At 41.0% G+C, this 143,680-nt stretch overlaps 7 protein-coding genes across 11 annotated transcripts in view; 5 read left to right on the forward strand and 2 right to left on the reverse strand.

Moving 5' to 3' along the window:
- The first annotated feature begins 7,126 nt into the window (after window positions 1-7,126).
- On the forward strand, window positions 7,127-27,631 carry Fam133b (family with sequence similarity 133 member B). 4 transcript variants are annotated; one of them, XM_050129970.1, is made up of 11 exons: window positions 7,127-7,397; window positions 12,008-12,105; window positions 15,119-15,197; window positions 16,101-16,175; window positions 16,287-16,316; window positions 16,721-16,783; window positions 17,387-17,479; window positions 18,821-18,871; window positions 22,404-22,490; window positions 23,993-24,037; window positions 26,324-27,631. In XM_050129970.1, exons 1-11 carry the CDS (start codon window positions 7,374-7,376, stop codon window positions 26,414-26,416), a joined length of 738 nt encoding a protein of 245 aa, XP_049985927.1. In that variant the 5' UTR covers window positions 7,127-7,373; the 3' UTR covers window positions 26,417-27,631. The 4 variants fall into 4 exon arrangements, with proteins under 4 accessions (XP_049985927.1, XP_049985925.1, XP_049985926.1 ...); XM_050129968.1 differs by lacking the exon at window positions 7,127-7,397 and adding an exon at window positions 9,453-9,805 and having other exon boundaries at window positions 23,993-24,041; XM_050129966.1 differs by lacking the exon at window positions 7,127-7,397 and adding an exon at window positions 9,470-9,805.
- A 142-nt stretch (window positions 27,632-27,773) lies between these two features.
- Window positions 27,774-45,121, forward strand: LOC126493147 (calaxin-like). Its single transcript, XM_050129972.1, has 5 exons — window positions 27,774-29,122; window positions 39,046-39,201; window positions 40,314-40,418; window positions 43,204-43,355; window positions 44,946-45,121. The coding sequence occupies exons 1-5, from the start codon at window positions 29,065-29,067 to the stop codon at window positions 45,108-45,110; spliced, it is 636 nt and encodes a 211-aa protein (XP_049985929.1). The 5' UTR covers window positions 27,774-29,064; the 3' UTR covers window positions 45,111-45,121.
- A 2,089-nt stretch (window positions 45,122-47,210) lies between these two features.
- Window positions 47,211-59,011, reverse strand: Rbm48 (RNA binding motif protein 48). Its single transcript, XM_050129962.1, has 5 exons — window positions 58,851-59,011; window positions 58,186-58,376; window positions 54,769-54,914; window positions 53,258-53,826; window positions 47,211-47,643 (listed from the first exon to the last, which is right to left on the reverse strand). Exons 1-5 carry the CDS (start codon window positions 58,959-58,961, stop codon window positions 47,566-47,568), a joined length of 1,095 nt encoding a protein of 364 aa, XP_049985919.1. The 5' UTR covers window positions 58,962-59,011; the 3' UTR covers window positions 47,211-47,565.
- On the forward strand, window positions 52,817-53,202 carry LOC126493146 (60S ribosomal protein L30-like). The gene has a single exon (XM_050129971.1). The coding sequence runs from the start codon at window positions 52,840-52,842 to the stop codon at window positions 53,185-53,187; it is 348 nt and encodes a 115-aa protein (XP_049985928.1). The 5' UTR covers window positions 52,817-52,839; the 3' UTR covers window positions 53,188-53,202.
- Window positions 59,012-59,172: 161 nt separating the features above from the next.
- Window positions 59,173-100,312, forward strand: Pex1 (peroxisomal biogenesis factor 1). Of its 2 annotated transcripts, XM_050129960.1 has the most exons (24): window positions 59,173-59,354; window positions 62,899-63,042; window positions 66,231-66,314; window positions 66,656-66,770; window positions 66,868-67,640; window positions 71,187-71,306; window positions 72,356-72,479; window positions 72,863-72,960; window positions 73,935-74,017; window positions 75,001-75,133; window positions 78,968-79,064; window positions 80,441-80,611; window positions 82,269-82,423; window positions 86,057-86,246; window positions 86,533-86,699; window positions 88,065-88,199; window positions 91,516-91,580; window positions 93,165-93,307; window positions 93,384-93,487; window positions 94,172-94,348; window positions 95,991-96,221; window positions 97,486-97,683; window positions 97,979-98,109; window positions 100,039-100,312. In XM_050129960.1, exons 1-24 carry the CDS (start codon window positions 59,226-59,228, stop codon window positions 100,121-100,123), a joined length of 3,852 nt encoding a protein of 1,283 aa, XP_049985917.1. In that variant the 5' UTR covers window positions 59,173-59,225; the 3' UTR covers window positions 100,124-100,312. The 2 variants fall into 2 exon arrangements, with proteins under 2 accessions (XP_049985917.1, XP_049985918.1); XM_050129961.1 differs by lacking the exon at window positions 62,899-63,042.
- Window positions 100,313-114,829: 14,517 nt separating this feature from the next.
- Window positions 114,830-129,773, reverse strand: Gatad1 (GATA zinc finger domain containing 1). Its single transcript, XM_050129973.1, has 5 exons — window positions 129,188-129,773; window positions 128,602-128,727; window positions 126,272-126,331; window positions 119,084-119,267; window positions 114,830-116,632 (listed from the first exon to the last, which is right to left on the reverse strand). The coding sequence occupies exons 1-5, from the start codon at window positions 129,419-129,421 to the stop codon at window positions 116,442-116,444; spliced, it is 795 nt and encodes a 264-aa protein (XP_049985930.1). The 5' UTR covers window positions 129,422-129,773; the 3' UTR covers window positions 114,830-116,441.
- Window positions 129,420-143,680, forward strand: part of LOC126493139 (protein lifeguard 2-like) — a 47,588-nt gene continuing 33,327 nt past the window's right edge. Inside the window, exons 1-3 of the mRNA XM_050129955.1 lie at window positions 129,420-129,664; window positions 129,695-129,841; window positions 140,523-140,797. Coding sequence (XP_049985912.1) covers window positions 129,420-129,664; window positions 129,695-129,841; window positions 140,523-140,797 — 667 coding nt within the window. The remainder of the gene's footprint in view (window positions 129,665-129,694; window positions 129,842-140,522; window positions 140,798-143,680) is intronic.

Genomic DNA, 143,680 nt, shown 5'->3' on the forward strand with positions numbered 1-143,680 from the left:
AAGCTAGCCATGCGGGCGGCCGGGTGCTGGGGACGCAGCCTCGCCGCTCCTAACACTACAAGCTGAATCTGTGACTTCCAGGTTCCATGACACATCCTGTCTCAATAATAATAATAATAATAATAATAATAATAATAATAATAATAATAATATGGTGTACAGCAATAGAGGAAAACATCCAGTGTCAACTCTGGCTTCTATACCCATGCACGTGTATGTACACACATATGCATACAACACAAACACAGACCCATTTATATGAAATTCTAGTAAAAGAACTGTAGCAACAGAAAACAGACCAGTGGTTTGCACAGACTAGAAGACAGTTAAAGAAGTTAACTATAGAAAGCATGGGGAAGGCCAGATGGTGGTGGCGCACACCTTGAATCCCAGCACTCAGAGGCAGGGGCAGGAGAACTCTGTGAGTTCGAGGCCAGTCTGTCTATAAAAGCTAGTTCCAGGACAGGCTCCAAAGCTACAGAGAAACCCTGTCCCCCCCCCCCCAAAAAAAAGAAAGAAAAGAAAAGAAAAGCAAGCATTGGGGAGCATTAGAAAAATCTGTGTGGCTTGATTGTGGCCATGGTTACATGGCTACATAGTTGTCAGTATTCAAATTGCACTACGAACTGAAAAATGTTCTTATATGTCAATTACAACAATAAAACTGATTCTTAATAAATTTAAAGATGTCATGTTCAATGCTAACAAAAGCCAATTTGGAATATTTGACCAGTGACTTTCATAGCTCATGAGTCACGTCAATGAGGCTGGGACAAGAGGAAGAGTGTAGCAGAGCCATGACCCATTGATTCAGCTGCAGCTCTCATGGGCATGGGGAATTTTCCTTCCTGATTCACTCTCCTGGTAATTTCCCCTCCTTTACCCACTAAAAGAATTCAACCTAGGGCTTGTAAAAAATAAACTAATTAAAGTGAATGATACATTTTTCAATGGCATATTTCTTTAAGCATACATCCTTTATTGATTTCTTTTATTATTTATTTATTTATTTATTATGTATACAATATTCTGTCTGTGTGCATGTCTGCAGGCCAGAAGAGGCCACCAGACCACTTTACAGATGGTTGTGAGCCACCACGTGGTTGCCGGGAATTGAACTCAGGACCTTTGGAAGAGCAGGCAATGCTCTTAACCACTGAGCAATTTCTCCAGCCCCCCTTTTATTGATTTTGTGCAATAAGAAATATGGTTGCCAAGAGCACTTAGACGGTCATGTTGACAGGTCACTGTTTGAACTCTGCACAGGCAAAATTGTTTCCAGAGTTTACATGTCAAGTGTGGTCTCCAAGGGGAATCAGCTGAGTGGTCTGTGAAAGATAAAAATTTCTCTACCCATATTTTTTTTTTGAGACAGGGTTTCTCTGTGGCTTTGGAGCCTGTCTTGGCACCAGCTCTGTAGACCAGGCTGGTCTTGAACTCACAGAGATCCGGCTGCCTCTGCCTCCCTCTACCCATATTCTTGACTCACTACTTGGTCATAATAATACCAGTAAGAGTTTGTGGAAAGTTTTCAGAAAATTTCCAGGACATACTCACACACACACACACACACACACACACACACACACACACACACACACGGAGGGCTAGGGAGATGACACAGCTGGTAAAATGCTTCTTAATACAAGAATGAAGGCTGGTGTTGACGTCATAGAGCCCTCTTGGAAAAACTGGGTGTGGGGCCAGCGCTTGTTAGCCCAGTGTTGGAAGGTAGAGACACAGATTCCTGGGGACAGCAGGCCACTCGGCTCCTTGCCAATGAGCGATACTATCTCATAAAGCGAGGTGCATGGCTCCTGAGGTTGAACCTGAGCTTCACCTCTGGCCTACACTTTCACAACCCCCTCGCTGACACACTGCACAATATGATTTTTCAGCCTTACCGGTCAGCAATTTGTTGAAGTAGGAGCGGCGGCAGGGCTGCGTTCCCGGTACCCGGCCGCCCGCATGGCTAGCTTATGCCCAGAAATAATTACACGGAAACTGTATTCTTTCAAACACTGCCTGGCCCGGCTAGTTCAAGCTTCTTATTGGCTAGCTCTTACATATTGTTCTAACCCATTTCTAATATTCTGTGTAGCCCATGAGCTGGCTTACCAGGGAGGATCTTAACCTGAGTCTGTCTGGAGCGGGAGAATCATGGTGACTCCTGACTCAGCTTCTTTCTCCCACAATCCTGTTCTGTTTTCTCCACCCACCTAAGGGTTGGCCTATCAAGGGGCTTAGGCAGTTTCTTTATTAATAAGAAATCACTCCCACATCAGCAATTGCTGAACATTTCATAATAACCAAACTGTCTCATAGCATTTCTATTGCTATGATGAAACAGCATGACCAAAAGTAAGTTGGGAGAAAAGGGTTTATTTGGCTTATACTTCCACATCACCATTCATCATCAAAAGAAGTCAGGACAAGAACTCAAACATGCAGGAACTCAGAGGCAGGAGCAGATTCAGAGGCCATCGAGGAGTGCTACTTACGGGTTTGTTCCCCCTGGCTTGCTTAGCTTTCTTTCTTTTTTTTTTAAATTTTTGTGTGTGTGTTTCCCAAGGCTGATAAGAACCAGTAACTTCTTTTTTAATTTATTATGTATACAATATTCTGTCTGTGTGTATGTCTGCAGGCTAGAAGAGGGCACCAGACCTCATTACAGATGGTTGTGACCACCATGTGGTTGCCAGGAATTGAACTCAGGACCTTTGGTAGAGCAGAGAATGCTCTTAACCACTGAGCCATCTCTCCAGCCCCCTTAGCTTGCTTTCTTATAGAAGGCATGTAATGATCTGTTCTGTCTCTTTATGAGACAAGCCACGCCCACTCCCTCCCCTGTCTACTGAGGCAGGCAGATCTTCCTGCCTGCAGCCTGAGTCTTCCTCTCGAAGAGGCAGCTTCTGCCTCTCTCCATTGTCCTCTTCTCTCTCTCTCTCTCTCTCTCTCTCTCTCTCTCTCTCTCTCTCCTCTCTCTCTCTCTCTCCCTCTCTCTCTCTCTCTCCCTCTCTCTCTCTCTCCCTCCTTGCTCTTCTCCCCTTCTCCCTTCCCCCTCCATAACTCACTAAATAAATATTCAACTCCACTCTACATGGTGTGCCTATCATCTGTCTCTCGCCCGCCACCATGTGGCTCGCTGCCCGGGACCAGCCACCTCTGGAGACCTTTGTTGTGGTGTCCTGCACTGTCCCTGCTCTTGGGGCCGCTGCCTGCCACCACATGACCTGCTGCTCCCACTCGGGGACCTGCAGCATTTCTACTGCTACAGCTGCTGGGGATCCCACAGCAACTTTTAATTAATCCATTTCAAGCCAGGACCACCAACCCAGGGATGGCAGCACCCTCTGTGAGCTGGGCCCTCCTGCCCTTTCAGCACTGCTTCAGAAAACACCCTGCAGGCTTGCCTACAGCTTAACATTATAAGGGCATTTTTTTTTCAAGTGAGGATTCCCCGCCTCTGATACCTTGTGTCAAGTCAACTTGACACAAACCTACCAAAAACTTCCAAGCACAATTGACCTCTTTGACATCTTGACAAACAAGACACATCACTGTTAAGCCACATGATGTGGGAGTGATTTCTTACTAATAAAGAAACTGCCTCGGCCCTCATAGGACAGAAAATTAGGTAGGCGGAGTAGAAAAAGAAGCTGAGTTAGTGAGTCGCCATGATGCTCCCGCTCCAGACAGACGAAGGTTAAGATCCTCCCTGGTAAGCCAGCTCATGGGCTACACAGAATATTAGAAATGGGTTAGAACAATATGTAAGAGCTAGCCAATAAGAAACTGGAACTAGCCGGGCCAGGCAGTGTTTGAAAGAATACAGTTTCCGTGTAATTATTGCGGGCATAAGCTAGCCATGCGGGCGGCCGGGTGCCGGGGACGCAGCCCTGCTGCTCCTATTTCAACAGAGGGCTACACAGAATATTAGAAATGGGTTAGAACAATATGTAAGAGCTAGCCAATAAGAAACTGGACCTAGCCGGGCCAGGCAGTGTTTGAAAGAATACAGTTTCCGTGTAATTATTGCGGGCATAAGCTAGCCATGCGGGCGGCCGGGTGCTGGGGACGCAGCCCTGCTGCTCCTATTTCAACAGCCACAGCCTTTTCATTTTGGTTCATCCCCAAGAGCACACATTAGTATGAACATTACAATATAAAATATACTAAGTGTTAAAATTCCCACAGTCTTTACAAATTTAAAGTCTTTAAAAATCAGTCTATTTAAAAATCCAAATTCTCTTTTAAAACCTAAAATCTCTTTTCAAGTTCAGTCTCTCTCAACTGTGGGCTCCTATAAAATCAAACATGAATACTTTTTAACTTCAAGAGGTGCAGTCACAACCAAATCAAAGCAAAACCAAACTTCAGCTATACATAACTCAATGTCTGGAATAATCCAATGTCTGGAATAACCCAATGTCTGGAATCTTTTCCCAAGGGCTTGGGTCACTTCTCTGGCTCTGTTCCCTGCATCACACACAACTTGTCTTCTAGGTTCCAGCTGGTTCCACTCCACTGCTGTTGCTCTTCTTGGTGGCCATCCTGTGGTACAGGTATCTCCAAACTGCTGGGGTCTTCTGCCACAACTTTCTCCAAAAGCCTCTCCTAGACTCTCCGCCGGACTCCAACCTTGCCACACAGTGCCAAGCCTCAGTTGTTCCCCGTGACCTCTTCACATTCAAAACTAGCCCCATCTGGGTGACCAGCACAAGGTACAACTTTGGGTAGCCCACCCACAATGGGCTGGACCCCCTGCATCCATCATTAGTGAAGAAAACACTCTTACAGGCTTGCCACAGCCCCATCTTATGGAGGCATTTTCTCAACTGAGGCTCCCTCCTCTCTGATGACTATACCTTGTGTCAAGTTGACATAAAACTAGACAGCACATGAACCAATATATTTCCTTTTTATTGGTGTGTGTCTGTGATGCTTTTGTGTGTGTTCACATGTATGTGGGTACACATTTACAGGTAGATACATGCGAGGCAGGGTCTCTCACTAGAACCTAAGCTTCACCAATTCAGCTAGTCTAGCTGGCTATTCTACTTGGGAGAACCTATCCCCACCTCCAGAGCTTACTTGTGGGAACCCAAAAATGTGATCCTGTTCCACCTTGTCTGCTGAAGGTCAGATAGTTTGAGCTTGTTCAGAGTTGTCGACAACAACTGTGGCTACACACCCTGACCTAGAGTGTGGTTACTTGGGGTTTTGGACATTAAGATGGCCCATAGAGGTAGATCCGCTTCACCCTGACCAAAGGTCAGAGAATTCAAGCCTATTCCTGCTCCTTCGTTTTAAAGTAGGTTTGACTTAGGGAGTGGCTGCATACAGGATATTTGGTCTAGGGTGTGTTCGCTATCCCAAACATCAAATGCTTTGCTCAAGAGGTCCAAATCAGGAGCAGAAGGAGAGAGAGCACGAGCAAGGAACTCAGGACCACGAGGGGTGCACCCAAATACTGAGACAATGGGGATGTTCTTCCAGAAACTCACCAAGGGCAGCTGGACTGGGTCTGAAAAAGCATGGGATAAAACCGGACTCGCTGAACATAGCAGACAATGAGGACTGCTGAGAAGTCAAGAACAATGGCACTGGGTTTTGATCCTATTGCACATACTGGCTTAGGGGGGCCTAAGGATGATAGGAAATTAACCTTCTAAAACGCGGAGGAGGGGGGGGGTCCTTGGACTCCCCACAGGGCAGGGAACCCTGACTGCTCTTCGGGGTGATGAGAGAGGGGGAGTAGATTGGGGGAAGGGGAGGGAAATGGGAGGCAGTGGTGGGGAGGAGACAGAAATCTTTAATAAATAAATTAATTAATTAATTAATAAAAAAGAATTAATAGCTTGGTGTCTCAAGTGTTGGGGCAAGTAACTGTTCTTGTTGTCCTTTGTATCATATTAAAACAGTCTGTTGCCTTCTTCCCCCTTTTTGTATTGGGGCATAAAAATGTATGAAAAATAAACACGGGTGAAATTCAGCTTTCAGTATTCACTGAGTTGCCCTCTCGGTCTATTCTAGTCTCTGAGTTTCTTTCTTATCTCTGTTCCTCCTACCTAACGTTTTTAATCCTCACGCCCCTTCCCTGGAACGTACAAACCCGCTGTGGGTAGACTGCGGCAGAAGTCATCCCCTAGAAGGTGACTTCCTATCCTGACTGATGGACTACTATACCAGCCCAACATCTGAGGGTCTGAGCTCCAGCCCTCACACACTGAGCTCTGCCCCAGTACATCTGTTTGCTTATCCGTCATAGTTTATACTGTTTCATAGTTCATTGTTTTCCAATAATATATAGTGGCCATTTTCCCCAATCAACACATGTAGCTCTACTTCACTTTTTAAATTCCTACATGATTTGTCAAGGCATGAGAGTGCCATACCTTAGTCATTTCTTTTGTCATAAATATCAAACTTGATATCCCCCAACAAAAGAGCTGCCTAGGTTAATATCATTACAATGGCTGTTATTAGATATAAAGTGTCGTGCTTACTTCTCCAGCCTAAGGATACGTACGCCCAAACAACAGACATTTGAGGTTGTAGATTGTCTAACATCTCTTTCCATTCAAAATCCATACGAAAATAATTCAGAGTGTAGGAAAGTCAACCAGCATATTATTATATTTAGAAAACAACCCATGTTATAATCAGTGAATGCTATTCACTTGGAGAATCTCTACCTAAGAGGGTTATTAGTATAATTATACTGTCACACTTGACTATGTCCGTTTCCTTTAACCCAGGAAGTTCTGGCTTCCCTCTTAGCTCTCACAGTCTACCTGAAATGCAATTTTCCCATCCTCCCTTGTCCCCACCAATGACAGTGTAAGGTTGTACGGGAAGCATCAATTTCCATCTTTGACACACTTGTGTTCAAGTGCTCAGCAACTCAGCTTTGCCACTGTGGGACATGAAGTAAATGACTTGGCTTCCCTACCTTCTATTTTTCTCAGCTGAAAGATGAAAAGCATTGGGGGGCAGTATGTAATTCACAAACAAACAAAAAGAGCTGTCCTCGCTTTATTTCCAACAGTTGTACCAGCGGAGGCACAGTAAAAGTTGTAGGAATCTTAGTTTTCCCTAGAATGAGTATTTCGGCGCATAAAGAATGGAAGAAAGCCAAGGCCAACGGAGCGAGGTGCCTTGGCACAGGCTCCTGGGAACAGCAGGCGGGCGCTGGCGCCGGTCTGTCCTCCGCGCCGCCAGGGGGCGCTGTGGCGCGCGCGGGCCCGGGAGTGGCGGGGCGCCGCTCTCTGGGCGGGGCGTAGAGGCGGTGGGAGGACTTGCGGCGGGCCGCTTCGGCTTCTTCTCGGGCCTACTCTGTCCGCGGCTTCCCGCCCCTTCAGCCGGCCACCATGGGGAAGCGGGACAACCGCGTGGTGAGTACCCGGTGGGGGAAACCGAGGGATGCCGCGGGGCCGGAGCGAGCGGAAGCCGTGGCCCATCGCGGTCGGGCCGGCGGCCGCGGCGGGCGCACCTGCGGACCCCGAGACCCCGCGCCTTGCGGTGCGCGTGCGCCATGCTCGCCTCGGCGCCGGGGTCGGCGGGCTCTGCGAGCCCCGGGGCCGCTCGCCCCGCTGCGGTGAGGGCCGCCGGTGCGGAGAGGCCGAGGCCCAGGCGCCACGCAGCCCGGGCGCGGGGGCAGGGGATGCAGGGATGAGGGCTTCGGAATGTTCCTGACTTCCCTGAAGTCACAGCTTGACCACAAAGGCGCGTGGGTACCTACTGAGCTGCCTGTGACTTGATCGTGCTCCCGGTCTTCCAAACGTCGGTTTCTGTTTTGGTTCCTTGTAGTTCCGTAATGGAACCTCTTAAGTCGAGAACCCTGCTTCTACGGTTCAGGAATGTAGGAATGTTCTTTCCTCCTGGCTTCAAGAAGAGGCCACGCCTTGTCTGGACCAGAGAAAAGAGTTGAAGTGGCCGTGTGCACGCCGGACCCCCCACCGCCAACCCCGAGTTCGACGTCCTGGATTGCTTGGGCTCTTAGGCTTAGAAATCATCTCACTTGTTTTCTGGAGATGTTTCAGTTTTGTTTTCATTGGTGATGCCATCGTGGTTTTAAAGATTATTGGATTGCTTACAAACATTTGTTTCTTACAGAAATCCAAAATGTTCCATTTTACTGGAAACTTTTCATTTCTACATTCCTAGGGCATTTGTGAAACATGAAATCAGCTTTGTTTACTGGTTCGTTTGACAGCTCTGTACTGTTGTGCTGCCATGGCACAGACTGTTCTGGCAGCATTTTGTTTGTATTTCAAAGATTATAAGACCGAAAACATTAATTCAAGAAGTGGGAGGTATAGATCTGATGGAGTCTGATTCGTTGAGGACAGGTTGAGGCTGCTTAAACCGCGACCAGAATTCGTATCGTTTGATACTTGCTTCAGCACCTCATGACTCTGGATTTTTTTTTTTTTTCTATAAAGGCTCACTTTTTAACAGCGCCTTTAAATCCCAGATATCGTATCCATTTCCCACACATGTACAACTTCTCCATTATCAACATCCCCCACCTTAAAGGTGCATTTATTTGTTCAGGTGAACTTGTGGTTTATATTTAAGGAATCACACCGTATGGTGCATTTTATGTCTCTGGACAAATTAATAATGATATACATCCATATCTTCAAAGAGACTGCTTGGAAAGTCTCTACTGTGGCCATTCCTGTCACTTAAGTTCACGACAATCACTGGTTTCTCTATTGGCTCCGTAGTTTTGCCAGAACTTGATTTTTGAATACTTATCTCTGAAAATACTTGCTGTGCTGTTGTTGTTTAGAGATGGTCTCAGAGGCAATCCAGTTCTTTTTCTTTCACCGACGATATTGCCGCGGTGTTAAAGATTACAGAGTTTCAGACTTAAAAAAAACAAACCTTTAGGGTACTGGAGGGAGTAAAGCCTCGAGGGCGCGCTCTCTCTCTCTCTCTCTCTCTCTATCTCTATCTCTATCTCTATCTCTATCTCCCTCTCTCTCCCACGTTTGTTATAACACAGTGTCTTTCTGACTTGGAACTTTGTAGACGAGGCTGACCTGTACCCATCTCTGCTTCTGGAATACTGGGATTAAAAGTATGGGCCAAGGTCGGGTGGTGGTGGCGGCGGCGCACGCCTTTAATCCCAGCACTACGGAGGCAGAGGCAGGCGGATCTCTGGGAGTTCGAGGCCAGCCTGGTCTACAAGAGCTAGTGCTGGGACAGGCTCCAAAGCTACAGAGAAACCCTGTCTCAAAAAACCAAAAAAAAAAAAAAAAAGATAATGAATTAATTTATTATTATTATTTTGTTTTTGTTTTTTTGAGACAGGGTTTCTCTGTAGCTTTGGTGCCTGTCCCGGAACTAGCTCTTGTAGACCAGGCTGGCCTCGAACTCCCAGAGATCCGCCTGCCTCTGCCTCCCGAGTGCTGGGATTAAAGGCATGCGCCACAACCGTCCAGCTTGAATTAATCTTTTTAAAAATAATTTATTTTTATTTTATATGCATTAGTGGGTTTTGCCTATATGTATGTCTGTATGGGGATGTCAGATCTTGAAGTTGCAGGCAGTTGTTAGCAGCTGCCTTGTGGGTTCTGGAAGAACAGTCAGTACTGTTACCCACTGAGCCGTTAAGCATATAAAGTGGTGAAGGGAATGGACTGGAGAGATGGCTCAGCAGTTGAAAGTACATACTACTCTTGAAGAGACCCATATTAGGTGGTTCACAGCTGTCCCTAACTCCAGCTCTCAGAGATCCAACATCCTCTTCTGGACTCTACAGGCACACAGACACATACAATCAAACAATAAGGTAAATAAATGTTTACAATGATAATATAGTTGAGGGGAATGTCTTCTCATTTTGGTGCACATGCATTCATTTTTTGGTTGTTGGTATTGATTAAAATGCCTTTTTATTTTTTGGCAACTGCTTTTGCTTTTCACTTTATCACCTTGGACATCTTTCCAAATCATAAACTATAGATCCTTTTCTTTTTCTTTCTTTTTTTTTTTTTTGTTACTACATAATATCTCATTTAAGGGGCATACTTTCAGCATATTTCATGAATCCTGAGTTGATGATGGCCCAAGTGTTTTCAGGTTTTGCTGCTGTAATTTAGTTGGGACGGTCCTTTTATATAGTTGCACTCTTTAGAATTTTTTTTTTTTTTTTTTTTTTTTTTGGTTTTTCGAGACAGTAATCTCTGGATCAGACCCAGTCATCTCCCCATCCTCAGCGTATCTTGTTTTTGTATAAACATACACTTGACAAGTATTTCATTCAACTACTTCTCTTGAGCATTTCAGTTGGTGTGAAAGCAAAACGGTGGAGGCTGATATGTTGTTCCATGTATTTCATGCATCATAAATTTTACTATTTTTCCCCTTTTTGAGACAAGGTCTCGTTGTGTTGCTGTGGCTGTCCTGGAACTTATTATTGTAGACCAGCTGGCCTTGAACTCACATAGATTCTCCTGCCTCCTTTTCCTGAGGTTAAAGAAATGCCCCATTATGCCCAGCAACCTTTGTTATTTTAAAGTGTACTTCATTGCCATTAGCTGCATTTGCAGTGCTCTGCAGCCTCTTTCAGAACTTCTGTAACCCCAAGTTTCTCTCATCTGGTAAGCCCAGTTCTGCCCTGTCAAACACCTCCCAGAAGTGGAACTGTGATGCTGTCTGCTGTTTGTCTGACGTCATTAACAGAACTGTTTTCAAGACCCTTCCAGATACAGTGTTAGAGTGGGGGTGTGTGTTGTCTTTTTCTAGTCACCCGTGGGTGCTGTCTGTTGTGTTCCGCTCTTTGGCTGTTGTGAGTCTTGACTGCTGCAGAGAGCGCTGGTGGGCTACTAGAGTCTGCTTTGATTTGTGTGGGGATCTGTAGTCCCTCGAATTGGAGGTTTGTGTGCTGATTCTGCATGTCACTAAATTATTTTAACAGCTATTCAGTCTTACTCTCCCACCACAGTGCACAAAAGGCCCAGTTTCTTCCCATTTGTAACAATCCTTGTGATTTTCTGGTTCTTTGATAATAAATAGCCTTCCTACTGATACTGAGCACTCTTTCTTGTGTTTATTGGCCATTGACACTGTGTCTGTGGAGAAATACCTATTTTAAGATTTTTCTCAGTCTTAAATTAGATAATAAGGTGTTTTGTTGTTTTTTTATCAGGATATGGTTTCTCATTCTGCAAATTGTCTTTATTTGGGGCACATTTATTTCTTGCACATATTAAATTATTTTGGGAGGTTGGAGAAATGGCTCAGTGATTAAGAACACTGGGTTTGAGTTCCAGTACCCACCTGGTAACTCACAGCCATCTGTAACTTTATTCCCAGAGAATCAAACGCACTTTTCTGACCTGTATGGTCCTGTATGTACACAGTGCACAGAAAGACATGCAGGCAAAACACCCATACATTTTGAAAATTATTTGGGGTGTTGTTTTGAGATAAAGTGTCACATAGCTACTCCTGACCTTCCTGCCTCTAGCTCCTGACTGCTAGGATTGCAGGTATGTGCCACTGTGACTGGCCACCATTTTATGAAGTCCTCTTTGTGTTGTTGTTGTTGTTATTAATTATAACTCAATTTTTTTATGTTAATTTAAGAATAAAATTGCCATTACTATGGACTAGGCAACTTAGCAGTAAGGCAGAATTAGATCATTTTTGTTTCTTTGGAAGTGGGTTTCTTTTCTATTTTGCAAGTAACATAGTGTGGTAATCTTCTCTGGGCTATTGGGTTTCAGGAGAAGGGACCCTAAAGACTTGAGCAGGTGAGAGGCATTATTTTTCAGGTCTCTGTTAAAGCAACAGCATCGTGAGTTACATGGAGTATCTACTTACCTCACAAATAATCACGGCTATGTAGAAGATTGACTTGAGTTTTGTAGTAAGTTGATAGTCAACTTGTTCATGCTTAGTTCGATATAGTCATTTATACTAATGCTGCTAGATATAAGTGTCTTTTCTTAGTGGTTATTTTAATGGAATTAATTCTTCTTTCCTCAAGGCCTACATGAATCCAATAGCGATGGCTCGATCAAGGGGTCCAATCCAGTCTTCAGGGCCAACAATCCAGGATTATCTGAATCGACCAAGGCCTACCTGGTATTTCTCAGTTTACCTGTTCATAAAGTTTTTTCTTACTGCCTTTAGTGTTTGTTGAGCAACTTCCGGATAAAAAGATTGTTTACTTATTTTTGAGAATTTCATACATGAGTATTGTATTTCTATCATTTTCATTCTTCCTCCTCCAACTTTTTCTGTTCTCCACTCCCCCCCTTCTCAGATTCATGGGTTCTTTAATACTGTCACACATGCGTGTACCCTACTACATCCTGGATCACATTGTGTTCCTCATACATGCATGGGTTGGAAAAGCTGGTTGATACTCTCTTTCTCTGTCCTCCTACACGCCCCCGGCCTTCCTGTGGTCTCTTCATCCAGGCCGGCCTGTCATCTGGTGTCATGCACAGCTTGTTTAGACAGCCATGTTGTGACTTCATGGATGCCTTCCCCCTGCCGAGTATAAAAGACACTGTCCCTCAGTGGGCATCTTGGTTCTGAGTTTTTCAAAATCTTTCTGCCTCTCTTCTATAATTTTCCCTGAGCCTTACATGTAGAGGTGGAATTGTAGATGTACTAATTTGGGGTGGTCACCATGGTTACTTGTTCTCTGTGTTCTGGCCAGTTGTGGGTCTTTGTAGTAGTCTCCATCTGTCGTAAAAAGAAGCTTCTCCCTTGAGGGGTGCGATCTGCCCTTATCTGGATGTGTCTTTAGAATGTGGTTAGGAAGTTTATTGGATTGGGGAAATGGTGTTAGTTGTTTCCTCTCCAGGATCTGTGGCTGTATTAGCCATAGTAGTTGGCTATTTGCAGTATTAGCCATGAATTCTGTCCAGTGTGGGCCTTATGGCCAGTTAGCTGATGACTGCTGCACTGGGGCTATGCCGTGCTCTCTTTGTGATTCGTGGGCTTTCCCACTGGGTTCTCTCCCTTGGTGAACTGAGGAGCAGCACCTTCAGGTACTTTCAGAGCTGGTCCTTTGTCCAGAGTGTGTGATCAGTCTGCAGCAGTAGGGTCTTACATTTAAGTTTTGGGAGCAAAGGTGGTGGCAGTAGCCTATATTGTTTCATTTCAGGAATCTCTGACCCCTGGCCAACAACTCAGGGAAGTTTCCCATGCATGGCATTGAGTATTATTATATAATCTGTGGCTCCTTCCCGTAGCATTATCACCCTGTGTGAAACAGCTCCCTTTTTATTAGGTTCTGTGTTTGCTTGATTCTTTGTTTTTTGATTTCTTTGTATATCTGAATATTGATATTTTGTCAAAAATTCAACTGGCAAAGATTCTCTGAGCTCTCTTTTCACTCAGTTGTTTTCTCTGCTGTACAGATTTTTTTTTTTAGTTTAAATGAGGTCATGTTTGTTGATTGTTGCCTTAATTCCTGGGCAAATGCAGTCCTATTTAGAAAGTCCTTTCCCGTCCCTGTATCTTGTAAGGCATGGCCTATGTTTTCTTCTACCACTTTTGGTCCTTCTGCTTTCACGTTGAGCTTTGATCCAGCTAGAGTTCATTTTTGTTCAGGGTAATCTCTGTGGATCTAATCTCGTTCTTTTACATGTGGAAATCCATATAATGAGTGCTGATTCACATGCATGAACAAAGCAGGCATGTTTGAGAATCTGGCATAGCAAAAAACACTTCGAGGAAGCCTTCTCCTATCACCTTTTTCTGTAGCCTCTGAAATGTCTCACTTAACCTTGTAGGGTCTATGCTGTTTAAAATCGGCAGTGTGATGAATGATGGTACCTTTCATTGAGATTCACTTAGCAGTTAACAGGGAGTAACAGGAATACCGCACTGTTCCAAGTTCCATCAGCTGATTCAGGCGAGTTAGAAATACTAGAGGAGTAGCTCTCATCTTTTGTAAATACATGGTCACAGTTTCAGGCAATAGTATTTAATATTTCACTTTTTTGTTACTACTACAGTCCTGAAGTGACAAATCACTAGCTGTAGAGTACCATTAGATCCAGGCAGCTGTAGTTGATGCTTACTATATGCTATAGAGAATCCTTTCAGCTCAATGTCCACCTCGTATTCTTAACCACTGCAGCATACCAGAGAAGTTCTCCAAAATGTTATTTTGCCTTTAACATGGTAAGAGGGGATGGAATTTAAAAGGGAAATGCTCAAGAAAGCATTTTACCCATGAGTTAGAAGCCTTTAAAACAGCCCACAGGTTATATAATTCATAAGAGTACTTATAGGAGTCTTGGCAAATAATCGCACTCCTAACAAGATTCATGGCCAAAGGATGTGAGGTACTGTTGAAAAGGGAAACGGTAGAAAGTAAGGGTCTTGCTAACAGGGTCATACAAGGCACACTTAATTCCTCTAGCAAGGATTATGACAACATGTGGGATATGACCAGCTCAGAAGGCTTATTAGGTGATGCCCAGGATTTTTATTGCTGGTTAGTCTCTGCCATCACATTCTCAAATTCCTCAAACCCAGAAAGAAAGCAGATACTCGGCCTAAACTGTACTGTGTCACACATACTAAGTTTAGTCGGAATAAGCTGCTCTTAATGAGGGAATGGTAGGACCTTCAATTCTAGCTCCAAGATGCCCACCTTAGATCAGTGGTCCAAGAAGGTAGGCTGTATCAAGCCTTTGGCGTGCATGTTGAGTATTTTATGTCATGGGACTTACCAGCAGAATGTAGCATTGAGTAGGATAGACTCATCTTAATGCAGACAGCTTGTGGCCTGAGGCAGATAGATAGATGTCTTACTTTCTCTGATTTTGATTAAGGCTTTTAGGTACCTATTATTGCTGGGTTGTTATGAGATTTAGTCGAAATAGTATTTAAGTGATCTGGGTTTGGAAGAGGAGTAATATCACCCAGTGATATTTATTGTGATATATTTATCATGATATCATGATTACATAGTTGTACACAAAGAAATTTGAACTATCAATATGAAAAGGAGTCTGAGAATATGAAAATTCTAAATATGAAAATATATATGAAATTTTGTCTTGTTTGTGTCCATCCACTTAAACTAAAATGCAATGCTTTTGAAATTGTATTTGCCATTCTGTTTTTAAAGGGAGGAAGTAAAGGAACAACTAGAAAAGAAAAAGAAGGGTTCCAAAGCTTTGGCTGAATTTGAAGAAAAAATGAATGAGGTTTGTAAATGGCATCTTTTAAAGAAATAGACAAGTCTTTTCCTTAACATAAAAATGAAATCTTTTAATTGCTTCACTTTAATAAACCAAGAATTTGAGTGTTACACTTTAGGCATTAAGGGTATTCTATATTTTATAAATATTACTGTTATATTTGAAGGCAGTTTTGTGAGTATATTAATACCTTGTATAAAAATAAGAGAACTCAGTAAAGGCACTTCCTTGAAAGCCTCATGATCTGAGTTTGATTCTCGGAACCCACATAAACATCAAAGAAGAGAACCCACAAGTTGCCTTCTGGTCTACACACATACACCATTATATGTGTGCACCCACACATACCTTATATCTGCCCACGATAATCATAATCATACTTTTTTTTCCTTTTTGGTTTTGTTTTGGTTTTCAACACAGGGCTTTTCTGTGTAGCAGCCCTGACCATCCTGGATCTCTCTCTAGACCAGGCTGGCCTCAAACTCAGAGACTCAACTACCTCTGCCTTCAAATGCTAGGATTAAAGGTATGTGCTACCACTGCCCGGTGATACGTGATACATTTTTTTATTAGTTTTTTTTTTCTTTTGTTGTTGTTGTTGTTTTTTAACCCAGGCATGGTAGCACTAACCTTTAATCCCAACACTTGGAAGGTGGAGGCAGGTGGAGCTCTGAGTTCAAGAAATGCAGGCAGATTTCTGAGTTGGAGGCCAGCCTTGTCTACAAAGCAAGTTTCAAGACAGTCCCAGGGCTACACAGAGAAACTATATTTTACATATATGTATACACAAATGAAAATAAGTAAATCTTTTTGTTTAAGAAGGAAGCTGAGATAAATAGCTGAGTGTTCTAAAACAAAGCTAGGAAAGAGAATAGGAGCTTCTAATGGTGTCTCATAACCTTTTTGCAGAATTGGAAAAAGGAACTAGAAAAACACAGAGAAAAATTATTAAGTGGAAATGAGAGCTCATCCAAAAAAAGACAGGTAACTCTTTTTGTTCATTGCCATTTTTCTCATGGATTTCATGGTGGTGTGTTCATAAATACACTTGAAAATTTCATCTACTTATTCAGACTTGTGTTTATTTCTATTTAGAGAAAGAAAAAAGAAAAGAAATCTGGTAGGGTGAGCAAAAGTTTTCTATTTTTCTAAATGTTACAATTAAGAGCTATTTAAAAAAGTAAGCATGATTGATTTTTACTTGTATGCTAAAAGTGCATAGTAACTTAGACTGTAGATGAGTCCTTGGGCTGTGATGGGTGGTGTTCTCTTTAGACGTGAAGGGGGTCACCTCCCTCATAACCTAGTAGTTTTCCTGTTGCTGCTAAAGAGGACAGTTGTTGATCGTTGCTCATGTTGTCACTTTGTTGAGTTTAGAGGACTGAAATGACTTTTACATTTTAGTTTCTAAGTCCTATGAATATGGCATCTGTTTCTTAGACACTAGATTGATTTCACTAAGTACTTGAGTGACCTAATAAACCAATTCCTGCATCTCACAAGCTTTAATTGTTTTGTGCTTGGTCAAGTATTCATCTTCTTCTTCATCGAGCTCTGATTCTTCCAGCAGTTCTTCAGATTCTGAAGATGAGGTAAGGTTTGCTGTGGTTCATGAAATAATGGATATCTACTTCAGTGTCAAGGGGACTCCTGATGTACAATTGCTGCTAGACATGCTGATTTTAATTAATTGTTCATAACTTAAAGTGCCCGTATATGAATAAATGAAATGATGAAATGTTTAAATATATTAGTATTAAGTTTTAAGTTTGCTTTGTCTATTTAAAATGATAGCATTATTTGTTTTATAAAAAAATCTAAAATACTTTTGACTCATTGATTAGAATTACATAATTCAGATCACTTCTTCAAATAGAAAAATGGCATGTTATATTATGATCTTCATTGAGCCAGGTGTGGTGCTGCACACCTTTAATCCCAGCACTCAGGAGGCAGAGGCAGGATCTCTGTGAGTTCAAGGCCCGCTTGGTCTACAGAGTAAGATCTAGGACAGTCAGGGCTTCACAGAAGAACCCTGTTTTGAAAGATTAAAAATAAATAAATACATAAATATTCATTAACAGAAATATGTTTATAAGCTGGTCCTTTGATTAAGGTCTACATTTATGATATTAGTTAAATGAATAAATTATATTCTGAAACAGAAAGCAAATATTTCTAAATGTTTTGTGTAGGATAAAAAACAAACAAAAAAGAAGAAGAAAAAAAAGAGTCGTTGCCATAAGTCTCCTGAGAGCTCAGTGTTGGACTCCGACTCGGACAGCAAGGTGAGACTCAAGGCTCCATTGTCACTATGATTAGAAAGAGCACGTTTGGTTTTTGTACTTTGAGATTCTGCACCAGTTGACTGGTATATTTAATATTGTACATGTTGCATTTATTTATTCCCTGAGTGCTTTCATATACATGTTTCTCTGTCTCCCAATCTTCATGACAGTGTTCTTTCATTCTCTAAAGATATTTGTAATTCAGGGCAAAAAGGAGGTGAGAGCTGAGCTGATTATCTTTTACTAGCTAGCCTGGTGTGCTTTCTGTTTGACCCAGATTGGTTCTATACTGACTAGAAATGTCCAGTCCAACTGACTTTCAAATTTTCGTGACCATTCTTTAAAAAAGTGTGAAGTGTTATATGGCCATGACTGTAATCAGTGGTAGACAAAATGAAGTATTGGTACCTATTTATTGAGATTGATTTATTCCTGTTGGAGAAATGTAGTAGAAAGCTTGCTTGACATTCATGAGGGAGACTGGGGTCAAGCTTCAGTACCGAAAAAGAAGCATTGATTCCTATCTCCAAAGTCTGATTAGGATCAGAAATAGTGTGTATTTTTGACAAATGCCCTACATGGTTCTGATGAGGAGCACCCAAGGTTTCTGAAAGATTTTCACTCGCCCTGGGAAGGACGAGTTCAGACAACGTTCCCAGTGTAGAAAATCCTTGGTGGCTGTCGGCTCTCTCTGTCATAACGCAGCAGTCCTCTCATCGTGATAGTTAGTGTCATGGAAGGCCCTCGTGGGTAATGCATTTACCCCTTCCAGTAACCTTATGAGGAGCTGTTTGTTAGTAGTTAGAACTAAGGGAATAAAGGCAGAATTTTTGATGTGGACAGGAGACAAATCAGATTGGTGGCTGGCAGAAAACCATGTGGATAATAGAACTTCAATGCATGTGGCCATAACAGGCAAAGACAATGGCATGAAGCCCCATATTAAAATAAGCCGTGTGGATATTGGATACTGTTTTAGGGGTACATAAATTTTATTCAGTTAGATAACAAAAAGGTCTTACATGTAGAGATACATATAAAATAGTTGCGACTTTTTTTGTTTTTTGTTTTGTTTTTCTAGACAGGGTTTCTCTGTGTAGCTTTGGCACATGTCCTGGAACCCCTCTGTAGACCAGGCTGAACTAGAACTCAGAGATCCGCCTGCCTCTGCCTCCCTACTGCTGGGATTAAAGCAGTACCTACCACCACTGCCAGGTTCATAGATTGAACTTTTATTTTCAAAATAAATTCTGATATTGAAGTAAACCTTTATTAGTCGTGAATCAAATCACTTTGGGGGAGTGCTACACTTCTACTGTGTCTCTTTGTGTATTTGTGCAGGATGGTTCAAAAAAGAGAAAGAAGTCAAAGGATATGACTGAGAAAGAAAAGGTAACTATTTCTACACTGCCTATAGGTAGTCTGTCACACAGCACTTACATGACTAACAGTGATGTGTACCATAAACAAGGGGTTCATAGTAGTGCGATGGTTCTTTTTAGCTATGAATTTATTTATGAGATGGGGGCTCGCTGTGTTGTTCAGGTTGACCTTAGACTCCTGGGATCTTCCTGGGGAGCTGGGGCTCTGGCCACGTGGTCCCCACTATAATGTCTTTATTAATAATATTAATAGAAGGAGAAAACCATGTTTATTTTAGTAGTTACTTGATTTGGTATTAACTCCTAATATTCAGAACTATATTTCAGAAAAATATATATGAAACTAAAACTTAGTAGTACAAAGTAAAAAACTGAAACAGCTGTATTGTGATTTTGAAGTACTTCAAAGTATTACATAGAGAATCTTACACACTGAACAACCACCCTAATAGTCACTAGAATTACTAAGTGGTTTACATTTGCTTCTGATGTTGCTTTACTGTTTCAGAGGCAGTGGTCTTGGAGTTAATGTGCATGCTTCTCACATTGAGCACATAAGTATAAATGTATTCATAGTAGCATCAAGTGTTGTGTGGTTTCCAAGAGTATCAAGTTCTGAAATCTGCTTTTTTATCTAGCATTACTGCTGACACTTAGCCTTGATGTTTTCAAATGTATTTCTTTTGCTTACAATATTCCATTTATTCTCCATCCTCCTATGGATCATCTAGATTGTTTTTATTTTTAATAATTTATTTGTATATGTGCACCATGTGCATGAAGGTGTGTTTATATGGAGGCTAGCAAAGGACATAGGATCTTCTGGAAAAGGAGCTATACGTGGTTCTGAGTTGGTTATTGTAGGTTCTGGCGGCTGAACCTCAGTTCTCTGCATAAGCAGCAAATGCTCGTAGCCTCTGAGCCACCTCTGCAGCCACCAGTTGTTTACAGTTTTCAGCAAACTGCTGCAATGCACATTTCTTTTTTATTTTAAAGATTTATTCATTTTTATATGTTGAAGTATTTTGCTTATATATGCATATGTACCATGTACTTGCCTAGTACCCAAGGTGGCCAGAAGAGGGCATCAGTTACTCCAGAACTCGGGTTACAGACAGTTGTAAGCCACCATGTATTTGCTGGAAACTGAACCTGAGTCATATATATATATGTACATTTTTTAATTGATATTTATTGAGCTCTACATTTTTCTCTGCTCTTCTCCCTTCCTCTCCTCTCCCCACCTAATCTTCCCCCAAGGTCTCCCTGCTCCCAGTTTACTCAGGAGATCTTGTCTTTTTCTACTTTTTCCTTCTCATGTATATTATATCTATGTGAGTCTCCCTTAGTGTCTGCATTGCTGGGATTGTGATTTATAAGATGGCTTTCTTTGCTTTATGTTTAAAAACCACCTATGAGTAAGGACCTGTGATAATTGTCTTTCTGAGTCTGAGTTACCTCACTCCAAATAATGTTTTCTAGCTCCATCCATTTTCCTGCAAAATTCAAGATGTCGTTATTTTTTTCTGCTGTGTAGTACTCCATTTTGTAATGTACTACATTTTTCTTATCCATTCTTGGTCGAGGGCATTTAGGTTGTTTCCAGGTTCTCACTATGACAAACAAAGCTGCTATGAACATAGTTGAAAACATGGCCTTGTGGCACGATTGAGCATCCTTTGGATATATACACAAAAGTGGTATTACTGGGTCTTAAGGAAGGTTGTTTCCTAATTTTGTGAGAATTCACCACACTGACATCCAAAAGGGCTGTACCAGCTTGCATTCCCACCAGCAATGCAGAAGTGTTCCCTTTTCCTCACACCTCTTCAGCATAAGTTGTCATCAGTATTTTTGGTTTTGGCCATTCTTTTAGATATAAGATGGAATCTCAGAGTTGTTTTGATTTGCATTTCTCTGATGACTAAGGATGTTGAACATTTCCTTAAGTTCAGCCATTTTAGATTCTTCTGTTGAGAGTTCTCTGTTTAGGTCTGTACTCCATTTTTTTTACTGGATTATGTGATCTTTTGTGTCCAATTTCTTGAGTTCTTTGTATATTTTGGAGACCAGACCTTTGTCTGATGTGGGGTTAGTGAAGATCTTTTCCCATTCTGTAGGCTGTCATTTTGTCTTGTTGACCATGTCCTTTGCTTTACAGAAGCTTTTCAGTTTCAGGAGGTCCCATTTATTAATTCTTACAAGATCTGTGCTGCTGGGGTTCTATTTAGGAAGTGATCTCCTGTGCCAATGTGCTCAAGTGTACTTCTCACTTTCTCTTCTATATAAGGTTCGGTGTGGCTGGCTTTATGTTGAGGTCTTTGATCCATTTGGACTTGAGTTTTGTGCATGGTGATAGATATGGGTCTATTTTCATTCTTTTTTTTAAAATTTTTTTAATGATTTATTTATCTTTATGTGCATTGGTGCGAAGGTGTCAGATCCCCTGGAACTGGATTTTCAGACAGTTGTGAGCTGCCGTGTGGGTGCTAGGAATTGAACCCCGGTCCTCTGGAAGAACAGCTAGTGCTCTTAACCGCTGAACCATTTCTCCGGCCTCCTATTTTCATTCTTCTACATGTTGATATCCAGTTATATCAGCACCACTTGTTAAATATGCTTTCTTTTTTCCATCTGATATTTTTTGCTTCTTTACCAAAGATCAGGTTTTCGAAGATTGATATCTGGATCTTCTATTTGGTTCCATTGGTCTTCCTGTCTGTTCTTATGCCAATACCAGGCTGTTTTCAGTACTGTAGCTCTGTAGTAGAGTTTGAAGTCAGGGATTGTGATGCCTCCAGAAGATCTTTTATTGCACAGGATTGTTTTGGCTATCCTGGGTTTTTTTGCTTTTTCATATGAAGTTGAGGTCTTTGAAGAATTTTGCTGGAATTTTGATGGGCATTGCGTTGAATCTTTTGCAGTAGCAACAAGTTCACGTAATCACTGAGCCCTCTCTCTGGCTCTATACAGTGGGCATTTCTTAACTATACCTTTTCTCCTGTGAGTAATTTTCTATTATATCTAAAACTGTAATTTCTAGATTCCCAGAATGTGAATGCATTTAATTTATCAAAACATTTTTTCACCAAAGTGTTTATCTGTTTTACATTTCTGAACAGTTGGTTATACTTGAATTTATTAAATGAAAGTATTGCTTTAGTGGAATTAAAAACTTAAATTCTGGCAAATGTCACTATGTTTAGAAATCTCTAAATTTAAAACTGGGTGATTTGTAGAAGAACTACTAGGATAATTAGAAGAATTATTAAATATAACTTAGAAACGAGATATGGGGCTTGTGTGATGGCTCAGCAAAAAGAAGCCCTTGATGCAGACTTGATGCAGAGTTGAATCCTTGGATCCCACAAAGTTGCAGGAGAAAATAAAAAGACTCTGTGAAGTTACCCTCACTGATACATACAGACATGTGCCTACATGCAGATATACATGCACATAACAAATTTTCTGTTTGGAAATAGAAGCATAAAGTTTTTATGGCAGAGTTTTTAAAATTGGGATACATGTATTTGTTTTCATAGGACAGTAAAGGAGCCAGCAGGAAAAGAAAGCTGTATGAAGATAGAGCACTGACTTCTGAGTCATTGTCAGAGGTGGAGTGTGAGGAGGTGAGTAAAGAAAACTAGTGCAGAGTGAGTTTTAGAATTTTATGACTGTCATTTTGATAATCAATCATGCTTTCCTGTGCCTTTCCAGTGTCATACTTTTAATGCTGTCATTCTGGTTACATGGAAGAAGACTCTATGCAGCAAACTGAGGGCCATGCTGTTCATTTGTGTTTTACATGTTGTCTGGGCACTGCCAAAGGAGCTGATTTCCTGAGTCTGGCTTCACTAGGCTTTTTTCCTTTGGTGTCCACCTTGCCCAGCTGTCTTCTCTGTTTCACAGCTCCCTGCTCCTTCTGTATCTTCCTGTTTGTTTGTACCTGTCTCCTTTTTTACTTCTTGTTTCTGGTTTCTGGTGATGGCCCTCAGAACCATCATACCAGTTACCCCATCTTATAGTTGTAAGTTTTATTCTTTTTTAAATGAAACTTGTAGCTAATAAAAGCTAGTTACACTATTTTTTATATTACTGTCCCTTACTAGAAGAAATGGAAGCACATAACAATGTGTAATCTGACGAAATTGTATTTGAATATATACTGGAAGGTAAAATCTTCAGTTTAGACTAGGGTTGGACCCTTATACATGGCCACCAGTCAGTTTCCAGAATGACAGACAACATTTCAACAAGCTCTCAGAGAGCTGCCACCCAATTGCAAGCAAACAGGATCTAATGTTCTTCCTTACATTGTCAGGGACATTTTTTATGTGTTTGTGTCATGTATCTAACAGGTATGCCATGCAGCTGAATAGCTAGCTAGGCAATTTTTATCTTCTAGTATTGTTATATTTCACATTAATCCAGTATATAATAAGGAATGTTTAACAGAATACCTTATTTGTATTGACATTTAATATACACGGACTCTGAGGGCTGAGAGACTGCTCAGAAGTTAAGAGCACTGGCTGCTCTTGCAGAGGTCCCGAGTTCAATTCCAGGTAACCACATAGTGATTCACAACCATCTGTAGTGAGATCAGATGCCCTCTTCTGGTATGCAGGTGTACATGCGATAAGGCCAGCCTAGGTTAAAGAGGTTTTATACACACACACACACACACACACACACACACACACACACACACACACGGGCTTTAACAACTTTCAGTTTAGTTTGAATTCAGCACACTGTACTTTAAAAGGTCAAAAGGAAATACAAATGATACAACCATTGTTATTTACAAGGATTTTAACCCGCTGCTCTCTGTAGTTTTAACAGTACAGAATTGAGAATCAGGTGTGCTCTGTGCTATGCTAGAGTTCGTGATGCCTCCCACAGTCACACTGCTTGTTCTTGGTGCTGAGACAATGCAACGGAAGACTTTAAAAACTTTTAAAATCTTAACTTTTGTTTCATTTATTGAAACTTTATTGATACATAACAGAATTCATAAAAATAATTTTTATAATCAAAATTTTCTACATGTGACTTGAACATGTAAGATATATGTACTAAGTAAAAATGACATGGTTGTCTTCTATTCACAAACATTTCAACTTTGTAGGTGCAGGCGAAAAGGAAGAAAAGTGGTGAAGTGCGCGAGAGAACAGCAAGTATCTTATGTTTTACAGATACCAGCAGGCCCAGTTTTGTTTGTTTGGTTTGGTTTTGGGGGTTTGTGGGGTTTTTTTGTTTTTTGAGACAGGATTTCTCTGTAGTTTTGGAGCCTATTCTGGAACTCACTCTTTAGCCCAGATTGGCCTTGAATTTACAGAGATCCACCTGCCTCTGCCTTCCTAGTGCTGGGATTAAAGGCCCATTGTTCTTTAATGTCACCTTAATTCTGCTGGGATCAAATGAAGACTAGGAAGAGTGCGTGTCCATCACCTTTGGTTACTGGATGGGAGAGAAGCAAGTAGGCTTAGGAAAGGGGAGCAAACAGCGCCTGCCCCTCTTCAGTATCTTACTGTCAGAAATACAAGGTCAAAGCTGAGAGTAGTGGCGCACCTTTAATCCCAGCACTTAGGATGCAGGCGGATCTCTGGGAGCTGGAGGACTGCCAGGTCTACCCAAGAATCCTTGGAGCCAAAAAAAAATAAAAAATAAAAACAAAAGTGCTCTTAACCAGCCATCTCTCCAGCTCTTTGGGGGGGTTGTTTTTCGAGACAGTGTTTCTCTATGACTTTGGAGCCTGTCCTGGAATTAGCTGGTCTTGAACTCACAGAGATCCTCCTGCCTCTGCCTCCCTAGCACAGGGATTAAAGGCGTGAGCCACCACTGCCCGGTTTACCATTTCCTTTTTAAAACCAGTTCTGCCATTATGCAAATTGAGAAATAGGAAAAGAGAAAGAAAATTTAAGAAAACGGGAATGTATTTAAAGGAGAAGTAGTGCTCCCCCCTCCCCCCAAAAAAGAAAGAACAAAATAGCTGATTCCTTCAGAGTGTAGTGCAGACCCTGCCTGTGAAGTAATGCCAGGGTTCTCTGTGTACATGTGGGTACCTTTGAAGGCACTTTCTTCAGGAGAGCTAAAAGAAAGAAGTGAGGATACCCCATTTGTAGGTCAGGGTAGCCTTTCCCTAGAACTTTAATATAAGTACTTCCTCTGGAAGTTGGGCTCACTTGGGTTTACATGATTCCAAAATCAATTTTATGTGTTTTGTGACAAGAAGCTCTTTTTTATGAATGCAAAAATAATTTGGTTGACTGTTTTACACTGTAGTTTAGTTTGATTGATTAATTAGAAAAACATTTGGCTAAGTCTAGTGTGTACTATTACTCTTTCTACTGGTGTATGTTTGTTAACCAGCATCTCCACTAGGCATGGTCTAGTTCTTAGAGAACAGAGTGTATATATGGGGACAAGAGTGAGTAGCTAAAGAAAGCCTCCCCATGGGCCTAAGGGTTTAATTCAGTGTAATGTACTTGCCTTATATGTGCAAGACTGTGGGTTCCACCCTTGTACCACAGTAAATACACTTAAGATTTGGGGATTTTTTTGTAGAATTCTATCTAAGTACATGCTTTAAACAAACGAACGAACGAACAGCAGCTCTGGGAGCCAGAGCTGTCACTCTGTCTTCAGCATCTCCAAGAAGGCAAGCTGCAAGGTTCTTCTGTAACAGTAGCAGAGGAGAGGGATCTCTGCCTCCCTTGCTTGCATACCACTTTTTCCTCCTGAATAGCCTCAGCAGTAGCCTCGAAATGATGCTTTTACTTCTGTAACAGAAGCACTCAGAGGAGTTAAGTTCAGTAAAACTCCAGCACCCTTACCCACTAAGAATATGACTGCTTTTCCAGAGCAGTGATTTCCCTGTAAAAATCAGGCATTTGACTAGATATGGAAGTATGTGCCTGTAATCCTAGCATCAGGAGTTCAAGGTTCAATGCCAGCCTAGGCTACAGGAGACCCTGTCTCAAAAATAAGTAAGCTTATGTTTTATTAAATAAAATATACCTTTATGCATATATCAGTATTTTGTATTAGTAGTTAGTATTAGCAATTAAAGTAGTGCTGTAGTCTGAACAGTACAGTTATGTTCCAATTTAAAAATATTAAATACTTGCACCCTCACAAAAACTGCCGTTTCTCTAAAGCAGCTGCATCTTGCTGTATTAGAGCTGTAGTTCGTTTTCCCTGGGAAGCTGTATCTATAACCTGAAAGTAGCGATTGGCAGCATGATTCAGTTGAGTCTTTTATAGACGTTTCTGTTAGAAGTGGTCCTAGACTCCATAGTTGTGGTTATGGAGGCTTTTCTAGAATGCCCTAACCAGCTTGGTTGCTTCTCTAGTTATTTATTCTGTGGTAGCTGAAATGTAGAAGTGACAGTGTTCTTAACTGGCATGTTTTCAAATGGGCACAGTAGTAATGCCTGCCATGGGATTGTCTTTACAGGATAAAGATAAAGCCAAAAAGAGAAGGAAGCATAAGAAGCACAGCAAGAAGAAGAAAAAGAAGGCTGCCAGCTCCAGTTCAGACTCGTCATAGCATCGGGAAGACCAGGCAGGGTCCCTTACAGGGTGCAATGGTGAAGGAGCTCTTAACTGTGAAGATAACGACATACGTAGTAACGTGCATGAATTCCCTTGTGTTTAGACCTGTCCTGGACTAGTCAGTAGCCACTTGAATGCTGCTGTATGAAAGGCCATGATTGTTGCCTGCTGCCTGAACACCTTTTCCTCTCTCCCAGTGCTCGATGACTCTGGAGGACTGTACTTTGCAGTCATATTAGTGGTTAAGATATTTGGAATAAAGCTAATATTTTTTACTAGATGTACTTAGGATAAGTCAACAGAAACAGTCTGAATCCATCTCTAAGATGTGACCAGAAATAATGAGGTGACTCTAGGGAAATTTTCAAAGTAGGGGTTACATTAATATTTCAAAATTCTTATGCTGTAGATAAGTGTATTTTAATTTTCCCCATGTATATTTTTATTTACTTGGGGAAGGAGCTTTTAAGGGGAGGGGGTTGGTTTGCTATCTCTTTAGCTACCAGAACAGCGTGCCTTTGATCTCACACTACTTTTGTGGACACAGTAGCCATGCTTCCTGGGAGGTCAGAGCTGGGCACCATCAGTCCTGCCCTTGAGTGAGGTTAGTGATATCCATTGTATGCTGCTTTGAATGAACCAGAGATACTCGGCCCTTTGCAGCATGAGAAGCCCCCACAGCTCTGGCATTTACCTCCACTTCAGTAATATCTGAATGTTTCTTAGGGTTAGATTGTGTTGTCATTTGATTTAATTCTGCCTACACTTTGACTTTGGAGAAGTGTTTAGTAGACACTGGTACTTTCTGAACTGATAGCTAACAATTCTAAAGTGGATGTTTTATGCAGGTCTTAACCAGTCAGAAGGGGTTATGTAGCCAGTGATAGCTACTTTATGTTTTGTATAGATTTTATTTAGGCTGCAGTGTTTAACTTTTAACTCCTTACTCTTGCTGTCTTAAGTTCATTACTATGTTTAGTGGCACACAAGATATTTAGCATGTAAAAAGCAGGACTTTTGGATTTAGTTTTTAAAAGCTTCATATTGAAGCTAAGACTTTTACCACAAACAAGTTGAGTGGCAGGCCTAGTATGCTGTATCTTGTTACATAAAGCTGTTGCCAGAATCTTAGTAAATAGAATGTTTTAAAAGTTTGTTGTCTTTGTATATTAATAACAGATTATGACATGTTAACTTACATGAAACTACATTACTGCTCTTTCTGTGTCATGTTTTACTGAGATTTTGTGCCTCATCTCTGAGTTATTAGGAATGTTGAAAGGAATTGATAAGTCATTTTCATTTTACACTTTTATATAATCAGGTAATATGAATATAACAATGTACAATTTGCCTGTCAGAGTGTGTGCTAATTATAGTGGAATATGCACAGAACATTTTTGGCATGAAAGAGGCTGAATAAATAGCTATTTTACTTAAAATAGCTGTGCTCTTATCTCCCTTTGGGTCACAGGTAGCTACAAAAGTTAGTGATAAATATGCCCTCAGGTTTTTAGTGATAAAATAACACATTTCCTGGGAGGTTCCTTAAAATATTTCCTACTATAGGGTATCAAAACATTTGAGGGATATAAGGTTTTTAGTGATAAAATAACACATTTCCTGGGAGGTTCCTTAAAATATTTCCTACTATAGGGTATCAAAACATTTGAGGGATATATGATACCTCCTCCAAAAATTTTTTTTTGCAGAATTGATGTTCAAGACTATTTGGCCAGTTGTTGATGACTTTTCCTAGGTGTACAGGGGCGGTTTATGGGTTTGTCTAGATATGACAGTTATAGCCTGCAAGAAGCAGCTGTTTGTTGGACCAGAGAAGGTGGGAAGCAGGTGATTTAGAAGAATGGTGTGTCCTTTTCAGACTCTGTTGTCTAGGGCTCACCTTGGTGTTTGGTGGTGACCGAAGCAACTCTCCTGAGAAGGATGAAAGAATATTTATGGTTGTTCCTTATATTAATTCAGTGACTACAGTAATGTGTAAGTTAATAACATACCTTCCTTTTTCCACCAAAACTTGCCTTTTCTCTTTTGGGTGATTTTATACCAAGTTGGCAAACAAGGCGCATCTCTTACAGAATGACAGCTGCCAGAAAGTGATGAGTGTCTGCTGAAACGTTTGCTGTCTTCATACCAGCGCTAGCTTTTTGTGGGCACTTAGGAGTCCTTTGGTTGCCCTTAAGTGTTTTAAGTGCCCTAAAAGTGTCCAAATTTAATTTTACCCAAAATACAGATTTGGAGTAGGTGACAGCCTTTGAAGGAGCTATTCATAGCTTGGGAAATTATTGTAATCTAAAGAAGGGCTTTGTAATAATTTTTAGTTATATGTTCAAATAGAAAAATGTTTTGAATTTTCACTGAGGAACTATAAGTGAAAATACCATATTACACGATCTTAAATGTAGAAGTGGCTACAGTTTTCAGATACACAGAACTTTAACGACTTCCCTGTATATGTACTGGCTGGCAGCATCCATTTCTTTACCTTTCCAGCTGCTTGAGAATACTCTGTCTAGTTGCTAGGAGGTTGCCACTGGCCACATTCTGTTTGGAGTAGTAGCGTTAGTGTCAGTTTAGAAGTAGACTATTTGGGAAAGCAGTGTGCTGAATCAGCCACTCCTTAAAATGGAGCAAAGGCCTCTCAAGAAGCTGGTGGAATCCATCAGTAAAACTGTCAAGAGCTGTGAGTACTCAATCTTCAACTGTTTCTACACTGTGATTCGCTGAGACAGATGTTGGTCAGTGGATTAGATAGAAACTTGCTAACTTGCTAGACAGCACAGAGTGCTCTGTGACCATACACTAAATCTAGTTCTTTATATTCGGTCATTTAAAAAAAATAAGAGCCACACATGTAGCACATGTCTTGAATCTCAGTGCTCAGGGAGGCAGAAGCAGGGGGATCTCTGAGGTCAGGTGCTCTAGAGCATGTTCCAGGCCAGCCAGGACTACACAGTGGGACCCTGAGGTGGTGGTGGGTAAGACATGGTCAGGTTTGTAAAGCTCTGCCACACAGGCTGGAGAGCCTGCTTTTGGTCTCTTGGGGCCATAAGAACTGACTCCAGAAAGCTGTCCTGACCTACATTCCACACACAAAATAATAACAAATTACTTCTCAAGTAGATGAGCAAGTGAGCCATTACCATGTACTTAGAAACATGGAAGCCATCAGGTGTCCTGACCCATTTGGGCATGTGGGGAGAGTGTCTTGAAAATACATAAATGCAAAAGAATTACCTGCCAACCAAGTATAGATTTTATTCTGTTCACAATAAGAATTTTTAACTACAAACAATCAATTTGACCAGTTCCAGTGGTTTCTGGTACGAAACTCAGTTACAGATTGCTTTACTTCAGGGATTAATAGAAACACATGAGATGATTTAGTCAGTGAAGTGGGTCAGCAGGTGAACACATTTGCCATGCAAGCTGGACGGCCTGAGTTCCGTTCCTGGAGACGATAGTGGAAAGAACCAGTTCCCAAGCTCTCTGCCCTCCACACGTTTGTATGCAATAACAACTCTTTCGGGTAGGAGTGGCAACATGGCTCAGTGGATAATGGAACTTGATGCTGGGGGATGCGTGCCTGACAGGCAGAGTTTGGTTGCAAAAACCGTGGAAAGTGGGAGGAAAAAAATCCACAAAGTTGTGACCTCCCTCACACATTGTGGCATGTTTGTGTACACACATACACATATAGACCCAAAAAACTTTAAATATAATTTAATGCTCCTGACCAGACATGTTGGTGAGCAACTTTAATCCCAGCACTCGGAAGGCAGAGGCAGGTGGGTCTCTGAGCTCAAACCTAGTCTGATCGACATAGAGAATTTCAGGCTACTGGAGCTACACGGTGCGACCCTGTCTCCAACAAAATGAATAGTGTGATGCTTTCCATGTTACAGTGCTTGCTATACACAGCTTATTAGGTCAGTTTTCTTAATCCTTGCCCTGAAAACTGTGATGCATTCTCCCAAGGGTTTGTTTCTCAGACAGCTACAAATCCTGCATGGTAGTCATTTTCCGTCTAGGCATTGACGTTATGTAACTTCCTTGTTCCTCTGGACTTCAGGTGGGTGGACACAATGTTAATTAAGACTCTTGCAAGCTTGGCTTAGCTTTCCCTATTCAAGTTGGGCTATAAAATTATCCGAATCCCTCAAGCACTACTCCAGATCTCTTTTGTTAACCTCTATCATTTAATTCTTAGTAACCCTTACAGTTTTATAAATTTAGCCAATGAGTACAGTAAACACTGATTATTGCTTCTATATATGCACATGGCACACACCTGGATTCACATACACGCAGGAGTGTGTATTGTGTAAGGGGCAGAGGTGGGTAAACCCTGGTGTCTTGTTCAATCTTGTTTCTGTAGGTTTTGTTTTTTAAGATGGACTAAACTAACCCTGGAAGTCACCAGCTATCTCTGCTTCTCCTGTGCTGGAGAGAAGCCATATACAGTCACTGCTGTACCAGGTCTTTCCATGGATGCTGGGGATTCAAACTCCAGCCCAGACGTCTCCCTTAGTCCATTTACTGCTTTTTAAAAGGAGTGTATTTCATAACATTGAAAAGGAAATTTTGTTTTGTTTTTAAAATCTAAATTCATCCTAATGAAATTATTTTAGATATGTCTGCTACCCATGTGTTTAATTCTTGAAAGCAGTTTCACAGGCAATAATTGAGCCGGGCGGTGGTGGCACACGCCTTTAATCCCAGCACTAGGGAGGCAGAGGCAGGCAGATCTCTGAGTTCGAGACCAGCCTGGTCTACAAGAGCTAGTTCCAGGACAGGCTCCAAAACCACTGAGAAACCCTGTTTTGAAAAAACCAAACCAAAACAAAAAATACAATAATTGATCAGCAAGGATACTGTTTTTAAAATGAAATGAATTGTTGCATTTCTTCCCTTTTTCAAAAGTTTTGACATTGATTTCCAGTTCTGTTCAAAATCCTCGGACGGAATGGTTAAGCATAGCTGTGCTCTCAAGGTCCTATCCTGGCCTGACTAGTTACCTGTTTTATACTTGGATTATAAACAAACCCAGTGGCATGAGAGGTGCTCACAAATGGCGTGAGTCTTCTAACGCCACACACTGGCATCTCTGACGGTGACAGGTTCAGAGCCTTCCCACTGCTCCGCGGGTCTCCCAGACAGCTCTGTTGGCCTTCTGCATCATGCTCACACAGAACAGGCATGGGCAGTTTGGCTTACCTTAGGCTTCTTTAGGAGAACTTGTGTTTTTATTTTCCTTAGTGTACAACGTCCTAGGCCCAGAGGACAGAAGTTTCCTGGGCTTTGGTAGCCCAGTGGTTCTCAATCTCCCTAATGCTGCAACACTAAGACAGTTCCTCATGTTGTGACCCTCAACCATAAAATTATTTCTCTTGCTATTTCATAACTAGCAGATACTGGTATGTATTGTATAAAATTCTGTGAATATTTTTGGAGATAGAGGTTTGCTGAAGGGATCACAATCCACAGGATGAGAACTGCTGGTTTAGAGCTTCTTAGAGGGAATCTTTAAAATTTATGACATAATTTATTATTATTTATATAATAATATGACCAAAGTTCTCTTATAATCAACAGCCACCAAGTGACTCAGACCCTCAGAAAGCTAGTGACCTCACAAAGAAAATTCTTTACAACATAACTGTTGCCATTTTTTTTTAAGATCCATCTAGAAAGCTTTGATTTCTACACTTAATGTACATTATGTCTATTAACTTTGAGCTACTTTCTAGAGTTGCATTGTCCAAAAAGTAGGCACTGGCTATATATGACCATCTGTAAATAATTTAAAATTCCATTTTCTTCCTCTCACTAGCCGCTGTTCAGTGTTCACCTATGCATAGTGACTACCAAGGAGAGCAGCCCAGATGGGAACACTATTGGGCAGGCAGCACTAAAGATGCCCTTCTACTCCCTTTTCAGGGTAATAATTGTCTAGTTTTAGACTAGGCACAAAGGCAGGGAATTACCTCTGAATACTGGTGTCGTGGCTGCAAATTCCATTCTCCTGGGGTTAACAGACTGAATATTAATCTCAGAACAGATTAACATCCTGTTGTCACCTATTTCATTTGTGAAAAGGTGGTTACAAGGCAGGCAGTGGTGGTGCACACCTTTAATCCCAGCTCTCGGGATGCAGAGGCAGAAGGATCTCTGAATTTGAGGCCAGCCTGGGCTACAGATGGGGTAATGAGGACAGATTCCAAACTACACAGAGAACCCAGAAAAGAGGTGACTACATCGTGGTATATGGGGCTCACAGTCTGTAGCCTGTGTACAGACTGAAGTACAGAGGATTGTGGAGTCGGGATGTGTTCTAGGGTGTCTTAAGCATGGACGTGGCCTCTGGTTCAGACCCTAACACCATATCAACAGAGTGGTGGTTCACACCTATATTCCTAACACTTAAGAGGGTACAGACAGGAGGGTCAGAAGTTCAAGGCAGATTTGAAAATCATAGAAGGAGCTACACCATCAGAGATGTACTGCCACCTCGATGAGTCTTTAGAGGAGGCACCCAATCCAAACTGCACTCCAATCTTGATACAACTGTTCTAGTCATTTAATGTTTAGTCTTTGAGTATCTAGAAGTGACTCTCATCCAGCACAGTCTTTGCCTTCACAAGTGCTCCGTTTTAAAGTGGCTGCTGGAAGTGTTTGCTTGCAGACGCTTGGGAACGTTACCATTCTTCTCGACATGGCTAATGATACTCACCTTACATCGCTGTGTTCAGCAGCAAGTTTTGTTTAGTTGTGTGTCTCTAACTTTGAAACCTACATGTTTATCTCTGAAGGTATTTTGTCAGGCCCCTTGCCAAAAGTCAGAGACACTGAGCTGCATCTCTGATCCACTCCTGGCAAAGGGAGGGAAACATTTAATATTTGTCCTTTGGCTCCAAATCTTTGGTTCTTAGTGTTAATGAGTTTTTAATAAAATTAACTCAGACTTACAACAGGGCCACCTCTAGGCGTTTTGAGACAAAATGATATAGCAGTATTACATGGTTGGCATACATATTTCCTAATTAGCTCTGGGGGGAAGGGTTAGAAGCTGCTTTCTCAAGTGAAAAACTAGAACTCTAGGCAGGGGTAGAAAAAGGAATAATACAAGGTAAGCCTGGAAATTTACTGTGTATGGTTCTGAGTGCTGATAATTCTAAGTTATAGGAGAGTGAACAGCCCGCTTTCTGGCTGATAGGCTACTGGCATCTCGTTTGATGGGGCGCCAAACAATCCCTTCAGAAAGGCCCTGCTCCCTATTACTACCACATTGGAGGGTAGGACTTGAACATAGAGTAGGAGGAACAGGCAAACATATATGTGGCCTTGGCTTGAAACCTAAGTACCTGGTTGCAGCAGCCCTTCATCTTAGCATTACTCCATAGTGGAGAAAGACTACACATTCAATCCCGATCAGGAAAACCAAGGAAACACTGAAATTGATCACCCACTGGATCTTAACACTTAACTGGCCCTTTAAAAGGCCATTAGTGGAAAATTTGCTAAAATGCAATTGCAGCCTTTACCACAGTTTATGATGCTGATACTAGAAACTGCAGGAAAAGGACTGATCAATTGTGAAATGGTTTAAAGCTCACTCCAGCTGGGTGTAGCAGGGCACACCTGTCATCCCAGCTCTTGGGAGGCTAAGGTAGGAGAGTCGTGAGCACAAGGCAAAAAATTAAAAAAAAAAAAAAAAACCCATCCTATGTACTCATAGTAAACCCACATCAGAAGAAACTGGAAGCTGTAGTTACTGCCCTTGGCAGCTGCAGCTCCTACATGACCCAACCTGTAAGTTACTATAGTGCATCTGTGGCAATTACCCAACAAAAGCAGTGTATGAAGGGAAGGGTTATCTTGGCTCATGATTTAAATATACAGTCCACCATGATGGGACACCATGGCAGCAAGCATGAGAGGCAGAGACCTGCATCCCCTAGTGCTTGTCCTAGAGGCCTTGTTATCAAACAAAATCTCAGTGCAGTGCTGAGTGGGATATTTCCCTCTGAGTTGTTGCTTAGAGAGTCCCCAGAACAATAGATGTCATTGCCCTTCTGCTAGAACTTGATGTTAAGACTCTGTTGCTGAAGGTCTCACACACTCTGGAGATTTCTAAGAGGACTTAAAGATCAAGTTGTAATAGCTGGATGCTTCCTCCTGCTGGCTAGCTTTCCCAGTGCCTAGGGTGCTCTTGGAGGCTTCTGGGAGAGGAAAGCTATCAACACTCTTACAATAACAACTACCCTGGCAAGATGTGTCCACTGATGCTGTGGTGGCATGAATGTTTTGGAGGTAACAATTTTCTAATTGCAGTCAAGGCCTGCCCCAGGGTTAGGACTGTACCCTTGATCAAGAGCTGGCGGCAGGTAGATCCTAGTACCTAAAGAGGAACCCACTGCTATCACTTTGCAGAAAGGACATGGTTAAACCACTTTCTAAATACTTGTGTTTGCACAGAATTAGTGTTGCTCTTGGTTTTCATCAGAAAAGCTCTATTACAATAGACAACAGATAACATAGAGATTCCTAACTGGTTAAAGAGCCGAAATAAAGACTGATGGATTGATTGCTCATCCCCAAATGGCTGGTCTATACCACCCATTCCAGGCTCAAGGAACGTTGTTGAAGAGGGGGAGACAGGAAGAATAAAGAGCTGGAGGATGGGGAGATGTGTTACAAAAGGAAGACTTCCTTGACATGACATTCCTGCTACACTGATGAGCTCTGCAGTTGTGGTTGCCCACATGTCAAGACGAGCCTGCCAACATTTCATCATGGGAAGGGGAGAGGACAGTTAGTAGTGGCTGGGGGAAGGGATATCATTCTTCAGTAGTATAGCCTACTGCTGCTCTCTGAAGGTAAGCAACCTCCCACACAGCCAGGCAAGTAGCCCTAATTGAACTCAGTGGGGGACACAGAAAAAAGACAGTGGGAAGGGGACTTGGAAAGTTTTCAATGGGGGAGATGAGCATAGTAGCAGGTGAAAAAGACTAAAATTCATTATATACATGTATGAACCTGTCAAAGAATTTAAGAAAAAGTTGCATGCCTGGAGTACAACTTGTAGGCAGCTCAGTCAAGAGAGCCCCTTCCCAGCACTTGTTACCACTTACATGACGCTGGGGAAGAGCACAAGTCTCAGGGGGCTTTCTCAGATTTCAACTGCCTGAACCTTGCTGGTTTCTTTTACTTTGTTGGTTGGAAGGAGCCTACCTCCAGGACTTGAGAGGAAATGGCAATATCACAGTAGGTATTGTCCTTCAATCATAGGCCTATTTTTACTATCTACGATTAGCTGAAACCATCACAAAGATCTCACTGCATTGCTTTGTCTTAACACAGGTGTCATTGTGTAGACATAGCTGGCCTGGAACACACTCTGTATACCTAGTTTGCCTTGAACTCAGAGATCCACCTGCCTCTGCTTCCTGAGCACTGGGATGAAAGGTGCGCACACCACCACCGCTCCAGTCAAGTCTCTAGTTTAAAGGGTGGCTACTTAGACCTCATTTCTCTAAGGAAAATCAAAGTCATGTAGCTGGACACAATAGCACATGCCTGTAACACTAGTATTTGGGAAATTGGGGCCGTAGATCAAGAGTTTCAGGCCAGCCTGGGTTACACTGTGAGACTTTGTATCAAAAAAATAAAAATAAAAGACAGACACACTTGTGACCAGGTAGCAAAATACAAATCGCTGATTTTTCCATTCGAAAATAATTTCAAGACTTTTATGAAAGTGGTTGAAAACTTAAATACAGGTCTGGTTATCGTTTCATATTGTTTGTAATATCTGCCAACACACGAGGACTATCATCGGGGCTCCCACCAGGGGCCGTGTCTGTAGTCCATGCTGCCAGCGGGCACCATGTTGATGAGGTCTACGGTCTGTGCCGCTGCCTGAACCAAGTTCATGATCCAAGCTGCCACTGGCTGTTATGGGCAAGGAAGCTTCTTTTGCGCTGTAGATGATGGCTGCAGAATCACAGCTGAGAATGAGAGACAACGCCATACACCCCAAAAAGTCTAGACAGGAAGCCATTGGAGAGAACCCTTAGAAACTGTGACAAGAAGCGGAAGTGTGTGGCTTCTGATAGGGTAGGGCGGGGAAGGACTTGTCTCTAAGGCTGGCACTGAGAGCTTGATCCTCCTCCAAGTACATGGGCAGCACAAATTGAACTTAGTGTATTTTTTTCCCTTTTCGGGGGGCACAATGCTGGGGGAGGATTGGGAAACAAGTGTGATGGGGTTCATTGTGTGAAATTCCCAAATTAAAAAAAAATTGAGAAAAATAAGCAAAAAATAAACATTTCTGATTAAAAAAAAAAACGAAACAAAAAAACATCTACCAACATGCCCATGGACCGTCTGCCACTCTTAGAACTCAAAAGCCCCGAGTCAGCTGGGTGGTCGCAGCACACTCACTCGGGAGGCAGAGGCAGGCAGATCTCTGAGTTTGAGGTCAGCCTGGTCTACAGAAATAGTTTCAGGACAGCTAGAGTTGTTATACAGAGAAACCCTATCTTGAAAAACCAAACAAACAAACAAGAAAAACCCCGAGTCTTCAAACTGCCGCCTAAGTAAGTGCCTGCTCCTTCAAGACCCTGCTCCAGTGATATTGCCACTTTGAATATCTCATTTCTTAGCACTGTTGACTGAGGTTTTCTGTCCTGCCCAGTCCTGCAACCATTCAGTCCCAAAGAATCACACAGAGGTCTACATTAGTTATAAACTGATTGGCCCATTAGCTAAGGCTTTTTTTTTTAAAGATTTATTTATTATGTATACAACATTCTGTCTCCATGTATGCCCACATGCCAGAAGAGGGCACCAGATCTCATTACAGATGGTTGTGAGCCACCATGTGGTTGCTGGGAATTGAACTCAGGACCTCTGGAAGAGCAGGCAATGCTCTTAACCACTGAGCCATCTCTCCAGCCCCCCCCCTTTTTATTTTTTTATTTTTTTTTTGGTTTTTCAAGACAGGGTTTCTCTGTGGTTTTGGAGCCTGTCCTGGAACTAGCTCTTGTAGACCAGGCTGGTTTCGATCTCATAGAGATCCGCCTGCCTCTGCCTCCCGAGTGCTGGGATTAAAGGCGTGCGCCACCACCGCCTGGCTAGCTCAGGCTTTTTATTTATTAATTCTTATAACTTACATTAGCCCATAATTCTTGTCTGAGTTAGCCACATGGCTTGGTACCTTTTTCCGTGAGGTAGTCACATCTTGCTTCCTCTGTGGCTGGGTCACGACTGCAGACTGCAGAATCCTCTTCCCAGAATTCTCCTGTTCTCATTGCCCGGCCTCTACTTCCTGCCTGGCTACCAGCCAATCAGCATTTTATTAAACAAGTATAAAAAACAAATGTTGAGAGGGTAATACCATTGTCCTACAGCACGGCATCTTCCCTAGTTGATAATCCTTTGGTTTGTGATTTATAATACGTTGTTTGATACTTAACAACTGGTTTAAGAGGAGCTGTCAATCACACTAGGCAAGCTCTACCACTTAGTAGTCACTTACGTATCTCTTAACAGCCTGCAACAGCCTTCAAGGTAGGAGTCACATCTATCAGTTCCCTGGTTCATCGGTGTCCCTTAAGACTTAGGCAATGAATAAAAATAACCATTACATCCTATTTCAGGGCTGCACTGGTACAATATGCTTCTATTAAGAAGCAAGATATCTTAATTTGGTCCATAAAATAAATGTTATTAGGCACCTTTGAAATTGCTTACTGTCTAGATTTTCAGCCACTACCCTAAGAACTACCACATTCTTCAAACCATAGAGAGTCCTGCATGTTGTAAACTATTTACACAGAAATGGTTATTTCTTTCTCCTCACCTTCTTCCACAAACAAGGAAAGAATCAAGAAAAAGCAAAGGAAAACAAAAGTGGCAACCAGCGGTCACTTTCCACTTCAGTCCCTCAAGTCACAGAATCAGACATTCAAGAGATTGAAGAATCTGACATCACCCAGGACGACACTCAGCTGTTACTAGTGAGGGACCAACGAGTCATTAAGTTACCAGTTTAAGATAAGAAATAGAAACGGGGGTTAGAGAGATGTTTGATGTTTAAGAGCACTTGCTGCTCTTGCAGAGGGCCCAGGCTCATTTCACATAGTGGCTTACAACCGTCTGCAACTCCAGTCCCTGAGGATCTAATGCCATCTTCTAGCCTCCAAAGGCACTGCACATATGTGGTACAGATATACATGCCGAGAAGACACCATACACATAAAACCAAAATAAATCAACTTTAATAAGAAATGGAAACAGAGTCCAGATGCTTTAACTCTTGTCCCCAGCCCCAGGCCTAACGCCTGGTTTCTGTCCCAACTGTACATCACCTGTGCATGCCTAAACATCACTTTCTAAGTCTGGAATGAGAGCCACTGTGTGACTATTCCAAATTTCCATTTTGAAGCCTGCAGATCTGGTAGAAGCAAAACACTACAAACCACTCAGTAACAAATTCACATCCTATATGGACGTTTGGTGTCCTAAGAACTAACTAGCTGTGACTGCATTGAATTACTCAGTGATTAACTCTGCATCCTTTTTTGTCTTCTTATTTTACAGTCAAGAAAAGTGAGATTGAATGTCTCATACGCCTTTTCTGCAGCTTGGCGGAAAGGCCCAGTGGAAAGCTTGCTAATGCCAGACTAGACTGCAACACGTTTCGGGGGATCCTACACAACATATTTGGAATGACTGATGATACGTTGATGAATAGGGGTAAGGAGTCACAACAAACTGAAACGAACCAACCCCAAACTGAACCCGTCCACAAGACTGGACTTTCTCTCAGTGCCAAACTAGAAAGGAATAATCCTGGCAGGCGAGTGCTGCACACAGCAGCCAGAGGGAATGTGAGGATGGATTTCAGTACAAACCACGCCCAATTTTGTAGCTCATAGCAGGGAAGTTTTGAGAAATCACTACCACTGAACTAAAGAGTCTAGCGGTATCTTTTAAGGACAAACAACTGAGGGCTTTTAGTCATGAAAGTACACGACAGAGCTGTGGATCCTCAAAGTCCAGGTCACCAATGTGTAAACCATTAACTGGCGTTTTTCATATAAATGTGTCAGTAAAAAAATGACATTTTATATTGGAAATATTTAAAGTCACGTGTCTAAAACACGAAAGTGATTGGTGTACCTAGTTAAGTTCTGTAGCAGATCATTAAAATATACATTTTTGATAAGATTTGACACATGCATATCTGTGAAGCCATTGCCACAAATAAAATCATCAATATACCCCTCCTCTCCAAAGATCAAATAACATTTGAATGTTTTTCTATAGGATACTAACGTTTCATTGATAACTTTAAAAACTGGACGGTCCAGATAGGTCAGCAAGTCTGGCTTCCTGAGCTGCAGTCCCCAGAACCAACCTAAAATGGAAGAGAGCCAGTTCCACAAGGCTTTGCCCTCCACACAAGGCCATGGTACATGTTCGTGCACTCACACGCACACAAGTGAGAAACACATAAGAAATGTTTAACATTAGTAATTTAGTTTGAGACGTGGAAACTACAACAGGTTTCTCACAGCTTTTTATTTTTGATTATTAAACTGTCGCTAATTAGCTCTAGATCTTCTTGCCTTTAGCAACTCCATGAAACACCACAAATGAGGATCATTATTGCTCATTGTGTGGAATGACTATTCTGCTTTAGAAATAAAGAGAAAAACCCACATTACCAATAATTTTGATTCTTTCAAAAGCTAACACCAAAACAGTTCCTCCTTGATTTGTAAGTAAAGTTTTCTATATAAATGGGTATGTGTGCGTGTTATAAAACAATTACAATACACTTACACACTCCTTTTCCTTTCCAGTGTTCTATGTATTTGACAAAGACAGTGATAACTATATAAACGCACAAGAGTGGGTTAAAGGACTGTCAGTGTTTCTCCGAGGAACTTTTGAAGAAAAGATGAAATGTAAGAAACAAGTACTGTCTTAGCGCTGTGCCATCAATCCTGTGCTGCGTGTGTGGGTGCAGTGACAGAACCGGCACCCTAAAAGGGACAAGAGAGTGTTTTCTGGAGCTGGTTAACTAGAGTGACCACAGCTGGGAACATATTCAGGTTTAGCCAATTTGCATATTTGTGACCACAAAGTCATAGATAGATCAAACACTTTAAAATGGGTGGCAGCACTGGGTAGGTGGTCACAGCATAGCAGGGGACTTGTTACAGGCCTCACTGTGACATTCTTAGCTTCTGGGCTGGTGGAAACATTCCAAAGGATTAACCGAATAGTCACCAGGATGGCAGGTCACATTCAGAGGAGAAAATAAAGGCCATTTAAAGTAGCTAAAGATAGTCCAAGGTAACTAGGCTCTAGACTCCAAATATTCCAAAATTACTGGAGTTCTCATTAGTCAGCCTTAGCAGATGGAGCTTCTTCCAGGAATGATTGTTCACAGGTGAATGCTTATAGAACCACACAGATGAAATCAGTGTTCTCTACAGCACCCTTGTGGAAAAGTCTCATGAGGGCCAGCAAGATGGTTCGTCAGGTGAGGGCGCTTGCCACCAGTCAACCTGAACGCACACACAGTAGGAAAGAACCAATTCCTGAAAGTTGTTTGCTGACCTCTATGAGCATAAATGCATGCTTGCATGCATGCATAAATGTAAAAAAAAAAATAGAAGAAAACCCACAAAAGATAAATTGGGAGACCCAGTTGTGACCCATTGCCTTTACTGAGTCTGTCATGCTCAACTGTTACAGCCCAGTTAAGAACAGCCACTAGGGTCCACTGACAAGACTAAGGTTTCTGAGCCTGTGTGAGCTCAGCAGAAAACAGGCCTTGAATGTACGCATGTGTCATTTGGGTGTCATTTGTTGCCTTTTCACTGAAGAAAGTGTGTGCTCCACCATAAGAGAATGAGGATGAAGCTCAACACGCCCTAACAGCCCAGACGTTAATATCCCTCTGGTCTTCATGACTGAGGAGAGGGAAGTGAGAGCAGGCCGAAGAAAATTCTAAATCAAAGGAATGCTGGGCACTGGGACGTGTGCGGATCCGCAGCTCTGCACAGCAATAGCTCTGGTCTGCAACCACCTCAGGGTAATGTCCATGTCCTATGTTTTATTCCTGCTATCGGGATTCCCTGGGATGAATTCTGGAAACAGAATAAAAACTAATTTAGGTACCAGTTTTCAGAGAAACAAACTGCTTACCATGTCCATTTGCTTAAGAAAAGACTACAGAGTTCTTTGTAATGGAGCAAATTTGTGTATCTTTTTGCTCTTTCACTTGAATTGAATTTGGGACACAGAAAGAGAAGATGCCTGGACCATAGAGGGAAGAGTGTGGGCTGCTTTCCCAGAGGACCCAAGGTTGACTCCTAGCACCCATGCTGGCTGGCTCCAGAGGATTCAATACCCTCTTCTGGCCTCTGGCAGGCACCTGCACACACCCAGCACTGTAGAGATAGGAGCAGTGGGCTGTGTTCCTGCCGCCCGGGCTCCCAGCCGCCTGGCTAGCTTATGCCCCGAAATAACAACACAGAAATTGTATTCATTTAAACACTGCTTGGCCCATGAGTTCCAGCCTCTTAATGAGCCAGGCAGTGTTTAAATGAATACAGTTTGTGTGTTGTTATTTCGGGAGTAAAGCTAACCATGCAGGAGCCAGGCGGGACAAAAGCAGGCCTGCCCGCAGCTCCTTCTACACAGCACATACTCACATAAATTTTCTAATAAACGTATTTCTAAGCTAAAAATACATTAACATTTTAGAGCAGTATTTTGAATAACCAAACTTCTCTGCCAATCAACGGTTCTGTGCACTCTGTAGTTCTCACGTTTACTATTTCATGAGGCAGCTCCCACTCTGTCGCGTCTGGGAGTGCAATGTAGTGCCGGGGACTGAATCCAGGGCCTCGCACATTTTAAAGCAAGCAGTCTAACCCATCCCTCACTCCAGCTCAGCCCCTCCAACCAGGTTCTTACACAAGTCTCACCGAGAAGTGAGACGCTGTATTGTAGTTGTGGCACACGATTAAACAACACTAGAGATGGTCTGTCTTCTCTACTCCACTTCCTCAAATGCTTCTGACACACTGTAGGAGAGGCTCACTTGGGGAACACTGTTTTCTACACTGGGTTTCTTCTTAAACTTGTATGTTAGACTGTGGACTGGAGAAGTTTTAATAGATACTCATCTCATCTGACACTCGATTTTCTTCCTGGTTTTTGCCAAAACATTCAGCTACACCACTGAACTCTAAGAAAGCTACTTCACTGCTGCATTCCCAGGACATGGTATAGAAAGCATGGAAGTCCTCCCCAGAGAGAGGCTTGAAGATGAGGTAGATGGGCAGACCCCAGGAGATGAAGACATCCACTGTCTGGGGGAGGGGAGATCCTTTTGTGAGGATGCAGTAAAGTGTGTGCTTAATTTTATAGTCTGTATGCAGAGAATACAAACACGCCATACACGCTTAAATACACATATATAACATACAAATAAAAGCTGGTTAAAAAATCCACCTCATTTATTGCAGCTTGATATACTTTCAAATCCCAAATCCAGGAACCTCTAAAGGGGTATTTAATCCTTTGCAAAGAAATTTGATAAGAAGCACTTTATTATAAAACCTCTGTAATATAGTGGATCAGATCAGTAATTGTATATGTATCATTTATTATCTTATACTGAAATAACTAATGATATCTTATTGGTTCAATTTTTGATTTCTATGTTTTATAAAGTCTGTTTTGAAGTTTATTATTTAACTGGAGATGGTTATATTTCCCGGGAAAAGATTTTTGACATGTTGAAGAACAGTCTCTCCCAGCAGTCCCCCGAAGAAGAAAATGAGGAAGGAATAAGGGAGTTGGTGGAAATAAGCCTGAAGAAAATGGTAAGCACGGGCGAAGCACTGCATTCAAGCCAGTAGCTGTGCAGAGGCATGGCGTGAGCGATGGCTGTTCCTCCAGTGAGTCATTTCCCTATGGACAGTTCTCACTTGATCTGCCTCACGGAAAGTGGGTGCTCGGTACATACGGAATGGTTTGGTGACTACATAATCATTATGCAAAATAAATGTTAGTTTAATTATTTTAAAATATTACTACCAGTAAAACCTTATTAATTTGGGAGGAAGCCAGATTCAACAGATGTAAAATTTTGTGCTTTGTGTCTTCATGATTTCATTCTTTCAATTTATCCAAACCCTCATTTTAGCAAAATAACCACAATAAAAAATATTTGATCCTTACAGAGTGCTTATTACATAGCAGGCCTCTCAGGGTCCTCTATGTATTAATTCATTTTATCCTTAGAACTGCTATCTCTACTTTTCAGATGAGAAAAACTAAAGTAGAGAAATTGTGTAGAATTAAAGCAATAAAACCTTGCAGCGGTGGCTCCTTATTACAGGAATGGTGCTGCTCACTCTGTCCTGAGAAGGACCCAAAACAACAAACTCAGTGATGTTACTCAGAGAGGAAAGGGTGCGTGCCTGCAATCCCAGCACTTATATGTCTGAAAGATTGCAAGTTCCAGACCAGCTGGGGTCACACTTTGAGACTATGTCTCACACACACACACACACACACACACACACACACACACACGCACATGCACACACACGGGGTGGGGGGAGAGAAAGAGAGGTGGACAGGGAGAGACAGACACAGACGGGGAGAAAGATAAGGCATGCTCTTGTAAAATACTAGCGGCTGCTCAGACTGAGTGCAGATGCTAGAGAATCACCTGCAGGAAGTCCCTAAATCCCTTTCTCTCATGGCCACTCACACTGCTCTCTAGATCAGATTCTGAAGTCATGCACAAAAATGAAAACTCACAGACATCTTATCCAATCCAATCTGAAGCAGCAGTCAGGCACTCGAAATTCAAAGAGTTCCCCTGCCCTGGATTCTACACAACATACGTAATCTCTCATAAGCCTTGTCCCTAACACTTCGCTGACGCACACCCCTGCTTTCTACTGTGATTCAAGTGGACAGAACTTTACAGGCCCCCCACACCTTCCAACTTAGCCAGATCTCAGCAGAAGCCTGGAGCCTCCATTCCATGAGTCTAGCCCAGTCTGGACAGTTCACTGTGATAACTCCATGTGCCTTGCCCTTAACGGCTGACCTTTCTACCTAGTGAGCTCCCAAATAAAGCCTTTTGAGAAATAAAATTGTGATGAAATATCTGAGCCACATTTTACTTGTATAATTGCAAAAGGGGCAGTAGTATAATATGGTTCTTCCAATGTTTTGCTATTCCTCAATTCCAGTGTGTTCCTGACAGTGCTGCTAGGAAGACTTGGGTCAGAAGAATAAATCAATGACTTCTATTAAAAATACCCATAGATTTGTGTAAACAATGTCTTCAGCAGTAGGAACTTAATAGTTTTACAGGACAGTCTAGATAATCAGTTTTCTATGGCAAAATTTAAAATGACTTGGATTATTTATCATGACATCACCTTTCTCTCTAGGATCATGACAATGATGGCAAGATCTCTTTTGCAGACTTTGAAAAAGCGGTAAAAAAAGACAGCCTTTTGTTGGAGGCCTTTGGACCATGTCTACCAGAAGCAAAGGTAGTTACAAATACTATACTTAAAGTAGGTGAGAGAAAAAAATTCATTAAAATTATATAACGTGTGTGTGTGTGTGTGTGTGTGTGTGTGTGTGTGTGTGTGTGTGTGTGTAAGGTATGCATGCCATGTGCTGGCCAGTTTTATGCCAACTTGACACAACCTAGAGTCATCTCAAAGAGTGACCTGAGAAGACACCTCTGTAAGATCGGGCTGTAGGACATTTTCTTAATTAGAGATCGATGGGGGATGGTTCAGCCCATTGTGAGGGGTTGTCATCCCTGGGCTGATGATGGTCTTGCGTTTTATAAGAAAGTAGGCTGGGCAAGCCAAAGGAACAAGCTGGTAAGCAGCACTTCTCTCCACGGCCTCTGCATCAGCTCCTGCCTCCAGGAGCTACTACTTTGTTTTGAGTTCCTGTTCTCATTTCCTTCAGTGATGGACTACAGAGGAGTATAAGCCAAATAAACCCTTTTCTCCCCAACTTGCTTTTGATCATGGTGCTTCACTGCAACAATAGTAACCCAATCTAGGACATGCCACAGTGACAACTGTAGGAACCTCTTCTCTCCTGCAGCCATGTGGGTCCCAGAGAATTGAACTCAGGTAGTCAGGTTTCTAAGCAAGTGCCTTTACAAACGCTGCCATCTTGCTGGCCTAGTTAAGGAAAAATCTAAAGAACTAGAAAATAATACATGATAGTCTCTCCCCTTTGTAGCTTCAACCCATTGCCAAATTGTAGACAATTACAAAGTCATCAGCCTCATTCCAGTTTGGGGCTAAAGATATTACCATTTCAGTAATTATAGTTAACAGACTTGGATTTAACTTGCTACCTCTTTGGCCACACAAAGAAAGGAATAAGCATGTGCCATGGAAAGAGAAAGAGGCAGGAGGCATACAACCCCCCCCCCCACACACACACCCCGGAAACATGGAGGGGAGGGAGGGAGAGACTGATGACAGAACACAGCTTAGCAGAAATGGACAGGACTAGGGAGACCATTTAGGATTGAGCAGCCAGACAGTTCTGTTGCAGTGTGGTCTTGTGGTACCTCAACTGCTGTGAACTCATCTTGAAGATGACTCCTGCCTCTTCCTCTTCCTCTTTCCCTGTTTGACAAGGCACAAGCCTATCCCTTTCCCGTCATGGCCACTACTGTGTATGAAGTGGATAACCAAACATTGTTCTCACACTCACAAAACAGACCAGGAATGCACTTAGGAACAGAGAGAACCGACATAACAGCTCCTCCCATGAAGGCCAGAAGAGAAGTTTCTGGACTGCCACACACTAAGCTACATGGAAAATTATCTTCTTAACCATTTTTAGCAGTACAACCCACTCTCCAAACCCGTTTCCTCCTGTGAAGATGCAATTCAGCACCACTGAAGAACTCCTCATCCCCCTCCCCTCACGGTTGCACACTGCATTCATTTACCAGGGTCCTGAGGTAGAGACAACGCTTCCTGTCTGAGCAGCCTGATGCAGACAGCATCTGTTCTTTCCAGCTCTGTTTAGGCTGCTAATAGACTTTTTACCTGAGATTCCAGCACAGCAATCTCTATAACCACCTCTTGTGAATGGAGGACCTAATCCCTCGTTGGCCATTTCCTGTAGCATCATCCAGCCCTGAAAAGCCATACTGGCAGAGCTGACAACACCCCACAGCAACTGAAATAAGCCTTATCTTATGACACGGTCAGCCACAACTCACTGAAGAAGGTCCTTAGGGACAAGAAGCAGCATGCATACAGCACACGGTGCCTTCTTAGTTTACTGTTCCCAGTAAAGAAGATAGAAATAGCCTGCACAAAACTACATAGTCCACTGACAGAAGACAGAGTACAGATATGCTGACAGGGTAGAAACCCAGAGTTTCCAAAGTTAATTCGTTTTTAGATTACCATAATTCATGTAAGTTATTCTTAGAAGCTACAATAGCATGTGTATTTCTAGATCTCTGCTCTAACATATACCGGCATTTTTCCTTTACAGAACTGCCTTAATTTTGAAGCTCTGATATTCAGAAACAATCTGACTACTAGTTTTTGAACACGAATTGCTCAATACCTGCATTTAAGTCAGATCTGGTTGCATTACAGATTGTTATATTTATTTCAAACAATATAAATATTGTAACGTAAGAACTAATACAGTGTGAAAAGAACAGTTTCTGCTACATTGAGTGTAAATCCAAAAAGGACATACATATTTGCACACAGCTTAAAAAGAAATACAGAAAAATTAGTTTACTTTAAAACACCAGTAGTAAGATATTGCAAATAATTAAAATGCTAAACATAAAAGGCAAAACAAAACAAACAGAAAACAAAAGGATCTCTCCAGAAAATATCATTTTAGCTTGGTGTGGTAGTACACACCTTTAATCCCAACACCCAGTGGCAGAGGCCCAAAGCCAACCTGGTCTACACAGAGAGTTCCAGCCAGCAACAGCTACCCAGTGAGACCCTGACTCAAAAAGAAAAAGAAAGAGAAGACTAACTTGCTGGCAAGCTATATTCTTCTTCTTTGTTTTCGTGGGTGACTTGTATACATATCTTCCGCTGGAGTCTTTGGCACAGATGAAATCACCTGGTTTAAGAAGAAGAAAAACCACTCAGCAGTAGACAGCAACAGATAGTAAAAACTGGACAGAAATAAGTAAATGTAGACTAAAAGAACAATACACAGGAACAACCAAATAAGGACTTATTTCCTTACAAAAGTAAGAGCAACAAACTAAGAGCGGGAGGGACGGGAGAAAGGTGGGGAGAAGTGTAAACACACCAAAACAAACTAATCAATCAACCAAAAACAAAAAACCAGGAAGGTTTTAACAGATTCCAGTGAAATTCAGAAAATCATTTGGGAATTCTTTGAAAACATATTTCAAAAACCTGGAAAGTCCAAAGAAATGGATAAATTCCTAGGCAATCTATTGATGGACCAGCCCGAGCCTTCTTAAGATGAGAAACTACCTTGTAACACAGTCAAAAAAGTTCATTCCTGTTTTCTATAAAACTTGTATTTGACCATGTCTTCACCCATATTCTGGAATTTGACATGTTCCAGACCTTATTCCTTGACCTCTATCTTGTGAGATGTTTTGCTCAACAATTTTGAGATGTTCTGCCAAATTCCTACATAACCAAAATTCCTGTGGAAACCCTCGAACCTTGACAACCCCCTCGCCTTGCAGATCTTGAACTATATGAATTCTACTCTCTATTATGTTCAATGCTATTTTCGGTATGAATCTCACTCAATTATATTCAACGCTATTTTCTCAACCCTGCTTTAGGAAGACAGCCCTGTCTGACAGAAAACAAAGCTTGCTTAATTCAACTAAAAGAATTTGGGTAATGATCTTTACTCTCATTTGGTGGGATTACTATTATGATCTTTTAAAATTAACTCAAGAAGATTAAAGTATCAATAAAAGTCCCTAGAAAAGTAATGTCCAAGACCAATGAATTCACTTCTGAATTCTACTAACCCTTAAAGAGGAACTAACACCAATGCTTTTCTAACCAGTTAAAATAGCAGAACATTATTATCTAACGCATTCTAAGAAGCCAGCATCAGCCTGATAACAAGTCATACAGGAACCAACAAACAAGAAAACTATAGCCCAATTCCTCTGATCAACATAAAAGTAAAAAGTTTTCAATAAAATTATTGCAAATTGACAGGGGCAGGAGAGATGGCTGAGTGGTTTATAGCACTGCCTGCTCTTCCAGAGGTCCTGAGTTCAATTCCCAGCCAACCACAAGGTTGGCTCACAACCATCTGTAAAGAGATCCGGTGCCTTCTTCTGGCCTGCGGGCATACATGCAGACAGAACATTGTATACATAATAAATAAATAAATGAATGAATAAATAAATAAATAGATTATTGCAAATTGAAGAACACATGAAGATCACGTAACCACAACAAAGCTAGTTTCACTCCTAGGATTTCCAGGAAGGCCCCCACCTAGGAAACACAGCACATAGAATCAAGAACAGAAATTACGTGTTTATCTCAGTACATATTAGAGGAAGACACAGAATTTCTTTAATATCAGAAATGAAGACAAGGGTGTCCATTTCTTTCCATCTTATTCAATTTAATATTGTGAGTCTAAGTCAGAGCAAAAAGACAAAAATAAACAGAAAAGAAAATGTCAGATTATTTCTATTTGTAGACTACACAACCTTATACTTAGAAGACTCTACAACTTTATACTTAAAATATTCTAAAGTCGCTCTCTTGCTTCCTGCTCTGCTTCCAGCGACTAGACTCCCTTCCTGATTGCACAGAGGGCTGTTGTCTGGGACAGTGATCTGTAAGTTTTTCCCCTTTAAATAAATAACCATTCTATTAATCATAAAAAAAAAAATTCTAAAGTCTCATCTAGAAAACTCTTAACTATGATAAGCAGTTTCATCAAAATACACAAAAATCAATAAAAGTAGCTTTTCTATAAAGCAATGAACTTGCTTTAAGAGAAAAAAAAATCCCATTAACAATAACAACAACAAAACCTAATGGCTGGGAAGACAGCTCAGGTGAAAGGTCCTTGCCATGCAGATCTTCAGCCCCAGGTCAAAAGGCTGGATGCAGTAGTGTACACCTACAGCATCGCTCTGGGGAGACAGACAGTAGGCTGTGCAGCAGCCAGCCTAGCCAAACCAGTGAGCTCCAGGTTAAGTGAGAGATTCTCTCTCAAAAACAGAGGTAGAAAGTGACAGAGGAAGCCATGTGCACACATACATGAACATGTACATACACATACACCACACACTTAAAACAAACCCAGGACATTTAGTCAGGTCAAAGATCTCTAGTCAAAACCGTAATATAGTGAGAAAAGACACTGAAAAAAGACACCAGGAAATTGCAAGACCTCTCATGTTCATGGACTGGCAGAATTAATTTTAAAATCTATAATTATTATTCTGCTCCATCCCACCCACACCCCAGTGTGCAGCTTGTGGGAGTGGATGCTAGAACACAGGTGGTCAGACTTGGCAGCAAGTCCTCGACCCACTGAGCCAGCTCACTAGCCCCTGGCAAAATTTTTTTTTCTTGCTTTTGTTTGTTTGTTTTTTGAGACAGGGTTTCTCTGTGTAGCCTTGGCTGTCCTAGAACTTGCTTTGTAGACTAGGCTAGCCTTGAACTCACAGAGATCCACCTGCCCGTGTTCAGAGTGCTGGGACTAAAGGCATTTGCCACCAGTGCTCAGCAGAATTAATTTTTAAAACCACATTTATCCATTTGTGTATGAGGGAATGCATATGTGTATGAAAGTCAGAGGAAAACTTGTAGGAACTGGTTCTCTTCCTACCACGTGAGTTCTGGGGATTGACTCAGGCTTGTGGAAAGTACCTTGGCCCACTGAACCCTCTCACTGGCCCTGGCAGAACTAACGTTGTGAGAGTTGCTATTATTCCCCAAAGTGACCTGTAGAATAAACACAATCCTTATCAAAATATCAAAGACACCCTTCCAAAAACAGGAAAAAAAATTGTCCTAAAATTCACATGGAGGTACGAAAGACTCCTGAAAAGCTAAAGAATCTTAAGTAGTGAGAGCAAGGCTAGACAAGGAACGACATCTTATCTCAGATTACTGAGGCATGGTGACAGAAGCAGCGCAGGGCTGGATAAAGACAAGAATAAAGAACAGTGGAACGGAAGAGAGGACCCAGAAATGAACCTATACAACCACAACCACAGACTTTTTGACAAAGGTATCAAAAACACAGGGGGGGAAACAGCATCTTCAACAAAGGGGGCTAAAAAACTGGATTTCCACAGAAAATTAACATTGGATCTGTACCCCTTACTGCGCACGCACACACACACACACACACACACACACACACACACACACACACACCGGAAGATGGATTAAGGACCTTAAGTAACAAACTCCGAGGCAGACAGATGAACTCCAAACAGACAGATTGCATGGAACTGAAGGGCACAGAGATAGACTGCGGAATGGGGATCTCGGCTAACTAAACAAGTAAGGAGTTAATAATGAGAATCTCTAAGAACTGTAAAAGTTATAAAATAAAAAAACCCAAGTCATCCAGTCAATAAATAGGCTAATGAGTTGAACAGATTTCAAAAGAAATACATATGGCCAAAAAATATTTGAAAGTGTTCAACATCATTAGCCATCAGGGAAATGCAAATGAACATATCCCGTATCTCTAAACAAATGCAAATGAAAACTACATTGGGATTTCTTCAGACAGAACAGCTACAATGAAGAAAACAAACAGGATACAGACAGATACTCTGGTTTTACTGGGTTGTTTTTGTTTTTGCTGTTGTCTCACTGTGTAACTTCTTGGGCTGGGCTGGCCTGGTCTGGCAGGCACTATGTAGACTAGAGGTCTATCTACTTCTGCCTGCTGAGTCTGCACCATCAAATTTTGAAGCATTTGTAATAACAGATAAATTTAAAGACAGGACTGTTCAGTGTGAGAGATGAAAAAAATTGGAAAAACTATCATAAAAATGGTACAATCTTCAACTCCCAGGAGGGCCGGGGGAGGGATGAACACTAAATACATTGTTATTATTCCATTACCCAAAGTTACTATTAATAGTAGGTCAAAAGCACTATTAAGAACATCTTGATTTGAAATGGAAGAATACTAGAAACTGTGGTAAAGTCTTTCTTTTTGTTGTTCTTTTATTTCCATGTATGAGATGTAGACTTTGCACTTTAAAAAGCGGTCAGCCCTGACTGAGACAGCTGTCACCTGTGTCTATGCCGCAGTTCAGTGCGCCCGGGGATATACTGTGCTGACACACACTGACACAATTTGGTAGTTAAACATAAAATCCATGTTCATACACTTACTATCTGAAGCAAGTCCTCATCCTTTACCAAATAATAACCATTAGGTGAAAACAAAACTCTGTAAAAGAAATGAGGTCACCTTAGCCTCTTAGTCACATTGCCAAACGGGAGAGCAACTGTGCGAACAGGACTATGTATCCAGGAGTTAGCCGTGAGAACATGCCGCGTCCCTCCATGTACGGTTTCTACAAGGCCTAGCTCCACTCCACAAAAGGAGAGCTTTCATAAGCTACTTCATATGTTCACTTTCTATGTAAATAACGGGAAAAGACAATCTGATTTCCAACGAGTTCAGCTCCTTGAGGTTCATACATAAAGTGTCAAGTGTAGGGCAACTGACGACTCGGTTTTTAGAAATCTCAGCTTGTGGGCTGTGGATGCAGTAGGGATGGGGCTCCAAAAATTAATTAACTAATTAATTAATCAAAATAATTCCTTCTCTTATGGATATCTACCATAAAAACATTTTGACTTTGATGTTATCTGCAGTAACTTTGAATTTAAGAGAACTAACTGATTATAACTGTTAATTTTAGCTTCTGCTATACTACCTAGGGAACTTTAAAAGGGAAGGAGAGACAACATCTGGAATCTACTATCACAGTCTGATTGACTGGAACACTGACATAAAATATATCTGTTTGTTGTTAAGTCAAGAATTACTGCCAAATAAAATAAATATTAATCATGTCATTTTGGAAAATAAAGGTGGGAAAATACATCAAAATCAAAAAGTAAGACAAATAATTTTAGTTCCTCCAAATAATTTCCTATAAAGTTGTTTGTCCTCAACTAAGTTATCTCAATATAAGAGAAAATATAAGGAAATATAAAAATATAAAAAATGTATAAGAAGCTTTCTCACTCCCTGGCTATCTTGGCGGCTGGTCTTGGTTGGGGGCCGTCCCGCACCTAAGGCAGGAAGATGGTGGCAGCAAAGAAGACGAAAAAGTCTCTGGAGTCGATCAACTCTCGGCTCCAGCTTGTTATGAAAAGTGGGAAGTACGTGCTGGGATACAAACAGACTCTGAAGATGATCAGACAGGGCAAAGCGAAATTGGTGATCCTCGCCAACAACTGCCCCGCCTTGAGGAAATCTGAAATAGAATACTATGCCATGTTGGCTAAAACTGGTGTCCATCACTACAGTGGCAATAACATTGAGTTGGGCACAGCGTGTGGAAAATACTACAGAGTATGCACACTGGCCATCATTGACCCAGGTGATTCTGACATTATTAGAAGCATGCCAGAACAGATTGGTGAAAAGTAGAAAGTTTTCCTTTAATAAAACTTTACCAGAGCTCCTTTAAAAAAATAAATGTATAAGAAAAAAAACTCACCTCTTTAAGTTTACTCCGAATTAAGTTTGCCGTGGTGTTCAAGGAGTCATCCTGCAGATCCACTGTGGGAAGACCTGGTAACTTAGGTCCAATCACAACCTCGTTACTGCTTGTATTTGTTTCAGAAAAAGTTCCGAGTTCACGATCACAGTCTCTCCTTCTTTTCCTTTCCTGCAGCTGTGTTGTCCTAGGCATAAATCTGCCGACTGACTCTGAGGTAGTAACAGCCTCTTGCACACTAGAGCAAGGTAGTGCACTTTTGTAAGTACTCGTCTGTAGTTCTGGGGAAAAGGCACTGTAGTTACAGTGCTCTGACAGTTCACCATGGTTCCTGCTGCCACTACAGGAGTTTGATGCTCCGTCCACGTGGTCCCCAGGTAAACAAGTGGTTTGGGAGGTAAAATAGCACAAAGGCAATTCACAAGAATAAGGAAGACAAGGACTTGAATTCTCAGGAGAAGTGTTCAAAGCAGCTGTAGAAAATCCGGGTATATGTGAATGAAAATCTTGTCTAGGATTTTTTGTTCCTTTTTGCTCTGGAACCAGTTTCTTCTTTGTCAAGTAATAATCTTCAAAGTTATAGTTTTAAAAGTTGACAGAACAGTAAACAAATGGTTCATTAATTATTTTAGTCATTCAGAATCTTGTAATTCTATAAACAACTTGATGTTAACAAGCTCTGCTCCCAATATTACACTTCCAGAACAGGGAATACATGATAAGATTTAAAGGCCTTTGAAAGGATACAAAGGGGGTAGCATGCCAAGCTTCCCTTGTCCTTGCTTTCCCTACTCATCTACTACATTTTCTCATTCATCTATCTAGACTGTCTCACTGTTCCTCTCGAGTCTCCTTGTCTCCCTACTTAAAAGATAATAAAATCTGTTCTTTTACATTTTCCACTACCTGTAATCTTAGAGTTTCCCATGCCATTGCATAGAAAGCTTGTACAGTTTCAGAATATTCTACTATATAGATAAACCATGTTTAGTTCCTACTTGTGATAGGAACAACTGAGCTGGGCACGAAGCCATCTGAACTTTCCCATGATGAAGAGCACTTCTGAGCAGCCGACAAATCAAAACTGCTTACACTGCCTTCATGTCAGACACTGGGTGCATTGGCACGGGACACAGCACTGTCTTGGTCCCTCTCACTGAAACCTCGGCACATTGGTTACCCTCTAGGACTTATAGCTCCTTAAACACAATGAATGACAATTTCATTCTCTAGGTGTTTAAACATATAGCCTGGCTTGCCCTGCCATCCTTTTCACTCCCCTTCTGGATAGCACTTACTAAAATTCAAACACCTCTCACATCCTGTAAGAAATAAATAGTTCATGAACCAACTTCTCTCCCTTTCTAGTCAAGACTGTACAGAACCCTGTGGTTAAAGACACCAAAGACCATGACTGAGCAGAAACTCCACAATGACACACATCCCTAGCAATGCCTGATATACAGAAGCTGTTAAAAAAAAAAAAAAAAAAAAAAACAGAGTTTCTGTACCTTTGCTTTTAGTAGCTCTTGCAATATAAGTCTTTCTTTCTTCTAACTTTTGTCTAGTTTCTTCAACTGTCTCAAATTCTGGAGCATAGCACACATGAAGTAACCCACCAAAGAAACTCTGTTCATCCATCTTTTTCTTAGCTATCCTAAAAAGAAATACATAATTTAAAGAGTATTCAAAAGGAAAATACATAACTTACGTAGCTTAAAAAAACATTGCTTTTACTATTTTTATTTATGCCCTATTCGTAGGTGTATGTCTCTGCATGTGGGTATGTGCACCCGAGTACAGTTGCCCAAGAAGGCCAGGGGTGATAAAACCCCTGGACCTGGAGTTACAGACAGTTGTGAACCACCTGACATGGGTGCTGGCAACCGAACTCCAAACCTGCGTCCTCTATAACAGCAATAAGTGCTCTTAGTTTCTGTGTCTTCTCCAGTCCCTAGATGCATTTTTTTTTTTTTTTGAGACTGGGTTTCACTATGTAGGTTTGGCTGTCCTGAATTTACTGTGTAAATCAGGCTGACCTTGAACTCACAGAGATCTGCCTGCCTCTGTCTACCAAGTACTGGGATTAAAGGTATGCACTACCATACCTAGAAAGTTATTATTATTATTGTTATTATTTATATTTATTTTACTATTTTTAATGTGTAAGTGTGTGCAGAGGCTCTGGCTTGGAGCTAGAGTTTACAGACATGACCTGGTTGCTAAGAATAGAACTCAGGTCCTATAGAGCAGCAGTACATGCTCTTAATTGCTGAGTCATACACCCAGTCATGGCTTTTTAATCTAAATTTACCTAAGATAAAAGTTTAACAGGAATTCCATAGATTTAAGTGTCTGTGTGTGGCGAGGGTTGGGGGGGGGGGGGAAAATGCTTTGTTTCTAGATGACCACACTGACCTGGAAAGTACTCCTAATAAAAAGATTTATCAGCCGGGCTGTGGTGGTGCATGCCTTTAATCCCAGCACTCTGGAGGCAGAGGCAGGTGGATCTCTCTGAGTTCAAGGTTAGCCTGGTCTACAATAGCTACACACAGAAATTGTATTAATTAAATCACTGCCTAGCCCATTATATATATCTAGCCTCTTCTTGGCTAACTCTCACATCTTGATTCAACCCATTTCTAATAATCTGTGTTCACCACGAGGTTGTGGCTTACCGGGAAAGATTCAGCATGTCTGACCTGGCAGCTTCACGGCGGGCGGCTCTCTCACTCTGCCTTCTTTCTCCCAGCATTCAGATCTGTCTACTCTGCCCACCTAAGGACTGCCCTATCAAAAGGCCAAGGCAGCTTCTTTATTCAACCAATGAAATCAACACAAATATAGAAGGACCTCCTACACCATATTAACAACTCAATGCAAAATTAAGAACTGTGTTCCTTCTGGGGTGGGAGAGATAGCTAAGGGGTTAGTTAAGAACACTGGCTGCTAGTCCAGAGGACTCAGGTTCAATTCCCAACGTGGCAACTCACAATAACTCGAGTTGCAGGGATCTGATGCCCTCTTCTGCTCCACAGGGTCCTGCATGGATATGGGTGTATAAGCTCACACTACCACACCACATACACATAAAAACAAAAGAGAAATAACTAATTAAAAAAGGATTTTATTCATTCAAGAAATACTAAACATCTATGCTGAACCAAGTAACTCAGTGCTTCTGAATCTACAGATAATTATTAATACTTGTGCTATAAATGCTTCACTTAAATTGTTATAACCATCTTATGATGAAACCAAGGCACCAGGAAATTGGTAACTGGATCATGTTTATACATTCATTTACAAAACCAGGGTTCAATTGGGATAGCTAACTCCAGAGTCAACTCAGTTCTGTGGAGATAAAAAACGCACTACTCCATATGGTTTCCTAACCACGAGGAGCTGGCCAACTGGTGCAAAAGATACACAGTCTTTGAAGTCAAGTGCTTTTGTGGTGGACTATGAGTAGCACGCAAAGAAAGAGTTGCTTTGATGCCAAGAGCACTCGCTGGTCTAGTAGAAGAGCAGATTAAAATCCCAAGACCCATACTGGGTGACTCACAACTACTAATGACTCCAGCTCCAGGAAATGTGAAGTCTTTTTCTACTACAAAAATATATGAACGGCAAAAGTCAGGGAAAGATATGTTTTAAATCAGGTTAGTGATTCAAAAGAAAAAAATGGCTAAGGTGAACTAGAGAGAGTGCACCGTGGGGACAACACTTGCTTAAGCTTGGGTGTCTAGGTTCAGATCCCTGACAGCCACGTAAAGCTGGGCACTGCTGCAAACCTACAATCCTGGTGCTGGTGAGGGAGAGAGAGGAGATACCAACAAATCTAGTTGATGAGCTTCAGATTCAGTAAGAGACCCTGTCTCAAAAAAATAAGATAGAGCCTATGACTTTAAATCTGGTAGAAGGATAGCTGGAGTCAGGAGGAAGCTTGGAGTTCAAGGTCAGCCCGGTCTACATAGCCAGTTCTAGGCTAGCCAGGGCTACATAGAAAAAACTTGTCTCAACAAATAAATAAATAAAGGTGGGGAACAAATGAAGAAGGCACTTGGCATTGGCTTCTAGCCTACACACACACACTCTTCCCCCACAAAAGGGTGAACACTGAAATAAAGCATTGTTGACTTCAATCTTATTGGAACACAAGGTTTATGTCATTAATGTATTAAAAAGAAGTTGATTGATATAGAACCATAACAATAAGAATTGCCATTGCTAATATTTACTCTTAATAGGAGGTACCAGTCTAATGCCTTTACATAAGTTATTTCATTTCCTTCACCCTCAGGGACCCTCAAAAAGCAGACCTCTTTGCCATGTTGATTTTAAGAAGAGGAAAAATTTGCTTAGCAGTATTAAAAACAAAACCAAACAAACAAAAAAAAAAAACCAACAACAACAAAAACGTCCAAAGTAATGAAGACATAGGACTGGAAATTCACTGCAGATAATTCTGAATCTACCATACTACAGGTTCAAAAACAGTTATGCACAGATATGAGAGGATGGAAAGAAAAGCACAATTATAAGAGGAAAGAGATAGTATCTTTTTAAAGTCAGCCTTTTAAAAATTTGGAGGAAGAGCCAGGGCTGTAAGTGACTGTTGGGCTGTTTGACTAGCGCATGTGAAGCCTGGAAAGGTAAAACACAAACAGGGAGCTGGCAGGTGGTGGTGCACACCTTTAATCCCAGCACGGGTGAGGCAGAGGCCAGCCTGGTCTACAGAATTAGTTTCTGGACAGCCAGGGCCACACAGAGAGACTCTGTCTTGAACTCCCCCTAAAACAAACAAACAAACAGGAAGATGGTGGGTGATAAGTGTTTGTGTGATTTGGGTATGTTTCGGAAAACCCTGGGGCCAAAAAGACAGCAACAGTAATACAAGGCATGGGCACTGCTTAACTTGTACATACCTTGCACTTTGTAATTTCACAAATTTAATGAGATAAACTTCTGTAAAATCTTCCGCTGGGTATTCATCTAGAGCGTTATACTGTTCAATCGCACCATACAGAGCAAATCGTTCAACTAATTCCTTCATGGCCCCCACTGCAGGCACGCCTTGTATTAATAAGTACTGAGATTCCAAGTTGATTGTATATACCTTAAAAAAAAAAAAGTCTCGTTAAATGCACCCCACAGACAAACCTCTGGCAAATCTGTCCCCGACTTTTTTTTTTTTAAATGGAACTTTTTCTGCCCAATCCAGTCTGTAAAACATATACACAAAACTGTCACTCTTCTGGACTAAGCATAACACACACCACATTAGGGTATCTGACTATACTATTTAATAGACTTTTTTCCAGAAGCTGACTCCAGAAAAGATAATGGAAAAGTCACTGAACTCACTCCGTGCTCGTCCTGTGAGAAGGACGCTATTGTAAACACGTAGAATACAAAACTAAAAATCGTGTTTTCGTGGAGTAACGGTCTAGTAAGTAGCTGACCGACAATAGTGATAACATTTGGGTCCTCGTGCCGCCTCGACTCAGAGAGGAGGCTCAGGCAGCATCCCTGTTACGCTTTCTGGAGGCTGGCCATGCCCAGGAAAGCTAGGAAACCGAAGTGACTCTACCTTGACCGCACGAGGGCGTCGGCTCTCCCGGTATTTGGCCCGCGAATCGCACACGGCCGTCTGGACGTGGTGGTCGAACACGCAACCCGGCTTGCCGTCACTGAACGCCATCTCGCCGGCCGCAGTCCTGGGCGCCAGAACAACATCCGCCGGATGCGCTCCTCTGTGTCCAATAAGAGAGCAGAATGGGCCGAGCGTGCTTAGATCGGCTGGACCGTCGTCTCCTGAGAGCGAGAATTCGGTCTGCAGTGTGCCGCCCCCTAGAGGCTCGGAGGAGGGAGGGGCCGATCGATGTTCTCGGGCTCCGCCGCCCGGGCCTTCCGGGGAAGGGGGCGGACTCTGCCTGGGGTGGGCTGGGGGAGCTGCGCCGGGACGATGTGGAGCAGCGAGCGTTTGGCGGGTGCGGGGTCTGGCGGGGCGGTCGTGACGGTGGCCTTCACGAACGCTCGGGACTGCTTCCTCCATCTGCCGCGGCGCCTCGTGGCCCAGCTGTACCTGCTGCAGGTAACGCGCTCGTGTGGGATCGGCTGACACCTTCCCCGTCGCTCGAGCCCCGCAGCGGGCACGGCGTGAGGTGCCAGCACCACCCGCACCGCGGCTAGGATTTCCTAGTCCGCCTCTTTAGCTGGGTCCAGTTCTAACTCTAGGTTGAAAAGCTCTAGAGAGCTTTTCCATGGTTATTAGAGTATTGTCCTGCCAGCGAGTTGCCAGTACTGCCACAGAGGCCTGGAGTGGCAGACTTGATTTGTAGATTACGAGGTTGCCAATTTATGCAGAAGGTTAATAAGGTGACAGCTTATTATTAGGAGGGCTTCGAACACTACACTGCAAGGGTGTGCAGGGAAGGGAAGAGAAGGCGATGGAATTGTTCCTACCTCACACCTTCACGTGGTAACCAGGATCCAAGTGGATCTCCCCAAACTATCACTGTCTGGATGCTGTCATTATGGTGTTTCAACGTTATAACCATCTGAGGAAATACAGCATCCAGGTTTTTTTTTTTGTTTGTTTGTTTGTTTTTTTAACAAAGAGTGAGTGCAGATAGGTTCTCTGGTTTGAGTGTGTTCATGGGGACGAAAATTAGAATATTTGTACTCTCTTAAAATCCTAGATGCATGATACCGGACTACTAGATCATAAAAGAACTATCCAACAGTTGAAATGACTTCAATTAGCCCACCTTTCTTTCCTCTTGAGCTACTTCTATCTTGCTTTTAAAACCCACCTATGAAAACATACCAATTTCATCAGAATCATTCTTGTTGTTAATTAGTTTGTCTTCACCAAATAGACAGTTTTTAACTGTCTGATGTGTTTGCTTTGTGGGGGAAGGAAATCAATCACACAAGCTCCAGCTTGTCTCATTACCCTTTGTCTTTTTTAATTTTTTTTTTTTTTTGAGACAGAGTTTCTCTGTGTAACAGCCCTTGGCTGTCCTGGAACTCACTCTGTAGATCAGGTTGCCCTCAAACTCATAGAGATCCACCTGCCTCTGCCTACCTAGTGCTGGGATTAAAGACATGAGCCACCACCACCTGACTAGTAACTACATTTTGGCCAAAAAAAATGATTGAGATGTCTTTCTTGTTTGCTCAGGTTGTTTTTTTTTTTTTTTTTTTTCCTTTTTCTCCCTTGGAGGGCAGGGGCTTCGTCGATGTTTTGGATATTTTAGAATTCATATTTCCTCCTGCAGTGTCACTGGTTTTAAAGGTTTCCTATGAAATCAGGGGACTGAGTTGCTGAGCTTATGAAACCCCATAACAAAAGTCCTTGACCTCTGCCCTTATAACCTACATAATGACCTAGGACTTTTGACTCCAAACTGGTGCTTTATTTTCCTTTATCAAATTGTGTTTAGTTGAATGATCTCTGTCAGCAAAAACAGTTGGATCATTGTTTGGAAATTGTGAGAAAATGATGCAATATGCAACTAAAGGTTACACAGTGACTTTCTCCGAGACAGGGTTTCTCTGGTCGTTCTTACTGTCCTGGAGCTTGTTCTGTAGACCAGACTAGCCGGGCCTTGAACTCAAAGATCTGCCCGCCTCCAGAGTGCACCCTGAGGACTGGCTATCAGTGACTTTCTTGTGTATACAAGTTTATTAAAGAGCATTTGAGTGCCATCTTGCCTCAGAAGGGACTCTAGTATTCTTTGCAATTGGTATTGTTAAAAGAAAGATAAAGTACTGAAATTTAGTGTAAATGAGAGTTTGATGTTTGCCTTTTTTCCCAAGACAGGGTTTCTCTGTAGCTTTAGAGCGTGTCCTGGAACTAGCTCTTGGAGACCAGGCTGGCCTCGAACTCACAGAGATCTGCCTGCCTCTGCCTCCCGAGTGCTGGGATTAAAGGCCTGTGCCACCACAGCCCGGCTGGTGTTTGCCATTTTAAGGTTTGGATTTATTTTGACTTAGAGAAATGAACTTAATAACATTAAGCTTCCTGAGATAGCAAGTCTTCAGCCTGCTGGCTTTTTACTAAGGAGGGTGAGTATGTGGAAATGCTTGCGATGCAGTAGTGAAAGGGTAAAGCCTGTAAATCTTGCCCATGATATACAAACGCATGAATCACTGACTGAAAAGCGTTAGCAGAGCACACAAAATTGTTCATAGTGTTGTGTTTTTGTGAAAGGAATTTCTTTCCTTCCAAGTGCACATATTTCTCACAATTCCTCGAACGAGTGTAATTTTTTTTTCAGAGTCAGAATCTCACTGTGTAACCCAATTTGACCTTGAATCACAACCCTTCTGCCTCAGCCTCCCGGTTGCTAGAGTCACAGATGTGCAGTGCCAGCCCTGGAAGTACACTTCTGTAGCCATGGAGGACACTGGTCTTTAATTCTCAGCCACAAGCTTACATATTACATTATTTTCATGTTTTGTTATTCTAATATATTTTTAATTTTAAGGATTTATTTTTAATTGTGTGTATATCTGTCTGTCACATGTGAGGATATTTGTGGAGGCCGGGAGAGCACAGAGCTGGATCCACATAGGCAGAAGTACCACAACGCTCTTAACCAATGAGCCATCTCTCCAGCCCGTTTAAAATGATATGTTCTTATAGTTTTATGACCTTTATTTATTTGTTTGTTTGTTTAGCTTTTCTTTTTGAGAATGACTGTCTCTTACTGTGTAGTCTTGGCTGGCCTGGAGCTCGCTATGCAGACTAGGCTGGCCTCGAACTCATAGAGTCAGCCTGCTTCTGCCTCCCGTGTGCTGGGATTAAAGGCATGTACTAACATGCCCAGGCAGTTCTATCAACTTTAAAAGTCATTTAAAAAGTACATAATAAAACATTTCAGGAAGGAAGTACAAGAGACAACTAACAGTAATTCCCTCTAGGAACACAGACCTGTGTTCACTTTTTACCTTTTTAATTTTTGTACTTTTATTTTGTGTGTTTATTACTTTTTAAATAAATTCATTGATCAGTAAGATATTAAATATCGCAGCTGGTTGGTGTTTCATAACTCTAAATTGTGTTGTTATATATATATTTTTTTCTTTTTTCTTTTTCTTTTTTTTTTTTGGATTTTCGAGACAGGGTTTCTCTGTAACTCTTTGGTTCCTGTCCTGGAACTAGCTCTTGTAGACCAGGCTGGCCTCGAACTCACAGAGATCCTCCTGCCTCTGCCTCCCGAGTGCTGGGATTAAAGGCGTGCACCACCACCGTTCGGCTTGTTATATATTTTAAAATTTTTATTTTATTATGTGTATGAGCATTTTGCCTGAATGTATGTTATTTTCTTTTTAAATTACTAATTTAAACACATACATACTGAAAATCTGTGTAAGTTATCAGCTCCCTGTGGTATTTTGAACTCTGAATCGCTTAAATTAGGCCATTGAGACTATTAGACTCTCGGCTTTGAGCCCAGCATCACCGCTAGTGGATGTTCCAGATGGTCATAGGTTTTTTTTTCTTCCATGATAAATGTGAATAAAGAGTAGTTGTCTGTCTACAGCACTGTTTTTGGTTGCTTGTCAGAATCTGGGGAGAGTATCATAAGAACTAACCCCTTTTTCTTTCCTATTGTTTGGATAAATAGAATCAAGCTATAGAAGTAACCTGGGATCACCGGCCCACCTACCTGAGCTGGGTGGAAGGCAGACATTTCAGTGATCACAGTGAAAATGTGGCTGAAATTAGTAGACAAGTCGGTCAGAAACTTGGACTCTGCAGTGGGGATCAGGTGAGCACAGCTGGCAGCTGTGTCCTCCCTTTAATGTGGCGTCCTAACTCTCAGACACCGAGGGTGTGCGGATTCATGTGCCATGATAAGCAGGCTGGGATGCTCAGGCTAACTAACTGTATTTTGTTCCTCTTACCTTGAACGTGCCTCTTGCTTGGCTCTGTGTTCTAACTGCTCATTTCCCAGTCTGTTTTTGTAAAATTGTTTTCCTTTTTTGAGTTATTGGTTTTTCTTCCTGCTTTAGAACTTCATTTTTGTTTTGGTCACAATTTTATTATTTATTTTGTGTGTACATGTGTGTGGTGGGATGGGGGTTAAGGGTGGTAGGCCGGGGAGGAGGTCAAGAGGCATGCTTGCAGAGGTCAGAGTAAAGCTTGTAGGAGTCCATTCTCCCAGTGATGCTGAAGCATGACACTGTGTAGCTGGGAATGACCTCTGAACTTGCTGATCCTCCTGAGATTATAAGTTTGTACCAAGATCCCTAACTTTTGGCCTTTCATGATCTTACTTGGTTAAAAATATCAGTTCAACAGAGAAAAGTCTTTTCCATTTCTGTCTTGCCCCTGAATGTATGTGCTTACTGTAGACCCCAAAACATAGTGATTTGTGTCTATTTTTGTTAAAGCATGTTCATCAGCTTATTCTAAGAATTTTAAATATTCAATTTAAATATTCACTTAAAATTTGATTGAAAGTAAAAATTTCATTATTCCCCCTTCTCTCAACCCAACCTCAGAATGCATGTTACTCTTTGTTGACATCCAACTGCCTTTAGGATTAAAAGAAAAAGCTAACATGTATTTCCTGTAATCTTATCTTACATACCTTCCTATGCACAGTCTTCTCTGGATGTAAGCTGGGGTTGCTTCTGTGAGCACACATGAATAATGCCAAGGTCTTTAGATGTTCACATCCTTATGGCGTGGTAGTTGCATGTCCCATCTGCATGCCGTCCTGTAAGGTCTAAGTCAGCTCTAGAGACTTAGAATACCTAATTCAGTGTCGGCGCTGTATAAATACTTGTCTTGTTTAGGAACACTGCCAAGAAAGAGGGTTTAATATAGATGCAGGGTCTTTTTCCCTATCATTTATCTGTATATCATGGGCAGGAACAGATAGAGCCTGGCTAGCCCCTAAGGCTCCAGTGTCTTGCTCTTCTGGAGCTGTTTTTGTATGTTCTTGAAATCCTCAGTAGCTTGGGTGTCAAAGATGGACGCACTGTGTCTGGAGGTGTCGTTACATTTAAGGTCTCAGTGAATGGGGCCAGTTTGCCCTCTGTTACCAGTTTCTCACGACACAATATGAGAGTGCTACACCTTTTTAAAAAACTGACTCTGAACTCATTCATGAGCATTTTATTTATGCATGCTGTTGATAATTACAATGGTCGCTCATGAGAGGCCCATAAGCCTGCAGTAGGCTTTTGTGTGTCGTAAACTTGTGCTAGAATTTTACTTTGTTTAATGGAGGGCGGCTGAGGGGTGCACATGCGTGTGGAGGTCAGGTGACGTCAGCTCTTTTCCTTAATTGCTCTCTACCTTAGTTTCTTTTTTAACTTTTAAGGATTTTTTTTTTAATTATATGTCCAAGTAATGGTATATGCGTGTGAGTGTAAGTACCCACAGAGGCCAGAAGAAAAAGTCAGTTCCCCAGGAACTAGAGTTGCAATTGACTGTGGGCCACCTGCCGTGATTGTCTGGGAGAGCAGTACCTGCTCCTAAGTGCTGAGGTCTCTCCAGCCTTCCTGCCTTATCTGTTGAAACAGGCTCTTTCACTGCACTGAGCTTGATAATTCTAGGCTGGCCGGCCGGCAAGTCTCAAGGAGCCACCTCTCTGCCTCCTCCATGCTGGGACTGTAGGAACCATTTCTCATGACTGCTTTTATGTGAGTGCTGTGAGTTCGAACTCGGGCCCTCAAGCACTTTATAGACCAAGCTGTCTCCCCAACCCTTAGAATCTTACATTTGTCACCGGAAATGCCCTTAGATGTCACTGGTGACCTGTGTGTCAGCCTGTCTTTGCCCAGGATTTCATAGCACACTCAGTAGGACAGCTCTGTGGACAGCATCAGCTTCCTATGGTGGATTCTGGTACCTTCGTTACAGCTATAAATTGCCCTGATTGTTTTTCATTTTCATTGCTTCTACATGGTGTGTGTCTGCTTTTCTACACACTCTGTTTTGCAGTAGTACTACGAAGATTCCCACAGAATAGGAGCCAAGAGCCACCTTGCTAGGTAGAGTAGTAGCTGCCTCCTGGCTACAGGGGGTACCTTGTATATTCTCAGATTCATCCCATGTGTCAAGTGCCTTTACTTGCTGAGACACCGTACCAGCCTTTTTTTTTTTTTTTCAATTAAAAATCATTTGAAAGTTTGTGTATGGGTTTTTGTTTGTTTGTTTGTTTGTTTGTTTGTTTTTTTTTTGTCTGCTTATATGACTGTGCACCATTTGGATGGCTGAAGCCTGCAGAGGTCAAAAGAGGACATTGGATCCCTTGGAACTGGAGTTACAGATGTTTTTGACCACCATGTGGACTCAAACCTGGGTTTTTTTGAGGAACAATAAGTAATCTTAGCTGCTGATCCATCTATTTAGTGTTTCTGGGTGATTTGTTTACATGTATGTCTTTTCCTGTGTGCAGGGCCATAGAGGCCAGGAGAGGGCATCAGATCTCCTTCAGATAGTTGGGAGGTACCATATAGGTGCTGGGAATTGAATCTGGGTCCTCTAGAAAAGCAACTGGTATTCTTAACCCCTGAGCCATCACTTCAGGTCCTCCTCTTCCTTTTTTGGTAGATCTGACTATATTGCCAAAGATGGCCTTGAATTGAAGATTCTCCTGCCTCAGCCTCCAGAGTAGCTAGAATTACAGGCACATGGTATCTCACCTGACTCTTACACTTCTTTCTTGGAATTATTATTTTTGCAAACATGTTGTGCTGGGTGTTCCTTTGTTCTGTTGTTCATTGTGAAAGTTTTTCCTAAAATATTGAGTATATCAAGGCCTATCTAAGAATCTTAAGCATTTAATATGTGTTATGTGAACCATGGGAGAGGGGAAAGACAGACAGAGAGGGACAGAGAGACATACAGAGACAACGAGACAGTATCTTACCAGAGAGAACTTATTTTCTAGCGATACAGAAAAATCTTACAATAGTAATCTTGCATTTCTGGTTTCTCCAGGTGTTTCTCAGGCCGTGCTCCCACGTGGTATCTTGTCAACAAGTCGAGGTGGAGCCGCTTTCTGAAGATGACTGGGAGATACTGGTAAAGAAAACCTCTGCTACCTTCTCCGCACCGGTAGATATTCTGGGTTAGTCTGAATCGTGGCGATGACTTGGTAGAAATCTAGTGTGTAATATGAGAACCACAGGTGAGACACTCGTGTAGTATTTGGGATTGATTCTAAATAAGTAGGCTTTAACTTCTTTTGACACAGAAACCAAACAACAAAAGGATAGCTGAGATGTGGATCTTCCATATGTATCCCATAGTGCCATGTATACTTTAAATATAGCAATAAACTTTAAAATGAAATGAGTGGGGACTTCCAGGTGTGGAATGGTCCAGACTCAGCCTGATTTGACCTTTTTCTCTGTTGGTCCTAGGAGCTGCATGCCATTTCTCTTGAACAGCATCTTCTAGATCAGATTCGAATAGTTTTTCCTAATGCCATTGTTCCCATCTGGGTTGACCAGCAGACTTACATATTTATCCAAATTGGTAGGTGCTATTGTAATATTTGCTGTCATTTTCCACATCAGAGTGCCAAGTCCGAAGCAGAAGTCAACAAGTACTAATGGCTCTGTTTTCTGTGCAGTTGCTCTGATGCCAGCTGCCCCGTATGGAAGGCTAGAAACTAACACCGAACTCCTCATTCGGTCAAAGACACGCCAAGCCAAAGAGAACCCATTTCCAAAAACAGGAGATGTACACGGAAAATTTCATAGTTATGGACAGGAACAAAAAGGAATATCAAAAGAATTGCAAACCAAGCAACTTCATATGAACACGGAGGGCATCACTGTGTCCAATGAAATAGACCCAGAAGTTTCCAGTGGCTCATCGTGGAAACCACACTGGTGGACTATGCTAGGAAGCATGTTTTCTTTTGGGCCGGACAGCAAGCAAGTGGCATCCTGGGGCTCACTGGAAATGAGTGCTTTCAAAACCATGCGGTCACAGGTTATTCCTGTAGACAGTGTTTTCAGAGTGTGCCAAGTTCAGCCTCCTAGTGCACATGCCACACCAGCTACCTCTGTGTTTCACAACCATTGCACCATTCACGTGTTTCCATGGGACCAAGAATATTTTGATATGGAGCCAAGTTTTACTGTGACCTATGGAAAACTAGTTAAGCTGTGCTCTCCAAAACAACAGCAAGGCAAAACAAAGCCGAGTGTCCTGTTGCCTGAAAAAGAGAAGCACCAGTCAGAGTCACCAGATCATAAACAGGTCGGCTCCGGCTCTGAGCACACCGAGGAAGCTGACGAGGCCCGTGTGTTGAAGGTAGTCTGGAATGGACTTGAGGAGTTGAAGAACGCTACAAAGTTCACCAAAGGTGTAGAGCCTCTTCACCTTGGGAAAGTCTGGGTTAGTATATGAGCCTTATAATCTGGGGAGAAACTTGTCACTTAATCTTCCTCAAGATTTGATTAGAATAATACATGTAAATTACAACCAACATAATGAGAGAGCGTCTCTATAAGTCTGTGGAGGAGCAATGTCTCCACCCCCCCCCATTTTTTTAACAGCATTTTTGTTGATTATTTGAAAATTTCATGGAATGCACCCTAATCATATTCACTTCCCAGTCCTCCCAGGTTCACCCCCCAACCCATGTGACCTCCCCAAAACAGAAAAAAAAAAAGAAAAGAAAAAAATATCAAGTCCAGTTTGTGTTACCCATATGCTCACTGGAGCATGGTCAAACTTCCAGTGAGCAGTCCTTGACGATAGCAGTCCTTCCCCGGCCTGCTGGAGCCAGCAGCTGTGAAGAGCGCCCCTTCAGCTTTCCTAGGAGACCCCTATTTTTATCTTTTAGTGCTTATTAATATCTTTTGAGATAAGGATTTTGGGGGTGCTGGAGAGTTGCTTAAGACTACTGTTGCTTTTGCAGAGGACCCAGGTTTGATTCCCAGCTCCCATGTGGCTCACAAGCATCTGTGACTCCAGTTCCAGGGCATCCCATACCCTCTGGTTCCATATACCAGGCTTGCATGCAAACTACAGACATACATACAGGCAGAACACACACATAAAAAAAATCCTGAAAGATTTGTTAAAGAACTTTTGAGATGAAATTTAAAGTGTACTGTTGAAATAAGAGCGGTGGCAGGGCTGCGTCCCCGGCACCCGGCCGCCCACATGGCTAGGTTATGCCCCGAAATAATTACACGGGGCATATTCTATTAAACACTGCCTGGCCCGGCTAGTTCTAGCTTCTTATTGGCTAGCTCTTACATATTGTTCTAACCCATTTCTAATATTCTGTGTAGCCCACAAGCTGGCTTACCAAGGAGGATCTTAACCTGCGTCTGTCTGGAGCGGGAGAATCATGGCGACTCCTTGATTCAGCTTCTTTCTCCCAGCATCCTGTTCTGTTTTCTCCGCCTACCTAAGGGTTGGCCTATCAAATGGGCCTAGGCAGTTTCTTTATTAATAAGAAATCACTCCCACATCATTTCCCCTTTTTCTGTTTAAACAAAAAAGAAAGGCTTTAACTTTAACATAGTAAAATTACATATAACAAAACAGTTATCAAGTAAGAATTACAGTTACAATATTTATATCTATTTTATCTCTTATTATAACTAAGGAAAACTATAACTATTCATTCTTCAACTCCATCGAAGACTCCAGAAGGATATAATAATACTTAAGTAAACAAGAAATCCAAAACTCTAGAAATGACAGAGACATTTCGCTGCCTGGACAGTCACCCAAAGTTCCTCTGTACCATTGGGGCATCCATCTTCAGCCTTCAGGCCCATAATATCCATCAGACATTTCCAAGAAGCAGGAAATTCCAAAAACAGTTCAGTCACTTTTTGCTGTGTCCTGCAGAATGTCTCGTAGATTCTTTCATGAATCAGGAACCCCGAAAGACCATCTCACCTTTAGGCAAGTTCAGCAGTCCTCTCTCTGCGGGTTCTCTGTGTCCAGTTTATGCAAAAGTCCAGGCAAGAGCAGTTTCTTGCCCAAATGGCTATGAAATTCCATAAGGATCCTCTTCGATGCCCATCTTCCTCACGAAGTAGATTGGTGCTGCCAGGAGCAGACATGTCTCCTTGTCATGAAAAGTCCTAAGTTATTAAAATATTTTAAATGCCATATTCTGCAGTCTTTGAGAGATATGAAGTAACTGAAATATATCTCTATATATCTAGAAAATCTAACTAACATGACCACAAGCTTTACTATCATCGATGATTATCCATTAGCAACCTATATTTCCTAATTATACATTACATTTTAAAATGAACTACACAATCACAATATCTTAATCAAGATCAAAAATACATATACATATAACAAAATTGACCTTAAAATCCATACCAATGCAAATTATTTATATCATATCCCCCTTTAAATGTAAAAGAACATTTATAAACAATATTTGGGAACATGGGCGTAGTTTTTTCTCTCCAAACTGCTTCCTGCTGAATGGGGGCGCTGTTAATCAGATCGTTTAGGGTGTAACCTGTGTGCCAGGTTCATCTCAGTTGGCAGTTGAGTGAAGTAATTTTTTGAGGGTGTTCACAGCAACCTTTCAGGAGGGCGTGGTCTATCATACCAAATCGGAATAGATGCAATCCACAGGGTCACATCCTCTGTGAAAACAAAAGAAGGACTTTTCCAAAGCATCATAACCTTAGATCCAAATTCTGAAGTCAAGATACGTTTAGAACATATGTGCAGGTTCAGCTTAGCAGCCCATATAATGAAATGTCTCTCTGTACTTAGCTCCTTCACAGTCAAAAATTTTAAAGAAAACACAATGTACATAATCCAGACTCTCTGTGAATTTTCCATTTTTACGTGGCTTATTTTTCTTTATTTCCCTTAATCTATAACTATCTGTACTTCTGTGTTGGGCGCCATCTGTTGAAATAAGAGCGGTGGCAGGGCTGCGTCCCCGGCACTCGGCCGCCCACATGGCTAGGTTATGCCCCGAAATAATTACACGGGGCATATTCTATTAAACACTGCCTGGCCCGGCTAGTTCTAGCTTCTTATTGGCTAGCTCTTACATATTGTTCTAACCCATTTCTAATATTCTGTGTAGCCCACAAGCTGGCTTACCAAGGAGGATCTTAACCTGCGTCTGTCTGGAGCGGGAGAATCATGGCGACTCCTTGATTCAGCTTCTTTCTCCCAGCATCCTGTTCTGTTTTCTCCGCCTACCTAAGGGTTGGCCTTTCAAATGGGCCTAGGCAGTTTCTTTATTAATAAGAAATCACTCCCACATCAGTGTACAATTTAATATATGCAAAAGTTGTCATTAGTGTAATGTGTGATCATTCCTATAATCTAAGTTTAGATATTTTATTAATGGGGGTGATAAATTCTACCATTTACATTTTGGATTGAGTTATACCTTGGCAGATTGTCTGTGATTAGCTTTAACTACTCCAGCTTTTCCAGTGGCTTTCAAGTTTTATACACACACAAAGACTTGTGAAATGATTGCTTACTGTTGCTACAGTCTTGATGCTTATGTCTCCCCAGAACCAATACGTCAGAGTTCTTCCCACAGGTTACAGTGTCAGGAGATGAGGTCTTCGGGAGGCCTTGAGTGTAACTGGTGTCCTTATGAGAGATTCCCACTCGGCCTCCTTCTCCCCTTCTGCCGGGGAAAACACAGCCAGAGTGTCCTCACACACTTGGCTGTGAGGAGAGCCTCACCAGCACCAGCTCTGCTGGTTCATAAAACAGTAATGCGCCTCTGTTGTTTGTAAGCGCCCAGTACATAGTATTCCCATTAAAGCAGCCGAAAGGCCAAAACAACTACCATATTACTGTGTTATGATTGTGTGATGACTTCTCCTTGGAGAAAGTAATATCAATATCTAGGCTGTGAAATACTTGAATCGTCTTTGAACATTTATGTTCTTACTATTTGTTTTTAAATTGCAGATCCCAGATGACCTGAGGAAGAGACTAAATATAGAAGTACATGCAGTAGTCAGGATAACTCCACTGGAAACCACTCCTAAAATCCCAAGATCTCTGAAATTACAACCTAGAGAGAATTTAGTGAGTTCAAATATATGTTGTATCAAAATTCCTTTGTGGATGTTATGAGGTTTCTCATTGTTCATTAATAATAATGTGCTTCTGTTTTATTGTTAAAAGTCACATAACATGGCATTTTAACCATTTTCCAGGGAACAGTTCTGCAGCATTAACTATATTCATAATGATGCTTCCACTACCATTTCCAAAGTATTTCTATTACCACAGACAGAAACTTTGTACCGTTAGACAGTAGCTGCAGTCCATGTTCTATCTGTGAGAGTGTTACTTCTTGATATTGTGGAGAAGTGGAGTTTGTCCTATGTATTGACTTATTTCATTCACATAATGTTTTCAAGGTCCTTCCATATTGTAGCATGCATCAGGATTTCATTCTGTAATCTAGTGGGTAATATTTCATCACACACACACATACACACACTCACCCTCACATCAGCTTACGCTCACCCTCTCATCAGCTCACACACTCACCCTCACATCAGATCACCCTCACATCAGCTCACACTCACCCTCACATCAGCTCACACTCACCCTCACATCAGATCACACTCACCCTCACATCAGCTCACACTCACCCTCACATCAGCTCACACTCACCCTCACATCAGATCACACTCACCCTCACATCAGCTCACACTCACCCTCACATCAGATCACACTCACCCTCACATCAGCTTACCCTCACATCAGCTCACACACTCACCCTCACATCAGCTCACACTCACCCTCACATCAGATCACACTCACATCAGATCACACTCACATCAGCTCACACACTCACCCTCACATCAGCTCACATTCACCCTCACATCAGCTCACACTCACCCTCACATCAGATCACACTCACCCTCACATCAGCTCACACCCTCACATAGCTCACACTCACCCTCACATAGCTCACACTCACCCTCACATAGCTCACACTCACATCAGGTCACACTCATGGTCACATCAGGTCACACATCTGCATGTAGATTTGGTAAGATTTTGCATTCTGTTAGGAAGACATGTTAAGTCCTTGGTCACTCTTCTGATCTTTTCTCTGGCAGCCTAAAGATGTGAGTAAAGACGATGTCAAAGCTGTGTTCTCGTCATGGCTACAGCAGTCAGCTACCACCATGCTGCCTTTGATAGTATCAAAGGAAGAATGTATTAAGCTGAGAATTAAAAATGGTGCGTAAAAGTGTTATTTTTTTCCTATTGAAATGACTATAACATCTAAGTTTTTCGTTTGGTTTTGGTTTTTCAAGACAGGATTTCTCTGTGTAGTCATGGCTGTCCTGGAACTTACTATGAAGACCAGGCAGGCCGCGAACTCACAGAAATCTGCCTGCCACTGCTTCCCAAGTACTGGGATTAAAGGTGTGTGCCGCCGCACGTGGCTAGCTAGAAAAATTTTTTGTTTTTTCAACTTATGTCACATGTGAACAGTGAAACATAACAGTATCATATGTGTTAAAGAATGTCTTTAATTTAAATATGCTCGATATTTCAAATCAAATTATTTCCTCTCAGTTTCAGTTCTAACTCTGCATTTATTCCTTTCTTCTTAATAGGGTTGAAAGAGTTCAATCTGAGTGTAGTTCATGCTCAGGAAAAAGGAGAGGCTGTGTTTGTGTTGAGTGCCGTTCTGCTGCAGAAGATCTCAGTACAGGTAATGACATCCTGCTGATGTGTAATAACGTATGAGCTTCTGTCCGGAAGCGTACATCCAGAACTGCTTTAGAAACCACACGAGAAGAATAAGGAATAACTTGATTTTAAATATTTTACTCTATAAATTATTGATTTATTCTAACACTTAAGTTTCAGAATTACTGTTGATTGTGTAAACTGGTAAACAGATCATGGTTCTGTGTATTAAACAAAGATTTAGTTTTAGAGGATTGACTTTAAAAGTTCTTATTTTGGGGCAGTGAGATGGCTCAGTGGGTGTTTGCATACAAGCCTGGTGACCTGAGTTTAGTCCCAGCGAACCATGTATTTACTGTTTGGTGGAGGAGAGAGGCAACACCTCTGAAGTTACCCTCTGACACAGGAGCCACCTCCTCTTTGTAAGGTGCACGTACACACCAGAGTTGTCTTCTGACTTCCATGTGTGTACATGAGCCACCTCCTTATTGAGGTGTGCACACAAATCATAATTTAGATTTTTGTAAATTAATATTTTAACCTACTGCTTATGTTATTTTGACAGTTGTTAACATTCTCTGTGCTTCACAGACATCGCCCCACGTTTCTTGCAGCGGTGCCTTAGTTCTTGTATTTTTAGAGTGTCGTGTTCTACTTCTGTTTGCTGCTGTGACTGAAACTGGGCAAGTTGTTCAGAATTTCAGTGGTTTGGAACTAGCCACAGTTAATCTTTGAAATGTGAATATAAGAATTGTGGAGATATTAATTATGGCACAAATGAAAGAACACACATGTGTGAAGTGTCTCCAGACAGCTTCTGTCTCTCCGCTGCTGTCTATAATGTCTGACCTCATCAGAGGTCGTCAGCTGTATTCTTGGGCACAGCACCTACTTTCTCTGATGGAACAGAGTCGGTGATTTTTTTCTCTGGGACTCAGGAAACAAGCAAAAGGCATAACTTTGAAGTGTAAAACTGACTTTTCCTTGCTGCTGTAGGTCCTTCTAGAGCCTATGATAAGAGAAGAAAACAGTGAGGAAACTGACTTTCTTCTTCCCTTTTTAAAGCTGAACTCTCTGGGGTAAGAGGTTACGGCCGAATCAGTATGTTTACAGACTGCTTTGGATTCTCCCTCTGGCAGGCTTCTGTGTGCACATGTTACAGCGACCAGGAATGCCAATGAAAAATCTTTCTAATACATTAGGAGATAATTTTCAAGGATTATATCTGTCCTCATACATGGGTTAAAAATGTACCTTGTTTAGGTAGCTAGTTTTATTAGAGGTTCTGCTTTGAGAATTGACTCGTGAGAAAAAAAAAAGTTAACCAAATACCACCTATCTGACCATTGTACTTAACCAAAACAGTAGTTATCAAAACAAATAAAAGTATTTTAATAGCTAAATCTAAAGTATTGAGTGGTGAGAAATATTTCAAATTAAGTTATTCCTTCACTTTTTGTTGTAATAATTAGGATTTTTTTTGTATATTTTTTCATCTTTTCAGAAGATCAAATCTGAAAAAGATTGGTTTCTTTATTTATATGCTCCCACTAGCAGCCTTAGACGTGTTAGCTTACACGAGATGTGAAAATGAAGTAAAATCTCTTCGGATTCCACTTTCTGGTGTTTTTGCTCCACTTTTGTTTTTATGAATAAAATCATGGTAGAAATCAAGAAATAGTGTGGGTTCAATGTTTGTATGTGACACGTGAAGGCAGAGGTTTCAGAGGAGCCAGAGCTTTGACTGTCCCAATAAGCCCTTCTGCAGCGCCTGTTCATGGTAATATTAGTGACCAGACTAAAGGTTATTTGGGAATGGGGAGTGCTTAGGTGTGTTAGGAGAGCCAATAAATGACCTTTAGAACAAAGCTGTGGTTACTGCACATGCTGCAGACATTAGACTGATGTTTAAAAGCTACACATCAGATACAGTATTAGCCCTTCTAAGACTTTATGCCCTTAGTATGGCTAAGTTGCCCAGGAAGGAAAGTGTCAGCCTTTTCTAGCTAAGGCTCTACCTTGCTGTGGGCTATTGTCACTTAGGAACTTTTGTGTTTTGCAGTGGAGTGAACTCCTTAGGTATATCCGCCATGGAGCACATCACCCACAGCCTCTTGGGACGCCCTTTGTCTCGGCAGCTGATCTCCCTCGTCGCAGGACTTAGGAACGGTGCTGTCTTGATCACTGGAGGAAAGGTATTTGGCTCAGACGTGCTCCTTTTCACAAACTAGAAGTATTTCACTCTTACCTCTTTGGATTTTGCTTATGTATTTTGAAGAACTTTTAATACATGAAAGGGTGGGTACCTTGTTAGGTATTAGGGATGTCGTCCTGAGTTCACGTACCCCCTGCACCCTCTTCTGTGTCCATCGATAACATTCTGTGGCTTGGTGTGTAGGTTTTTGATGAGGCTGTTGAAAGTATTGGTATTTTTTGATGAAATATCATTGGGCTCTGGTGATGTATGCTTCCTACCATTCTGTTTGATTTTTTTATCTGTGTTTCTGGGACACCTTGGTCTGCAGCGTTTGTCTGGTTTTACTGTCGGTGTATTCAGGCTCATGGTGAGCTGTCGGGTGTTTCCCTCCTTTTTGTGAGGAAAGTGTAAAGTTGGCTTTCATTCCTTCTTTAAATGCTTGGTAAGATCTGCAGCAAACCCATCCAAGCCTGGAAAGTCTTTACTGCAAAACTTTTAAATGACAAATACCATATTCTTAATGACTACAGAACTGCTTAGGTGGTCTGCAGCACCTTGATTGACGAGCAGCTGATGGTTTTTGGAGATCTGATTCAGTTCTTTTTTGATGTCCAGTTTGTGAGCATTAAGTTATTTGCTCTTCTTCCCCTTTAGTTGTAGGTTTCTGCAGGCTCTGGTGTGCTGCCCTGTTTCCTGCCATGGGTCATACTGAGATCCCTGACCTCTTCAAGAGGCGTATTGTCTCCTCCTCTGCCAGTGCTGTGGTTACTGTCGGTGCTCAAAGACCCACAGGCTGTGCATCGGAGAGAAAGTGTTTGCTGCTTTTGTCGAGGGCTGGAGTTGGGCACCCATGCTGGGTGGCTCACAATCACCTGTGACTCCAGCACCCTCTTTTCATCTCCACAGGCTCCTGCACTCGTGTACACTACACACACACACACACACACACACACACACACTTAAAAAAATCAGTCTTACACATAATCTTAAAAAAACTATCTAAAAATCCCACAGTGTTGCGTGTTTTGTTTGTTTGTGTATTTGTTTTTAAGTTTTTTGAGACAGTGTTTCTCTCTGTATCTTTGACTGTCCTGGAACTCACTCTGTAGACTCTGCTGGCCTCGAACTCACAAAGATGCGTTTACCCCTCCCTCCTGAGTGCTGGGATTAAAGGCATGTGCCACCACACCCAGACCACATTGCTTTTATAATTATAGAATTTTGAAGTTAAGAGACTTTCCCTTCACTACATTTTAATAACTGTCTCCTATTACTAGTCCAGTTTCTTTCTCCTATCTTACTTAAACATAGGAACCATTCTTTGTCAATTTATGAAGACTTTTATTTATTTTATGTATGTGAGTGCTCTATCTCCATGTATGCATGCATGCCAGAAGAGGGCATTAGAGCCCACTGTAGATGGTTGTGAGTCACCTTGGGGATGCTGGAAATTGAACTCGGGACTTCAGGAAGAGCAGCTCTTAAGCACTGAACCATCTCTCCAGCCCGTCTTTGTCATTTTTAAATGCCAAGATCACCATGGTGGAATATTTATTTTTAGAAAGTTTTATCCCGCCATCTCTGAAAGCAGTCTTTTAAAGTTCTTCCTAGAATAGGACAGTCAGTAAGAGGTCCTGGGTTTATGTGTCATCTTGTAATGTACTTATTGTTTAAGTATTTATTTATTTATTTATTTATTTATTTATTTATTTAAAGGCAGGATTTCTCTGTATAAAAGTCCTAGCTGTCCTGGAACTAGCTCTTGTCAACCAGGTTGGCCTTGAACTCACAGAGATCCGCCTGCCTCTGCCTCCCGAGTGCTGATATTAAAGATGTGCCCAACCACCACCCAGCTAAATTTTAAATTTTAAATTTCGTTTCTCATCTGGGTACATTGGGTCAGCCTCCCTTAAGGGAGAGGAGACATACACGAGAGTGCTGTACGCGTGTGAGTTACTCTGGACTGGAAGAAAAGCCCTCTGGGTGAGTGGTGATGCTGTGTCTGCTCCGCAGTCCGGCACCGTTAATGTTGAGGTGTGGGCCATGCAGTAGGGGCGCACACCTTTAATCCCAGCACTCAGGAGACAGTCTGCGGACAGCTTTGTTTGTCTCAGAACTCACACGGAAACCTGTTTCAAAAAACCAAAACATTTAAATGTGGTTTAATTCTATGAAAGATGATGATGATAGTACATATTTGTTGAGTACCTCCAAATTTTTGATTTTTTACATCAAATTTTGCTGGTTTTTGCGAGTAATCAGAACAAAGTACTTGAATTGATACAACATTGTTGGATTTCAGAGCAACAGCAGCAAGAAGAAGTGATAGCAGATTGAAAGAAGAAACTGGTAGTAACAGAGCTATAAAAGCTCTCAGGTTGGGCTGTGCTCGAGGACACTGTAGACATGTGCTCCCCTCTGATGTCGTGATTCTGCCTCTCCTGAGACATACACACAGATCACTAAACATTCGACTTGATGGTGGCACATAGGGAGGACCGTAAATATAAAGCTTAAAGAAGTAACTTTTGTTTGCGTTTTTGTTTTTTGTTTGTTAATTTTTTTATTTTTTCAAGGCAGGGTTTCTCTGTGTGGCCCTGGCTGTCCTGAAATTTGCTCTGTGGACCAGGCTGGCTTCGAACTCCCACAGATCCACTGCCTCTGCCTCCGCAGTGCTGAGACTAAAGATATGGGTGAGAAGTAACTTGTTAAACAGCTTAAGTAAAATTATAAAACTTTATTAACATTTTAGTTCTGTTTTTATAACTTTGTGAAAACACAGAATGCTGAGAAGACGGAAGGGCGTTAAGACAATCACGTTAAGGTGGAGCGATTGCCCCTGCTCTTTTCGCGTTTCTTTACTGAGCTTAATTTGTATAATTTCTGTTTTATTTATTTATTTATTTATTTTTAATATTTATTTATTATGTATACAATATTCTGTCTGTGTGTATGCCTGCAAGCCAGAAGAGGGCACCAGACCTCATTACAGATGGTTGTGAGCCACCATGTGGTTGCTGGGAATTGAACTCAAGACTTTTGGAAGAACAGGCAATGCTCTTACCCTCTGAGCCATCTCTCCAGCTCCTCTGTTTTATTTTTACATATTATTTTCTAATAAGACAAAAGCTTGTATTTGAACATAAAATGCTCATTGACTGTAAGCCAGTGTCGAGTTCTTTGTTCTTGTATCAAAGTATCCAATCCTGGCAACTGACTTGTCTCTCAAGGACTGTGCTGTATCCAGTAATCTCAGCCACTCCAAAGTCTGGGGCAGGAGGCTCTTATATTCAAGGCTATATTGGCCAACATAATAGGACCTCATCTTGTAAAACGTGCCCATCACAGGCACAAAGTGTCTGAAGGTTCTTCTCCATGTTAATTGGTAGTCACAGTAATGGCTGTAAATCGATTAAAATTACATAGTACAAGATATTTGTTTGTATCTACTAATATAATAGTATTTATATTATTAGTGATCTGCTTTTCTCATTGAAATAATAGTGATTAAATGAAAATATCTATTTCAAATTTATTTCATTTATGTATTAGTCATATCCTGTAACAATAAAGTATTATTTTCAATTGGATTTAATTAAATATTAGCAGTTGTATTCACCAGCAAGTGTAGAAATGGGTGTGTTTCTGTCTCTGCACATTAACAGAGTAAAAGAAGAGCCAGATTTCAGTAGCGCAGAATCAATCACACACTACAGTTGGGTTGGTGTTTACTTTCTAGTAGACGAGGCTGAATCTTGGTGACTATTGCAATGACAGGAGCTACTTCTGTAACTAAATTTACTGAGAGTCTGATGAAGCAATTGTTTTCCAGGGGACTGGAAAATCAACACTAGCCAAAGCGATCTGTAAGGAAGCCTGCGACGTACTGGACGCCCATGTGGAGATAGTTGACTGCAAAGTGTTACGAGGTAGGAGTGAGCATTCAACATCACCCCCCTTCTGTAGGCAGGAATGTATTATTAATGCTATTAGTAGAAATAGTTATGTACTTTTAAACTCATATTTGTGTCATTTACTTATTGAAAAATCCTTAGAAATTTGGAAGCTGGGCATGGTGGTGCACACCTTTAACCCTAGCACCCAGGAGGCAGAGGCAGGCAGATCTCTGTGAGTTTGAGGTCAGCCTGGTCTACATAGGCAGTTCCAAGACAGCCAGGACTACACAGAGAAACCCTATTTTGGAAAACCAAGAAATCCTTAGAAAGTTGAAGTCTTCAGCTTTCTGATGTTTGTGATAAAATCCCTAAAACTCTATTTGACAATTTGATGGAAGGGATTTTTTTTTAAGTGAAAAGCACTATAGACTGTTCTTGGATGTACCAACAAATGTCATCCAGGTGTTTAGAGTATACTCTGTTCAGTCTGTATTTGCTCTTGGTCTTTAATTGCTGTGGGAAACTGGTGTGGTTCATGCCTGGGAGGGTAAGTAGGTGGCTGTGGGTGACAGTGAGAAGAATTACCACTGATCTTGTACCACTTGTGTGTTTTTTAAACATTTCTAACGTTTACATTATTAACTGTTCAGTTAGAACAAGAGGTTAGAGCAGTTTCTCTTTGAACGATTAGCTTCCTTCTGGGTTTCCACTAACACCTGGCTCCCAGCTCATCTTTGTAGCTCATGTTTTTACCATGCATAATAAGAAAATAAGAAATCCCATTGTATGGACATAGGAAATTCTTAGAAGATAAATAAAAATAAGTATTTTAAAGCAAGATAAAGATAGCTTTGACAACTCAATTCTTCACTTGCTATAAAGAAAGTTTTAATCCTGGTTGAAGCCCCATGAATAAAAAGTAACTTAGAGCTAAGTATCAGGGAACCTTTGCATTAGCTTATAGACCTATAAACTTTCTGTCTTCTGGAAATTAAAACTGTGTACCACACCTGTAACAAACCTGGAGCCAAATGTGTTCTTCAATTCTAGCACTTTCAGGGTCTCCAGGCAACTGCTAGGGTTTGACTCAGATCTTGACTTCTACTCTGGTTTATGTTTTTCTACATCCTATGTATTCCACAATTGTAAGCCACCTGAAACTCTGGAGTGAGACAGAGTGCATACAGACCCAAGTCAGAGCAGTGTATTTCTTTCCTTTGTGGTACAGTTTGGCATTTTGAGCCCTTGAAGACTTAGGAGTTGAATGTGCTGATAATTAACAAGTTTTTGTTAGTATATTAATAAAACATGGATTTAATTTTTATAGATAATTGAGTTCTTCTATTACTTTCAAGAGAAACATGAACTTTTGATCCCTGAAATAACATTGATACATCTTCTGTGTGTAGGAAAAAGGCTTGAAAGCATACAGAAAGTCCTGGAGGTGGCTTTCTCCGAGGCGGCCTGGAGGCAGCCATCTGTCGTTCTGCTGGACGACCTAGACGTCATTGCTGGACTGCCCAGTGTCCCAGAACAGGAGCACAGCCCCGAAGCAGTGCAGAACCAGCGCCTCGCACACGGTAATGCGTCTCCTGCTGATTCGGGAGCTTTTTCTCTCGTCAGTCAACATTTTTCGTTTTAATGGTAAATCTATTTTCTTACATTTTTAGTTAGTTTTATTTATTTAGTACTCATGCATTTGTTGGGGTGGCCCGTGTGCCTGAGTATTACGTGTAAAGGTCAGAGGACAGTTTTTAGGAGTCTCTTCTCTCCTTCCTCTGTGTGCATCCTGGAGACTGAAGTAAGGTCGTCAGGATTGGTGACACATGACTACCTGCTAAGCCGTGTCACTGGCCGTAAATCTACCATTCTGAGGAAATAAGGTATTTGCTCACTGTGTATTTCTTTGGCTGCCTGGTAGTGTTCTCCAGCTCTGTTAGGAAATGGCAGAGCAAGAGTAGTGAAAATCCTGACTTCATGGCCAGCTGTCTCCACCCCACTTCACTTGCTGGAAGGCGTTCAGTTGCAGACTTACTTTCATTAACAGATAGGCGTTGAACACTCACTTTATTCACCATTCTCAAAGTCAAGGGGAGGAAAGGAAGCAATTTCAGTGCAGAATGGTGGATGCTGTATAGAGGACCATTTCTGGAAGAGGGCTTCCGTAGGTGAACAGTGGGAATCTCCTGGTTCTGTCAGTCAGCAAATGGAAAGCGACAGATAAGTAACTGGAGCCAGGTCAGTCGACTGGAGGTGGTGAGATGACTGCCCTGGGAGAATGTGCAGTGTGTGCTGTAAGCACCTAACCCAGAGTGAGAGTGAGGTGAGCTGCAGCATTGCATGCAACGGTTCCAGGGACGTTGGTAACTGAGTCGAGTTTTAATGGAAAGGTGAGAATTAATAGGCAGCCATGGAGTATAGTTCACAGGGTGAGGTGCCGCGGTGCAAGAGATTACAGAACACTGAAAAGTCCACCACTGAGTGTAGCTTAGAGTGTGACAGCATTGCCTCAAGGTTCTGAAGAGCTGAAGCAAACGCAAGATATAAATAAGAGTGTCTTGCATTAGATTAACTGGTGTTTATCTCAAAGTTTGAGTTCTGTATCTCCTGTAGAACCTCCTGTTGGCAAACTCCTAGAGACCGCTCTGTTGTTAGTCTCTATACAGGAAGTCTGTGGATCTCTGGACCAGGACTCAGAGGGGTTTATGTTACTAATGCTTGTTTCAGTTCTCAGCTCCTCAAACTCAGCCAAGCCTTGAATAGAAAGAAATCCAGGGAATACTAGAAGCATCATGCCTATTCTAAGTAACCAGGATTGGCTACTAGTATGGACACTAATCACCCTTCTAGAATATTCACTGAGATGCCTATTTTTGATTAATTTGCTTTATAAGATGGAGGCATACAGAGCCTCAGTAGACATGTCCTGAGTTTATAGAACCTCCTATACTTCCATTTGATTCAACAGATCACTGCATGGATAGAATTAAAGTTTTTATTTTTGGTTATGAGCCTAGCCTTTAACAACTAAGCCGTCTCTCCAGGAGCTAGTTCTAGGACAGATCCCAAACCTGCAGAGAAACCCTGTCTCGAAAAATCAAAAATAAATAAATGAAGTCTGTAAAAGCCATGAAGGAGCTGTTTGGTCTTAACATTAGGTTATTAGTATTTTGATCAATATACAGCTTTAAATGTTCACGTTTTCCCCTTTGCTTTCTGCCGTATACTTCAATCTAGCTTTGAGCGATATTATCAAAGAGCTTGTGTCTATGGGAAGTTTGGTTGCGCTCATCGCCACGAGCCAGTCCCAGCACTCCCTCCATCCCTCACTCGTGTCTGCTCAAGGAGTGCACACATTCCAGTGTGTCCAGCGCATCCAGCCTCCTGATCAGGTAACCTGAGACCTAGGAATGGTTCTGAGCTGTGTTCTTTTATTATTATTATTATTATTATTATTATTATTATTATTATTATTATTATTTTATGTACATTGGTGTCTTGACTGCATGTGTGTCTGCATGAGGGTATCAGACCCTCTGGAACTGAAGTTACAGACAGTTGTGAGCTGCCATGTGGGCGCTGGAAATTGAACCTGGGTCCTCTGAAAGAGAAGCCAGTGCTCTTAACCACTGAGCCATCTCTCCAGCCCTTGAGCTGTGTTATTTTCTTCAAAGTTGCTTTTATTTTCAAAGTTACTGCTTCTAGGAGATTGTGTAAATATTTAAGCAGTTTTGAGCACAGATTAGAATTTATACTCATTGGAGATGCTAGGGACTTCCTAAGGAAATGGCTTTCTTGAAGTCAGTATTTCTTCTGAATGAGGGTGAAATGAGATGTAGGCATCTTTTAATTTGATAAACCATCTCTACCCCCTTTGGATCCTTAAGCTTACAAGCATGTAGTGACCATATAAAGAAGGACGTGTGCTCAGGATGGAGACACGTAGGAATCTTATTTAAGATTCTCACACAGAGTCTATCTTAAGTGCTTAGACAACTCTTTGCCATTTAACTGCTATTCTGTGTCACAGAGGGCTGAGCCCAGTGGTAAAGAGCTTGCCTAGCATGTGCAAGAACCCTGGGTTCGGTACTTAGCACCAAAAATGAAAAGAAAGGATAGTGCTATTGGTGTCTTAGTTAGTGTTACCATTGCTGTGAGGAAACACTGTGACCAAAAAGCAACTTGGGGAGGAAAGGGTTTTTTCCACTCACAGTTCTTATGACAGTTCATCTTCAAAGGCAGTGAGGGCAGGAACTCAAGCAGGGCACAAACCTGGAGGAAGAGCTGATGCGGAGAACATGGAGGATGCTGCTGGTGGCTTGCTCTCCATGGCGTTCTCCTGCTTTCGTATAGAACCCAGGACCACCAGCCCAGCGCCAGCACCATTCACTGTGGGCTGGACTCTCCCTCATCGATTGCTGGTTAAGAAAATGCCCAGCAGACTTCCTACAGCTAGGGAGCATTTTCTTAGCCCAGGCTCCTTTTTTTGTAAGTGTTCTAGTAGTTTATTTTGAATGTGTCATCATTTTAAACAGATACTTCAAAATCGTTTTTAATAAGATGTTATCCACCTTAATAGACATCTCTTTTTTACTGTTTTTGTTGAGCTATATGTTTTCTCCCCTCCCTTCCCTTCCTATCCCCTCTCCTTCTGCCCTCTCCCATGATACCCACACTCCCAGTTTACTCAGAAGATCTTGTCTTTTTCTACTTCCCATATAGATCAGATCCATTTATGTCTCTCTTAGGGTCCTCTTTGTTGTCTAGTTCTCTGGGTTTGTAAACTGGTTTTTCGAGGCTCCTTATCTGACTCTAGCTTGTGTCAACTGGACATAAAACTATCCTGCACATTGGTTTTTGAAATGTTTCTAGAAATGTTATAGAGTTTCTAACCCATTTCTTTTTGGTTTTCTTTTTTTATTATTTTATTTTATTGATAATTATTGAGCTCTACATTTTTTCTTTGCTCCCTTCCCTGCATCTCCCCTCACCCCCCCCCCCGCAACNATCTCTCTTAGGGTCCTCATTGTTGTCTAAGTTCTCTGGGATTGTGATTTGTAGGCTGGCTTTCTTTGCTTTATGTTTAAAAACCACCTATGAGTGAGTACATGTGATAATTGTCTTTCTGTGTCTGGGTTACCTCACTCAAAATGATGTTTTCTAGCTCCATCCATTTTCCTGTAAAATATAAGCTATCGTTATTTTTTTCTGCTGTGTAGTACTCTATTGTGTAAATGTACCACATTTTTCTTATCCATTCTTCATTTGAGGGGCATTTAGGTTGTTTCCAGGTTCTGCCTATGACAAACAAAGCTGCTATGAACACAGTTGAGCACGTGTCCTTGTGGCACGATTGAGCATCCTTTGGATATATACCCAAAAGTGGTATTAATGGGTCTTGAGGAAGGTTGTTTCCTAATTTTCTGAGAAATCTCCACACTGACATCCAAAGGGGCTGTACCAGCTTGCATTCCCACCAGCAATGCAAAAGTGTTCCTTTTTCTCCACAACCTCTCCAGCATAAGTTGTCATCAGTGTTTTTGATCCTGGCCATTCTTACAGGTGTAAGATGTAAGGTAAAATCTCAGAGTTGTTTTGATTTTTATTTCTCTGATGACTAAGGATGTTGAACATTTCCTTAAGTGTCTTTCAGCCATTTTAGATTCCTGTGTTGAGAGTTCTCTTTTTAGGTCTGTACTTACTCCTTTTTTTTTAAAATTGGATTATGTGATCTTTTTGTGTCCAATTTCTTGAGTTCTTTGTATATTTTGGAGATCAGACCTTTTTCTGATGTGGGGTTGGTGAATATCTTTTCCCAATCTTTAGGCTGCTTTTTTGTCTTATTAACTGTGTCCTTTGCTTTACAGAAGCATCTCCGTTTCAGGAGGTCCCATTTATTAATTGTTCCTCTCAGTGTCTGTGCTGCTGGGGTTATATTTAGAAAGTGGTCTCCTGTGCCAATGCGTTCAAGTATACTTCCCACTTTATCTTCTATGAGGTTCAGTGTGGTTGGCTTTATGTTGAGGTCTTTGATCTATTTGGACTTGTTGAGTTTTGTGCATGGTGTTAGATATGGGTCTATTTTCATTTTTCCACATGTTGATATCCAGTTATGCCAGCACCACTTGTTAAATATTCTTTCTTTTTTCCTTTTGATATTTTTTGCTTCTTTATCAACGATCAGGTGTTCAAAGACGTGTGGATTGATATCCGGGTCTTCAATTCGGTTCCATTGGTCCTCCTGTCTGTTCTTATGCCAATACCAGGCTGTTTCCAGTACTGTAGCTCTGTAGTAGTTTGAAGTCAGGGATTGTGATGCCTCCAGAAGTTCTTTTATTGCATAGGATTGTTTTGGCTATCTGGGTTTTTTGCTTTTTCATATGAAGTTGAGTACTATTCTTTTGAGGTCTTTGAAGAATTCTGCTGGGATTTTGATGGGCCTAAGACATTTCTAAAATGTTACAGCAAAATCCAAACCAAAAAAACCTCCTAAGAAATAGATGTTAGCTAAAATACTCCTTATTGGAGAAAGAAATGGCAGTCTTGTATCAGTTTGGTTTTTAGTTAATTTACTGAAGAAATGCTTGAAGTATAATTTTAGACCAGACACAGAAATATAACCCTCTGATAGGATTATGGCAGAAGCAAAAAGTTTATTTATGATTTTGAAAGAAAGGCCTGGAACCAACCCTGATATCTAATTCACTGTTGGCTTCAGCAATTAAAGAACTATCTATCACAACTGTGGGTGTGAGAGCACCTCCTCACATTGTGTGAAGGCAGCTGAGTGGACAGAGCTACCTGCCAGGGTGCCTGTGGCACAACAGAAGACTGGACCTTGTTGTGTGAGGGTTAGAAGTCTATGCCATCTCAGTTTGTGTAAATGCACTCTGTGATGTTTTGATAATGATGAAGCTACCTGGTAAGGCATTTCTCTGATCATATTCCCATTGCTAAGTGACATATAACTAGTGAACTGTACCACTGAAAAATTAATAATCTGAATTTTCTGTTTTTTTCTTAAGGAACAAAGATGTGAGATTCTGCATAATGTCGTGAAAAATAAGCTGGGACTCAATATAAACAAGTCTCCTGACTTTAACCTGCAGCACATAGCTAAGGAGACTGAAGGGTTTGTGGCTAGAGATTTTACTGTTCTCGTGGACCGAGCCATACACTCCCATCTCTCTTGTCAGCATGTCTCCACCAGGGAAGGTATCTTACGTCAGACCCTGAGCTTCCTTCTGTTGTGGAAATGTTGTCGTAGCTGAGCAAGAATCTCATATATTCTGCTTCATATAGTATTTAAGTAGAAGTCTGGCATTTCCAGCCAGTATCACAGAACATTTTAAAAATGAATTGGGCTTGGAGGTGCATGTCTTTAATTTATCCTGTAGGAGCAGAGGCAGGCTGATATCTGTGAGTTTGAGGCTAGCTAGGGCTGCCTAGTGAGATATTATCTAAAAAAAATTTTTAAAAGCTTTTGTTTATTTTTAAACAGAATTAACTTTAACAACATCAGACTTCCAAAAGGCTCTCCATAGATTTCTTCCTGTTTCTCTGAGAAATGTCAACCTGCATAAACCTAGAGACCTGGGCTGGGACAAGGTTGGTGGATTACACGAAGTTCGGCAAATACTCGTGGATACTATCCAGTTACCAGCCAAGGTAAGGCAAAGCACATACACACACACACCAAGTACTAATGGCCAGAAGAAACCTAATCCACGGGCTGTGGCTTTATTTGTTAGCTTATACAATTCCTATTTGACTGACAAGGATTCACTGAGTTACCAAAGAAGTGGGATTTTTTTTTAACTCCTTGGTATTTTTACCACCTGTAAATGCAAATCCATTTTGATGTGAGTGTCTTAATTCTGTTTTGCTTGGGTCACTCGGGTTTGCTAGAGCATAGTGACCCATTTGCTGGGATTTCAGCGGAGTAGATAGAAATGAAGCTCATGAGACACGCAGGTGGACTGAGCAGACTTTTGGACCCCAGGTATCAGTCCTGGAAAGGCAGAGCTGACTGCAGCATAAACCCGGTGGATGGAAAGATAGAGGAGGAAGTAGAGTCTAGGTGTAGTATGTTAAATCGGAGACCTGAGAAATGGGTGGTTGTGTGAGATGGAGGACTCAAGCAAAGAAATAAATCAGGACTTTGGGTTACTTGTGGCTTGGGAAGGGTTGTTGTGAGAGCCTGAGGGGTGTTGAGTATAGCACAGAATCAGATTTAAGCCTATGGGAGAAGAAGTAGGTGTGGACTTACTAGCCAGCAATATCATGGCCTCAAATGCTGAGTTTTTGCACTAGGCATTATAATCCAATATGGAGACCATGTGCTTGAGTGCTGACTTTGAGACCTCTCTGGTTAGTAGAAGTCAGGTTGGAACTTTGTCAATAAATGAACCCACAGAGGCTTGTCTAGGAGCTGAGGCAGGCATACTGCTGATTGTGGCTAACAGTTACTTAATGTCAGGTAGGATTTTGCTCCTTGGGTAGCTGGTTAGTTAGAAGGTAATTGAAAAAGAGTTAATCACTTATTTAGCAAGGAGACTCTTGAAAGATGTCTGTAACCGTGACATGTGCTTCTTTGTTATCCCTTTGACTCAGTACTTGAATACAAACAGCTATCACAAGGTAGCCATACAAGTGGTATATGCTTCCTGAAAGACTACGCATTCATTCTTTGGTTTCTACACAGCGCTTTTACTACACTTTAGAAAGGAAGATTGCTTTACTCCTGTAGCTCAGTGGCTGGGCCTTGCCTGGCTTAGTCAAGGCCCTGGTGACAGTCTTTTGTACCACCAAAACAAAAGAAGGGTGAGCAAAGTGGAAGGAATTGCTAATGCCCTGACAGATGCTTTATATAGATGCATTCCATGGACTTCATTGACTCTTTCCAGTAGGAGTGTCCTGCTGTTGTGTTATTATTAATAAAAGAGGTAGCAGTTACTACCGTCCAAATATTTTCTGTATATTGGTCTTCAGTCATTTATTTCTGCTCTTTGTCATACTTTTAATATTTTTCAGTACCCAGAATTATTTGCAAACTTGCCCATACGACAGAGGACTGGAATATTGCTTTATGGTCCCCCAGGGACAGGAAAAACTTTACTTGCTGGGGTAGTTGCAAGAGAGAGTGGAATGAATTTTATTAGTATCAAGGTATGTATGCACTTGCCTTCTTTGTCTTTTTTGTTTGGTTGGTTTTGTTTTTATTTTTCAAAATAAGGTTTCTCTACAAGCTCTAGCTGTCCTGGAGCTCTCTATGTAGACCAGGCTGACCTTGAACTCTCAGAGATTTGCCTCCAAGTGCTGAGATTAAAGGCATGCACACTGCCTGGCCATTCTTTGGTTTTTTTTTTTTTTTAATTGAGATAAACATATTCAGTTAGCTGCTGTTTGAAGTGCAGAATTCATTGGCATTGTTTTTATACTCACAGGACTGTGAACCTATAACCTCCTGTTTTCAAAGCTATTTCATTCTGTTCCCGCTTCCTCTAATTCTTCAGCAGCCGTCAGTTTTATTTCTGTGTCTTTGTATTTGCCTTTTCTTAATATTTTTATGCATAAATCAAGTGCTAGGTGACCTTTTCGGTCCTGCTTCTTTCACCTAGTATGCTTCAAGTTGTCATGTGCATTCTTCCACTCCATTCCATACATGTGGCACACTTCGTTTACACATTCATTATCATGGGTTGTTTTTTCATCAGGCTTTAATGCATATATTTTAACATTAAACTGTTTATTTTGTGTGTCTGTGTGTGGGCTCACATGTGCCACGTGAGCATGTGAAGGGACAGACTGGGAGTTGGTTCTCTCCTCGCACCATGTGGTTCTGTGGACAAAACTCAAGTTGCCAGGCTCGGTGGCTTGTACCTTCTAAGCTACCTCTGCAGTATTCTGTCTGCCAGGCTTCCATGAATAATGCTGTTCTAAAATCCATGTTCAAGTTGTCTATAAACGTACGTTCTCATTTCTTTTTTTTAAATTTTATTTATTTATTTATTTATTAATTATGTATACAATATTCTGGTCTATGTGTATGTCTGCAGGCCAGAAGAGGGCACAAGACCCCATTACAGATGGTTGTGAGCCACCATGTGGTTGCTGGGAATTGAACTCAGAACCTTTGGAAGAGCAGGCAGTGTTCTTAACCTCTGAGCCATCTCTCCAGCCCTACGTTCTCATTTCTTTTGGTAGATACTAAGGCTGCTTAATTTCTTCGGACACCACCATACTCTTCCTCCCACCACAGCTGTCCTTGCCAATTCTGATTAGGAGAGCCAGGAGGAAGAGTGATGCATTTATTAGTTTATGGGTGGAAAAAACTGAGTGCCAATCCCTCTCTTTCTGAGTGGCTTTTAAGTTCTTGTTTAAGGCATATTGCCATCATTGTGAATAGAATTTATGTAAATATTAAAAGGAAAAGCATATTGTACTTCAAGGAGAAGAGACTTACAAGAGTAGAGGCAGTCTTCTGGGTCTTTCACTTGCTGACTGCCTTTTACCCTTTCTAGTTCACACGAGGTCTACAATGTTTTTAGATATAAAGCAAGTGCACTAACGAAGTCACACTGGCAGATGATTGGGTGATGCTCACAGTCATATGCTGGATAGGTCATGTCCTTAGTCTCAAGACCTCAGCATTAGCCATTTACCAGAGAATAACTGATTCTGAAGCAAAAGAATTGTATGGTAGCCGGGCGATGGTGGCTCACGCCTTTAATCCCAGTACTCGGGAGGCAGAGGCAGGTGGATCTCTGTGAGTTCAAGACCAGCCTGGTCTACAGAGCTAGTGCCAGGACAGGCTCCAAAGCCACAGAGAAACCCTGTCTCGAAAAACCNAGTTCAAGACCAGCCTGGTCTACAGAGCTAGTGCCAGGACAGGCTCCAAAGCCACAGAGAAACCCTGTCTCGAAAAACCAAAAAAAAAAAAAAAAGAATTGTATGGTAGTCATACTCAGAACTTACTCAGAACCTGCCCTCCTTTGTCCTGATTGTGTTTGAACTAGGTAAACAGGAAGTGATGTTCGTAATAGTGGCAGCGATGGAGAAAGTAGAAACTTCAGTCATCCATCTTCCTTTTTTTTCTAGATTTCTTCCAGCCCCTACTGCCTTCCTCAATGTTTTTTAGATTAATGCTTGTCCATATATATTTTTCCATTAGGAAGATCTTTGGCAGGTACCGTTTTGTTTTTATTTTTTAAACCCACACAGCTTTAAAAGTGTTCCTAATTTAAGGAAAAATTGTTCATTATCAATTTTGCTATATGTAATTGGTGTGGGACAATTCTGTATTCTGTCAATTATGTTTTAAATAAACGCTGATTGGCCAGTAGCCAGACAAGAAGTAGAGGCAGGGCAATGAGAACAGGAGTATTCTGGGAAGGAGGAAGCTCTTTCCCCAGTCCTGTCCAGACACCGAAGAAGCAGGATGTGACCTGCTCTGCTGAAAAAGGTACTGAGCCATATGGCTAACATTGATAAGAATAATGGGTTAATATATGTTACAAGAGCTAATAAGAAGCCTGAGCTAATGGGCCAATCAGTTTATAATTAATTTAGACTCTGTGTGATTTTCTTTGAGGGTTACTGACTGTGGGAACTAGGCAGGACAGAAACCCCAACAAGCAGCCCGCTCCTCCTGTTACATGTAATAACATTTGTTTTCAAAGGTTTTTGCAGTTGAATTTCAGGAAAGGAATTTTATTTTTCACCTCCTCTATAAACAAATTGATTTCAGTAATTGAAGATGCTAAACAGAGTGAATTATATCTCTGTACAATTTATAAGGCTCCCAAAGGTTTGATAGCAATAGAGTTTGTCCTTTTTGAACCATGGAGTACTTCACTAAACAAACCTAGTGCTTCATTGGCCTCACTGTCTTGGCAGTAGAGACTCAGCAGAACTTTGTGCTTGAAGCCTACATTCTAATAGTGGAGAGAGACACTAAGTAGACATCCGCATAGAGGCTGCTGCTGGGTGGTGCTAAGCACAGCAGGAAACATGTGGTTAGGAGGCACGAAGTAGCCGGAGGGGATCACACAAGGTGTTGTAAGGTGAAGCTCAAGAATAGGGGCGTGTTGACAAACATCTAAAGGCAATAAAAGCCACAAGCCATGAGAAAGTCTAGGACAGTGTTCTAGGAAGAGGAAGCCAAGGGCAGGGAGTGATTGGGACACCCCAGCACAGTTCATTGTAAGATACAAGTAAGAGACAGCCATTGGACCCTATCATTGTAAGATACAAGTAAGAGACAGCCATTCGACCCTGTCATTGTAAGATAAAAGTAAGAGACAGCCATTCGATCCTGTCATTGTAAGATACAAGTAAGAGACAGCCATTCGACCCTAACGTTGTAAGATACAAGTAAGAGACGGTCTCTTAAATGTTCTCTAATTCGTTATGCGTAATAAAACCGCAAGTGTGTTTGTTTTTAATTAATTTCATTTCAACCTGATTTTCTTTTACCTTCTAGGGACCAGAGTTACTCAGCAAATATATTGGAGCAAGTGAACAAGCTGTTCGAGATGTTTTCATCAGGTGGTTTTTATGACTGTTTTAAGTAATAGCTGTTAACATTTATTAATCTTGGTTTTGGTCTTATTGTTTGAAGAACTGATACTTGAAACCTATGGTCTGTTTACTAACAAAGCAAATGACAAGGGTTTTATCTCATCAAATACTATTTAAAATACAATTTCCAATATTAAATTTTGGAGATTATTTTTATTTATAATAGTAATATTCTTGAAAGTAGAATCATAAGTGCTTGTTCAAAGATCAGACTATTCTGCCTTCCTTCCTTCCTTCCTAGGTAAAATCTCACTATACAAGACAGACTAGTCTTGAATCCATGGTCCTTCTGCCTCAGCTCCCTAATTGCTGGAATTAGAAGTATGCACCACCACACTTTTCTTTCAGATTAGATTCTTATATGAAGCAAATAATTATTCCTTATATATTCCTTATGTTTTTAAGTTCTAAGTTCTTTTTTCTTCTAGTTCCTAATGTATCTCTTACAAGTCAGCATGTGATATATCCAGTTTTATTAATGCTTGTGTTACTGAATACACATAAGATCTCATATTAACACAGAAGATAATACTTAAATTTGAAAATAATTATTCAAGTGTAACAGAATCATGGGAAGTTTTTAAAGTAAAATTTTATTTTGTTGTAGTCTTCTAATGAAAGGTTTATGTATCTATCATGAAGTTTAAGAAATAGAGCCTTATAAGGGGGAATTATTAAAGTCCCCCATATTGACAAGAGGTTAAATTTACAAAGAATATATAATTCTAAATATTTTATATCTAATAATACAAGATTTTTCAGAGTGTTTCTAAGAAACAATGAAAAATAATGAGCTTATCATCTTTGAACAGGTTGAAGTATTAAACAGGCATTTCCCAGACGCAGAAGCCAGTGAACACACATAAAAATGGCCACCATGAGGCTGGAGAGTTGCTCAGTGGTTCAGAGAGCATGCAGCTCTTCCAGAGAACCTGAGTTTGGTTCCCAGAACCCATATCAGGTGGCTTGCAAATGCCTTTAATTCCAGCTCCAAGGGGTCTAACATCCTCTTCTGGTATCTGAGGACACATGCACACACATTTCATACACACACACACACACACACACACACACAACTTAAAAAATACAAATCTTTTTAAATGACTAGCCATGATCAGAACCTATTGACTAAAATTTGGGTTTTAGTCTTTTACTTATCCGGAGGCATGAATCTCTAAACAAGTATCTTAAGCATCTCAAGAGTAAATTTAGAGAGAAGACAAGAGGCGGATATGATCAAAGTACCTTGTGTGCATAGATGAAACTAACTGAGAATTAATATGTAATAAAAATATGTAACACTACTATGAGCAGCAAATTCCAGTTTAAATTTTATGATCCTGAAAATAAGGATAATTGCATCAAACATGCTTTCTTTAAGGGTTAGTTGTGAAGATTAAGATAAATATGTATGTGTATATTATAGTCTATGCTGCATATGCATGTGTGCGTGTGTGTGTGTGTGTGTGTGTGTGTGTGTGTGTGTGTGTGAAGAGTTTGTGTACTCTGGAGCCCTGGTAAAATGTAGAATATTTGTGTTTTTTCCACCAGAGCACAGGCTGCAAAGCCTTGCATCCTTTTCTTTGATGAGTTTGAATCCATTGCTCCTCGAAGAGGTCACGACAACACGGGGGTAACTGACCGAGTAGTTAACCAGCTGCTGACGCAGTTAGATGGAGTAGAAGGCTTACAGGGTGAGCCACTGTTAAGACAAAACAGAGTGTAAGAAGAAGTTACTAAACATCACTCTAAAGTCTTCTTTCCCCTCAGGTGTTTATGTGTTGGCTGCTACTAGTCGCCCTGACTTGATTGACCCTGCCCTGTTGCGGCCTGGCCGACTGGATAAATGTGTATACTGCCCTCCTCCGGATCAGGTGATAACATCAACCCGGCAGATGCAAGCACCACACTCTTTGCTTCTGAGCTTTCCTTCGGCCATGCAGTAGCAATTGTCCTTAGGAGATCGCTTTGCAGGCAAAGGCTATGTTAACTGGTTACTCAAAGTGAAAAAGGCCCTAGTTAGGTGTGGGGAATGGCTATATCAGCCAATAGGAGAAAATCAGGAAACAAAAAGGACTAACACCCATTTCTGTCAGAAAGCTCTGCTTCAGGGCCATGCAAGTGGGGCAGTGAGCCTGTGGCCAGGTCCCGTGGAGAAAGGTGTTTCAACTGTTCTTGTCGTGTTCTGCCAACCCTTGCTCCCAAATGTAGAAAGGAATGAATGAATGAACGAATGAATGAATGAATGGGCCCAAAAGGTCAAAGCATATGGTCCATGCGCTTGTTTCTTAATAATTCTCCTTTGTTGGCACACTTGGCCAGATCTAGGAAATAACCTCAGTGTGAATGTGAACTTGTTCATGCCGAACAGTTATACTGGTTTTCATTCATTTTCCTGCCTGTGTCTCCTTTTAGGGACACAGTGCTAAAGACAGATAATATACTTCTAATACATTCTCCAAACTGCTTGGAGAGCTTGTTAAAAATTTATAAAGGAAGTTTTAAGAGTCACAATTCACAATGACAGTTGTTTGGTCAACTAGTTTCTCTTCCTCCAGGGATCACGTCTTGAGATTTTAAAGGCCCTCAGTGACCCTCTACCTCTGGCCGATGACGTGGACCTTCAGCACGTGGCATTGGTGACCGAATCCTTCACTGGGGCTGATCTGAAAGCTCTACTGTACAATGCACAGCTGGAGGCCTTGCAAGGAAGGCTGCTACCTGGTGGGCTCCATGTGAGTTCCCTGGGAAGGGAGAGAGCAGGTCAGGGTCGGACTCTATGGGGACTTTAATTTACCATTGTAAATGTTCCAAAATTGGATACGGGATTTGCAGAGAATTTTAATCATGAAGATTTGGTATCTCTTTCCCTAACATTGCCATAATATTAACAAACTGTTTGTTATTAGGAAAGTATTATTTAGAATGGGGTAGTGTGAATTCACATAAATAGAAAAATAACTAAAGTTTTCAGCTATTTTATGCTTCTGACCGGTTACTGTTTATTTTGAAGAAGTGGCAGTCTCCTGTGATGAAACATGGGACCTCATCTCACGTCCTCTTCATTCTTCGGTGACTTCCTTACTTCCTGATACAAAATATCCCAGCCCCAGAACCAATGTTTTCTCTAATAATGGCATTTTATTTTCAATTATTGCAGAAGATAATCTACATTATAGACTTTGCCTATATTTTCTAGGAAGCTTTTCAGTATATTTCCCTCCACCAATTTTTGTCAGAAACATCTGTAGGTCCTAAATTTTTTAAATAGTTACAAGTCAAGTGTATGTGGGGGAAGCCAGGGATGCTCGTGCGTATGACGTGTGGAAGTCAGTGAGCAACCTTGGGTGGCATTCCTCAAGTATCCTCCCCCTTTTGAGACAGGGTCTCTCACTGACCTGAACCTGTGGTTAGGCTGGCTGACCAGGAAGCCTCTATGCCACACTGTCCCCGCCCCCAGCACTGCGATGACAATTCCACCTGTACCCACACTGTCCCCGCCCCCAGCACTGCGATGACAATTCCACCTGTACCTCCACTGTCCCCACCCCCAGCACTGCGATGACAATTCCACCTGTACCTAGACTGTTGGTGTGTGTTCTGAGGCTAAGCTCAAGGCCGCATGCGTACATGTCACTTTACCTACCAAACTACCTCCACAGTCCTCAGGTCAAGTTTTTGCTGTTTATTTTAGCAAGCCATTATAGTGAGTGGGTTTTTTGTTGTTGTTGTTGTTGTTGTTTTATTTCTTTATGGTACTAGGGATTGAGCTAGGAGCCAACACATACTAGGCAGACTCTGGACCATTCAACTACATCCCTATCCCTGCCTGAAGGTTTCTTCTTTCTCAACCCCCTTTTCATACGAGTACTTTATAAATATATATGTGTACACAGACGTACACACTCTATGATTGATATAAATCATATTATAAACATAATGAAAACAAAAATGATTGAAAGGCAGAGATGGGGAAATAAAACCTGGATTCCGGGTTCTACTTTTGTTTTCATTGGGAAAGTTGATGGATTTTCTACATACTTCATTTTAGTCTTCCCTTACTGTAATAGTTGTGTTGTGTAGGGCTGGACCCGTAGCTCAGTTGGTAGCATGCCTAGAATGTACCAAGCTCTGGACTCACCCCCAACACCAGGTAAACCAGGCATGCTGGTCCATCCTAAGTTATATACAAATATAAGGCCAGCATGGGCTACATAAAACCTTGTCTCATAAAAACATTATTATTGTGTACCTTACATCCATAAAGGATTGAGAGCTTGCTGAGAAGCGTGTTCCGTGGAGTGGTGTCATCTGTTGTTATCTCTAGCTATGGAGTTCTGAATGGAGTCTTACACTGGCTCTCTCTGTCTCATCTAGGATGGAGGCTCCAGCTCTGACAGTGACCTAAGTCTGTCCTCCATGGTCTTCCTCAACCACAGCAGTGGCTCTGATGACTCAGCTGGAGATGGAGAAAGCGGCTTGGATCAGTCTCTCGTTTCTCTTGAGATGTCTGAGATCCTTCCAGAGGAATCAAAATTCAACATGTACCGGCTCTACTTTGGAAGCTCATATGAATCAGAACTTGGAAATGGAACCTCTTCTGACTTGGTATGTTGTGTATTCATCATTGTGTGACTCATACATAAAGATACATGTTGATGTGACATTGAACTAGGGTTTGTCTCCTAACCAGCCCCACATAGTCTTTCTGGTCGTTGGTCTGCAATAAAAATAGTCTTGCTTTTTTAAATTATGCCAATTAGTTATTTTCAGTCCTTGTTAAGCATTTAAGCAGGAGCAAGGAAGTCGGTTCTTCAGGGCCCAGATGTGGGTGCCTTTGTGGTCTTCTGGGTATTTCTCTCCTCGTCGGCAATCTTAAACCCTTTTTACTCTGAGATCTATTTAATAGTAAATATAAACTTTATTGTCACGAAGTACTAATGTCTAAAATTCTTAACAAAAGTGTTACCTATCTGTGATTCTTTTTATGGAAAATATGAAAAGATGCAATTGTATATATCAACAAGGAAACTATTTAGGTTAAATGTAGGCAACATCATTATTTTTTCTCTTTATTTAATATATATACCCACTGAAATTAATACTAGCTTACTATTGCTTTTTTAATATATAATATTTTTATATGCATGGTTACTTTTTATACATTTTCTTTAATAATTCAGATTTCTAAAAATATGAAAATACCTACTTTTATCCTAAGAAGTAGGATCTTGTTTTTTTTAATAATACACACACATATAATTTAATTGTTTCCTATTTTTCAGCGTCTCTAGAATACTGGGGATCCTTAGCATAACTATCTCCTAGGCACTTAGCGAAAGGGCTCGGGAGACAGCTGCTCGTGAAGAATTCTGACTCCCGGGCCTGTAGAAAGCTGGACACGGGATACATATTTGTGATTCCAGCTGTGGGGGCACACTCCCCAGATGATCGCTGAGGTTTGCTAGCCAGGTCAGAGTCTGTCTCGGAAAATAAGGTGCAGAGAAACACTGACCTCTGGCCTCCAACCCCTCCCCCATTCACTTACACAAAAAGCTAAGAATAAGGCTTTATTCTTATATAAATGTTGAACCTCTCTTTGGCCATCAGTTAATAGATTTAAGCTTAACCTAAGTTCAGGTTGTTGCTTGAGGGGTATGGTCTCAGGTAGTCTGCCTGTGCTCAAGGATGGCCTCATCCTAAAGGCACCAGACAGACATACAGTTGGGAGGGGAAAGTGGTGAGGGGATGGATTTGATCAAAACTCAAGTGCATCTGTGAAATTCTTGGTAGATGTTAAAAAGGAAGCAAAGTTTCCATTTTCATCTTCAGTGACCATGCTCTTCTCCCTCCTCTCTTGCCCGTCCTGCAGAGTTCACACTGTCTCTCTGCACCAAGCTCCGGGACTCAGGATTTACCTGCACCTCCTGGAAAAGAGCCAGTGTTTACACAACATCCTGTGTTTAGGACATCTTCCCAAGAAGGCCACCAAGACCTTACTCAGGAGCAGAAAGACCAGCTGAGGGCAGAAATCAGCATCATCAAAGGCAGATACCGGAGCCAAAGTGGAGTATGACCTTTTCCCCTCAGAACTGTTAAAACCTTAAAAAAAAAAAAAAAAAAAAAAAAACTTCAAAGTTGCTCTTCCCTTTTTGACGTGTATTTCTTTGCATTTTAGCTGAGCCACACTTCCAAGCAGAGCGCTGAAGCGCAGTGGCTCACTCAGAGGCTGTCAGGGCCCTTGCTCAGGAATTGTCCTCGGAGAAAGAGTGTATGCTTTCTAGGAAAAAAACTGACAAGAAGAAATGACACTTTATTCCTTGAATTGCTGAGTTAACATTTGTTTAATCTGCTTTTTATTTAAGGAGGATGAATCCCTTAATCAGCCAGGACCAACCAAAACCAGTTTTGCCATTAGCCAGGCACATATAATGACTGCGCTTGCTCACATGAGACCGTCCATAAGTGAAGATGAAGGGAAGGACTTTGCTGAGCTGTAAGTAGCCATAAGAAACATATTATTCACCAAAGCTCTTTTGCGTTTAAACATTTGTTAAACATTTGGAAGCTAATTTGGAAATATACATGGTTAAACTGGGGTTGTAAGTCACACAGCATCTGCCGAGGATGTGCAAGGCCCTGCTTATCCCATTCCCATAACCAGAAAAGAAATTGTTATAACTATGCACTCAATTAGATTTTGATTAATATAATTTGTTATATTATATTTGAGTTACATTATAACTGATTTTAGAAAATGAAGAAATAAAGCCAGCAAGTGGTGGCGCATGCCTTTAATCCCAGCACTCAGGAGGCAGAGGCACTCAGTTTCTGAGTTCTAGGCCAGCCTGGTTTACATAGTGAATTCCAGGACAGTCATGGCTACTCAAAAAACAAAACAACAACAACAACTATATGTGTATGTACACATATAAACATACATATAGTGGTTTTGCTTATAAGATGTTTTATATTTTACTAGTGTCGACATTTACACAGAATTTTCTTCACTTACGGAAAGTTTACTAAACACTAGAATTTATAGTCTTCCCACAGTTTACACTGTGGCTACTTTGAATGGTGGACTGGCTAATAGCCTGTCAATGATTCAGCATAATTTAAAAATATTCCTGGTTTGAGAATAAATACTTCAGTTTTGCAGTTCTGAGGTGAGATGTGTATTTGTCCGCAGTGTGTACTTACTGCACAAATATCCAAAACAAAGAGAAGAAAGAATAAGAAAGGAAAACTTCCTTAATCTCACACTGTAGCACAAATACTAAAAACCCAGAGATAGGTATTGGGGTTCAACCTGAACATTAGAAGAGCAAAGCAGCCAGCCCCTGGATGTTACCTGTACCTCAGACCAAAAGTGGGTGAGATTCTGTCTCCATGAATCCTGAAAGGCTCCACACCCCACACTCTGCTCTCTACCAAGTTCCTGTCTCTTCTACCCAGCCCTAGCACTCCTGTCTCCACCTCCCTAGTGCTGGGATCACCTTTGTGTGAGCTCTGTTTCTCTTTTAGATTGATTCAATCTTGTGTAGCCCAGGGTGGCCTTGAACTCACAGAGATCCGTCTGCCTCCTTCTCCGAGTCCTGGGATTAAAGATGGGTCCCACCACTCCATGGCCAGTATGGCTGCTTTGCTCTCTGATCTTCAGGCAAGCTTTATTTATTAAAACACAAATAATATAACACTATATCACATGACTTTATGTAGTTAACATTTTTCTCACTACAATGAGAATGCCCTACCCGTGCTGCTAGGCCCCCATCCCTTTAAGGCATCCGGCCATCTTGAACAGTTTGACAGGCTATGCAGGGCCACTTTGTGGTGTTTAATGCTAGCTTCTAGTGTGTCTCTGCCACAGTATCCAGGACTTGACATTTATGTTGTCTCCTGGTTCTCATTGCTATTCTGGAAGCAGTGTGAAGCCAAATGTTTGCTCTTCTTTCATTAGTTCACTGGGATAAAGGTAGAATCATTGCATGATAATGGTACCTATGACAGGGTACTGACATATTGCCAACTTGCAATAGCTAGTGTTCAGTGTCTTTCAGTGACAGAAACAGGACACCAGATCTCAAACCCTCCCACCTCAGTGTCCCACTGATTTGATTGCAGAAGAATTATGTCTTACTTAGTAATTTCCCTGCCTTTGAATAAAACTATAGAAGTTACAGTTTTCATATTGTTCATTGCAATTTTTATCCTGTCCAATCTGCTGTTTATTTTCTTCTTTTTTCTGTTAGACTACAACTTTGAAGAATTATTTTTAATAGTTTTATAATGTTCTCTACAATTTTTTCAGTTATTTTCCTTTCATTCTTAAAACATAAGGCTGTTTTTAAAAGAATCCATTGTCTTTGTTTTGTAATTATTAAGTATTATCCACTATATATCATCTCTCTTACTTTTTAAGGTATGAAAACTTTCAGAATCCAAAGAAGAGAAAAAGTCAAAGTGGAACACTGTTTCGGCCTGGACAAAAAGTAACTTTAGCATAGAAGAGACCTGATATTTTCTAGGATGTGATTGTTTGTTTGTTCTGATGGTCTGTCCCTCAGTGAAAATTATAAAAATGAAGTCTGTAAATTTTTTTTAATTTAATAAATTTGGTTAACCAATGAAAACACAGAATGGTAAATGCTGTGATTATTATATAATGCTCAGGACTATCTGAGATTAATAGGGAAGCTAAATGAAGGTATTTATAACAGATTGTGTATTTTATTTCCATAAGTCTATATTAAATCCTTAATGAAATGAAGTGTGATCAGTGTTGGCGCTGACTTGTCCTCTAAAGGAGAGATTTCTTAGCACTAGGCAGCCTGCAGCCTCGCAGCTTCTTGACTGTTTTGGAAAACTATATATTCTGTTATCTTCTGATGTTTTAATCCAAACATGACAGTTCAAATAAATTGCCTGATAGACTTTTGATCCAGCCCCCAGTCCAGAATTTTTAAATGTTCTTTTTTTCCCTGATTGTAGCATGATATCTTGATATTTTCTTAGTATGTGAACTAATTTTTAAAGTCTAGTAATTCGTGTGAAAAGGAAGTGATAGTAACTAAAATATAGAGATCAGCTGTCAACTAACAATGTGGGTGAGGGCACAACAGCCTTGTTGACAGCTGCCATGAGGCAGTTAGGGCTCACAAGAGCCTGGCTTTCCTTTCTGTCTCTTCCAGATTCTGGCCACAGCCTAAGAGCTTTTTTGATACTTTGGACTTTCACTTTTTTTTTAAAGCTCCTTGTCTTAGTTAGAGTTTCTCTTGCTGTGAGGAGACACCATGACCATGGCAACTCTTACAAGGAGAACATTTAATTGAGGTGACGGCCTACAGTTTCAGAGGTTCAGTCCATTATCCTCATGGTGGGCAGCATGGTGGCATGCAGGCAGACGTGGTGCTGGAAGAGTATCTGAGAGCCTATCCTGTAGGCAACACAAAGTGGACTGAGATACTGGGTTAATCCTGAGCATAGGAAAGGTCGAAGCCCACCCCCACAGTGACACACTTCCTCCCACAAGGCCATACTACTCACTCCAGCAAAGCCACACCTCCTAGTGCCACTACCTGTGAGATTATGAGGGCCAATTACATTCAAACTACTACACTCCCTGCGAGGTGGCTGCTTGCCAGACCTCCTTACCTAACTATAAAGGTGTGGCTTTCTCTGTTCCCCATCCAACTGCCCTGGGCAGCACCTGCCGTCCACAGCTCCCCTAGGCAGCGGCTGCTGTCCACAGCTCCCTGGGCAGCCATTGCCATCCACAGCTTCCTGGGCAGCGCTGCCGTCCACAGCTCCCTGGGCATCCATTGCCATCCACAGCTCTCTGGGCAGCGGCTGCCATCTACAGCTCGCCTGCCCTGCAGTTTTTCTTTTCAATGCTAATAAAATTGTCCTCTAGCTTAAAACAAAAATCTGAGCAGTGCAGTCCTTCCTCACAGTCTCCAGTTCTTAGTATTAAGGGTTGTGGACAGCACAATTCCCCCAGAGTGTTCTCCCCCAAAGATCAGCTCTTTCAGGGTAACAATTTAAACCCTGTGAATCCCCTGGGTGTAATACTCTTCACTTAGGTGAAGTGACATAATCAAGTTGTGTCATATGAATAACAGTGAAAGCATTGGTCAGATGCTTAGAGTACAGACAAAGCAAATCTAGTTCCAGGATGTGCCACCTCAAGAGAAGGCAAGTGCATGCCACCTATATGGCAGAATGGGTTGCAGAAGTCATCAGGGCTCAGGCTGGATTCCCTTTATTTAGATTTGGGATGCTCGTTGCTGCTGACTAGAAGGCTACCAGGATAAAGAGGCAGCCACGTATGGAGAACATACAGGCACAAGGCTACAGGATAGAGAGGCAGCCCACGTATGAAGAACTTACAGGCACTTTCAATTCTTGCCTGCTCGACCACTTATACATGAATCTGTCAAGTGCTGCAAAGTCTGGAAAAGGCTAGCATCCATAGACATGCTGACTGCATGGGAAAGGCTAGCATCCATAGACATGCTGACTGCATGGCCATTGCGATGGCACCCTGATGACCCAAGTTCTATCCTGGAGCCCATGTAAAGATGGAAGGAGAGAACTGATTCAACATAGCTGTCCTCTGACCTCTGCACACACTGTGATACATATAACTATGCACACAGCAAATACATGCAATAAAAATGAATGAAATAAAAATGTATGAAAAGCAAAAGGGCACTGAAGGCTTTTACCTGAGCATTCGTTCACACAGAACACAAATATTCTTAGCCTGCTCTTTCCCCTAAGCCTCATTGCCTATTGTACTCTGTAATTAAACCTTGTTATCTAGTTATTAGCTGCTATCTATGAGTCAGCATAGCTTCTGATAGCAGATATCTCTCACTTCTAACACAATTAAGGGGATAGATTGCTCAAAAATTCTTCCATAAGAGCACAATAGTAACTATAGGTAACAATATGATATAATGGGAGGAAGGTAGAGGGAGCAGAAGGGGAGGAGTGGGAACTGGATTTGGCATGTAAAATGAGAAAAGATACAATACGATATAATACAAATATTATTTCAGAGATCTAGAGAAACAAATTTGAACATTTAGGCTGTAAAAATTAAAGGGATAGATACAATTGCTCTGATTTAAATATGACATAGTAGATATGTATCAAAACATGTTAGCCCCACTATTATGGATAACTTATATTTCTACTTGTTAATTTTTTTCAAGTGAAAAAATTTCGGATGGGTTTACAGCATAAATTTATAACCACATCCTTTGGGAGGCTAAGGTAGGAAAACCTCTTATTCAAAACCAACCTAACCTACAGAATGAGATTCTAAATTTTTTTTTTTAAAGAAAACCTACACCTTTGGGGTATTTCTCCGCAGTTGTCAGAGCCTCTCCTCAACTTAGCAATATGTTCCATTGATTTGGTGAGCCACAGTGGTGTTCTAGGTTTCTAGGAATTCGTATCTTCAGGCATCTTCCCAGTGCGCCTGGGATAGGGTCTAGAAGATTCGTAGCAAGTACTGATGATGTTACTGCAGAGCCCTTTCCCAGTGGGCCTGACTTGTTCATTCTTGATCTGACCAAGGTCTGAGAATTTGGTCAAAGGCCATCACGATAAAGTAATAGGCCTTCATTTACTAATAGGTTTTTAAATTTTTATATGGATCAGTGCCTATGCACCTTGGTCTTAAAGACACCATTTAGTACCAGCACTCCCTGTAGGTCGGCCTGTGGGCATTAGCAGGCTGACTTTCCTCCACTTGTCGCATCCTCTGAAGCTACCCATTTCTCTCCTGCAACACATCCTGTGACATCCTGATGTTGGTTACTCAGGTTGACTCAACATCCTTTCCAAGAACCTCTCTGCTTCCTGAACTCTGGAAAGTGAGTTTCTGAGTCACCTGATCTCCACTGTGGCCACATGTGACCATGTGGTAGTATACTTAGAAGTCCCCAGGGCAGCCTTACTTTATAGTATAAAGTTACAATGTTTGGAGCTCATCTTGAAACCAAGAAGGTGAAAAAATTGAGACCAATGATGGCAAATCAAGAAAACAAAACATGTTGGTTTCCTGGCCACTGAGCTGACATAGCACAGCAGCTCTGCTGTCCAACAGTGAGCCCTTGTTTGTGTTGTAAACCACAGTTGGGGTGATTTCTGTCACAGTCCAGCCACAATGGGTTCCTACATTTCAGGGTAGGGGTGTGAGGATTAGAAATGTTAGGGAGGAGGAACAGAGATGAGAAAAAAACACAGAGACATAGGAGAGTACCTGGAGGGCAACTCAGTGAATAGCGAATACTGTGTTTGCCTGTGTTTATTTTCCATATACTTTTATACCCAATACAACAGGGAGAAGAAGGCAAAAGACTGCCTTAACATGCCACAAAGGATAACCAGAACAGGTACTTGCTTCAATTCATGAGACATCAAGCCATTATTTCCTGACATTTCATGCTTTGGGTAGAATATGCAGTGAACACACCCTAGACCAAGTATCCCGTAGGCCGCGACTCCCTATGTCAGACCTCCTATTTTAAAATGAAGGAGCAGGAATTGGCTTGAATTCTCTGACCTTTGGTCAGGGTGGAGCAGATCCACCTCTATGGGCCATCTTAATGTCCAAAACACAAGTAACCACACCCTAGGTCAGGATTTGTAGCCATACCTGTTGTCAACAACTTTGACAACAAAAATAAACTCAAATTTTCTGACCTACAGTCAAGGTGGAACAAGCACCCACCTGTGGGTCCCCACATTTGTGTCTCTTGGGGGATCCTACTTAGCTCTAACTTCCTACCTACAGTGACACATAGCTCCTATAGTTGCTAATCCCCCACCTTTGTCAAATCCCATGTAAGGCAACAGTCTCCTCTTCCTCAGCAGCCACAGCTTACCCTTCCTGGCAGTTAGTAATAAACCAGGTTTGTAGTTTCTGCAGGAGTTCCTTGGTGTCTAACCTGACATCCAGCCTTGGTGGACCAGCTGATGGGAAGACCTCCAGCGGGAACACAGGCTCACAACTGGCTGGTTTAACTTTCTTCTCTTCTTTCTGTATCTCATCCAGTTGTTTCTGTGCTACATTGCAACTCCACAGGGTCAGGTTCTTCTCTTCTTTGCTCACTGTACAGTAACCTAAAATACTACCTGACAGTAGGAATAAGCAAATGAATAAGTAATAGAATGTTGATGAATCATTATTTCTCAACTGAAATTGAGGTAATCTTGAAGGAAGGAGAAAAAAAACAAAACTTGGAAGCCAAGATTTAGATGAGCCCCCAAGGCTAAGCCCATCATCAAAACTCAAGTCCTCCCAGCTTCCCAGAAATGATCTCCAAAGAGAGAAATGTGGAACCAAAAGTTTATATTGGTATTGGCTTGAAAGAGTAAAACTGTTAAACCTACTGACTAGAGGGAAGCATAAGAGCTCTGCCTTAAAAAAAAAAAAGATTAATTTGGCCGGGTGGTGGTGGCGCACACCTTTAATCCCAGCACTCGGGAGGCAGAGGCAGGTAGATCTCTGTGAGTTTGAGGCCAGCCTGGTCTAGAAGAGCTAGTTCCAGGACAGGAACCAAAAAGCTACGGAGAAACCCTGTCTCAAAAAAATCAAAAAAAAAAAGAAAAGAAAAGGAAAGAAGGAAGGAAGGAAGGATGGAAGGAAGGAAGGAAAGAGAAAGAAAGAAAGAAAGAAAAAGAAAGAAAGAAAGAAAGAAAGAAAGAAAGAAAGATTAAATTATAAGTCAAACAAGAAAAGGTACAAAGGGCTCCCCCTATCCAGGCTTGGGCTTTGGTTCGGGTGATCCTGACACCAAGAAGGTCAGGATCATGGGAAAATATGGGACCTGCTGTAGTACATCCCTCCAGAAAATGGTGAAAATTGAAATCATCTCTCTTGGTCCTTTTGTGGTAAGACCAAGATAAAGAGACAAGTTGTTAGCATCTGGCACTGTGGTTTGTAGTGATAGGAGCGTCGGGGCTGCGTCCCCGGCACCCGGCCGCCCGCATGGCTAGCTTATGCCCCGAAATAATTACACGGAAACTGTATTCTTTTAAACACTGCCTGGCCCATTAGTTCCAAGCCTCTTATTGGCTAGCTCTTACATATCGATCAAACCCATTTCTAATATCCCTGTAAAACCACAAGGTGTCTTACCAGGGAAGATCTTAACCTGCGTCTGTGTCCGGTAGGAGAACATGGCGACTCCTGACTCGGCTTCTTTCTCCCAGCATTCTGTTCTGTCTATTCTGCCTACTTAATTTTCTGTCCTATGAGGGCCAAGGCAGTTTCTTTATTAGTTAACCAGTGAAAGCAACAGATAAGACACAAGACCCACCTCCATCAGTGGTTCTTACATGAAAAGTAGCTGGTGGAACCTGGACCTACAACACCATACCTGCTGTCACAATCAAACTGCCATCAGAAGACTGAAGGAAGCAAAAGACCAGGAGAAATGCTACCATTTGAGATTGCCTTTCCTGCAATGAATGGGTAAATTCAAGAGAAAAAAATCCAATTTTTTTTTCTCCTTTACAAACCAACTTGGTGACGTGCTATGGGACAATAGTTTGTACCCTGTCAATTCTCTTTTAATAAAATACTAATTGGCCAGTAGCCAGGCAGGAAGTATAGGTGGGTCAATGAGAACAGGAGAATTCTGGGAAGAAGGAAGTACTAGTCCATAGTCGTGACCCAGCCACAGAAGAAGCAAGATGTGACTGCCTTGCCAAATAAGGTACTGAGACACGTGGCTAACATAGGCAAGAACAATGGACTAATATGGGTTATAAGAGTTAATAAGTCTGAGCTACTAGGCCAATCAGTTTATAACTAATGTAGACTTCTGTGTGATTTCTTTGGGATTCAATGACTGTGTAAACCGGGCAGGACAGAAACCTCAGACAACAATGACCAGATGGTTTCAGCTCAGAATTCTACAAGATTTTCAAAGAACTAATACCAATACTCCTCAAATTATTCCACACAATAGAAACAGAAGGAACATTGCCAAACTCGTTTTATGAGGCTACAATTACCCTGATACCCAAATGACACAAAGACATTACTAAGAAAGAGAATTACAGCCCAATCTCACTCGTAATAGTCAATATTATATGGAAAATATTAAATAAAATACAGGAAAATCGAATCTAAGAACACATAAAAATTATCATCCACCATGATCAAGTTGGCTTCATCCCAGAGATGTAGGGATGGTTCAACATACAAAAATCTGTCAATGTAATCCACCATATAAACAAACTGAAAAATAAAAACCATATGGTCATCTCATTCATTAGATGCCGAAAATACCCTTTGACAAAATACAACATCCCTTCATGATAAAAGTCTTGGAGAGACCAGGGATACAGGAACATACCTAAACATGACAAAGGAAATATACAGCAAGCCAACAGCCAACATCAAACTAAATGGAGAGAAAATCCCAGCAACCCCACTGAAATCAGGAATAAGATAAGGTTGTCCACTCTCTTCATGTCTATTCAATATACTTCTTGAGGCCCTAGCTAGAGCAATAAGACAACAAAAGGTAGTCAAGGGGATACAAGTCAGAAAAGAAGAAATCAAACTCTCACTGTTTGCTGATGATATGATAGTTTACATAAGCAACCCCAAAAATTCTACCAAGGAACTTATACAACTCATAAACACTTTCAGTAATGTAGCAGGATACAAGATTAATTAAAAAAAAAAAGTAGCCCTCCTGTACACAGATGATAAATGGGCTGAGAAAGAAATCAGAGAAACAACACCCTTCACAATACCCACAAATAACATAAAATATCTTGGAGTAACTCTAACAAAACAAGTGGAAGACCTGTATGACAAGAACTTTGAATCTTTGAAGAAAGAAATTGAAGAAGACACCAGAAAATGGAAAGATCTCCCATGCTCTTGGGTAGGTAGAATCAGCATAGTAAAAATGACAATCTTACCAAAAGCAATCTACAGATTTCAATGCAATGCCCATCAAAATCCCAGAAAAATTCTTCATAGAACTTTAAAGAACAATACTCAACTTCATATGGAGATGCAAAAAAACCAGGATAGCCAAAAAAAATCCTGAACAATAAAGGAACTTCTGGAGGCATCACAATCCCTGACTTCAAACTCCACTACAGAGCTACAGTACTGAAAACAGCCTGGTATTGGCATAAAAACAGACAGGAGGACCAATGGAACCCAACTGAAGACCCAGATATTAATCCATACACCAACAAACACCTGTTTTTTGAGAAAGAAGCAAAAAATATCAAAAGGAAAAAAGAAATCATATTTAACAAATGGTGCTGGCATAACTGGATATCAACATGTAGAAGAATGAAAATAGACCCATATCTATCACCATGCACAAATCTCAAGTCCAAAGGGATCAAAAACCTCAACATAAAGCAAATGATACTGAACCTCATAGAAGAGAAAGTGGAAAGTACATTTGAACGCATTGGCACAGGTTTTATTCTCAATAAAACCCTAGTAGCACACCACTTTCTCAATAAAACCCCAGTAGCACAGACACAAGAGAAACAATAAACAGGACCTCCTGAAACTGAAAAGCTTCTATAAAGCAAAGGGCATGGTCAACAAGACAAAACAGCAGCCTACAGAATGGGAAAAGATCTTCACCAACCACACATCAGACAGAAGACTGATCTCCAAAATATACGAAGGAACTCAAAAAATTGGTTACCAAAAGAACAAATAATCTAATAAAAAATGGAGTACAGACCTAAAAAGAGGAATCTAAAGTGGCTGAAAGACACTTAAGGAAATGTTCAACATCCCTAACCATCAGAGAAATGCTAATCAAAACAACTCTGAGATTTCACCTTATATCTTACACCTGTGAGAATGGCCAAGATCAAAAACACTGATGACAACTTATGCTGGAGAGGTTGTGGGGAAAAGGGAACACTTCTGCATTGCTGGTGGGAATGCAAGCTGGTACAACCCCTTTGGATGTCAGTGTGGCAATTTCTCAGAAAATTAGGGAACAAACCTTCCTCAAGACCCAGCAATACCACTTTTGGGTATATACTCAAAGGATGCTCAACCATACCACAAGGACATGTGCTCAACTATGTTCATACCAGCATTGTTTGTCATGGGCAGAACCTGGAAACAACCTAAATGTCCCTCATCCAAAGAATGGATAAGGAAAATGTGGTACATTTACACAATGGAGTACTACACAGCAAACAAAAAAAAAAGACATCTTGAAATTTGCAGGCAAAGTGATAAATCTAGATAACATCATATTGAATGAGGTAAGCCAGATCCAGAAAGACAAATATCATATGTACTCACTCACTCATAAGTGGCTTTTAGACATAAAATAATGAAAACAAGCCTACAATTCATAATCCCAGAAAACCTAGACAACAATGAAGACTCTAAGAGAGACAGACATGGATCTAATCTACATGAGAGGTAGAAAAATACAAGATCTCCTGAGTAAACTGAGAGAGCATTGGGACCATGGGAGAGGATTAAAGGAAGTGGAGAGGAAGAGAAGGGAGCAAAGAAAAATGTATAGCTCAATAAAATCAATAAAAAAATAAAAACAAAAAACCAACATGGCACTGTACAGGGTTCTTACTACATGGTTGGGGGAGAGTCTAATTTTGGTTGGGGGGGTCTAATTTTCAAACTATTATTTCATAAGTACAACAAACTAATTTTGACAGAGAATAAAATCTAATATTTAACTCCTAACGTCTTTCTTAGATTAGAGAAGATACAAATGATTCAAAATCAATTTTGATAGTATACTCAGTATTAGAAACATGGATTCTTCAAAATTGGACATTTACATCCTATTACATGCTCATATAGAAGAAGAATGTAAATTCAAAGCACTAACAGTGTCATTATGACTGACTTGCATTCTTTTAAGTTGGTGTAGGACTCTGTCTCCCAGGAAGTGGCACGGGAAAAAAAAAAAAACAACTAATAACTAAGAACAAAGGAATATTGTGAGATAAGAAATGCTCACCATATATTCACAGAAATTTTACCCAGAGTTCAACAGCAAGCTGAAATGAAGTAATTTTACTTTCCTCAGATATTATTGCATTTTCACGTGTTATTCACATGTGTAGACACATGTATGTGTAGAGGTATGTGTCTCATGTTTGCACATTATCTTGTGTTTGTGCATGTGTGTGGAGATTGGAGGTTGGTTTCAGGAATCATGCTCAACCTCTCCCACCTCACCGAGACAGGCTCTCTCAGTCAAACCAGAACTCGCTGACACAATGAATGTTGATCTCCAGCTTGTTCTGGGGTTCACCCATTCTGCAGTTATCTGGTGTTTATGTGGGTGTCTAGGGATCCAAACTCTCGTCCCCATGCTTAGCAACAGCCATCTCCCCAGCCTAAAACATTGTTTTTTAGAAATGTTTTAAGCACAATCCAAAGCAATATATTTTTATATTACAATCCAGTTCAGCTAAGCCACTGCTGAACAAAAAAGTCACAAAACAATACATGCTGCATTGTGATATTCTCTAAAACTTTTTGTTCTTTATTCTTTTCCATACAATGATGCTGGTTTAGATCCACTTATGCACTGAGGCCAGCAAGTTGAAAAGTTTTGGTCTAAAGCTGGGTGAAGTGAAGGACTGCATGCCTGTAATCCCAGCACTTGGAAGGCAGAGGCGGGAAGCTTACTTGTAAATTTGAGGCCAGTTAGGAACACACATAGAGATCCAGCCTCAAAACACCATAGAAGAAAATAGGAAGACACTAATCTAAAGGGGAATAATATAGAACTGCACTTTCCCCTCCCTCCTACTCTCTCTCTCATAAACACAAACGTGCACACACACACAGACATGCACATATATGCAATACATTGAACACAAAACAACTTCAAACCTGCTGCTTTCTCAGCAAGCTTCAAATTATCTAAGTAGAAGGGTGCCCCTTGTATTATAAAGGTGTTTTAAAAATTCTGTAATTAGCAGGATTTTTTTGTCTAAGATCCCATTGCATTTATTCAGAAGCATTTAAAAATGTTCATATTATCTAGTAACTACAGGTACCTTGAGTTTTCTCCTTGAGGCACCCTCCACTGTGCTTTTTGAGGCAGGGTCTCTCACTGGGACAGACGGGCTGGCCAGAATCCCAGAGATCCACCTTTCCCTGCTTTCCCAGGTCTGGGACTACAAGTACACACCACCACACCCTTGTAACAGGAAGACTGCTTGTTCGTCCTGGCCATCCGGCTGCTCAGCCCCAAAATAATCACACAGAAACTGTCTGTATTCATTAAAACACTGCTTGGCCCATTAGCTCTACCTTCTTATTGGCTAACTCTTACATCTTAATTTAACCCATTTCCACTAATCTGTGTATCGCCACATGGTTGTGGCTTACCAGCAAGATTCTATGTCTGTCTCTTGGCTCCATGGTCTCTCTCTCTCTCTCACTCTGCTTTCTTCCTCCCAGAATTCAGTTCCATCTTCCCCACCTACCTAAGTTCTGCCCTATCAACAGGCCAAGACAGTTTCTTTACTCATTAATGAAAGCAACACATAGACAGAAGGCCCTCCTACACCACACCCTTCCTTTTATGTGGGTGCTGGAGACTGAATTTTACCAACTGACTTATCTTCCCAGTCCTCACTCCTCCTTACATGTGTGAATTGATGCTTCCTCTGTTCCAAGGAGACTGGCAGACCATACAAGTATAGTCAAGGTTAACTGTATCTTAGCCACAGCTATTAAAGATTAGCATAGTTCAATTCAAAATCACTTGAAATTTAAAAGGAATGGAAACTGGCCAACTATAATACTTTTAAGAGATAGCATAAGCATAGACTCTAAAAGTAAATGAACATTTCTTTTTTTTAAGGATTTCCTTTTTATGAGTGTTTACCTGTATGTATGTCTATGTGTTGTGTGTGCCTGGTGCCCAAAATCCAGAAGAGAATGTCAGACACCCAGGAAATGGAGTTACAGAAGATTGTGATTCACCATGTGACTCTTGGGAACTGAATCTATGTCCTTCATGCTTAACTGTGGAACCATCTCAGTGGCCTGGCATGTCCATTTTTAAGAAAAAGGGAACTAGAACTTGAAGGCATTGGACAGTATCATTATGCCACTAATATCTTAGGAACTATGACTTGGATTATTTTTCATCTCGTGTAAAATTAGTCTATGGCTTAGTCTACAGGTCTAACAAGTCAATAACAAGAAACAAAGGAATATGGCATTATAACAAATACCACTAACTATACATTGACATGGAAATACTATCCAGAATTTCAGGTACTATGTTGAAATGAAGAAATACTAGATAATTTGCACTAACCAATTTCATTAGTGTTAAAATGTATACAACTAAATCACTGATTTTCAAAATATTTAACCACAATTTGATGTCATATGTATTTAAATACTTAAAGCATAAAAAGCATAGCATCATTAGTAGATTACTTAATGAACCAAATATTATATGATTCTAGAACTTGTTTTATAAACTTGCTAACAAGAGAGTTTTCTCTCTTTAAATCTGATTTCTTCTCTTAACCTACTGGAGGAAGCTGGAGAGTCAGTAATAATGCAAAGTCATACACAATTACATAGCAAGCTTGGGGCCAACCTGGGCTACATAAGACCTTGTCTCAAAACAGCTAACCAACCAAACAAGTAAACAAACAAAAACCATTTGAAAAAAACAAAACACCCAAGCATGCCCAGGAAAATTACGATAAAGCCTCTCTTTTTTTCTGGTCCACTATAAAAATTCTGAAAGTGTGCAATGTATCCATGTAGGCACAGGCAACGCAAATCATCAAATAAACAATTTTCTATCCATTGTGCACATGATTTTGCCTGCTTATTGCCAAAATGGAATTGTGATTGATTGTCTTAGTCACTCTCCTTTGAAGAGACATCACGACCAAGAAAACTCTTACAAATAAAAGAAAGCAAAATTTAATTGGGGACTTGCATAGTTTCAGAGGCTTAGTCCATCATGGCGGGGAGGATGACACTGGAGTAGCTGAGATCTACATCCCAATCCTTAAGCAGAGAAAGACACTGGGCCCAGGTCTTTGAAACCTCAAAACCCATCCCCAGTATCACACTTCCTCTAACAAGTTCACACCCTCTTCAATCAAGCCACACCTCCTAATACTTCTCAGATGTCACTCCCAAGTGACTAATGAATTTGAGTGTATAGAGGCCATTTTTATTCAAACCACCAATGACTTAAACCCTTTCTCTTAAAACTTATTATTGTGCACACATGATGTATGTGTATAAATGGAGGGCCTGTATGCCACAGGGTATATGTGGAAGTCAATGGTCAGTTCTGTGTAACTGGTACTTTTCACCTTTTCTTTCTGGTGTTAGAACTCATGTTGCAGGCTTACAACTGCATGTACCTTTAATAGCAGATCCACCTTACTGCTCCCCCCCGCTTTTCTTTAATGAGATGGTGCCTTGCTTTGTAGCCAAGATGAGCCTTAAACTCTTGAACCTTGGCCTCCCAAGTAGGATTACAGATACATGCATCATACTCAGCTTGATTCATGCATATGCAATGTATGTATGTGTGCATGAATGTGTATGTCTGCATGTGTATAAAGGTCAAAGCACAACTTCAAATGTCATTTCTAGGACCTGTTCATCTGTTTTTAAGTCAGGCTTTCTTGCTAGGCTGGAAGCCACGGAGCCTTAGGGCTCTACCTCTCTCCACCTTCCCAGCAATGAGAATACATGTGCCACCATGCCTAGCTTTGGTACATGGGTTATGAGGCTCAAACTTGGGTCCTTGTTTACAATGAAAGGACTTTACCAACTGAGCTACCAACTCTCCCCTGATTCATACTGCTTGAAGGAGAACTTACATAAATTCTGGAAAAATTCATAACCAAGAACTAGGATAGGCTGAGATAGTTTTCTCAAATATTCATGTGTAAGGTTCATCTTTTTAAATAAGTTAAAATAATCTACTACTAACTAGAAACATGACAATGTGGAATTTTGCATCATTTGATTATTCATAGGAGAATACAAAGTTAATCCTGTTGTCATGGCCTAGCAGCAATCAACTAAGATGTCTACTGTTACTTTAATAGGACCTAAATTGGGTATCATGGACACCCCAGATGAATAAACACACACACACACACACACACACACACACACACACACACACACACACCCTCTGCACACAGAGAAACACTCCTTTAGGGTAGGAATGAGATCACAGAAAAAGGTTAGACTGATTTCTAGAGGCCAGGGGCTCTGGAAAAGCTGTATGAAGACAGAATTTAAGGGCTTTGGGGTGGGGATGTAGCTCAGTAGCAGAGCACCTGCCTAGACTGTATGAAACCCCAGGTTTGATCTGTTGAACCACAAAAATTTAACAAGAACCTTGGGGAAATCTTCAGTAGAGTAGAACTGAGCAGTACGAACAAGGGCACGCCACCAGGAAAACAAGAAGGGTAGGCGTCAGATAGTATGATGGTAACTGGGAAGAGGGAGGCAGGTGGGGGACACTGGCAAGGTCTACCAGGGCAAGCTTCAGACATCATCAATACTAAACAATGACAATCACTCGAGTTGGTGGTTAGGAAAATGAAAATTCAATATACTATAAAAGATACTTCTACCAGTTTATAAAGAAATGGTCAGAATAAAAAATGGTCTTGGATTTTGCTTATTTCCTTAGAGAGTCTCTGTGCAGTGCTGGCTAGGTCTGGAACTTGCTATATAGACCAGGCTAGCCTTGAACTGATAGAAATCCTCTTGCCTCTGCCACTTGAGTGCTGAGATTAAAGACATGTAACTGCTCAGGTTTTTTTTGTATTGAGACAGAATCTTTGTGTAGCCTGGCTGTCCTGGAACTCATTCTGTAGACCAGGTTGGCCTTGAGCTCAAAGATCTGCCTCTCTGCCTCCAAAGTGCTGGGATTAAAGGGGTGTGCCGCCACTGTCCAGCCTAATTTGGATTTTTAAATGCCTTAATTTAAATAAACGTTAAACGTTCATTTTTACCAATAAGTCAGTCTTTAATTTTTCTAAATTCTGTTACTTATGGATGATGAATCTTTTCTACTTTGAATTTCAAGTACAACAAAATTGATGTTTCAATTTAATACCATCTTGGGAGAGGCATCCTATTTCCTATTTAAGTAGTTCAACTGAAATTAATAAAAGAAATCCAAAATAAAGCCATTATAAAAATATACTTTAATCCCAAACTGGAATATTAACATTTAGAAAGTCATTTCCAACAATATTCACCAAAAACGCTTTTGTGGGTTTTTTTTTTTTTTCTGAAATTTTCAAGATAGAGTTTCTTTGTAGCTTTGGAGTCTATCCAGGAACTTGCTCTGTCAACCAGGCTGGCCTCGAACTCAAAGAGATCTGCCTGCCTCTGCTTCCTGAGAGTTGAGATTAAAGGCATGTACCACCACTGCCTGGCTATTTACTGTAGGAATAAGCTTTTAAAGTAGACAGATGCTTCTTCCCAACTTTGGGGCTATAAAAAAGGGTAAAGAGTCCTAATGAAAATCATTAGTATCAAATCAAATTCTCATAAATTCCTGTGGTTAAAAACATCCGTCTGGATAGATCAGGACAGAGACAGCAAGTGGGTGCCTGCCTACTCCTTCCCCATTATGTGACCAAACTGCACTTGAAACATATACAACAGGCGTTTGCAGGGGAGGCACACCATGAGACCTCAGCAAATGGTTTAACTCTGAGTCTTCACTATCAAAACTAATGACCTAGTATTAGTTACTTCCAAGATAGTCAGTCACCAGTCACTATCTTAACAATAGTCAGAAAATTATTACAGGGGCTGCTGCCTACGTGGAAAGAGGGGATGCCTATGCCGTGGAGCAAAGGCACAACTGAAGAACTACCTCACAGGAGCGCAGATGTTAACAGTAAAAGGCGGTTTGTCTGAGAGCATGAGATTAAAGTTTTAAAGAGCCAGGGCTAATAAAATCACCTACCAATTGCTTTCTTTATGACTAAAGCAGCTTAGGTCTGCTTCCGGAGAAGGAAAAATGATTGTGTAACTTTGGGAAACATACTGGTCACATTTTTATTTAGTGCTTGATCAAAATCTAAACTGTAAGCCAGGTGTAGTGGTGCACACCTTTAATCCCAGTACTCGGGAGGCAGAGGCGTGCAGATCTCTGTGAGTTCAAGGCCACCCTGGTCTACTGAGTGAGTTCTAGGACAGCCAGGGCTACACAGAGAAACCCTGTCTTGAGAGGGAAAAAACAAAAACAAAACTCAATATTTTGCATTTATACAAAAATACAATTTGCCTTATGAGTTTCTAGGAATAAACTGTGAAGAAAAATAAACACTTCATGTTTCTAATGGTTTCCCTAGTATCTGCCATTTTTGTCTGGGAAAATATGCATGGAATTTAATATTAAACTTCAAATTTATTCTTTTTCCACCCTATTTTTTTAAGCAACAGGCATTAAACAAGCTAGTAATTAGGGGTAGTAGGATTAAAAAATTCCTCAAGCCATGTTTCTACGTAGGAGCTTCATCAAAGTATCTGGTATTAACCAGCCGAGGTGCAACAAATTTGTAATCCCAGCACTCAAGGCAGGGAGATCTCAAGGTCAGGCCAGCCTTGATTACGCCTTTCTCAAAAAAATGTAAAGAAGAAAAGTTTAAAGAGAAAAATGTGTGGCATATCTCATAAGAAAAATGGAAATCTGCTTTTATTTCGGGGTGTGTATGTATGTTCTGAGGATTAAACCCAAAGCCTCATACATGCTAACTAAACATGCCCCAGGTTTGATTTTGTAACTATAAGTGGTTGGCAACTGTTTCCTTAATAGCTATTGCAGGAGTAGGTCCAACATGAGTCCATATGTAGCCCTTCTCTGGTCTGGTGGGAACTGTAGGAAATGGTGATGACCTTGACTTGAAATACTCAGAAGGTGCGTGGCAGACAAATTCCAGGTATTCCATCTTCCTTGGAAGATCTTCCTCTGGCCCTAAGAGGCAGCCAATGGAAAAGTTAAACACAGTTTTGAACACATTTCATTTTTATGAAATGTTAGCATTCTTAAGACACTAAGAGGAAGCACTCAGGATGCTACCCCTTGACATTAACCCTTGGAACTATTTCTGAAGGCTTTGACTCACACTCCACTGTTTACTCTACTGCAGATGATTAAGGAAAACAGCGTCCCACGATACTGAATATTCCCGGTTTATGAAGCCAATGCTGTCCTAGGTACTTTACATCTACCCACACTAACTCCTCACAATGTCCTGATGGGCACTGTTTCTTCCTATTTTATGTGTAAGTACAATAAGGAAAGACAGATTAAGGAACAGTGATGTGGAGGGGCTAGAAAGGCCAGTAGTCTAACTTCTGAGCTTGTGCTAGACTTTCCCACCATGTGACATCACTGTAGTGCACAGAAGACTCTCAGACTTTGGGGACCATGAAAAGCAAGTGAGAGAGGAGCCCAGAATGATTCAGAACATATTGGCTTCTACTGGTTCCATACTTATGGGCACAGATATGTCTGTCACATAACCAGTTTGGCACATGAGTAAGAATAACAGTGGGATATTAGCTGTCCTTGGAGTTCTCACTAAAAGAAATGTCTCTCCTTTGGGATGCAAAAGAAATGCATGCCCATTACAGAAAGAATAAACAGCACAGAATAATTAAAGAAAACTGAACACTCAGAATCATGCTAGCTAGTCATTTATCGAGTATTATTTGTACTTTATCTTTTGAATGATCAACTGAGTATAGTGTGCTACTTCAACCATCAATGATTGTTCTTAAATAATAAAATGCTGTGTAGAGAGGACATATTCTGAGAATTTAGTTTTTAGAAATAAGTAGGAAATTTCTTTTAGAAATAATTTTTGAGTAATTTTATAGGTAACCTATATAACCTAGGTTCTTGTGTAATTCCTTTCATACAATGTATGCCTGGGTCACACAAACAAATCTTACACATATATTACAGTCGGTACACCGTGTTCTAACCCACACTAACAAAAGACAGTCAAACACCAACTATACAAAATGCATACAATGCTCTCTACTCTGTTGTACCTACTAATATTTACATTTTCTATTCTGATTAAACTGTGTTCTCAAGCCTCTAAAAATTCATATGCTGATGGTCTGTCTTTATATGTTATGTGCTGAAGATGGAACCATCAGACAGGTCAAATAAAGCCAAAAGAGTTAGACAAGGAACTACAGGCAACTAAGAGTACTGAGAGTGAGAGAGTTGGTCATGGTGTTTTCTCACAGCAACAGAACAGTAACTAAGACCCCATCCCGCCCCACATTTGGTCATCTACTACCAAGTGGTCAGTCCTGAGATCACAGGACTAAAGTAACAGGAAACAGGCTGAGCAGGTTGTATTTATGTATTTAGGAATGTACATTAATATACATAGCAATTAAATAATTAACAATAAAAAAGTAGAGTCATAAATTTGAGAAAGACTGAGGTGAGGTACATGGGAGATCTAGAGGAAGGAAAGGAAAAAATAATATAATTGTACTTTAATGAAAATTGTGAAGGATTATGGGAGCCAGAGAGCTCAAGGACATCACAAGTAAACCCACAGAATCATCTATCCTGGGCTCATAGGGGCTCACAGAGACTAAACTGTTAACTAGAGTTTGCATAGGACAGACCTAGGCCTTCTGCACATATGTTACAGTCGTGTAGCTTGGTTTTCTTGCGGGACTCCTAACAGTGGGAGCAAGGATTGTCTCTGATTCTATTATCTGCTTTTGGGACTCTTTTTCCTATGTTGCCTCATCCAGTCTTAATAGGACAGGAGGTGCCTAGTCTCATTGCAACTTGTTATGACATGGCTGACTGATATCAATCTGAAGAGAAAGGAAGAGGAGTGGATGGGGGCTGGGGTTGGTGGGCGGGATTGAGAGGAGAGGAGGGAGGGAGGGGAAACTGTGATCAGGATGTAAATTAAATGAAACAATTAATAAATTTAAAAAAGGCAAAATAAGAGAGAGGGTGACAGGCAGCAAACAACCAAGCTCATACATGTGTCCCTCTATGATAACAGATAGTAGAATACTATTTTACAATGAAAACAAACCAATGTGGCAAGATGTTTTTATAAAACCATGATTACATTTAAAAATAAAATATTCTTTTTTGGTACTTGGGGTGGGAGGGGAGGCTGGTGTCCTTATAAACGGTAATGGAGAGCTCTCTTTCAATGTACACACACAGAAAAAAGACCATGGGGAACACAGCCAAGGGCTGCCACCTCTAAGCCAGGAAGCGAGGCCTTAGCACACAGCCATCTTAACAGACCTTGCTCTGACTTCCACCCTTCAGAAAAGCTTGTAGCATTCTACTATGACAGCTCACAGACTAACACACTCTTTTATAAAACAGAAGAATTAACTAAATTTAAGAAGCTGTGCCATTTACCTATTATATAGGACGCAGGATCAAACTGGTCTCTGGGGCTAGCGAGCGTGGGAATGAGCCATGTCAGTGCGGCGCTCTTTTCACAGTACTGGTCCTGAACAAAACCCCTGATCTGAGCATAGTACGCCTTTCCATCCTGCTCGTCAATCACAGAAACAACATCACCAATCTGGTAGTATACTCCCTGGAGGGAAGAGAAGATAATCCTGTATTTACAATAGTAACAGATCACAACCATTAACAAAATTTCATTAATCAGCAAGCAAAATTTCAAAGTAGAAAAAAAATAAGGTCTGAGCACATGTTGACACTTGTTTCACTTCTCAATGAAAAGAGTTATTAAAAATAATAATGTACACACATATATGACAATTTGCAACAATGGAAGTATTTCTTCATATAAATTCTTTTATTTTTGTATTATGAAAATACTACCGCTACTTTTAAAAGAAAAGACTTCACTTTTAGGAATGATTTTGAATTCATAACAAAATCATAGAAGGTAGAGCTAGGGAATTTCCCCTAGTCTCCTTACCTGGCACATATACAGCATCTTCCATTATCCATGTCCCCGTTATTAGAGTGAATCACTTATGGCAACTGATGCACCTACACACATGTCACGATACAAACATCATAAATTAACCCTAGTCTTGGTAATCTGTGGGCTCGGGACATGTATAACATGGATTCTTAGGATCACGTCATTGAGTACTTTCACTGACGTAAATCCTCTATACTATCCCTACTTTAAAAAAAACAAAACAGCCATTTAGCCATAGAAAACTCATTGCTAAAGTCCACATGAGGCAGAAACTGCAAACTATGCACCTACACTAACTAGCTTAGTGATTTTTCCTGTGCTACCTTGAAAATCAGCATTTGCTTGGTGAGACACATTGCCCTCCCCAGTTGTCTATTCAAAGAAAATAAATAAGGTAAGCTCAATCCAAAAGAAATGAAAACCTTTTTTAAAATTATAATTAGCATTCAGGATGTGTTTACCCTCAATTACAACACATTTCCCAAACAATACGACTATGACATATTCATTTCCTGTTCTACTTTATATCTAACCAATCTGCACAACTCTCCCTAGGCCTCCGTTACCATCCCAGGTCCTCTGCCCTAGATCTTGAACTTGAAAAATTTCACCTTTGAATATCCTTCGAATTTTATGATCTGTAGAACTTTCCTTAAGTGTGTGTAATCCTCAACTGTAGGAACAATGTGTGTTTTCCTTGAAACAAGGCTTTGGTAGCAGTCAAAGCTGCTAAGATACATGAAGTTTAACCATAAAGAACTCTAAATGAACACTTCCAGTGACTCAGACGCAACCTGGGCATCTGAGAGAGCAGGGATTCTCCTCGTAGATGCTCGTTCATGTGTCTGAGGTGACTCACATCTGGTTCAATGCTATTGTCAGCTGATCTTTCCCTGCCCTACTACTCCAAGGTTCTAGCTACTTATCAGATAAAGTTTATGTCTGTTATCTGCTATATTCATACATAAAATTTTCCCCAAATTATAAAATTATATTTGTTTATCACAGTACTCAGAGATATGCTGAATATGAATTACAAATATGTAACAGTGTGAAAATAGAGCTATGACGCCAAGATAAGGTGTTAGTTTAAAGTTTCAATGACAAGCACTACTTCCCCATGAGGTCTGTACAGCAGTCTCCCCTTATGCCGGGCACACATTCTAATACCCTAAGAGATACCTGAAATCTTGTATACTGCTACTTTGGGCACTACAAAATTTCCTCCTATATATACATACTTATGATACAGTTTAATCTATAATTGGAGTAACAGATTAACAGCAATAACCAGTAGTGAGGGGAGACTACCATAGAGTCCAACAAAATCAGGACAGAGAGAAACGAGGTAAACATGTCAAGGAACACTGGACTGGGAGCATCCACACTGAGTTCACGCAGCCCTGACACTGCAGCATCCAGAAAGGTCACTTCCCCATTCTGCTTCCTCCATACCCACATTCCTGCCTGCCAATACTAGTGGCTCAATTCGTTTCTCTCTCTCCTATTTTTATTATTTTTAAACTGTGTGTGTACACATGTGCATGTGAATGCAGGTGTCACAGAGGACAAGGGCATCTTACTCTCTGGAGCTGAAATAAAGTTACTTGTGATTGGCTAGATGTAGGTGCTGGGAACTGAAAACTCACGTACTCTCAGAGAGCAGTACATGCTTTTAACCACTGTCCCACCTCTCCAGTCCCTCTCTCTCATATGTCAGAACAGATTGGCACACCAATGTGGCTCACTACATCCATGTAAAACCAGAGAAAGCTTGGAAAGGAATTCTAGACACAAAAAAACAAAGCTTAACCACATTTTTTTTCGGCTGGCGGTGTGCTGCAGTTCCTTTAAGAGAGGATTTCCTGATTCAGTGGTAGTAGAAAAAAAATGGTTTCAAAATGGCGGCATCCTGGTTCACCTGGACAAATGGCTCTGACTCTTTTAGGAGGTCCGGCCAAGGAACATTTAAATGGGGTTTGTAAGCAGTGTGTTACAAACTGATTAATGGCTCAACGTAGACCTGGTGTATACTTGGAACTGGGGCAGTGTTTGAGGCTTGCAGAGGCATTAAACATGCGCTCGCCATGTTCGACTGGGTGGAGCTAAAAGGCAAAGCAGCCTTGGTCCTAGTCATGCCACAGCTTGGCTTTTTAAGAGGCACTTAGCATTTTAAGAAATACTCTTGGACAGAAAAGGATTTCAGATACACACTATAACAAATTCAGACATAAAAGACCTCTAAATGAGACACAGTGTGTTTAAAAAATGTACATAAGCTTAGGAGAGAGAAGAAAAAGACTAAGCGAGAGTAAGTGTAATATAAGAGTGCAAACAGTCACAGATTAAAGGAGTATAGATAATGAAATATAAAACTTGTAGAAAAAAGTAATAGAAATAAAGAAAAATAAGCCATGTAAAGATTAAAAATACACAGAGTCTGGATTATGTGTATCATTGTGTTTTCATTGAATTTTTTGACTGTGAATGAGCTAAGTACAGAGAGAAATTTCATTGTATGGGCTGCTAAGTTAAACCAACCTATATATTTTAGGGTATCTTGACTCCAAAATTTAGATCTAAGGATTTGTTGCTTTGGAAAAGACTTTCTGCTTTTGTTTCCACAGAGGATGAGAACCTGTGGATTAATTCCACACTAATGTGGTTTGATGGAGCAAGACCGCCCCTGCTGAAAGGTTACCAAGAACACCCCCAAAATACTTCACCCAACAAAAAGCAGAAAGCAGTTTGGAGAGAACTACACCCAAATTCCCTATATGATTGTTTATGTTTGTTTACATTTAAAGGGGAATATGCTATAGATATGAATAATTTGCATTGGTATGAATCTTGGTTTATTGATACAAATTTAAGGTCAATTCTGATATATGTATTTTTTTGTTCTTGATTAAGGTATTGTGTTTGTGCAGCTCAATTAAAAATGTAATGTATAATTTAAAAATATAGGTTAATAGTCATCTGTAATAGTCATATAATAGCTTGTAGTCATGTTAGTTTTCTAGATTTTATATATATACATACATACATACATACATACATACATACATAGAGAGAGAGAGAGAGAGAGAGAGAGAGAGAGAGAGAGAGAGAGAGAGATTTCAGTTAGACAGGTATTCTTCAAATCTTTCAGAGACCTTAAGAATATGGCACTTAAAATATTTTAGTAACTTAGGACTTTTCATGACCGTGAAATACATCTGCTCCTGGCAGTACCAATTACTTCAAGAGGAAGATGGACATCAAAGAGGCTCCTCATGGAGTTGGTTAGCCATTTGGGCAAGAAACTGCTCTTGCCTGAACTGCTTAATGTTTTATGCTGTATGACCTGGACATGCAGGACCCACAGAAAAATGACTGCTGAACTTGCCTAAAGGTGAGACTGTCCTTCAGGGTTCCTGTTTCATGAAAGAGTCTGCAGGACATTCTGCAGGACACAGAGAAATGTGACTGACAAACTGCCAATATAGGCAGAACTGACTTTGAAATTTCTTGCTTCATGGAAAAGTCTGCTGAATACTATAAGCCCGTAGGCTGAAGATGGATGCTCCAAGGGTACAGAAGAACTTTGGGTGGCTCCAAGGGTACAGGCAGCGAGATGTCTCTGTTATTTCTAGAGTTTTAAAAGTTGCTTACAATACAATTCTTGTTTACTTAGGTAATATTATATCCTTCTGGGGTCTTTGATGGAGTTGAAGAATAGATAGTTATAGTTTTCCTTGGTTATGATAAAAGATAAAGTAGATATAAATACTGTACCTGTAATTCTTGCTTGATAACTATTTTGTTATATGTAATTTTACTATGCTAAAGTTAAAACCTTCCTTTTTATTTAGTCAGAAAAGGGGAAATGGTATGGGAAGTCTATAGGGGAAGCCCAGCCAATCACCTTGCTTGAAGGGCAGGATCCCCTGAGGATATTATTTACTAATAAATATTGTGGGTGTGCTCCCCACCTTCCCTTCTGTTTTCCTGCTCTCCGTTGGAACCTCAGTTTTGTAAGCTCTCCCCTTCTCCCCCTTAATAAAGCTGATATTAAAGCTAGCCTGATTAATCCTATTTGCTGGTTGTTTACGCCCCTACAGAGGTCCTTTTGTCTATGTGTTGCTTTTATTGGTTAATAAATAAAGAACTGGCTTGGCCTATAGCAGGGGAGAAGGAAGACAGAGTTAGAGGGACAACATGGAGCAGCCGCCAGAGTCAGACATGCTGAAACTTTGCCAGTAAGCCACAACCACGTGGCAATACACAGATTAATAGAAATGGGTTAAATTAATATGTAACAACTAGCCAATAAGAAGCTAGAGCTAATAGGCCAAGCAGCGATTTAGTTAATAGAGTTTCTATGTGATTATATCAGGAGTCTGGGAGGCCGGGAACGAACAAGTGGCCTCCTAGAACAGGGCTCCAGCTTAGCTTAGAAGCTCACACTGATCTCTTGAACTTGCCACCATGCTGGCTACCTGCAACATTACTTGAATATTTTGCTGTATTTTGGTCTTACTATTTAATAAACATAGCAACTGATAATGATAAGAAAAGACTGATCCTTGCAGTAACAAGTCCCACATGCTTTTTCCGTTAACACACGCATAGAAATCACTAGTACACTAAGTTTTTACCTTCTAGACTTAACCTATACACCATATGAACCACTGGAGAAGTTCTACGCAAATTTGAAGTTGTGATGATGATTACTTGTACCACTCATTGACTTTACTAAATACTAAATGTTTAACATTCTTAGTCTCAGAAAATAATTACACCTACAATCTTTATTTTTTTCAGATAACCATCTGCCACAGTAATGGAGCCAAGATCTGATTCCTGGGCTTAGGTTCTGGTACAATTCTGCCTTGCTCCATGACTTACCAGCCACAATATCTCGGATAAGCTAATTAATCTCTCTATAGTCAGTGCCCTTATCCATAAAATGAGGAAAACAGTATCCACCCCAGAGGAGAATGAATGAAACAAAACACTTAAAATGTTCCTCACTGTCCAACCCATAATATGCATGCTTGTGTGTGCAAGCATGAGCATGTGCACACACATTCACCTTATCTTATGATTTAACAATTAACAACATATTAAATTCTAGAAATATAGGAAAAATTCTGGCTTATGATATAGTGGCATATTATTTGTGTTTTAATAAATAAAGCTTGCCTGAAGATCAGTGCAAAGCAGCTACACCAGTCAGCCATACAGGCCAAGCAATAGTCACACACACCTTCAATCCCAGCAGCCACACTAGTTAGCCATAGAGGCCTTAAAGAATCCCAGCACTAGAGGGGAATATAAGACAGGGGGAGACAGGTCTCACTCTCAGTCTCAATCTGAGGCTTCATGGAAGCAGGATCACTCATTTTCGGTCTGCCGTAGAGTTAAAAGCTATTGGCTGGCTGCTTCACTTTTCTGATCTTTGGGTTGAACTCCAATATCTGTCTCTGGGTTTTTATTATTTGTAATACACTATGACCGCCTTTCTTTTTTTTTTTTAAAACATGTGTGAACTGACAAAAATAAATACACTTAAAGGTCAAACCATTTGAGTACCATGAGGAACTTGGTCCAGTTGGGTTAGGTACAAAAACAAGTACCATCTCACTATTGAGTCCAGCATGACAGTTCAGAACCTCAAATACCAAAGATATTAACTGATTGCTGCCTATGCTAGGCCTGACAGCCTTAAAGGCTTTTCTATGTTCTAACTCCTAATAAGATGTCACATCCATCACTGGTGTCATGGCTACCACTCTGGCCCAAGGCAAGACTTACTTTACCAACTAAAGATAGCCTTGTTCAGATTTTCATCTTTTGTGTATGGGTGTTCTAACAGCATGGAAGTTTGTATACCATATGTGTGCCTGGTGCCCAAGGAGGCAAGAAGAAGGCTTTAGAACCCCTATAACTGGAATTACTAATGGTTGACAGCTGCCATGAGGGTGCTGAGGATTGAATCTGGGTCCTCTGGAAGAGCAGCCAGTGCTCTTAATTGAGTTATCTTTCTATCCCAACCTTTAAAAACTTTTCTTCTTTTTATTGAAAACAGATCCATCCAATACATCCCAACCACAGTTTCTCCTCCCTCCACTCTTCCCAGTTCCCCTGGCATCTCACCTGTCCCCTAGATCCACTCCCCTTCCATTTATCTCCAAGAGACCAAAACCAAACACCAAGCTAACAAGCATACATGTATACACAGAAGACCTGGTGTCTCTACCTTTATTTTCTCTTGCTTCTGTTTTAAGGTATTTCAGAATCCCTAACCTGCTCTACCCACCAGGCAGCATGGTCAACATCGTCTATTCATTCATAACCTACCTTTGCCCTTCTCACCTGTCGATGCCTTCACTTTGGATAGGATGACTCGCTCTTACACAACTCCACTAGCATTTTAAGAACAATTCTTAGCAACTTCATATCATATTCTCATAGGCAACATCCCCTCCTACCTGAGTTTCAGATGAGGTGTTCTACCACAGCTACCTGGAAGGAACTAAAAGGGTAACCACATCTTCTGCACACACAAAGTAACAGAGATGTTCCCACTAAGCCAGTATCTTAGCAGCATGTTGTACACCAGGCCCAACTGCTTTCTCAGTAACGCCACAGCAGCTTACCTTGTAGAAGATTGATTCTGCAGTAATTATGGTTGAGACAGACTCAGGAGCTTTGATAGGCTAAAAGAAAACAAAAGTAAAAATATTTGTGTATCTATATAGCATGCATGGGCAGTTCCCCAACCATATGAGAACTGGGTTATTTGGGAAAAATAAAACACTGTCATTTGGTGACAGAAACAGCAGGAGAAATTTCTGACAGGGGTGAGGGTACATATGCAATCCTAGTACTTGGAAACCTGCTGCAGAAGGATGGCGAGCTCTAAACCAGTCTGGGTTATATACTAAGAGTGTGTACACACACACACATACTTGCACACAAGAAGAAAAAGACTTCCTGAATGTTGATAAGAAGCAGCTGAATACTTCCAACTCTTTGTTACTAATGATTTAAAAGGTGCTGAAGAGGTAAAATTTCTGATTATGCTGCTAAAAGCTAACAGAGAGCTCTTTCAGAGTTTTAGTAGACATTAACATTACAATTATAGAGACACACTGGCACAACAGGGCGGAAATTATAAATATGTATAGATGAATATAAAATGAAAATTTTTAATTTTGTTACAAGCCTTAACTCTTTGGCGTTCTTAGCAATTTGCTACATTGCACTATCACTAAAATACCTTTTTAAAACTGCAATGCAAATTTCACCACAACACAAAAAATGATCTCTCCCACGATTTTGTGTCATTCTTGAAGAATGAAGATGCAGATAAATTAATGATGAAATAGCTTGAGAACAAAGGCTGAATACTTACAAAGAAAATATATCTGGTACATGTTAACATGTTTTGACTACTCAAAAAAAACTTAGTTTTAGAAAACTAAATTATATAAATCTTAAGACTATAAAAGCCATTATTCTGATTAAGAAAACAGTCACTGGCTGAGAGCTGGTGCATCAGCATTTGCCCTTGCAAGCCTGACATCCTGAGGTGGACACTAGAATCCAGCGGAAGGAAGGAGTGAACCAGCTCCTGAAATCTGTCCTCTGATCTCCAGATATGTACCATGGCATATACACCTGCATGCATATGCAGGCCTGGAAAGAAGGCTCAGTGCTTAAGTACTTGCTGCTCTTGCAGAGGACCTAGGTTCAGTCCCTAGCACCCCAATGGTAGCTCACACTACAACTATCTATAACTCTAGGGCCAAGGGATCTGATGCTAGCCTCTGAGGGTACTTGGTATATATATGCAAGCAAAGCATTCATACACACAGAATAAAAATAAATATCTAAACAAGAGTCTACAGTGCAGGCCCCTCTGTTTTTTTTTGGGGGGGGGTTTTCGAGACAGGGTTTCTCTGTGGCTTTGGAGCCTGTCCTGGCACTGGCTCTGTAGACCAGGCTGGTCTCGAACTCACAGAGATACGCCTGCCTCTGCCTCCCGAGTGCTGGGATTAAAGGCATGTGCCACCACGGCCCGGCCAGGCCCCTCTGTTTTATAAATATGTCTACTTTAGTAATGTGTTTACTGCTACATGAAGCATACTTGTTCTGAAAGTAATACCAAACTGAGATTAAACCAAACCTACAATTACCTCCTATGTACAGAAATAAACCAGCACAACAAACGCCCCTAGCGTGCGACTTTAAACAATCTGCATACATCAGGGTAAGAAAAAAAAACTGGAGACCGAAGAGATGGCTCTGCAGTTAAGAGCACTGACTGGCTTTCCAGAAGTTCTGAGTTCAATCCCCAGCAATCATATGGTGGCAAACAGCCATCTATAATGAGATCTGCTGTCCTCTTCTGGCATGCAAACATACATGCAGACAGAACACTATATATAATAAATAAATAAAATCTTTTTAAAAAGAAAAGAAAAATATTTGAATTCATATCCACCAAGTTCATCACGAACCAACGGATAAGTTTTCTAGGGCTATTATAACAAGCATGGTACTGATGAATTCTGTTATTTGCTTAGCTCTTTAAAAGACAGAAAAAAGTTTTCTTAGTTAACTATGCAGCAAGAGTCATAACGTAATTTAATATATTAAAAAAGAATTTTAATCTCTTTTTTTTGCATAGAGAATGAGACAAATTGATATACTGTGAGATAAACTACACAGTATTTCTTAGACTTATATTTTATATTTTTATTTTCCAGATGAAAAAGTAAAAGCTGGAAAAAACAGAGAAAGTGCTTTTCTAATGTTATAAATAGCAGGCTTCTTAAACAGAGTTCATCTTTTGGAGAATCTCACCTTTGCTGCCCCAGAATATTGCAGAAGGGCCCATGTTCAACGAGGAATAGAGAAAGCAGCGGCAAAGCACACCACACACAATGTCCTACAGTAAACACACCATCCACAATCATCTTACGTTTTTTAATTTAAAAATATGCCTTCTCCCTTTTCCTTTAGTGGAAACTTTCTTCTCAGCAGCTGGAGCAGATTTGTATTTGGTGTTTCTGAGCCGAGCAGATCTTCTGTGAATTTCTTGCTTACTCTGTTACATAATTTTGAGAAAAAAAATAATTAAAACTATTCAAGAAGAGCCAATATAATAATTTCACGAAGATCAAAGGATGCACTTTGTCAAAAATACTTTTAAAATCTGAAGGCAAAGATGAGTAAAACCTCTGAAGGACCTCCCAAGAGGTGGCGCTGCTTACCAGAGAGAAAAGGACAGGAGTGGGTGGAGGCCAAAGCGGGAAGGGACTATCGCATAGCAAAAATACCGAGGCCCCGCCACCCCAGAAGTTTGCCACATATCTCACAACAGAATTCTAATGCTTTCATTTTAAACGACCTAATAATTGATTAATAACATAATGACAAGCATTTAACAAGCAAGAGGCCCTGGCCCACAACCCTGCGGCCTACGGCACAGCGCGCTGCTGACTTGTCACGCACCGTCCAGTCGAGCGGGCAGTGCGGGCAGTGCGGGCAGAGGGGCGGGAGCTCACCTGCTTGCCGCCCCCGCCGCCGTTGCTCTGCGGAGGGCCGGCCGAAGTGCTGGCCAGGGTGGCCGAGCCGAAGGCGCCGGCGACCCCGGTCCCGCCCGCCGCCCCCGCGCCGACGCCCCCGCCGCCCCGGCCCGTGCAGTGGTGACAGAGGATGTCGCCCTGCGGACTCTTCTTCCACATGGAGGACGACGTGGTCTTGCACACGCTGCAGGTGGGCTTCAGGCCCAGCGGCATGGCGGCCGGCTCGGGCGGCCCTCGCGGGCGGAGCGACACGGGAATGGCGGTCGTCGGCCCCGACCGCCCAGGGGTCGGCCCGCCACCCCGGCGCCTGGACGAGCGGGAGAGGCAAGGTCTGCGGTGCTGTGGCGCCCGCACCGGTGTCCAGCGGCCGCCGCTGCCCCCAGCAAGCGGGAAGCGGGCGAGGGCAGCCCGGGACCCGGCCCTGGCGCTGGGCCGCCCGCGGGGGACGCAGGCCCGGTACTCGGCCTGACCTCCCGGGAAAGCCAGCTCTGGTCAGACGGTGGACCCCGGGGTGGACGGGGCAGCAGGGACAGCAAAGCCCGACCTCCGCCCACCGGCGCTTCCGGCGGCGGGCGGAGCTTCCGGCGGCGAGCTGGGCTCCCGGGCAGGGCGTGGCGTGGCGGGCGGGGCCAGGTAGGTCGGTGTAGCGGACCTAAGCCTTCAGGCTGAAAGTGGCATTGCCATTACCTGTCACTCACTCTTCTAGTGGGGGAAAATGTAAGATTTCCTGTTAAAGGTGAATTTCAAGTGAACAACAACTTTTTTTTTAGGTAGAGTAGCCCACAAAATAATTTTTATCTGAGACTCAAATTTACCTGAGTATTCTGTTTCTGTTTGATAAATTAAGTCGTCTTGATCAGGACCCTTTTACATGCTTTTTTTTTTTTTTTTTTTTTTTTTTTTTTTTTTTTTTTTACTTGGAGGCTGGGGAGGTAACTGGATAGGTAAATTTCTCCTGGAGCAAGTGTATGGCCCTGAGTTTGGTCCCCAGTACCCACATAAACAGCTAGGTGGCTAAGAATAGAGCCAGTATTAGCACCTATTCCATCTAAGAGACAATTTTATCACTTGACATTCCCAATCTAGGAACACTGAGACTGGGAAGGACTGAAATAACATCTGGGATACATGAACTTGTCAATGACTAGTTTTACTTGGGTCAATGCTGTGCCCTGAATACTGTATGGGAGGAGTCTATTAGTTAGTACATCAGTAGATTTAGAAATTAGCAATGTACAGAGAAGTATTCCTATCATTTTTTCTCATAAATTACAAAAATAATTAAACATTATCACAATTTTGTGTGACAGTCAAGTTCAGAGGTGGGACAATTGTATCATTTATGTCTTAGCATAGGCTTTACTTATTTGCATAATGGAAAAGCAACACACCAACTCTCCTAACATTTAAAATGAGATATACTAGCATAAATGTTTTCAAAGAAGATTACTGGAAAGATTACATTGAATGCCGCTTAGATAGAGAGTAATTGCTATAATGATTTATATTATATCTTTTTTTCTGGGACTTTGGTTTGAGGAACTGGACACATATAAGTCTTGATTTGAATCATTGCAAAACGAACAATTCTCTGGGATAGTCATTAGCAAAACCAGACTGTAAAAGAGACTTTGATTAGTGTGAGATAAAAAGCCGAAGCATTGGCTATGATTGTTGAAGTCTTAAAGCTTCCTGGAAAACAAGCCCAAGGAATGCGGGAAACCATTGGGACTGGATACAGGGAAATAAAAACTTGATTGAGTTAACTGAATTTTTTGGTGGTGTTCTGTTGTTGTTTTGTATGTGGTAGGTCTCCTTTAATGGTCTTGAATACAGTTCTTAGTCTTTATAACTGTAGCAATAATTTGCCATTTACAATTGTTGTCAACACAGCTGGCCACGGAAGTGGACTCCTTTTATATACCTTTTTGTATCGTTTCATATGTTTTCTCAACACATACATGCATTGTTTTCATTTGGAAACAATGGAAAGAATTGTTTGAGAGATAGTACAGTCAGTACAGTGCTGGCTGCACAAACATAGGGACCACAACAAGTTGGGCATTATGCATGCTTGTAATATCAGTGCAATGCAGGTAGACATAGGTGGATCTCTAGGGCTCACTGACCAGCCAGTCTGGCCTAATCAGTGAGTCCAATATCCCTGTGCTACCAAATAAGGAGGGCAGCTTCTGAAGATTGAAATCAGAAGTTAACCTCTGGTTTCCAAATGTTAATGTATATATGTGAGTGTACACTTATGAACACAAACACACACATGCTTGTGCATATGTACACTGTTGACCGAGTTTTCTGTCCTTTAATTCTGTACATTAATTATAAACGGATTGGCCTATTAGCTCAGGCTTCTTACTAACTCTTGTAACTTATATTAGCCTGTAATTCTTGTCTATGTTAGCCACTTGACTTGGTACCTTTTTCAGCGAGGCAGTTACATCTTGCTTGTGCTTGCTCTTTGTCTGACTTCCTCTGTGTCTGGGTGAAGACTGCAGACTGAGTCTTCCCAGAATTCTTCTGTTCTCATTGCCCCACCTATACTTCCTGCCTGGCTACTGGCCAATGAGGATTTTATTAAGCAAATACAAGAAACAAATCCTAATAGGGTAAAACCATTGTCCCACAGCAGTACCCACAACACAAACCTGCATCACATACATCCAAACATGCATATGTATCTGCACATGTGTACATAGGCACCAATAAAAGAAAAGGGAAAGTATCAAATGGAAAAAAATATTTTTCACCCTCCAATATTCTCCCACCATGAGGCAGAATTCACAGTGGACCATATTTCATTCAGGACTTGGCAGTTATACCTCCTTTCTGAGCTGAGTTCCTCTATAATGAGGATGTTGTTGCCCAGCTTCCTACCATCAGTGACTGTGTGTGGCGCACAGAGCTAACTCAACAAGTAGCTTCTTCTTGCAGCAGCAGCTCTTCTGTAGATACCTTAGAGCACTGATTTTCAACCTGTGAGTTTTGACCTTTGGAGGGTAGAATGACCTTTTCACAGGTGTCACTAAGGCCATTGGAAAACACAGGTATTTACATCATAATTCATCGCAGTAACAAAATGGCAGTTATGAAGTAGCAACAAAAATAATTTTATGCATGTGGGTCACCACAATATGAGGAACCGTATTAAAGGGTCACAGTGTTAGAAAGGTTAAGAACCACGCCTTAGAGTGTAGCAGCATTTGCTGCAAGGACTAATAGGAATCACGAAGCAAAGATGATGTCGGGGATCAAATGAAGAGAAATGGGCAACACCCTAGGAAGGCTCTCACCTAGTCCTCTCCTCCCTCAGGGATACCTCCGGAAGACTATGAGCCACAAGGGACCAAGTCATGGCTCCCTGAGGTTTCATGTCTTCTTCTATCCGTGCTGCTGTAACAAATTGCTGGTATTTAAGAAGAACAGACATTTTTCACAGTTCTGATTGCGGAATCCCATTCACTAGCATTTCACTCTCCTTGACTATTCTCTTAAGTGTTCCACCTTTTAAAAATGTTATTTTTTCTTTAAATATATTTAATTAAAATACAAATATATTACTTCTCCCCTCCACTTCTTCCCTCTAACGCCTTCCAAGTATCCTTCCCTTCCTCTAAGATTGACGGCCTCTTTTTCTTTGATTGTTACATGTGGCATGAATTCTAATTGTTCTTAAAAATAAAAACTTGGAGTCAGCTATCAGAAGTGGAAGCTGAAGGATTAAAGAAGCAGTTTGGCCAGTCATTAGAGTTCTTACCTCTCTACCAGTGATCCTCAGAATGCATCTCAGACTGAATCCTAAGACTGTGTTTGAGCTCTTGTCTCCTCCTGCCTTATATTCCTATCTCTGCCCAGCCATATCACTCCTGTCTCCACCTCCCTAGTGCTGGGATTAAAGGCCTATGATCCCAAGTGCTAGAATCATCTTTGTGTGAGCTCTGTTTCTCTTTTAGACAGATTAAATCTCTTGAAGCCCAGGGTGGCCTGGAACTCACAGAGATCAGTCTGCCTCTGTCTCTCGAGTGCTAGGATTAAAGGTGTATGCCACCACTGCCTGGCCTCTACAGCAAACCAGGGGCTTAGCTCTGCACTCTGATCTTCAGGCAAGTTTTATTTGTTAGTTTATAAACAAAATATCCATGTAGTTACATATCAATTGTATATGTATCTGTGCATTATACATACATATATGCATAAACATATAAATTCAACTTGCTGAGTCTGTTTCTGTTGTTTATGTCTATCTAATTTCAGGGCTAACCAGTTTGTATTTGATAAACAGTTGGGGGGTCTTACCTCTGGAAAAGCTAATTCTCTCTCTCTCAGTAGTCATTAGTTGCCTGTAGATATTTATCTAGGGTTTGGACCCCATGAGATTTTCCCCTTTCCACATTAACATGGCTATCAATAGGTCAGGCCCTGTCGGCTCAGCCATTTTTAGGAGACACAGCCTCACGTCAGACTTCCTGGCCCCCTGGCTCTCATAATCTTTCCCCTCTTCCATGATGTTTTCTGCCTTTGGGGCAGGACTTTTGTATTGTAGATGTTTCCAGTGGGACTGAGCTCCCCATGATAGTTCATCTCTGCAGTATGCCTGGGTGTGGTTTTCTGTGATGTCTCCTATAAAGGGAAGCTTCTTTGATGAGGGGTAATTATACTTTACTTGAGATATAACGATATTTTGTAATGGAGTTAGGAATTATGCTCATCTACTGATGAGGTAGTAGGATCTCTTAAGATACACGGACTCACCAGCACTGGGTGCTTGACTAGCCTTCTAATACCAAGCATGTTTTCCCTTCTGTTGAGGATCTTAAGTCCAATTAGCTGTTGGTTCCACCAAAACGTGAGCACCACTACTGCACATTTAGGTGTGCCTTTGCATGCTGACCAGTGTTGTGGTTCATAGGCATCACAACTGGGTAGGATTGTTGATTGCATCTTTCCCTTGGCTGCTTGCATAATGCTTTCTAGTATAGTGGCAATTAAGTTTCACCATGTGTATTAGGGAAATATACTCAAACCATAGCACACAATGAGAGATACTCAGTCTGGAGTAAACAGAAGGGTTCAACTAAATCGTACAGACAACTTACTACATATAAGACATGTGAGGGAATTTTGGTGACTCTGCATGTACATAAACTGCCAAAGCAGAAACAAATGCTTCCGAAGGCCTTAAAATTTCACATTAAAGGGGAAAATCTAAACTAGCTAGCTTCCTTACATGTTCGTTAATTTCAGTATATGGTATAATTTGCAGGCAATTATATTTTGCATGATTTATGTGTTGCATAGTTCACTAATTAAAAGTCTCCAGATGAAACAATAGAGCAGATGTATAGAAAGACTTCACAGGCTGGTTTCAAAAGAGATGACTTTGTTCCCTGATGATTACAGGTCACAAGGGACCCACAGGCTGTGTGTAACTTCACCCTGTATGATAGAGGAGTGGGACTCTGCAATTAAATTTCTACTTGGTTTACTCACCTGCCGTAGATCACAAAGTAGATGTTCTAAAGTGAGTAGTACATGTGAGAATGCAAACAACTGCTACGTCTAAGAAAACCTGTGTAATGGAGACCAAGAGCTTGATGGGGGAAAAGAAAGAATTCCTTTTGACCAATCTATAGCTAATTCATTAGTTATAATCCTGACATGTAAACAGATAAATCATATTAACTGCGTTTTGGAGGGGAAAACATATAATTAACTTAGGTTGATTGTTTATGCCAACAAACTAGAGGCACTGGAGACTGGACAGAGATAATAAGTAGGATCTATGAGACTGTGAGGTTCAAAAGAAGATAGTCAGATCTTCTTGCTGACTTTTTTCTTTTTAGCCAGGGTGGGTGAGGAGTGGTCACCATATGTCTTCCACTGTAGGCAGGCTTTCTGGTCTTAATATACTGTAACTTGAGAAGAGTGCAGCTATTTTCTGTGTAAGATATTTTTGCTCATTTTTTTTGCCTCAGAGTTATCTTTTTATAAAACCCAACTTATTTTAATTTTATGTGCATTGGTGTTCTGTATGCACGTATGTCTGTGTGAGGGTGTCAGATCCCCTGGAACTGGAGTTACAGACAGTTGTGAGCTACCATGTGGGTGCTGGGAATTGAACCCGGGTTCTCCGGAAGAGCACTCAGTGCTCTTAAGCGCTGAGCCATCTCGCCAACCCAGAGTAATGTTCTCTTTGCCTGCTTTGTATTTCCTCCCAACCTTAATATTTAACATCATCTTTCTAAGAACCAGCCAACATTTCATCTCCACCTCCATAATTGTAAATGGGTGGTTTTTTCTTAAAACATTTACCTTCTTTGTCCCTTACAAGTATACTGGGCACATTTTCTCCTCCAGCCATATAGGGAAGGAATATATCTTTTATACATTTCTTTCGCTTCCTCACTCTCTGCACATAGTAAACAGGCACTAAGTTTAATGAATGGGTTAGTAAAAAAAGCTCCACAGAGAACAAGTTTCCCCTCCTTTACAAATCCTAGAGAAGGAGGGCTCATGGTAGCTGCTCACCTGGTCACGCGTCTTCTCTCACCAAACAGCCTGATTTAGGTCTTCCAACGTTTCTCATTGATCTGTATCTGCAGATATCAATCCCTCACTGTGCGGGAGGAGACACCAAAGTCATCACGACTATCAGAAAGACCAGTCCATACTTTGCTAAAAATGAGCCTTATTTGTCTGAAATAATGGTCCAGGTATCTTCCTCTTGCTGAGAAGAAAGTGATGGACACTTTCCTCATGGACAGAGCCTCTTGCTCCATGACATGGGGTGGGTTTAAAGACCCGAGTGTAGGTCTCCTTGAGACCAACAGAGTGCATTAGCATGAGGATGGATAGAGTGGGCTTGACTTAGCAACCCTCGATAGGAAGGTTCCATCCACCCCGTACTCCAACTGCCGCTCTCTTAACTGTCACCCAGAACCTTGCTTCTCAGTCCAGCCACCTGCCTGACTCTTCTTTGGATGACTGCTGGCTCAGGACTCAGGAGAGCTTGTGATGACCAGGTGAAAAACTCTTTTGTGTTTCAGGGACCAACCAAACACAGTTCCTTGAGGAAAACTCAGTGCTTTTGGGTTTTGGTTGCTCTTGTCTTTGAATGCTTTTGAAAAAAATCTCACTGTCTCTCCTGATTTTTAGGACACTATAGACACTTGGTAATGTGAACATCTTTCAGTGACCTTCAGCTTTGCTTGAAGATTGCTTTCTCAGAGGCGCTCCAGACTTTATCATAGAGGGAAATACTTCTTTTTATCATCAAAATGTAAATATATTATTATTGCTATTATTATTTGGAATAAATGACCACTGTAAAAACTCATCCAAGTCAAGTATATTACCAACTCAGTTGTATCAGAATAATAATCAATCCTGTTTGTGGTATTTCTTTCCAGTCCGAGAGAAGGTGAAATAGTAATTCAATCTTCCTAGATATTATTCTCAGATTTTGTTTTCTTAATTCAAAAACCATATCATAGTGAACTATGATAATAATAATAATGGATAACATATAATTGGAGCAAGTACATATATATGTTTTTGTGTCTGTACCAAAATTAATTTAACTTCTTCCCTGTTGGTGGATAATGGGCTGTAAGAAATTTTGCCAGTTATAATAATGAATGATGTACTGAATCCTCTTTTACATGTACGTTTGCCTTCATGTGTTTATGGAATAATTATCCCAACTATAATTGTTGGGTCTAAAGTACTACATATTTGGAATTCTGGTAGGTGTCACTAAAGTATCTCTCTACAGAAAACTTTATATTGTTATGAGATGCTGTACCTCAAATGTACTATCCATATCCACTACACATAGTTGACTTAATGCTTAGGACGTTTGATTGTTTTAGAGTAACAAAAGTATTTTAAATTTGTTTAAAATTAAGATAAAATTTTGAACATGATAATGGATAACATATAATGAATCCATGCTGGTTTATGTCAATATTTCTAGCCATGACAAGAAAAGATTATTTTAAATAAGAATATATTTAAGTTTATACTTATTTAAATTAAATCTATTTATTGTTTTGTGGAAGAGGGAGCTCAGTAGAAGAAACATATATAGAGAGTAGTAATGTGCCTCCGGATTACCTGTTTCTCTATAGCCTTGAAACGATGAGAATTGTCTCTAATCTTTGAATGTCTTTTATACAAAAAAGACACTTCACTACTGCTTTTACATGCAGTTTTTGATTGTTTTGTAAGGTGTTATCTCCTAGACTTACTGGCTATTTAGATTTTTTATGAATTGGTTGTTTGTGTTCATTTCTCATCTTGGGTTGCCAATATTTCCCTTTCTGCAGGATAATAATAAATATTGCAAATATTTTACCATTTTTCCCATATCAGACTTGTTGAATTTTCTATAATAGCATCTGAAGTGTTCTGTACTGCCAACCTGTAAAGTATTTATTTTTTATGGTATCACTCTTATAAAAGCCTATCTAAATATTCCTTGTATTTGCCAATAGAATGTCTATGAACATTATTATATATATCAAAATTTTCAGTTCACCTGTGTATCCGTTACTTTTCTATTTCTTGGTTATGGTGACAAAACACCGTAATCAAGTCAACTAAAAAAAGAAAATGTTAAATTGGGATTATGGTTTCAAGTTAGAGTTCATGAGGGCAGAGCAAAGGCATGGTGGTAGGCAGCGTGAGCAACATCTAAGAGCTGACATCTTGATTCACAGTAGGAGTCAGAGAATGGCAAGAGTCTTTTGAAGCTTCAAAGTCAACTCACACTGACACACTTTCCTTACGGTCTGCAACTCCTAATCCCTCCCAAACAGTTCCATCAACTAGGGACCAAGTAGTCAAATCTATGAGCCTATGGGAGTCAGTGGGTGGGGATGAGGCATTCTCATTCAAACCATCACAACCTTCAATATATCTCTGAATGACACACAAATAACTATTAAACTATTCTTGTTTCCAAGTGCGTAACTAATTGTTCCAACATCAGAGGGCATAATTTGAAGTTTTACCTTTATCAGCTACTAAAATCTCATATATACATACATCAATCTGTTCCTTGAATCTCTTCCATCCCTTTGATCCATTTATTTATTTATTGCTACACTAGCATTATAATTTTAGTCATATAGCTTTATATCATATGCATCTGATAAGCATATGTATATATATTTTGATTTCTGCTAAAGTAAATCACTACTCCATCTCTTATAGGCCTCTTTCAAATATGTTCTTGATTTTTCTCTTATAGTTATGCAATGAATTTTAGTGTTACTAGAAATCCTACTGAATCTTGTAAACTTTAGAGATAACTGGAGGAAAAAGAACATCTTTATTAAATACCATCTGTTTCTCCAGGAGCCTGGCAGGTTTTTGACCCCCTGTTCACATCATTCTGGCTTGGCTATCTGTCTACCCTACCTTTACCATCTTAGTCTTCTTCTCCACCATGTCCCTTGTGAGACAAGAAGCAGGTGGCAGTAGAGGGACCTTACTTGAAATCTTCCAATGTAACTGGGCATAGTAGTACTTGCCTTTAATTCCAGCACTTGGGAGGCAAAGGCAGGTGGATCTCTGAGTTCAATGCCAGCCTCATCTACAAAGTGACAGCAGCAGCAACAACAAAAACAAACAAAAATAGAAAGAAAAAAGAAAGCAAGCAAGGAAGGAAGGAAGGAAGAAAGAAAAACAGAGAGGGGAGAGAGAAATAAAAATAAAGGAAGAAAGAAAGGAAGGAAGGAACCTTCACATGTGCCATGAGATGGGTGAGAGAGGCTGCCTTTGCCTTGATTCACCTTATGACTTCCTAAGATTGGTGTTTTGGTTGCCAAGCACAGCAGCCATGCCCAACTTCCTCAACCACCATTTCTGGTCTCTGTTTTCTACTGATTTCCTCTGTAGGTAGAGGGGTCTTTCTAGTCTTTGTAGTCAAATCCCCAATTTCCTGGCTTGCAAACTTCAGAGACTGCCTGTTGCATTAGCTTTTCTATTGCAGCTTGTACAACTTTGTGCAAACTTAGTGCCACAGAACATAACAAACACGCAGTCTCACAGTGCATGGTCAGAAGCCCATATCAGATTCACAGGGCTAAAACCAAGGTGCCAAAATGGCTGAGTTCTTTTCTGGAGACTCCAAGAGGAAATGTGTTTCCTGCCTTTTCAACGTCTCCAGGCCACCTACACTCTTTGCTCCAAGCTGCTTCTGCGTTCATCGTCACAGCATTTGTAGCATTTGACTTCCATTTACTTTTCTTATTCTGTCCTTTCTGTCTTCCTCTCTTCTAAGTATGATCATAAGACTGAGATTTGATTGAACCTGGAGCCGTCTTATCTCAATGTCTTTATGAGCACCTGCAGTGTTTCTTTTAACAAGTGTAATGACATCTTCAGGGTCCCTGGAGAGGGATGTAGAATCATTGGAGGACTATTCTTCCTAACTTAATGGTGTTGTTGAGAAACTCATGCCAATTTTTTTACATTATACTAAGCCCCTTCTCCACCTAGCCTCAAATGATGAAGTCTCATGACCAAATTGTTTAACCTCAGCACACTATCAACTTCCCTATTCTGGAATATGAACATCTTCAGTTTCTGGGCCCTATCATATTTCCTCTGTCCTGGTTCACGTTGTCTGCTCTATCTGGAGAAATCTTTTTCTACCTCTTCATTTGACAAAGTTCTATACCACTTCCAGCCTTGCCATGTACTTCCTTTTCCCTGGGAATGTCTGGGAACATCTGCTACCAGTCTTTTCCTATCTCACACTCTCCCACATTCCAGGCTTTCTTATATTGCCTTTAATATCAGCATTCATCTGAATATTTTCTTTCCTCCAGTATAAGTCATTTGAAGACAGAAGCAGTGGCAGCATCTCCCTTGAACTCCTTACTGAATGAATTAAAAAATTAATTACATAATAGAAGGCAAGTTATTTTTCTCTACAGCGGTGGTTGTCAGTCTTCCTAGTGTGCAACCCTTTAATTCAGGTCCTCGTGTTATGGTGATCTCCAACTATTAAATTATTTTCATTGCTATTTCATAACTGTAATTTTGCTATTGTTACAAATTATATTGTAAATATTTTGGAGTTAGAGGTTTGTAGAGAGGGTCCCACAGGTTGAAAACCAATGCTCTACAGAATCCATGTTACACATATTTGTTCATTTATCAAATATTTATTATACATTGGTGAATCCACAATCATTAAAAATAGGATATAATCACTTGAAAGTTATAAGGATAGTAAAATAATGGGGGCATGGTCATAAAGACATGAATGACAGGTCTTCTTTTCCAGGAAAATAGACTTGGAGGTCAGTGAGCCAGTCAACTATAGCTCTGGAGATCACAAATACCTGGTTCAGAAAGCAGCAATTAAAGGTGTCCGTTCTAATCTGGAACAGCCCTTCACATATTCATCCAGAGACACACCACAAGAAGCCATAAAATACCCACATCCAAAGAATAGAGATGGAGCGAACACTTATGCAGTACAGATTTCAGAGGACGTTACCCCAGATGAGAGCACCACAGCTGCACCCAGTCCCTTCGAAGACATGTCTGTTCGTAGAGGTAAGAGTATAGCGCTTGGGCTTGGAAAGGAGCAATGTTTTCTTAAAGTATTTCCATGCTGTGTACTGCCAGAAAGAATGAGTTCTCTTTTATTTAGCTCTTTCTTACTATGAAATGTGTAATAGGCTACCATCATAGCCACCATGATGTTGGCTGGGAGATTTAGAGATCCATAATAAACATATGGCAAATAGTATTCAGATTTCTTAGGAAGTGTGAGTTAACTGTTGATTATGAAATGTTTTGCCTACATACAACATGATCACATAATATTGGTCTAGGTCTTTAAACATTAATTCAATATCCTAGATATTTACTCTGGAATAGAACAGGAATAATATTCATCAGAGAATGACAGAAGTCTTAAAAATTGTGACATAAACAAATGAAAACTTTTTTTTTCTCATGAAATGTGACATTGAAGCATAGGTAGCTAAGGTCCATGCTATGGTTCCCCATGTCCTACATGCTGTACTTGAGCCTTCCCAGAGCTTGGATAACTTGCAGGTGAACTCTGAACTTTGACTCCCAGTGGTACCTCCCCTCTAGTCCCATCCTTTGCCATAGCCTGGAAAGAGGCCTTTGGGAACTCTAGCCTTTCAGGTTGGAGAGGGCAAGGGCCAAAGACCAAGGACCAAGGGAGGACAAAGGTTCTCGGAACTCCAAGCAGTCCCATTCATGAGAGGAGTCCCAAGAGTTCTCCAAACTGGACCTTTTTAGAGGCTTCCCCAGAAGCACATCCCTGCAAGAGCTTTCATCCACCTGCCATTGGTCCTATTTGAAGCACTTGGCCACTATGTTTGTACTTTCTTTGTTGGGCTGATTACCATGTTTCATAAGATCTGGGTCAGATCATGAGGTAGCCAGGGCAGAGGTGTGTCTAATCAGTCAGCAGTCAAAATGCCAAGACTTTCAGAGTGCCATGCAAGGACATGGGTTCTGCAATTAGTCTTTACAATAACTGTCTGAATGAACAAGTTATAAAGTCATATTGGAGATGTGGATGCCGTACTTAAAGAGGCAGCATAATCAGAGGCTTCTCTCCCCTGACCAGTTCCTGAATAACCACTCAGAGGCTTATACTAATTATAAATGTTTGGCCAATGACTTAGGCTTATTAGCTAACTGTTGTATTTAAATTAACCTATATTTCTTCTCTCTGTTTTGCCATGTGGTCCTTAGCATGTTACCTCATTTTCTACATGTCTTGCTTTCTCCACGTCTGACTGTCATCTCCCAGATTCTGCCCTTCTCTTGTATCTCTTCTATGATTTCTCGCCTGGCTCTATCCTGCCTTGCCATTGGCTAAGGCAGCTTTATTTATCAACCAGTGAGAGCAACAAATACTCACAGCATACAGAAAGACATCTCATAGAAAGGGAGAACTGAAATATATAAAGAATCCTCCTTGCCAAAGTCAATGCTCTCCAGCAGCATCTTCTGGAGATAGGCAGGCCTTCCTCTGCCTTCACAAGTTGCACAGTATGTAAGGTGAAAGTGTCCTGGAGGGAAGAAAACTAGAAATGTAATATGACAAGAGTTATGGAGGAAAGCCTGTAATTCTTGAAAGCATTTCTATGAAAATACAAAGTTAAATTCATTAAGTTCACCCTTTTTAAGCATACAATGCTTTCAGTAAATTTATAGTTTTGCAGCCAGCACCATAATCAATTTGGGATTATACTTATTACTTCAAAATGCAACTCATCAGAAGGTAAACCTATCTTTCTCTGCCTTGCCAATTTCAAATTTGCTTTACAACCCCAATGGATCTGCCCTTTGCAGCCATTTCAGGCAAGCAGGAGCATGAAACATGTTCTTTTGGAAATCACCTTCCTTCATGAAGCGTAAGGTTTTTATGGTTCAATTGCTCTGTAGCATCAGTTTGTATTCATTTTATGGCCATATAGTATTCTATTTCCTGGTAATAACACATTATATTGATGTATTTGTTACCGAGTTTGAATCCACTGGGAAAAGAGCACAAACTCAATCCAAATTATGATTAAGTGAGCAGGACAATAAATAACATTCAAGCCAAATGAAGGCATGCCATGCAGAATAGGCCAGACAGAGGGCTTTAAAAAGTGGAGTTCACAATTATCTTGTTTTTTTTTTTTTTCTTCTGGAATGTGCAGTTGCTCTGAAAGCTGTCTCACTCCCTCAGCTAGCAAGGAGCTTCTTCTCTTCCCTGCTTACAGGATGGAGACGTCGTCTCACTCCCTGGTTCACAGCTATAAGCGGGTTTACAAAACCCAGAGGAAGCAGTTCATAGTCTCACCACTGTACAGTTCTGAGGAGTTGGAGTTGCCGGGAGCAATTCTTTCAGAAATTTAGGATGAGTTCCCAGCACAAAGTGGAGCTTCCCTTACCCCACACATATTTGCCCATCAATGTTGGGCTGTTTCTCCTTTTGGTTATTGTGACTAACACGGCAACTCTAGTAGTTCTCTCCCTCATAGGCCATAGATCTCATCCCGAAAGCTAGCCTCCAAGGTCCACGCCTTTGTTTGGACACGTTCTTATACTAGACTCACTCATCAAGGTCCAAGTATCAAAGTATTGACGTTCAGCAATCAAAATCCCCTTCTGGCTACCCTAGTTAATATGTCCTATCAGAACGTGCTGCACATATCAGCGCATGCTAACACAGACCTCCCTTTTTTCCTCTGGAAAAAAAAATCACACCAGCAAGGCCATTTGCTGCTGTTTTCTGCCTGAGTCAGAAATCAGTCACTTTACTTTTATTTCCTGCTTAATAAAGGATCTCTCTGTGAAAACACATGTTTGGGGCATGGTTTGTGCCTAATCCTGAGTCTGGGAGGGAGCCCCCTATTGTGTTTAGGTCCCTTCAATTTATATATCAGTTTTATATAAACATAC

The sequence above is a fragment of the Alexandromys fortis genome, unplaced genomic scaffold (genome assembly GCF_014885135.2).
Source record: "Alexandromys fortis isolate MF-2015 unplaced genomic scaffold, M_Fortis_MF-2015_v1.1 scaffold_310, whole genome shotgun sequence".
In the NCBI taxonomy this organism is placed as follows: Eukaryota; Metazoa; Chordata; class Mammalia; order Rodentia; family Cricetidae; genus Alexandromys; species Alexandromys fortis.

Excerpts from the sequence above, each read along its gene's own strand:
- Fam133b (XM_050129966.1), top strand. The coding sequence starts at position 9,662 with ATGGCTCAGCAGTTGAAAGTACATACTACTCTTGAAGAGACCCATATT. Across the intron at positions 12,106-15,118 it reads AATCGACCAAGGCCTACCTG|GGAGGAAGTAAAGGAACAAC; the intron begins GTATTTCTCAGT and ends CTGTTTTTAAAG. Across the intron at positions 17,480-18,820 it reads ACTCCGACTCGGACAGCAAG|GATGGTTCAAAAAAGAGAAA; the intron begins GTGAGACTCAAG and ends GTATTTGTGCAG.
- LOC126493147 (XM_050129972.1), top strand. The coding sequence starts at position 29,065 with ATGGAGCAAAGGCCTCTCAAGAAGCTGGTGGAATCCATCAGTAAAACT. Across the intron at positions 39,202-40,313 it reads TGATACGTTGATGAATAGGG|TGTTCTATGTATTTGACAAA; the intron begins GTAAGGAGTCAC and ends TTTCCTTTCCAG. Across the intron at positions 40,419-43,203 it reads TTTTGAAGAAAAGATGAAAT|TCTGTTTTGAAGTTTATTAT; the intron begins GTAAGAAACAAG and ends TGTTTTATAAAG.
- LOC126493146 (XM_050129971.1), top strand. The coding sequence starts at position 52,840 with ATGGTGGCAGCAAAGAAGACGAAAAAGTCTCTGGAGTCGATCAACTCT.
- Rbm48 (XM_050129962.1), bottom strand. The coding sequence starts at position 58,961 with ATGGCGTTCAGTGACGGCAAGCCGGGTTGCGTGTTCGACCACCACGTC. Across the intron at positions 53,827-54,768 it reads AAGAGCTACTAAAAGCAAAG|ATTATTACTTGACAAAGAAG; the intron begins GTACAGAAACTC and ends ATAACTTTGAAG. Across the intron at positions 47,644-53,257 it reads TTCGGAGTAAACTTAAAGAG|GTGATTTCATCTGTGCCAAA; the intron begins GTGAGTTTTTTT and ends TTCTTAAACCAG.
- Pex1 (XM_050129960.1), top strand. The coding sequence starts at position 59,226 with ATGTGGAGCAGCGAGCGTTTGGCGGGTGCGGGGTCTGGCGGGGCGGTC. Across the intron at positions 74,018-75,000 it reads TTAAAGCTGAACTCTCTGGG|TGGAGTGAACTCCTTAGGTA; the intron begins GTAAGAGGTTAC and ends TGTGTTTTGCAG. Across the intron at positions 86,247-86,532 it reads GCATGTCTCCACCAGGGAAG|AATTAACTTTAACAACATCA; the intron begins GTATCTTACGTC and ends ATTTTTAAACAG.
- Gatad1 (XM_050129973.1), bottom strand. The coding sequence starts at position 129,421 with ATGCCGCTGGGCCTGAAGCCCACCTGCAGCGTGTGCAAGACCACGTCG. Across the intron at positions 128,728-129,187 it reads GCGGCGGGGGCGGCAAGCAG|AGTAAGCAAGAAATTCACAG; the intron begins GTGAGCTCCCGC and ends ATTATGTAACAG. Across the intron at positions 116,633-119,083 it reads TCCTGCGTCCTATATAATAG|GGCCAGAGGAAGATCTTCCA; the intron begins GTAAATGGCACA and ends GCTGCCTCTTAG.